Source organism: Camelus bactrianus, chromosome 5 (assembly GCF_048773025.1).
Source record: "Camelus bactrianus isolate YW-2024 breed Bactrian camel chromosome 5, ASM4877302v1, whole genome shotgun sequence".
In the NCBI taxonomy this organism is placed as follows: domain Eukaryota; kingdom Metazoa; phylum Chordata; class Mammalia; order Artiodactyla; family Camelidae; genus Camelus; species Camelus bactrianus.
Window position 1 is genome coordinate 94,639,740 of NC_133543.1, and position 133,532 is coordinate 94,773,271.

The 133,532-nt window shown below is 42.6% G+C and overlaps 1 protein-coding gene across 1 annotated transcript; it reads right to left on the reverse strand.

Moving 5' to 3' along the window:
- Positions 1 to 61,390: 61,390 nt before the first annotated feature.
- IRS1 (insulin receptor substrate 1) lies at positions 61,391 to 121,474 on the reverse strand. The gene is made up of 2 exons (XM_074364404.1): positions 116,615 to 121,474; positions 61,391 to 65,985 (listed from the first exon to the last, which is right to left on the reverse strand). The coding sequence occupies exon 1, from the start codon at positions 120,356 to 120,358 to the stop codon at positions 116,636 to 116,638; it is 3,723 nt and encodes a 1,240-aa protein (XP_074220505.1). The 5' UTR covers positions 120,359 to 121,474; the 3' UTR covers positions 61,391 to 65,985; positions 116,615 to 116,635.
- Between the last annotated feature and the right edge of the window lie 12,058 nt (positions 121,475 to 133,532).

Here is a 133,532-nt window from a genome sequence, read left to right on the forward strand (position 1 = left end):
GTTAAGTAACTGGCCTGGTATCACACAGCCAGCTAAGAGGCAGAGGTGGGCTTCAGACCCACATTCATCTGACTTTAAAACCTGGAAGAATCTCATGAGAAGAATAACGGATTTGAAAGCTTAAGGAACAGAACAACACTGTCTGTAGCACATAATAAATTCTCTATTTCTAGGTTTACTAGGACTGTTATTATTATTACTGTTGTTCCACCAGTGCTGGTACTTTGTTACCATTATGTGAATACTCTGACCCTCCAAACGTAACTTCCATGACTTAGAAAGAGCTATACTGTGTAGCACAGGGAATTATATTCAATATCTTGTAATAACTTATGGTGAAAAAGAACATGAAAATGAATATACGTATGTTCCTATATGACTGAAGCACTGGGCTGTACACCAGAAACTGACACAACATTGTAAACTGACTACACTTCAATAAATATATATGTTAAAGAAATAGCTATACTGTTAAAATTAGAAGTAAAACATTAAATGCCTTAAACTAGTAACAGTAAGTAAGATGACAAGTTGATAAACACATTATCAACATGTAGACTAAATAAATGAACTTTTTTTTTAAGGATCCTGCTCTCAGCTTGGTATTTTTAGGGGGCAAGGAATGTCTGCAAGGATCAAGCAGGGAAGTCACTGTGTGAAGCCCTCAGGGGCCCATCACAGTGTGGGCACTGGGGCCTGCCCGGCCCAGCGAAAAATGAAAGCAAACAACGAAAGATCAGAATTCACTAAAAGCATCAGTGCTTTCTACTTACTGCCTCATCTGGGAGCCATCACAGGCTTGGGAAATAGGAATATTATTTTTACTTTGTGGTTAAGGAAATGGAGGTTTTTGTTTTTGTTTTTGTTTTGTTGTTGTTGTTTTTTAATTGAAGTACAGTCAGTTACAATGTGTCAATCTCTGGTGTACAACACAGTGTCCCAGTCATGCATATACATACACATACTCGTTTCATTAAATAAATGAATTTAAATAACAACGATCTCTAAAGAGTTCACAGTTATTCATGTAATTTCACCTCCTTAATCAATTTTTCCATGAGCTATCTAGATGAGAAGTGTATTTATTCCCATTTAACAGAAAGTGTTGAAGATGGATAATTGTATGATGAAGGCATGGTAAAGGCACACTGGTAACTTTATGGCAACATGGAAGCAACCTAAATGTCATTGACAGATGACAGAGTAAAGAAGATGTGAGATACACACACACACACACACACACACACATATATACATGCAATGGAATACTACTCAGCCATAAAAAAGAATAAAATAATGCCATTTACAGCAACATGGATGGACCTGGAGATTGTCATTCTAAGTGAAGTTAAGCCAGAAAGAGAAAGAAAAATACCATATGAGATCGCTCATATGTGGAGTCTAAAAAAAAAAAGACACAAAAGAACTTATTTACAAAACAGAAACAGACTCACAGACATAGAAAATAAACTTATGGTTACCAGGGAGGAAAGGGGGTGGGAAGGGGTAAATTGGGAGTTTGAGATTTGCAGATACTAGCTACTATATATAAAATATATAAACAACAAGTTTCTACTGTATAGCACAAGGAACTATATTCAATATCTTGTAGTAACCTATAATGACTATGAAACAGAATATATGTATGCTCATATATGACTGAAGCATGATGCTGTACAAAATTGACACAACATTGTAAGCTGACTATACTTCAATTTTTAAAAAAAGTTTATGGCACATAAGGGACAAAAGTTTCTTATTGTGCAAATCAAAGACCATATTCCAGCTTCATGACTGACATCCAAAGTTGATGTTTACATCAAAATGGCAAGAAGAACGGTAAGGAAGTCAATCTCAGCAAACTATTAAACACTGCGTCACTTTACCTAGAAAGACTGTCATTTTCCTTCCCTAAAAGTGTAGTTTCCAACCTACAAACAATCTGTTTTCCAAAAACGGGTCAGATGCTTGGTGTTCTGTCACTCAGAATGCTCTTTCCCACAGGGTGTGGTCGGGTCCTGGAGCTGATCCACAGAAGACCGTCACGCGCTTGACATAGCTGAAGCGCAGGGCTGTCACAGCAACCTGCACGTGAGGGGCAACGGCGGGAAGTGCTGCTGGGAGTCCAGCCCAGCGCAGCAAGAATACATGTCCCAACCCACGTCCCTGGTGCCAGGTGGCAGCCACCTTTCACCCCTTCCCTGCTAACCAGGAAGTAAGAGCTGAGGTCCACAGGACCTCTGGAGCCTGGGATGGTGGCTCTGGTGGAGAAAAGATCAGAGTGGGGGTGAAGGGCTCCTGCAGGGTTCCTGATGCCCACAGCCAGGAAAGGCTTGGAAATCCCTGGGGACCCCTCCTATTCTGAGTGGGTTCCTCAGCCCAGGTCCCCAGGGCTTCCTTCATCCAAGGGCTTCAGATGGGGTTCCCTCCTCCCCTTGCACATGGAGAACAGACTCAATTTCCCCATCTTTCTTTGAGATTCTCAAAGGACTTTCCCAATGTGTCTTACTACATCTGATGTTTCTCAAAATGTGAGCCGCAGGCACTGAGATGGAAGCTCTAGAACACAGTATGAGGACGGAGACAGTTAACTCAAGCCTGGCGTAAATGACAACTGTCTGGTAATGGGTTTCCTGTCATCCCCTCCCCCTGCTTTAGGTTATACCCAGTTGTTTGTGGGAACCCTCCCTCCCCATTGGAGGGACTTATGAATAAAGGTATCTCGCTCTGCCCTGGCCAAGGAGTGGAACTGAGATCCAAGCCTGACGTAATCCTTCCTTGAGACATTGGTTCTTCCGCAGATGATACAGAATGAGGAAAAAAAAAAAGCGGCTCCCTGTTCAAACGATGAGAAATTAATTCATTTATGCCAGCATTTATTCAGTCACTAATACTGAGCACCATTCCAGGAACTAGGGATTTGGGAGTGAACAAATCAGACCAAAGTCCCTACTCTTATGATGCTTACATTCTAGTTGGTGGGGGCTGGGGGAAGATGTCAACCAGTAAAAAGTAAATAAATAAAATACGTAGCAGTGCAATAAGTACTGTAAAAAATAAATAAAAAGCACTGTAAGAAAAATAGACAGAGGAAGGGAGGCAGGGAGGGAAAATGAATAAGGCTGCAATAGCAAACTGACATTTGAGTGAAAACCCGAAGGCAGTGGGGAGCGAACCAGAAGACTAGCTCTCAAAGGAAATAAATGCAAAGGCCTGGGTGGAAGTGAGCTTGACCAGGTCAAGGACCAGGGCACCTGGAGTGCAGCGAGTTAGTTGTAGGGAAGAGGTCAGAGCTATCATGAGGACAGAACGAGCAGAGCCTTGTACCGTGTACCATTGGAAGTACTTTGGCTTTGCTCCTGAGCCCGTCTCAATCAGCTGTGTTTGGAAAGAAACAACCAGACTCTCAGTGACATGCTTTAAGCATTTAATTAATTCAATCACTTACCCACTGGTCAGCTTAGAACCAGCCCAGTCTAGGCTGGGCTCACCTGGACCACACGAAGTGGCAGGTTGAGCCTGTGTCTACTCCAAGTGACCCTCATCCTTTTTTGAACAACTGGACTAGCCACAGTGTGTTCTCACAGCGAGAGCAGGGTACAGAGAGCAAGTGCAAACACATGACGACTGTTGCCTCTGCACACCTCTCCTCGCTTCTGTCTACTTGCCCAGAGCAAGTCCATGGCCAAGCCCAAGTCAAAGAGGGGGCAGCAAACTTCCCCTGGAGTGAGAGCGACTGCGACTTCATACGGCAAAAGAGACGGGGAGTCGGGACTAATCACTCAGCCTAGCGTACAGCCATGGAAGGTTCTAAGCAGATGAGTGACCCGATCTTTCCTTTAACAACACCACTCTGGTTGGTATGTTAAAAATACACTGTAAGAGAGCCCGGAAGAGATCTGGGAGGCCGGTTGGAAGCTATGGCACTAGCTTCTAACACCCTGATTGCACAGCACAAAGTGATAGCAAATGCCTTAGTGAGAAGTGGTCAGTTCTGGAACTATTTTGAAACTAGAGTCAAAAGTTTCAAATTGATGGATTGACTGTAAAACACAAATCAAAGTCTTTGAGTTAAACAACGGTAAGTATTGAGTTGTCATTTTTTCATAAAATGGGTACAGGAAAACTGAGCTGGGAGAAGGGAAGATGGGGAGCCCCACTGGGGACATGTTAAATGTGCCAGGTCTATTAGACATCCAAGTAGAGATGCTCCATAGGTGGCTGGATGTGAGACTGAAGTTCAGGAGAAAGAGCTGGACCAGAAATATAAATTTTAGAGTCATCCGCATGTAGATGGTATATATTTATTTTCTATTGTCCCATAACAAATGACCACAGACTGAGCAGCTTAAAACAATATCCAATTATTATCTCAACAGTCCAGACACAGTGTGGCTAAATAAGCTCCTTGGGCTCCCACAGGCTGAAATCAAGGTGTCAGCTGGGGCTGAAGGGAGGCTTTCGTCCTCTTCCAACATGGCTTGACGGCAGAATTCAGCTCCTTGCAACCATAGGACTGAGGACCCACTTTCTGGCAGGCTATTCCTCAGTGTCACTCTCAGCTCCTGGAGGTACCCACAGCTCCCTGCCATGTGGCCATGTCCAAGGCAGTTTTCAGCTTCAAGGTCAGCAAGAGACTCTCTTTCTCATCGAATCTCTCACTCCAGAGAGGGCTCAGCCCTCTTTTAAGAGCTCGTTGATTTGATCAGACAAAACCAAGGAGAGTCCTCTCCTCTGATGAACTTAAAGTCAACTGATTAGTCATCTGATCCTGGCAGTAACATCTCATCATATTCATAATCTCACCCGCAGTCAAAGGGAGAGGATAACACAGGTTTGTAGACCAGGGTGTGATGGCAAAATTTTTGTGTCCACTTGACCGTGCTAAGGGACGCCCAGAGAGCTGGCAGAACATTACCTGTGGGTGTAACTGTGACAGTATTTCCAGGAGAGATTAGCACTTGCATGGTAGACTGAGTAAAGAAGATGGCTCTCATTACTGCTGTTGCAGAAAAACGTGTTACAGCTCAGTGTTACAGGTCCATGTTACAGCTCAGTTGTGACAGCAACCTGGATCCGGGCAAGAGACCAAGCAGCACTCGGAGAGTTGGAGAACTCACGTTTATTACGCCAGCGGGACCAGAGGAGTTAACACTCCAAGCTCTAGACCCCGTCTGTAGGTTTACACAGGCTTTTATAGGCTGCCAGTTTACACTTTGCAACATCATATGCAAATAAAGTATAACAAAAGTTGACTAATTAGGAACAGGCTTGTAGAAATGGACCAATCAGGGGGGGAGAGAAATAACCAATCAAGAGTGAGGGAAATGGACCAATCAGGAGTGAGCTCCACTTTCCTAAAAGTTAGCTGTTTCAGAGGTAAAAAGTGAGATAAAGCCACTGGGCCAGGGAACCAGATGGTGCTGGCAGGAGAGTAGTGGTCCTGCCTGGGGGTCCTGCCAGTCTTTTTTATGGGGCTTCCCACCTCACTGCAAGCAGGCATCATGCAACCTGCTGAGTGCCTGAATAGAACAAAAAGGCTGAGGAGGGGTGAATTTGGTCTCTGTCTTGAGCTGGGATATGGGTGCTCCTGGTTTTTAAGACTTTGAGTTTGGACTAGAATTGCATCACTGGCTTTCTGGAGACTCCAGCCTGCAAATAGCAGACAGTGTGACTTCTCAGCTTCCCAATCATGTGACCCAATCTCTCATAATAAATCTCTTTGTGTGTGTGTGTATATATATATATATATATATAGATAGATAGATAGAAAGATAGATTCTGGGTACTTTTGCTATAAGTATCTTTGCTGTAGGTATCTTTGCCGCGAGCATTTTTGCTACAAATATTTTCACCACATAACTAATTGGCTGTAAGAAAATTATGCCATAGAAGATAAAATAACAAAAAAGTAAAAGAGGGAAATTAAAAAAGACAAAATGAATCATGAAAAAAATAAATAACAAAGTTGAAAAGACTTTACATTTTCACCACGTAACTAACTGGCCATAAGGCAGTTCTGCTATAAAAAAATAAAACCACAGAAAAAAAATGTTTAAAGGAACACTCAAAAGGACAGAGCCATGAAACATGAGAAATGAATAACAAAATTAAAATGACTTGATTGCAAAATATAAAATATTTGAATACATTTAACATGTGTGTAGATTCGTGGTAATACAACTCAAGTAACTTATTTTATCTTGTCGGTATACCTAAGCATTTGCCTTCCAAGTCTTTTCTTCATAGTACTTTATACTTTTTTTTGCTTGTTGATTTGTCTCCTCATTCAGCATAGCACTTATTCTTTTTTGTTAAATTTCTTCCTTCATTAAGAGAGGTATCAGTGTCCAAACACTACGGTGCATATCTGTAAATGGAGCTCTGTATTGCCTTGTGAAAGCCTCTAAACTGTTGTTTGTTCTTGGCACATTGTCCCACATCCATTGACAGACATTCCAAAGGTCTACGAGAAATGAGGGTTCAACTCTGGGCCTTCAAATCACCAAAGGATTTCAAACTGACAAATTATCATTTCCTCATAGTGTGCAATCATACTCGACAGTCTCTTATTTCACATTTCCAGTAGGTTTTATCGCTGTATTTTCTATCACGTCCATATCCATAGCTGCTCTCACCCAGTATTTTAAGACCACCATATCCACTCATCACGGTACAACCAGTGGAAGGGCTAAGACGTATGGGATATAAAAACAGGAGTATCACATCAATGGAGAAATGAAACCCAATCAGTTATTTTATCTTTTATGGCAAAATTACCTAACAGCCAATTAGTTTTGTGATGTAGATGTTTGTGGCAAAAATGTCTATGACAAAGATGCTTATGATGAAAACACCAGACACTATATTATATATATGTATATTTATCTCACATACATAGTGTTTATATATTTATATGTCCTATCAATTGTATTTCTCTGGAGAACACCAACTAATACATAATTGGTGGGACATCATACAGCCCATCTTAGAATTCTGACTACTATAGGTATATTTTAATCTTGGGATTTGAAGAGATTACAACACTGAGTGTAGAGAGAAAAAAATTAATTCCTCCTACTTATTAAAAACTTATTTTAAAATTATTAAAAAATTATTCCCCCCTAGAGCTGCCTGTCTCTCTCTTTTTCTGTCCCTGACATCCAGGCTTCCCTCTGGTTCTGAGAGCTGCCCAAATCCTTGCTGCTTATAGTAACCAGAGAAATTTCTGTTACTTGCAACCAAAGAACACCAACTGATTCACTGGATGACTCTTTTCCATACCAAGGTTTGGATCAGATCAAGAGAGTAAGACTGAGAGGCAAATAAATGATAATGGGTCTTTTTTACCCAAAATGTTGAAGTAAAATGTATCTACAGCTCACAGGAAATCCCATCTAACTGATTTCTTGATCATTTGCTCAGTGGAAAGAGCTAAGCCTCTGAGGTCAGAATGCAGAAACGCGGCAGAATAGGATTCTGAAGTTTACCTTAGAAAACAAGCTTCTTTTTCTTCTAAATCAGTGACAACTAGTATCTGTTTTTTGCTTCTGCCTCATTGTTTTCACTTGGGTGTGTTGGACGGAGAAGCAAGATGAAACTGTAACCGAAAGAGACTGGCACAGCAGGTGTAGCAGTACTGATTTCAGACAAAATAGACTTTAAAACAAAGGCCATAAAGAAAGATAAAGAAGGGCATTTTATAATGATTAAAGGAGTAATACAAGATGAGGATATTACACTCGTTAATATATATGCACCCAATATAGGAGCACCTAAGTACATAAAACAATTACAAACAGAGATAAAGGGGATATTGATGGGAATACAATCATTGTCAGAGATTTTAACACTGCATTAACATCACTAGACAGATCTTCCAGACAGAAAATAAATAAGACAACAGAGAAATTAAATGATACAATAGAAAACAGATTTAGTGGATATTTTCAGAGCATTACTTCCCCAAAAAATAGGATTTACGTTCTTTTCAAGTGCACATGGAACATTTTCTAGGATTGATTATGTACTTGGGCACAAAAGAAGCCTCAACAATCTTAAGAAGATAGAAATTGTCTGAAGCATCTTTACTGACCACAATGCCATGAAACTAGAAATCAACTACAGAGAAACAAAGGAGAACAAAAGGAAAGCATAGAGATTAAATAACATGCTATTAAAAAAACCAATGGGTCAATGATGAAATCAAAGTTGAAATTAAAAAATACCTTGAGACAAATGAAAATAAAAACACAACCACACAAAATGTATGGGATGCAGCAAAGGCAGCGCTAAGAGGGAAGTTTATAGCGATATAGGCCTTCCTCAAAAAAGAACAATCTCAAATAAACAGTCTAACCCATCAGCTAAAAGAATTAGAAAAAGAAGAGCAAAAAACCCCAAATGTCAGCAGAAGGAAGGAAATACTAAAGATCAGAGAGGAAATAAATAAAATAGAGATTAAAAAAACAATAGAAAAAAAATCAATCAAACCAAAAGCTGGTTTTTTGAAAAAGTAAATAAAATCGACAAACCTCTGGCCAAACTCACAAAGGAGAAAAAAGAAAGAGCACAAATAAGCAAAATAAGAAAGGAAAATGGAGAAATTACAACAAATAACATAGAAATACAAAATATCATACGAGAATATTATGAAAAACTATATGGAAACAAAATGGATAACCTACAGTAGACGGGCAAGTTTCTGGAAGCATACAGTCCACCAAGACTGAACCAAGAAGAAACTGACCACTTGAACAAACTGATCACTAGAAATGAAATCGAATTAGCAATAAAAAACCTCCCTACAAATAAAAGTCCAGGACCAGATGGCTTCACCAGAGAATTCTAACAAACATACAAAACAGAACTCATACCAGTCCTTCTCAAACTCTTCTGAAAGATTGAAAAGGAAGGAATACTCCCAAACTCATTCTGTGAAGCCACCATCACCCTGATAACAAAACCAGGCAAAGACACCACCAAAAAAGAGAATTACAGACCAATATCACTGATGAACATAGATGCAAAAATCCTTACCAAAATACTAGCAAATAGAATCCAACAGCACATAAAAAAGATTATACATCATGCTCAAGTGGGATTCATCCCAGGGACACAAGGATGGTTCAGCATATGCAAATCAATCAATGTAATACATCACATCAACAAGACAAAGGACAAAAACCACATGATCATCTCAATAGATGAAGAAAAAGCATTTGATAAAATTCAACACCCATTTATGATAAAAACTCTCACCAAAGTGGGTATAGAGGGGACATACCTAAACATAATAAATGCTATATATGACAAACCTACAGCCAGCATAGCACTTAATGGTGAAAAACTCAAAAGCTTCCCAGTAAAATCTGGGACAAGACAAGGCTGCCCACTATCACCACTCCTATTCAACATAGTCTTGGAAGTCCTAGCTACAGCAATCAGGCAAGAGAGAGAAATAAAAGGGATCCAAATTGGAAAAGAAGAGGTAAAAGTGTCACTATATGCAGATGATATGATACTATATATAGAAAACTCTAAAAGGTCCACACAAAAACTACTAGAACTAATTGAAGAATTCAGCAAGGTAGCAGGTTACAAGATTAACGTTCAAAAATCAGTTGCATTTCTTTACACTAATGATGAATCAACAGAAAAAGAAAGGAAAGAAACAATCCCCTTTAAAATAGCACCCAAAGTAATAAAATACCTAGGAGTAAATCTAACCAATGAGGTGAAAGACTTATACACAGAAAACTATAAACCATTGATGAAGGAAATTAAAGAAGACTTAAAAAATGGAAAGATACCCCATGCTCCTGGATTGGAAGAACCAATATTGTTAAAATGCTCACACTGCCCAAGGCAATCTACAGATTTAATGCAATCCCTATCCAATTACCCAGGACATATTTCACAGAATTAGAACAAATCATAATAAAATTTATATGGAACCATCAAAGACCTAGAATTGCCAAAGCATTACTGAAGAAAAAGAAAGAGGAAAAAGGAAGAGGCTGGAGGAATAACTCCCCCAGACTTCAGACAATACTACAGAGCTACAGTAATCAAGACAGCATGGTATTGGTACAAAAACAGAGATATAGACCAATGGAACAGAAGAGAGAGCCCAGAAATGAACCCAGAAACTTTTGGTCAACTAATCTTTGACAAAAGAGGCAAGAATATACAATGGAATAAAGACAGTCTCTTCAGCAAATGGTGTTGGGAAAACTGGACAGCAGCATGTAAATCAATGAAGCTAGAACACTACCTTACACCATACACAAAAGTAAACTCAAAATGGATCAAAGACTTAAACATAAGACAAGATACAATAAACCTCCTAGAAGAAAACACAGGCAAAATATTATCTGACATACATCTCAAAAATGTTCTGCTAGGGCAATCTACCCAAGCGATAGAAATAAAAGCAAGGATAAACAAGTGGGATCTAATTAAACTTACAAGCTTCTGCACAGCAAAGGAAACCATAAGTAAAACAAAACGACAACCTATGGAATGGAAGAAAATTTTTGCAGACGATGGAACTGACAAAGGCTTGATCTCCAGAATATATAAGCAGCTCATATGACATAATAAGAAAAAAACAAACAACCCAATCCAAAAATGGGCAGAAGACCTAAACAAGCAATTCTCCAAGGAAGAAATACAAATGATCAATAGGCACATGAAAAAATGTTCAATATCACTAATTATCAGAGAAATGCAAATCAAAACTACAATGAGGTAACACCTCACACCAGTCAGAATGGCCATCATTCAAAAGTCCACAAATGACAAATGCTGGAGAGGCTGTGGAGAAAAGGGAACCCTCCTTCACTACTGGTGGGAATGCAGTTTGGTGCAGCCACTGTGGAAAACAGCATGGAGATTCCTCAAAAGACTAGGAATAGACTTACCATATGACCCAGGAATCCCGCTCCTGGGCATATATCCAGAAGGAACCCTCTTCAAAATGACACCTGCACCCCAATGTTCATAGCAGCTCTATTTACAATAGCCAAGACATGGAGACAGCCTAAATGTCCATCAACAGATGACTGGATATAGAAGATGTGGTATATTTATACAATGGAATACTACTCAGCTATAAAACCCGGCACCATAACACCATTTGCAGCAACATGAATGCTCCTGGAGAATGTCATTCTAAGTGAAATAAGCCAGAAACAGAAAGAAAAATACCATATGAGATCACTCATATGTGTAATCTAAAAAAAAAATAACATAAATACAAAACAGAAACAGGCTCATAGACATAGAATACAAACTTGTGGTTGCCAAAGGGGCAGAGGGTGAGAAGGGACAGACTGGGAGTTCAAAATCTGTAGATACTGACAGGCATATGTAGAATAGATAAACAAGATTATACTGTATAGCACAAGGAAATACATACAAGATCTTGTGGTAGCTCACAGCAAAAAAAAAAAAAAAAAAAAACAATGTGACAATGAATATATGTGTGTTCATGTATAACTGAAAATTTGTGCTCTACCCTGGAATTTGACACAACATTGTAAAATGACTATAACTCAATAAAAAATGTAAAATAAATAAATAAATATAAAAAATAAAAGTTTTCCAAAAAAAGAAAATGAAAGAGAGTGGAACATTTATAGACAGACTTGTGTAACCAGTGGCCCCCGTTTCATCCCCTACCTTCTCAAAACCTTGCTTTTCAAAAAGCAGCGGAGTCGCTAACAAAGGCACCGGCTCCAGCAGGGGCCAGTCTGGGCTCACAGCCTTGCCGCTGTCATTCACCAGCCGTGCAGGTTCGGGCTTATTCCCTAGCACTTCTGCATCTCCTCCTCCTCATCTGTCCGATGCAATAACACTGGTTTTCTCCCAGGTTACCGCAAGGCTTAAACGAGATCGTGGACATAAGGCGTTTCTACTGTGTACTGGATAACAGGGACTACTTGCTGCGGCTGCTGTCCCCCATATTCTGGCTGAAATAGGAGCTGGAAGGATGACCTCCCTCTGTCTCTTGTCATTGCCAAACACACACAGATCAGAAACCGTAAGAGAGAAAAGCTGTGAGTAGCCTGAAGCTGCAGCGCGGCGTTCTCATGTTCCTTGACCTAATCATGACTCACTGGTCTTACCCAGCCCACATCCCTCTTCTCAGTCTCACTTTGGATTGGATAGAAAGTTAATAAGTGGGGGGAAAAAAATTTTTTTTAAATCCTGGACAACTGAGCTATGCTATGTAAATGCATACCGAGGCAGTGAGGTAAGAATCGTGACGTCCAGAAGAAGCAAACGCAGACTGAAGCATTAAAAATCTTTCATTAAGTGAATGCGAATTCTGAATGGAGGCACAACTGAGGTCGTCTCTCCAGTTACCAAGTTCCCCTCTGTCAGGACGAAGCAACCCCTCCTAGGGTGAGCAGGGCATGGTGTCTGTTCTCGAACATTTTTTTTACAACACAAATATCCTGGTAGGACAACTTTAAAAATGTTACATGGATAAACCTTGCAAATGCTTCCCCACACTTCTCTACACTGTAAGTCTTTCATCTGGCACCTCTAAAAATCTTTCCTTACGTTACCTTCTGCATGTGGCCAATTAAGAATTGTGCCAAATCCAACTTTTAATTATTCTCAATCAATCTCACATTTCTACCTATGAAGCTAATCAGATGAATCCACCATTTCATGTTTTATTTCCATGTTCCTTGATTCCAAGGATTATTGTCGTCCTCAAAGTAAAGATAAGGATGAGTCAAATGTTCCCTTTCAGAGTCCCTCTTATTCATCAGTGCTTTAAATAAGTTGGTGGCTGCCTGGTTATAAAAGCCAAAGTGTAATTATGTATACAACTCATCCTATCATTTTTCTCGAGTGTAGACACCCCAGCACCCAAATCTCCCACATCAGGGGATTCAAAGACATCACAAGCCACAGAGAGGGGCTGGAGGTCTAGGACAATACGACTGGAAGTTCTCTTGACCCAAAATTTGACCTATTACTTCCTAACCTTTACTTCCCATTTTAATTTGGAAGGGCTTATCGGGAGAAAGAAGAGGAAACTACTCTAGGCAATGATCAACACCGCTTGGTAATTTATCTATATTCTGTACATGCGATTAACCAATAAACGTAATAGGTGTTTGGGGGCCAAATCAACTGGTTTACGAGTCAGTAGGCTATTGATTACAGCTACCATTTTGTCCGCTGCTAACTCCATTAGCCCATCACACAAATTACTGATTTAATGCACCCTATGGCACTCGAGAGCCTCTGTGGAATGGCTAATTGTGCTTACCAAGCAATGCCTAATTTAACTCAAAAACGAGAGAAAAATTTTAGAGGTTAGGAAATTATCTCATATATATATATATATATATATATATACATACACATATATATATACACTCTGACTCTCAGTACTTGTATACATTTATGTTTATTTGTTATTTTTCTTCCTTTCGCCTGCTTTTTCACTCCGCTTCATTTTTTGTCTTTCTTCCATATTTATGGTGAGACCTCCATCATCTCATGGGTGTTATTAAGAACCAAAGTGCTTTTGCCCTCTCAGCTCATACTAAGGATCGCTTTCCTATTGTTTCATCGCATTTCCTGGGAATTACTTAAGATGTAATGATCCACTAATTTCACCGTTCTGTAGCCTTCATTCAGTTGAATTCCCTTTGAATCCAATGCAGAAATTGACTCCAGTTGTCGACCCAGGGTGTTCCTAACTCAAAACCAACAGGAAGCCCCGTGAAGTAATGGAGAAGAGGGAGTGGATAAGGAAGTGGATTAGATGCCAAGAAATAAAGCCCTTTTCATGGTAAGAGAACTCTAGCAACCACAAACTGATAAGGAAAGCTCTAGGGCTGCCTCCCTAAATTGATGCCAATAAGGAAAGCTGACTCTGAATTCAGAGGAAGAGGCTGCCTGCCAAGGAGCGGAGAGGGAGAGGCTACGTGGAGTGGCAGAGAAGCAGTGTGGGGAGGTTGAAGCCCTGAAGTCCCCGAGGCAGAACTCCAGCCTTAAGTCCTGGAATCCCATTCACCAGCCAGGTGGTCCTGCACCATACATCTCCCTGAGTCTTAGATGCCTCATCTGTACAATGTAGATGATAAAAATTTACTCCACTAAAATATTCTCAGACTCTAATGAAATTAATCAGTGGCAGCCCTTTGCAAAGAGGAATGTGGTTTATAAATTTGAATGTTAGGTCTTACTGTTATTTGCTGGACTTGTGGCCTGACCTTATGATCTTTGCCTGGAAACACTGGGCAGGTCTCTCCTTCAGTGCAGCATGATTTAAAGGACTTCAAGGAAAATGACAGAAAAAGGAGCCTTTATCCTTGATTAATAGAAAAAAAAATCATGCCTCGAGGCTACTTGGATAGAGTGCACCTCCCAGCACATTGTAAGTCTGGAGAGGTTCTTTCCTGGTGTTCTGCCCTCTCTTTCTCTGTGTTCCAGCCTGTCCAGTCCCCTTCTGGGAAATGTCTTCCTTGTACCTCCTGCCCTGCTCAATTTATTCTCCTGGACTCAAAACCGGATCCCAGAAAAGAACACAAACAAACCGATTGTATTAGTTACGTGAGCCTTTTTAAAATCTAATGGTTCTAACACAGAATTATGACTCACTTATCTGGAAGTCTTGATAAGGGTTGGACAATCCAGTGCCTGGACAGTGTCATGAAACACTCAGGTTCTTTCTGTCTCTCCGTTCTGCTGAACATGATGTCAGCTCCATCCTAAGGTTGTCCTCCCTGTGGTTATAGGATGGCTCCGTGAATCCATCTGGGCCCTGTGCTTCTGTGTTCATGTCCACAGAGGGACAAGTGAGTGGGAATGGGGGAGGGAGGAAGAGAAAGATGCTTTCCCCAGCCACTGAACCAAAGCGTCGCTTTCCATCTGTTTGGACAGACATACGTCATTGACCCCTGAGCTGTCAAACAGGGAATGCTGTGCTCTGAGTTCCTGAGCCAATTGCTGATAAGACCACCATGACTGGTTGAGATGAATCAGCCGCCCTCCCTCCCTGGAGCTGGGCTAAGTTGCCGCTGCACAGGGAGGCACTGGAATGGAGACAACACTCAGCATGCCCCAAGGGAGACGTCACTGCTGAAACTTCTTGCGTCACTTCTCCCAGAGATACCGGCATTTCATCAAAGGAGGAAAAGAGACGTGGCAACGAATCTCTGAAATTTGACATTTCAGATGCCTGACTGGGACAGGATCCCTTAATGAGTCTAAAGTCATATCCTAGAAATGACAGACCGGATTTGGGAGGCAAGGCAACTTCGCAAAGTCGGCGTGAGGGCAGGAAGCATCCCAGAGGGCAGGTCAGTCCAGGAGGAGTTTTACCTAAAGAATTGTTGTTAACCAGGCACAGCCCAGAAGGGACAACAGTTTGGCGGTGGGGACAAGGGGACCAGAGAATAAATCAAAGCTGAGAAATGGCAAAATGCAGACAAGGCGAAGATGTGAATCAAGCCTAGAGGGCTGGGGGTCAGCCAGTGGGATCAGAAAATTTGGGAATTAAATCAGAAAGAGCTGGATGTGGGGTCTTTGGGGGCAAGCCCAGCAGTAGTAATACATCCTCAGAGGAGCCGCTGAGACAAGACTCAGCCAATTTGGAGACAGTGTTTATAACCAAATGAGAAAGGAGGGTGCTCTTTTGCTTTTAGTGTGCAGCTTTTTTTCTCCCTTATTACCTTGTATGTGTAATTCAACTAACTAGCTGGATGATTTCATGAAGAGGATCCTCTGGATAAAAATAGTGTTTAACTGAAGCAGAAATTACGCGGCAACGTAGTGTGAAATGGTTTCCGGAGCTCTCTAACAACACTCATCAGTATCTTTTGTTGCATTTGGCGGGACTGTCTTCCAAAATGTATCTTCCACTTCGTAGAAGAGATCCCAGTTTGGGTGGGATTTGTTGGTGATTATACTTCAGCTTTGTAATCAAGGTGAGTCTGCTTTGGATGTTATTAACACACAGGTAAACTTCTGTATTAATCATGATGCTTTGAGTTTCGAATGACAAAAACTCAACTCAAACTAGCTCTTGCAAAAAAAAAAGGGCAATCTCATATTTCCGGAAGATCTAGAATTATCAGTGATTACAGGCACAGCTAGTGTCAGGACTAAATGATGTCTCCAGGACTCCATTTCTCCATGCCTCATCTCTTTTGTTCTAGCCAGGCTTCACTCTTCAACCTGTGTCTCTCCAAGATGACCTCCGGCCATCAGCCACATCCCCTCAGTTTAGCGACTCCAGCAGAAAATGGTTAACTCCACGTGAAACATTTTAGAAGAGGCTGTTAGTGATTGGCTCAATCTGGTCCATGTGCCAGTCTCCGAACCAATCCCTGCAGCCATGCCAAAGGGTTACTCTGAGCCATGCGCCTGGCTCCTGTGGTCAGGAGAGGACAGGCCACTGTGACCGCCAGCCCCGCCAAGTTCACATGGAATGGCAGGGTCAGCACCCACAGGAAAACAAAGGGCTGTTATCAGAAGGACACTGGGACAGCAGGCAGGGCAACTGGAGGCCACAGTTACCACAATCTTACCTGCTCTCTGAATCTTAACCTTTACTCCGTGACTTCCTGAAATGTCATTTAAATATGTTCAGTCTCCCACCTTGAACATAAAGCAGTGGTAATTCCCTTCCCCGCACATCAGAGTGATATTTTAAAATCACCTAATAGATTAAGAGTTCAGTAAATTTAATATAACAAACAGTTTAATAATAAACATCATAAAGCAGGCCAAGAATACTACCGTGATGAAAGTAACCTCAAGCAAAGTTTAGCCTAATTAGATGGTAATCACGCTGGGCTAGAACACAGTGTTCATACATAGGAAATAGGCGCGATCAGCGTTTGATCTGAGCTCCGATAATCCTGGCTGGGTTCTCCTTTTAGACACATACGTCTTCAAAGGAGGTAACTTTTTACTTAAGTATTTTTGTATGTGCTTTATGATTAGCTTGAAAGGAGAAAACATTCACCAAATCATACCCTCCAAGTCGAGACGTGTTCTAGTGTGCCTAAATGTCTTTCAAACAATTCTCCATTAAAATTTTGCTATCAGCCCTCCAACAAGTGAGCAGAGCTGGGGAGGCGTAACAATATTGGTTTTATTGACAGATTTTACTGCTATCTGTTATCCAGCTGTGGGTTTCCCTCGTCGTTTATCACAGGGCAATTAAAGACATTGCTCCTTAGACACCTAGCTAGATTGTTTATTTGAGAGTCATTCTGCTAATTAGAAATTAGTGCATTTAATAGGCATAACTCTTGGTAAAAATCCTCATCCAAAGACTAACTTCACATTAGCATCTCCGAGAAACTTCACTAACCAAAAGTAGTTTAGACACAAAGACGTACAGTCCATTTCTTCTACAGTCTCTTCACCCGGTAATATACAGCAGATACATTGCTCTCATTAAACTAAGAACTGCTTACGTATCTGCAACAGTGAATCACACATAAGAAATAGACTTCACCAAATGGTTGCAAAAATGAGCCAAGTGCAAACAATTTTTTAAAGCGCATTTACCTCGAAAGTGAAAAATGAGGCCCCAGAATTGTAAAATTCAAAACATTTTGCATTAATAAAACTATTTGTTGTATTTCCAGAAAAAAAATCAGTGCAGGCTCTTTATTTTGGGCAAATGAATATTACAATATAATTCTCCCTGAAAAGCATTGGCCCCGAGCCCAAAAGAAAGCAAGAAGCAAATGGCAACCTATTTGTGGGGCTGCAATGAGCTGCCTTTTCCGTAATTGCCTCGGCCCCAGGGAAGCCTGACCTTGCTTATCTAAGCGTGAGCTCGCTGCTGAGTTCAGTCTGGACCCTCCATATCTACACATGCTGGCTAGTAAATTAAGCAGGCTTCGCCTCGCAGGTGGCCTGGCTTGCATATGCGCCGCCTTTGTAGCCCGGTGACAAATGCTTGGTGTTATCGTGGGAGTTACAAAACCCACAGAGTCGTGGGAGAAGTCCGCTGGGCTTCAGTCTCAGGGGGAAAAAGGCTCCTATACGCTGGGCTCTTTTAGTTCGGTTTGTTCCTATTTTATACCAGAGTATGTCAAGGTCTAGATGGAAGAGTAGTGATTACAATTCTTCATTTGGAGAAGGAGGGGATTTTTACAGGGAAGCAAATATATCTAGTTCTCATTCCATGTGTATTTGTGTTTTCACGTGACCTTACGAAAAGAGAGAGGTTAGCAAACAGCGTCACAAAAAGTCGTGCCTCCTTCGTGAATGGAGAGAAAGACCTAGATTTAAAGGGTAACTTAGGAACAGTGTCTCTGAGGGCAGAGACTGTGTCCTGCTTAGTCATTCTATCTGCAGTGCCTAGAACATGCCCTGGTACATAAGTATTTGCCCCATGAATGATCAAACCAGAGTTCTCACAAGTATTTGATACATAGCAGAAGCTCAACCCGTGTTTATCTCCATCAGTCCTCTTCCTCCTCCAGGTGCCGTCTTTTGAAGAAGGAAGTTCTGAGCTGCGTGTCCCCTAGTGAAGGCAGCCTGTGTGCAGTCTTGATGTGATCCTGGAACCATCAGGTTGTAGAATCTGCCTTGTGAGGCCTTGAGCAGGAAGTGGCATTTGGGCTGAGTTGCACCTGTCAACAGTGACTGGCAGAAGGGAAAGATACTTCAGGAAGGGAAAAAGTACCAAACACACAGAAGTGGAAAAATCACGTGGGATGGCCCTAGAGGCTCTGAAAAGCCGAGATGATTACTTTTGTGGTCTGCTCTTCCAAGTTCGCTCAGATGTCAGATTGGTTGTACTCATAAGATGACTTACACGGTGCCAGGAAGCAATACTAAAAATCCATCCACTGGTTCAGTCTGTTTCTTCCTGCACAGACAGGAACTTCACACCCCAGGAGCCTGTCCTTAGCTGGTGGGCATACGTGCAAGGTCATAAAATGACATTCAGACCCCCCCAAAATATAAGAACTTCTGTTCCAATGGAGGTCCTTCCATGTAAAAATGTGAGGCAATAAAAATGGAGCCCCCACCCTAAGAGATGTTAATAAACCATAAATGACAGAATAATCTTGTTTCTCCAAGTCTGATGTCTCCTCCACCAAAGCCCTCAAAAATCAAGGCTGTGTAATAGAAGTCTCTTCTACTAGACTGGTAGGTTGGAGATTTTTTTTTTTAATCTTTGTATCCTGTCTTTCTGGGATCACAAATTGCTTTAACTGTGCAAAAGTGTTAAATGTATATTTTTGGTTTATGTATTTATGCCCTGCTTTGCTCCAGAAATATTTTGAGGGATTATGAGATTCCACGCCTTTTAGGTTCATCAAGGTCATCTCCTTCATTGTGAGCGACTCTGCAGCTACACAGCATCCTGGCCCCAGGATTCCATTCTCGCTCTGTTCCCAGCACAGGTACAAGGGCAAGTTCTTCCTGAGAAACGCCAGGTACCAACAAAGAGGGACGCTTCACCTCTAACTGATGAAAAGTGGATTTAGATATTCTTGCTGCAGACACAACTTTTATTTGAACTGCATGTTTACATAAGAAGAGTTCTTTCCCACCAAACTCAGAATTTCTGTCTCACTTCGTTGTACAGGTCTTGGTGGAGTCAGACTCAGCTCTACGACCAAACAGGGTCCCTGCTTCCCTCCTGTCACCGTAATTTCTCATTGTCCAACAGGGAAACTGAAATTAAGAGAGAGGGGAAAAAAAACCTGATGATTTAATGCTGACTTAAAGTCTTCACCTGTATTTGGTTGGTCTTGTACCAGCCTCTTTGGGGGTGGGGGTTCTTTTTTTCTTTTCTTTTCTTTTTTTAATTTAAGTAACAGCCCAAATATTTGCTCCTAAGATTTAAGTTTTGGCCCTTTTTCAATCATATCATGACATCCAATTCCAAATCATTCAAATTGTATCATGATATCTAATGACATCTAAAGACATCTAAATCATTTACATAGCTATTTAGAGTTAAAAAAAAAAAGAATATGTAAATGAGTTTCCTTCCTTATCTCTGCCAAATATAGGCCGTGAGTACGTGACCAGGAGCAAGCGAGCTGTCGTCCTAGCCTAGCGTGGAGCACGCCCAGGCAGCGCCAAGCCTCATCCAGGCACACTCTGGAAAGACCTCTCCTTGGTTGGCCTGCTGAGATCTGAATCTCCTAAGAACTTAGCTGATTCCTCCTGGAAAAGATATGTCTATAAAAAAAAATCTGAAGAGACTCTTTAACTCAAAGCTTTATAAAAAGTCCATTGAAAGTGATGAAACCCACACTGTGAAATGAAAGACTAGAGAGAGAGATTACTAAATAATTAATATAAGCTTGTACACACGCACCAGCAGGACCACAGCCACCACCGCCACACCCAGAAAACAAGCTACAGACTCTGTTCTCTAAACTTCTGGTGTTCACTTCTAAGCCTTTCTCACTAAGGAACTTGTGAAAATTCTTGGCCAGGCAGGGCTGAGGTGCCCGTACCTGGCCAGCCAGTCCCAATTCTGTCACTTGAAGACCCCACGCCGGGAGTTCTAGGGGTATCTTTCTGTAGCAAGGCATTTCATATCAGCTGCAAATGGTTCTCAGCCTGCAATTGCTTTTAAGTGGCAATGTCAGGTGTCCAGTCTTTATCAACCAGAGCCCTCCTGCAGTTGCTCTCATTTGATGCCCTCTGAAATGCTGGCACCTGTTTGATGGGGCTTGGTGGTTGGGTTTGCTGGAGAAGCCCTCTGTTTTCATTCCGCATCTTGAGTGATCTCACCCCTAAGGCTCTGCCCAGCCTCCTCCAAGGGACAGCAGCGTTTGGGAAGGGTGTTAAAGCAACTTACAGACTGGATCCAAACTGAAAGAGGTTTCCCAGACATGTGGAAGTCTGGAGTGTCCCCGGCAGGCTCACTATACATGCTCCCGGGAGCCCACGCTCAAGGCTTTAGAGTTTAACCCCTTTGTTCCCATGGACTTATAGACAACACCAAGGATTCTCAACAGTAGGGTCAGGACACCATGTATATTGGGTACAAGATGTACTGGAAATAATTCATCGCTGACTTTGGAAAACTACTGACTTCTTTAATAAGAGCCGATTCCAAGTTATTCCTGTAACAATAACAATTCTGCATACCCTTTCTTTTGTGGGAGAGTGAACTGTGGGTGTCTGCCCCGGGAATAAAACGTAGCCGAAGACCCATTTTATCTCTGCCACAGGCTCTTAATTCTTGTGATTTATAAAAAACTTATTGTTGATAATTCTTCCCTCCCCCCTCCTCCCATTCCAGTATTTCAATAAAATCTAAGTATATCCAGGGAGTGTGTAGCATGTGGAAATGTGAAATTTCTTTCTCAGCTCTGGACCCCTCATCACTGCTTAAAAAAACAAAAATGCATCCACAGAATTTAATGGTTGGTCTAAGTCCTCTAGAAATGGAAAGCTATTATTTTAAATTTTCCAAGGAAGCATCTAACAGAAAGGAATAAATTATCCCCTCACTTGAACTTTTCTGAGTTTCTCCATCAGTACAGGGTGATATTTCACCTACCTTTATAAATTGACCCCAAAATACAGTGAAAAATGAGGCAATGTGCATGAAGGGTTTAGAAGAATGATTCTGTTCTTTTCCTATTTTTGTTGTGTTTTCATTTCTCAAGTTAATCTGTTGTTACAAGGATGGCAGTCACCAAACACATTATACATAAACATTACCACATTCAAGATTCTCCAGTGTGGGAAATTTTACTTCCCTGATGTATTTGCCTGTATACAGGGAACCAGGTCATCCTCCATTGCCAAGATCATAACAATTACTATTTCCAAACAAAGCGGGACCGACCTTAAGTAGTTTAAACACCGGCGGCCTCACTCTTCCTCTTTTTAATATTAACCTTCCACAGACTCAGAAATGCTCAGCTCTTCAGGTCTTGCCTTTTAGTTAAAAATTAAAACCTGCACAATTTGGAAACACCGTAAACATTTTATCAAGTGAAGGCCAATGAGGATCAGAACATGTATTGGGAGATCTTTTTACCTGTTAACATTTCCAAAAGATTTCAGTCTTCTAGGAGGCAGGGAAAGAAATAAATGGAGAGGGGAAAAAATGCTTAATCGATCATTCCTGGATTACCGAAAAACCAACAATAACCATGCAACTTATCTTTTCAACACAACAGTGACAATGTTGGTTGTATTAGTCTGCTTGGCTGCTGTAACAAAATGCTTTAGACTGGGTGCTTAAACAGCAGACATTTATTTCTGGAGACACAGTTCTAGAGGCTGGAAAGTCCAAAATCAAGGTGCCAGCTGAGTCAAGAGATCTTGTTGAGGGACCTCTTCCTGGCTTGCAGATGGCTGCCTTCTTCTGTCCTCACATGATGGAGAGAGAGTGCTCACAAGAGAACTCTGGGGTCTCTTCCTCTTCTTATAAGGGCACTAACGCCATCGTGAGGCCCCCATCCTCATGACCTCATCTAACTCTACTTCCGAAAGACCCCACCCCCAAATGCCCCACTTTTAAGATTAAGGCTTCAACATATGAACTCGGGGGTTGGTGAGGAGACTTGTGGTGGCGGGAGGATCATTCAGTCCATAGTACTAGTTAACACAACAAAAAAACTCTAAAAAGTTCTCATTCATCTTAGAAAGCAGGTTTCCAGATACCTAAATTGAACAAATATTAATAAAATACAGAGATGGCCATTCTAAAACGAATGTCTTCAATGTTCTGGATAAATCTCACATCTTCAGTAAACTGGCTACATACCAAGAAGTTGATATTACCTTTTCCCTTTAATATTTATGTTTCCTTACTTTATACTTACCATCTCTGTCTTTTTTTTTTTTTTTGTAAACAATTTGGCTTAGTGTGCTAAAAATAGCTTATGTGCACTGTTTTTCCTCTTTAGCTTCATTGTTACAAACTGATTTCTAATTGTGTTTGAGACTCGGAAGATCTTGTGTGAATGCAGTAAGAATATTTGATTGAGAGGATTAATGCAACCCTGGATTTGGGGTCACAGTTCTGCAGACCCCTCCAGCACTGGCACTCCACCCCTCCTTAATCATCCACCCTTTGGGGATTTATTTTTGCCTGGAGAGAAACTGGGTATTAAACGCTCTGAGTTGGTATAGTTAGAGAGACTATTTTTAGTTACAAACTGTTTCCCTGAGATACATACAGCTGCTCATTAACACTGGGAACCTTTTTCACAAAGCTTGCGATCTCGACCCTCCTTTTCAAAGCCCAACAGGCTTACGAGGGAAAAGACAAACACTGGTTATATTTAGTTTTCTCCTCCACCATGTCAAGCCCTAAATTGAGAGGAAGTTATAAATACACTGCAAGGCGAGGGTTCTTGTTTCCTTTAAGTAGCATTTAAGTGCCCTGCAGTATTATCGTAGAAACGAGGGGAGAGGAGCCTGTATTAAAATAAGAGATTAAGTAAATTAAAATTTAACTTTTGGAAGGCATTGTCCTTCACGTGAAGCTGGTGTTCACACCACTTGGCGTGGAAGGGCATCGGAGCCAGAGTGGGCGTTCCTCCAGGATTTACGGAATGTGGATGGATTGCCCGTGTGTAGCAGGTATTCCAAAAAGGCTAATTGCTCGAGTGAATATATCATTTTGCATAGTTTACCCTTTGAGATCAGAGAGAACTTTCCCAGAAGCAAATTCCTCTCCAGGTGGGCACGGCAAACCACAGAGCAGCCACCGCGATCCCAGCAACGGGTCCAGCCGTCCAGATTTGCAAGTTGTCCCAGCTGCTTCCCGGGTGGCGGCGAGCTTTCACTCACACAGACACCAGAGGCATTCCTGGGTGTGGAACTCCCGACTTGTGAAAATGCTGATAGCCACTGCCAGCCAGTTGCCCCATGATCAATCCCATGGCACTCACTCCTCACCAGCTCGTAACTCATTTCCTACGTTCTCCTGGGGGCCTGGTGACGAGCGCCAGGAACTCATCCAACCCCCTCTTGGACACCGCCTTCATCCTCCTCAAAGGGCCTGTATACATCCTGACCTCCCAGGCTCCCCGTTTTCCAGCGGGCTCATTGCAGCCACGCTCACTTTAACACAAGGGCAGGGGCTTGGCACTCAGCAGGCTGGCATTTAAATCCAGACTCATCTACTTTGACCTGGAAGGGGGTGAGGGAGTCCCTTGAGCCAGTGGTTTCATCTCTAAACTTTTCATTTCCCCATCCAAGGCATGGGGGGGGGGAACCTACTTCATACGATAGTTGTGAGAATTCCATGAAATGATTAATGTAAAGAATCTAGAATTAATATAAGTAATTGAATTCAGTTCCCAGTGCTGGAAGGAAATGGTCTATAAATGGGGACCATTGTTATTCACAAGCCTGTGTATTTCACCTCCAGCAATCATCCGAAACTCTGACTTCTTCCTTTTTTCTCTTTCAATTTCTGTCCATTATGTATTAGTCTCTTTTTTCCCTCTGTGTTTCTTTCTTCCTGGCTACTTCGTGAATCTAAGAGCAGCATCACCAGTATACCCTCAGACAAGAAAAGGGAAGCCATCAACTTTGAGATAAAATATTTGAAGTATAGGACTGGGGTTCCTAAGTGCAAACACCCTTAAAAATAAGTCCAGGATACCCCCAAAAACTTCTTCAGAATGTCCCCAGAAGTCTCCCACTACTTCTGAGTTTAACCTGCTTTTCTTCAAGCAGTCAGCTCTTCAAAATAAAACAAAAAATTTGTTCTTACTCGATTTTTCAAATTTCATACTTTAGTATCAAAAAACTCGTATCACTGAGTTTTGATCTGGGTTTCCACTAACAACTAGTATTCCACAGAAATATTTTCTAGTATTCTTATTCTAAATATACCATTTATCATGATGGGGAAATAGACTACTAGAGTTTAGCCTTGGAAAGTAGCAAATTATAAAAAGCCCTTCCAAGAGAGCATGTTCCAAATTCCAAGTAAGTGAGTTACAGTCAGGTGTGGAACCACTTGTTAGCAAGTTGAAACCTGCATAGTTAACGCATTTTCCCACACTGAGCACATCTTCCCTTCTCTATCTTATTGTTACGATGTTTTGTTTTTCTAAGAGGTGGCTTGGAAAGGCGTAAGACAGCTCTCCAACAAAGACAAAAGTGCAGGAACCCCGCATCCAAAAGTGAATGACGGCAGGAGAGCGACCACCTTGCTGAGACGTTACCACTTTGCATCACAGCAAACATTTGCCCGAGAAAAAATCATCAACCCTTCTCTAGGAACCCCTGTAATCTCAGGTTTATTTCCTTTATCTTTTCATTTCTTTTCTGTTTTTTTTCTTTCTGTCTTTCTTTTTTTTTTTTTTTTTTTTAATTATTGAAGTACCATCAGTTACAATGTGTCAATTTCTGGTGTACAGCACAGTGTCCCAGTCATGCATATACATATAGATTCGATCTTTCTGATTTTTAATGAGGGACTTATCACATTGCAGGAACGTGTATATTTTTATGATCAGCATTGCTGCTTCATGGGGAAGTTAAACGGAATCTCCCAAACTGGAAACACGTATGGCAAACATTGTCTTCATCGACTTTAAACAGCACGTGCGGTAGGGGCTCATGTACATCCCTGCCGCAGTCCCTCTAGAACTGTGCTGTGCAATGTAAAATCCATTAGACACGTGTGGCTGCTTGAATTAAAATAAACTGAAAATAAGTGAAGCTAAACCTCAGTTCCTTAGTCTCGTAGCCACATGTGGTTTGTGGCTACCATAGTGGACAGTGCGAATATCGAACATTTACTCCCTTGGAGAAGGTTTTTCTTGATCAATACCACTGTGGAATATGGATTTTTTCATTGAAGAGCAGAGCTGGAGATCTCCAGTACACCCAGAGGATGAATTTTGGAGAGGACTTTTGCTGCTCTGGACCATCGTTCAAATAAAGACCTCTCTATTTAACTGCACAATCTTTTGCACTTTCCAGCTTGTAGCACGAGAGAGAGACGTCACTCTGCTCTTTTGACGTATTAACTTGTTGCTTCAGAAATAGCTAACGTCACAGATTCAGACTTCTGACTTTCTTGCACAATTCCACAGGCCACGAGCTGCCAAGGAGTCAGCCTTTGTTCTCAACCGCTTTGTTTGCAAGCGCATTGAGCAAGGATAACAGCCTCGTTATCGTGTTCTCCCCAAGTGCAAGAGGGAATGTGGGTACACAGCCAAGGTCATCACACAGTTCTAGATATAAGGCTTCCTTAGTTTCCTGGGTGGCACTTATGACACATATAAAAATGATTCTTGACATTTTCAAGAACCTCAACACGTGGACCGCCTGCTCAGAAAGGGAAGGCAGATAGCCGAAAACTATGTCAGCCCAGGTCTGAGCCAGTCTTGTGCAGTAGTCGTCTCAGTTCAAGCCCAGAAAATGTTCTCCTGACCTACCTCCCTCGCCTTTATTATTTGGACACACTTTCCACCTTCTAAAATGCACCTATTAAATGTGGTAGCCCAGCAAGCATTTTGTTAAACGTGGGTTGAGTTGGCTTGTCCTCAGCTCTGCCGTGAGCTTATTAAATGAAAAAAAGCGTGCTAAGAAGATCAAAGTTCCTTCTTTTAATTCCTTTAGATCCTTTGGGGAAACCAATGTTTATCTCTGTAAAGTTCAAGTCTGCGTAGTGGAAAGTCAGCCAAACCTGACATCCAGCCCCTGAAACTCGCAGACGCCCTCTCCCCCTCCTCTCTCGGTCTCATCTTCCCAGCCCCTGCTTACACTACGCTTTGGAAGTGGCTGAATGAATTCACAAGTACTACCGTTTGCACTTCCACACACTGTTTAAAGGCAGAAGGATCAAGTTTCGTGCGCTGTGAGGAAGTTGGCAACCACTTCAAAGCCACACTGAGGCATCGATTACTTTATTAAGCAAGGGCGAGGGTGATGGACAAAGTGCCAGCTTGCTCACGTTTTCCTGCTCTTCCTGTTTCACTGCACACACCAGTCTCTCTTCTCCTGCTTAAACACCAGCGGGTACACTGCCTTTAAAATTGTAGATCTGACAGCAATTGCAAATAAAGCACTAAAACCACATAGCTCGATGACTTACACAGCTACGAGAGCCACGGAGGGACGGAAAAATCTACCGTAGAATAACTTGTCCCTCGTCACTTTGTAGCTGTATGCACTTGATTCTCCCCCACTCCCTTCATTTTTGTGCTCTGTATATTTCTACAGGTATTGTGAGACCCAATCATAAGTACAAGTGATTAGTCCCTACAGTAACTCAACATGTATTTAACTGTGTGTTTCCAACTAGTCCAACACTTGATAACCCAAGTGAAAACAATCTAAGTGCAAATATTCGGTGCCATATGTCCAGGGAATACACAATCCAGTCTTAGAGATCAGTCTAACCCGTATCAAGCAACAACGACAAATTACAGATCCATTAACCGTGAATTTGGGGAAATGATCTTTTCTGGTCCCTTTCTACTTGAATGGCACATGAATTCTAGGACGGTATGACTAGAGGGCTCCACTATGCCATAAAGGCTGTAAGTCTTATGGATGTTAAGACCCAAGGTGACAATTGAACTGCCATTCCTGGAACTTGACCTTGTCACTTTTAACAAGGCTGCTTCTTACCAAGTGATCCCTCGCACTTAGGATGTATTTGTCAGCGGCTTGTGAAACTCTAGCCGGCTGATATCTGCGCTTAACTCTCCTCTCTCTGATGGTCCACACTAGGGCGGATGAACGGACGGGAATGACTTTCAAAGCCACGGTAACCACGTCTGTCTTTTTAATGTTATGCATTTAGCATTTGGTCCTATCAAAATCTTCTATACGTGCCTATAAATGAATCAATCATATGGATTCCAGACATTAAATCTGATTCTTGGTCTTCCTATTTTTATGTAAAATAGAAAGGGTTTGGTGATCACAATGTCTCTATCACCAAAAAAATCCAGTGTTGAAGAACATGGAGGTGGGGTCTACCCAGGAAAGCTGAGGTAGAGTTTAGAGACGGTCATGAGGATAACTAGCCAGTCACCTGAGTATTTCAGAACCCGGGCCTGAGGCCCAAGTCTGTTTGAGGAGTATCGCTGGGGGTGACAGAGAACAGAAGAATAGAAGAAGCAGAAAGGGTTACTGTGTGTCCCCAAATCTCTCGTCCACATGATGTGGCCACTGCCTGCCTTTGCTCCTTCATTAGGCATAAAGTCAAAGTTAATGATCTCCTTTGACCACGCCACTAATGCTCATCTAATAATTAAACAAGAGCTGCAGTTTTGCTGTTTTCCCTATCCTGTTCTTGAGTCAAAGAGGTCATTTCTCACCATCACAGCTAATTGGTTCAATTCCAATAAATATCGAAGCAGAGAACACATTCCCATATGCAAAGGGCTAATGGAAAGAATTCAGAGGAATTAGAAAGAAACCGTATTCACAACTGTGAAGAGTGACTTATTGAAGATTAACGCTGCTTTTTTAAACAATTATACGTTCAAGTGGGAAATGGCTTTCAAAACAATCAGCTTAGTGGGTGACATGCCAAAGACACAGTTCTCTTCAACATATTTCTAAACCCTGACTTTGGAGTTGCTTTCAGCTCCAGCGTATGAAGCATCTCTGAAAATCTAGCCCATTACTTTATTTCTTTTTTTTTTTCCTTTTCTTCTTTTTTTGTTTTGTTTTGTTCTTTTTTTTTTTTTTTTTCCTTTCTTTTAGCCCATTACTTTAAAATCACACTTCAGTTGAGGCCCAAATTGTATTGCCTGGTTTGATCATTCAGTTTGGTAACCCTGTGTCTCAGTTCATTCAGGTTGTTATAACAAAATACCAGAGACTGGGTGGTTTCAAAAAGATAAACATTTATTTCTTACAGATCTGGAGCCTGGGAAGTTCAAGATCAGGGCGCCAGCAGATTGGGTGTCTAGTAAGAGCCTACTTCTTAAGTCTTAGACTGCCATCTTTTCACTGTCTTCCCGTGGTGGAAGGAGTGAAGGAGCTCTCTGAAGTCTCTTTTACAAGGGGACTAATTTCATTATTAATCTCTGGAGAGCCCTTACGACCGAATCACCTCCCAAGGGCCCCACCTCCTAATACCATGGCCTTGGGCTTTAGGATTTCACACACAAACAGGGGGAGGGGGCGGGTACAAACATTCCGTCTCTCTGTCTCTAGCACCCAGCTTGACCATGAACTACTGTTGGCTTTTCTCGAAATATTAAATGTTTTCCAATAACAAAGATGCCCCCAGGGAGAAAGTTCAAAAGCGGCAGTCAGTCTCTGAAGATCATTTCCAAAGAGGCATTTCACAATGGTTGGAACAAAAGGATTATAGTTGGAATAAGTCTACTGTTTCCCAAGATAACTCCTCTGAAGAACCCTCGTGCAAATATCTAAGGGCTGTTCCATGCCACAGCGTGCCTCCAGGCATCGTGGCTCTGCACAGTCTTCCCCGTAAGTGATGTGCCCCGCAGAGTACTTTTCTCTGCCACCTTCTCTCCTGCACTACGAGTTTCATTTCTTTCTCCATAAAGCCTGCATCCAAGGTCAAGTTTTCCAAGAAACTTTTTCCTGACCAACCAGCTTACTCTCAGGCAACTCAGCCAAGATTGCTTAGACATTCCTTTATTTTTTTCTCTTTTTCTGCTTAAGATAGCTCATATGATTTTCCACTGTGTTGTTATCTTTTTGTACGTGGTTTCATATCTAGCTCACCGATTAAATGATAAGGTATTTGAAGGCAAAGATCTCTCTCGAGCATCTCTGTGTATATTGTTTTCCAACAGTGTGCCTAGTATGTATAGGCAGTCGATAAATACTAATTAGTTAATTGCAAGATGACTCTTTTTCCATCTAACTTTTATCTAAAATTTTCTCCTTAGTATTTTTTGGCTATGTAAAGAGTAGCAGTAAAATGCCTGGGCCATTAGGTACATCCTTAACTTGGTGCAAATGACACAACTCCTCGTCCTTGCTTTTGGTCAACAAAGGTTCACTGAGCATCTCCTGTATATAAAAGCCACACTTCTAAGTGCTGAGAATACAACTGTATATATGTATGTATTTCCAGTTAGGGGAGAGGGGAATGGGTGATTAATAATAATAATAATAACAAGTAAAAACTAAAACATATTTCATATTCCATGGTGACAGTTGTTGGAGAGAAAGACATAAAGCGTGGAAGGAAGAGTAGGGAGTACCAGAAGTGAGCAGGCAGAGGTATGGTTTATAATCAGATGATCAGGGAAGACCTCAGTAGGAAGGTGATGTTTGAGGAAAGACCGGAAGAGAATGGAGTATCAAATTTTGTAACATGTAGAGGGCATTTGGGGTACTCAAAGAAATACGGATCCATAAAGACAGTTGTAGAAGTCTTTGGCATTTCCGTGGATGATCTTCTGAGCCTGGTGCTCCTATCTGGAATCCCTAACGTGGCTTCATAGCCTCCCGTGCTTACTTATGCCTAATGTTAATCGCAATGTGCCATCAATCTTTTATTAAGTGTCTCCCTCCCTCAAGAGACCATGAGTGATTTAAAGACAGGGATTATCTCATTTATCAATACAAACCTCATAGTATTTAACACCATTCCCCGCCAACGGTGAGAAATCAATAAATGTTTGTTGAATGTTGAATAAATTTTCATTCGACTAAGCAATTCACCGCATCTGAATTCAAAGCATAACTTACCCTAATTTGAGTCAAATGGTGTTTGTGTTGATATGTTTCTTTTTAATGTAAACACTTGGCAAATTTTTTTCAGAAATAAGGAATTAAATCTCTCCTTAAAAAGTCAAATAAAGCTGGCCCCATCACCTCTTTTGGCACTTCTGTCTGGACCACTGAGAACTTGCCAAATACGGATTTAAAGCTGGGTAGCACATTTGCTACTGTTCAATAATGGAGGATCAGCCAGTACAGGAAGAGACAGAGCAGGTTCCCAAAGGAAATTTTTAAACTAGAACACACAGTCCTCATTTGGCCCCAGAATTATTAGAGGAAACAATAAAGTTCAAGTCCTCCAAACACTCAAGGACAAATGAGATGACCACACAGTTTCCTTGGGGTCATCAATCGGTCATGGTTGCGTAGAGACGTGACTTTCTTGCTGGCTTTAAAGTGGGGGTGGGGGGAGGGTGAGCAGGGGAAATGCGAGGAACGCCAGTTTCTTCTTCACCGTGATCTACACCTCATGGAGAAGTTTTCTTTCTCTTTTAACTCATTTTCAGTTCTCCCCCTTATTGACTGCTAGAGCCCCCAAGGCAGAGAAATCCAGCTCTCTGCCATCCAGCCGTCTGTCCAGAAGGGCGCTGCCCCTGAGACAGGCCATCTACTGACCAGCCCTGACGGCTGACGTCGCCCTCCTGCTGAGGAGTTCCCTGGCAACAAAGCATCATGAGGAAGTTTATGCCCATCGAATAAAGACTTTCACAATTACAGTTGACAAATCAGGCCCACGTCATTCGGTATCACTCGAGACACAACTGTGAGCATCCTGTGGCATCTCCTGAGGTGCTTAGAGGGAACACAGATGGCGCAGGGTCCTGCCGTGCGCTCCTTGGCCCCGAGCTGGGGTAACAGTTCCCGTGAGATCTGCTGCTGGCTTGCGGCCAGCCAGGCGCCTCCTTGCTACTGCGGCTCTAGTCGTTTCACTGTGGCCAGCTCCAGCTGTTGCTCCTGGTGGTGGCTCATCCGCAGAGGTAACAAGGTGCCTGCAAAAGAGCTGCTTTGGCCAACCTCCCAGCACAGTGTCTACCTCCCTTCCGCTTCTAACCCTCCTGACTCCTCTGCTTCCTCTCCCATTGACTAGACTCTGTCTCTGCCTGGGTCCTGCAGACTGGCAAGCTGGCTGCATGCTTTTATCTGATCTTATTTTCAGTTTCTGCCCCAGATGCTGCCTCTCTGGCTGTTCCTTCACTGGCCCTTTCGGTACCATCCGACAAGCATCCCAGGCTGCTGCTCGTCGAGGAGAGGAGGCGGATGGGCTGTTGTCCATCCCCCGACGCCAGAAAGTTCTTGTAAAACAAATGAAATAAAAGGAATGTACTCAGTCTCAGAGCAAAACCTGACATCCTGTCATCTTAAGACACACTTTAAGCCTGGGAATAGTGTAAAGGGAGTCCACATTGTGCTCCCCAGTGCTCTGGGCTCTGGGTCTGGCCAACACTTCAGGGAGAAAATAAAGTGGTGCGTGGGCATAAGGTGAATGGAGGCCTGATTTTTCCAATTTTTATTATAAAAAGGTTTTTTTTAAATCCTAATGATGAGCTACCTTAGGAAGATTTCTAAGTTTTCTGCTTCTCTGTGATCACAGAGTCCTGCCTGTAGAGGGAAGTGACTATTACTGGGGACCCTAGTGGTCTCCCCTAAACCGATACACAGACCCCTGAAGCTTAGATTTCAAAGAAGGCTGCAGTGGGTTTGAAATTATAATTCTTCATCCTACAGGTGAAAAACCAAGGCCTTGGGAAGTTAAACGGTGATGCTAATGCCTCTGCTGGGGCGTCTCGCTGAATCTGTTCAGACCTCTGTCGCTAACGCTTTGAGATCCTATGGGGGCACTTTGAGTCTCATCTCTCTCCAAGCCCCATCTAACGATGTTGACTGTCCCTTCCATAAGAGAAGAAACACCGCGTATTGAGAAAGAAGGACATTCCATGTAGTTTTCCCCAATTTACTTGGAGAAATGGACCCTGAGGTCTCCCTCTGACTCAGCACTCCCCGATCGTGCACGTTCACAGGCCTCTGCGCCCCCACCCCCCACCCCCCCGGCCAGCTGTAGGCCCCACATAGGCAGAAATGATCCTCAGCATCCTTTTCCCCAGACTGAGCACATGATTCATTATCAGCACTCGATATGCAATTATTGAATAAATAATAAATCCTCCTAGGGTTAACTGTAGTGTGGTCAGCATTTAGATGTATTGACTTTACTGCGGCCCCATCACCTCTAATTAGTAAGCTATCTCAGTTAAATTATTTCAAGAAAGTCACGGTTTAATTATCTTATTAGCTGGTTATCTATGTTCTTTCCATAAAGATAATTTTCGCCTATAATCCCTACTAGTCTTCTTGAACTTGGGTACCATAACCGGAAAACAGTTTACATCAAGGGACATAGAAGTGTGCTGTTTGACTGGACAGTTAGGCTTTAAGAAATACAGTTTCAGGAAATAACTCACAAGGTAGGTGATTCATGAATGTCCCCCAAAGTGTTCGTGGTGATAGAATTTATAAAAGAAAAAAGTTGTCCATGACCAAAGAGTGAAGTAAACTAGAGTATATGTATAATGCATAGAGCTTTCAGCATCTATCTAGTAAGTGCCTCCTACCCCCCGGCCCTGGCCTTGGCTCCTGGTGGACATCAGTTAGCAAAACAGATAAAGATCTTCGCTATCATGGAGTTTGAAGCATTTAAAAATTCTGTTCTTAAGAGTTTTTAGTTGCACAGAGAAATGCTTAGCATGGAATGTTAAGTAAAAGTCGTCAGATACAAAATTACATATTTAGTCTGATCTTTATACATTCATATCTCCACCGGTAACATTTTAAAAGTCAAAATCTTAAGAGAAGTGGTCTCTGAGTGTGGAAATTGTAAGTTATTGTTGTCTTCCTTTACATGTCAATATTTTAAAAATTATTTTCAAGAAGCAGCTTCTATAGCCAGATAAACAATGGAGCAGGCAGGACCGTGAGTGACACACGCATCTGGGCCACAGGAATCCAGGACTCTTGTTCTAAAAACTACTATTTTGTGGTCCTTATAAGTCATATCACTTTTTTAAAGTAGAATTTTCCCAATCTGCAAAGCCCCTTTCAGCATTCCTTTATCTGGCAGCTGAGAAGAGCAAGCAGTAACCTGCCATGAACAATTGCTGTTCGGTGTTAAATGTGTTTGGGGCTGATAAGTTAATGAGTCGATGGGTCGATGTAAACTGCATTTTGAGATATTACATATTCTAATGCCCATGGAATTATGTAACTAATGCTACCTGTATATAAAGTAGATTGACCATCTGTGAGCACCACACACACACACACACCCACACACCCCAACAGGTAAAAAAAAGTGATAGCCAGGTACTGAAGATTTTCTAAAACAGTCCTAATGTCACTGAATTTTCTTACTATCAATAGAGATAACTTTGAAACTAAACATTCTTTAATTTGTATCCCTTTGTGATACTTTGACCAAATAGATACTGAAACATCAGGGGAAAAAGATAGTTTATCAGACCGTGTGTTCTCATTTTTGTTTCAGAATCTAAGGTCACCTGAACAAAGGAGCAGTAGATGTGTGTTCATGGAGTAACTGAAACAGAGAGGCTTACATTTGTTACCCCAAGCAGATTGTCAAAGGAGTGCAAACACACCTAATGGCTCTACTGTCATTTTCCCATCTGTTTGCACGTCTTAAATACACACACACACACACACACACACACACACACACACACAAATGAAGTTGAGAAAGAAACTAGCTGAGCAGGAGGAAGGTGCCTTGAAGGCATAACAAGTTAGGTGACAGTGAGTAACAGGGATGGTAATAAAAAGGACCAGAAACTGTAACATCTCAGCTCTAGTGAGTGGGGTGGAGGAGGTAAAATATAGGGCAGAGGGACAGCGGGTATTGGAGTTTTCCAAAGTACAGGGAACTGATCAGTAAACACCTATGAAGGCAAAATAAAGAAAAGAAAAAAAAAGCCTCAAACACTTGATTAATACCCAAAGCAGGATAAGTTCAAGATTATCTGTCTAACTAAAAAATTTGCTTTCAGGGTAGAGCTCATGATAACCCGAAAGGGAAGACCAGCAGGCTGGACTTACTGCAGCACGTTCAAGTGTGACAGAAGTTGTTCAACAAGTAGTGACAACTTACGCTGCCCCCCAACCAGGTGGCTTGCAGAAGGGGGTCACTCTGGAAGGACAGGATAGTAACACAAAAGACTGTGCAAATTTTGCTCCAAATCAGGAGCTGAAAGAAAAGCAATCTCTTTCTTCCTGGAGGCTTAAAGAGTTTCCTGACTATGACATGCAAATAAGCCAGGCTTAGAGAAAGCTGTGGGGTCAGAGAGTCTATATGAGGTGGTGCCACCAAGGGCTCGATTCGGAGGACACAGGTGTAGGAAGAGGGTGGCAGTCCCTGGGGGGTCTGTAGAGCTTCCCGCCCCTCAGTAGCTTGACCCTGTACCAAGCAAGGAACACAGAGAGTAGGGGGAGGGGACAAGACAGGGACTCAGATTATTTTTTCTTGTTCTATTCATCTTTCCTATTTGTCTTTGTTTTATTGGGCTTTTTTCTCAATATAACAGAAAGAGATTAATATATATTAATTGTGGAAAGTACATGGATGCGGAATAATGCAAAAATAAAAATAAAACCCACCTGTAATCTCATCCCTCTGAGATACTCAGCTTTAACGTTCTGACTTACATCCACCCAGCTGTCACGTTTGTTTTGTTTTCTTTCTCATTTGGGGATCATTGGAAACATAAAGCTTTGTAACTTGCCTCTTAAATTTCAAATTCTATCCTGATCATTTTGCAATGTCATTAAATATTCTTTTTTCTCTTCTTCAGAATTCAAAATGTAGGATAGATAAACAAGATTGTATTGTGTAGCACAGGGAAATATATACAGGATCTTGTGGTGGTTCGCAGCGAAAGAGAATGTGACAACAAATGTATGTATGTTCATGTATAACTGAAAAGTTCTGCTCTACACTGGAATTTGACACAACATTGTAAAATGACTATAACTCAATTTTAAAAAATGTTTAAAAAACAAATAAAATGTAGGAATTCTAAATTCTAAATATTCTTTTAAAAAGTGATTTTTAATGGCCGTGTGCAACACTGTCACATGGCCACCGTCTCATTTAGCCAAATATCATCACACTTGCCTTTCAGCTGATTCCGATTCACACATAGTTTGTGTCTTTGTGTCGCACTCCTTGTTTGTGGGGCTGTAACAAATCTCTGTTTTGTTTTCCTCCTAGATCGCTGTCCTGAGGTGAAACCGGGTGAATGGCTATGCATATTTTTCAGGGAGTTGATGTCAAACTGTCCTCCAGAAAAAGTCTGCTGATCCGGCTTTCATCAGCAGTGTCCAGGTCTGCCCATTGTCCCCACATCCTCAGTAACATTGAACAGCCCAGTACTACCGTGAAAGGGCTCTGATGGGTTTCTATTCAAACAGAAGTGTTGCAACTGTCGTTTCCACTGCAGTTTTAAACCTTACTGGTGAGCTCCCCCTTGCAGTTGCTCACTTCTCGTGTTTGAACGTAAAAGGAAAACCACCATGCACTTGTCTCCTGCACACGTTCTTCTGCACAAAAGCAGACCGAGCGCACACTTACCTTCACTCCTCCCCAGCTCCTGCGGGACTGTTGTCCCCACTGTCATTTCCCCCAATAAGGTGTCAGTGAAATGCTTACGAAAGAGAAGAGAGGGGAGAATAGCAGGAAAAGGTGCCAGAAAGCTTGGGAGAATGGCCTGTGTTTCAGCTTTGGTGTCCCCAAAGGAGAGGACTCCACAAGGAGTGAGTGGATTTTTACCAGAAAATATTGGAAACACTGAGAAGTCGGTATTAAGAAGAGTTCAGTCTTCACGCTCCATCTTCCAAACCCTCGGTCTGAGAGAGGCCCCTCCCTCAGAGAGCCAGTCCTTGTGCCCAAGCAAGTGTCCAGGCAAAGACACTTGACTGGGTGCTGTCCAGTTTGGCACTGTCAATCCTGGAGTGCCTTGTTTTGTACAAAAAATTGTTTGGTCATTTTATTGGGTTGAATTGTGTCTCCCAAAATACATCTGCTTGGAATTCAGAATGTGACCTTATTTGGAATAATCTTTGCAGGTGTAGTGAAGGGCAGGATCTCGAAGTGAGACCATTCTGAATTAGGGTGGCCCTAAATCCAATGAGAGGAGCCCTTCGACGAGACAGAAAGGAGAAGACAGAGACACAGGGGAGAAGGCGTGTGACAGCTGAGGCAGAGAACGGAAATGACGTTGCCACAAGCCAATGGACGCCAGGGATTGCCAACAGCCACCAGAAGCGAGGAGAAACGTGCGCAGTGGCTTCTCCCTCAGAGCCTCCAGAAGGACCCAACCCTGCCAACATCTTGAATTAGGACTTCTGGCCTCCAGAACTATGAAAAAAGAAATGTCTGCTGTTTTAAGCCTCCTGGTTTGAAGTACTTCGCGACAGCAGCGCTAGGCAAGTAACACCATCACCCTGATGTGGAGAGGCCATCGGGATGGGGGTGGGGGGAGGTTGAGACTCTCATGCCACCCCCTGGCTATAGGAAGGCAAAGAGAAATGTGCACACTGAAAGGTCAGGCATGACCATCAGCCTCCTTTTCCCACTTTGCTCCGGAACTCGGTTTCGGGGTTAATACACCCAGCCCTTCCTGGCACAGGCGCAGAAGAGATTTCTCTGCAGAAGCCAACTGCCCTGGCTGGTGGCCCTACCAAACCCTCTCCTGTGAGGCCAACCAAGTCAACCAGCTCCGCCCAACAGACACAGCGCCCAGTCCTATTTCCATGCCACCCTCTTAACTGTAAATGGACACCAAATAATCATAAATGGAAACAAATTCAGAGAATTAAGAGAATGGTGTGCAGAGATTTGCAAGTCACCAGGGCCCCACATTCTCTAGGAGACTGTCTGTCCTTCCCACGGCCCTGAACCCTTCTATCTGGCTCTGGCTTCCTACCGTCTGACCCAGCCGCCTTCATCCTGTGGCATTTACAAAAACTTTGATATCTATTGCCCTCTCTCTTTCAGACACCAAGTTCTATATTTTATACATCTCTGTCTTCCCCCCAGCACTGACTCATGTCAAAAGTCTCCAAAAATATGCCTGAAAGTAGGACTTGGGAGCAAGACATTTCACCCACACACATATATTCAGCATCATCTTGGTGAATCAACCAGCAAACCCAGGTTCTGAAAGTCCCCCGGGCTGGACTCATTACTCACGAGTGCTTCCACGGACTGAGTGCTTCCAGATGCCAGGCATTGTGCTAAGAGTTTGACTCAAGATTATAGCATTCAATCTTCGCGGGAACCCTAGATGAAAAATGCAACGGTCCCCCAAGTTACAGGTAAGAAAACCAAGGCTCCCAGAGGTTTCTCAACTTGTCCTGGATCACACAGACCAGCTTCAGGCTTAGGGGATCTAACTCCAGATCCTGGATCCTTCGATTGTAAGCCAGTTTCCTCCTCTGACATCATCTGGATCATTCACGGCATAAGATTCACTCACCCCTCCTCCAGGTATAGCATCCCTGACACCAGACCTGACGGGCACTCATGGGTTAAATCTAAAGCCTGGACCGAGAAGACGGAGAAGGAGTTCACTGGCCAGTGACAGAGGTGGGGCTCCCAACTGCAGAGTGGAAAGCAGCCAAGCCCAGAGCTTCACACAGGATCCTTCCAGGTCCCGCTGAGGTCCAGAAGGATCCCGGCCAACAAGGCTTCCAGTCAGTGCTCCTGTGCAGTGATTAGACTTGCATTTGGGAAAATGAAGAGCACAGAGAAGAAAGGAAAAATCCCTCATCTCTGCACAGAGTCAGACAAACATGGCCTCCTCCAGAAGCTGTGCAGACTGAATATAAAGTCTTGGTAGTGGCCAGTATGGATAAAAATCTAGTCCGGTTCCCACGCCCCAACTTGGATATAAATTACGCCTTTTGGAAAGTAGATGAACTTCTTTGGGGCTCTAGGATCCCACAGCATATTGAAGCAGTGGTTATACCCAATGGCCCTGTAGAACTAATCATGCTTAAAATTAGGCTTAAAAAGAGGGCGTTCATGTAAACCCGTGAGGAGGCTCACTGACCTTGCAGACTGTGGTCGGTTGAATGATGGCCCCACCAAAGGTACTGAGGTTGTAATTCTTGGAACCTGGGAAAGTTACCTTATATGGCAAAAGAGACTTTGCAGGTGTGGTTAAGCTAAGGCTCTCGAGCTGGGGCGATTATCCTGAATCGCTCAGGTCGGCTCTGAATGTGATCCCTCACTGGAAACACCAAGGGAACTGACATCTTGATTTTGGCCCAATGAAGCTGAATCCAGGCTTCCTTCCTCCATCATCAGATGCTTTGTGAACAAAGAATGCCAACAGCCGGTCTAGGAAACGCCACTGCTGACTGCTCGCAGACTGGCTCCTCATTCCTTCTGACTTTTGATGTGTTGGCTTGGAGGAGGGGAAGGACAGAGCAGGCTTCTATAGGATCCATGTGGGCCAAAGTCCATTAAGATCATCCTGGTCCTGAACAACAGGTAGCAAGGTAAAACGCTGCAAATTCACAACTATCAACAAGCTGCTGCAGTCCCAGACCGTCCAGGTGTAGAGAGGCTGAAATCACAGTGTCGTGATGATGTCTGCCGATCCAGGGCGAGCTATAAAGTTCTTTTCCTCTTTTCCTCAATAGGAAGGAACAAAGCTAGCAGACAAAATGGACTTAGCCAGTGTAATTCCTACTGTTTGGGCCAAGTTGACTTTGAGTAAGAGCTTTGAGGAAATTGTTCAAGACGTCTGATGGATGGTTTTGGCCACATTCCAGGTACTTCCAATCTGCTGGCAGCATCAGGCGCTGGATGGTGGGCTGGCCTTAGAATTAGACAAACTCACCTTTGACACTTCACATCTGGGCTTCAATGTCCTCCTCTGCAAAATATGAGGACTGGACTAGATCAGGGTTTACACACCAGAATCTACTGATTCTGATTTCATTGGGCTGCATGGTCAAAATAGTGTAAATATGATTGCTCAATGTGTAGCTTAGAAATAGTTTTCTTTTTAGAGTAGGTATGCAGTGAAAATTATTTTTCCCTTCACTGATAAAAATATGCAGAATGAGAAGCATCCTTTCTTAATCGTAGGTAGAGATGACTATTTTTTGAAGGGAGTACTTCAAGAGAACAGTCAAGGTGGGGGAGGGTATAGCTCAGTGGTAGAGTGCATGTTTAGCATGCACAGGGTCCTGGGTTCAATCCCCAGTACCTTCATTTTTAAAAAAAATTTTTTTAATTGAAAAAAGAGAGCAGTCAAAATAATGCCGCCTGAAACTATCTCATTTGTGACCGTGAAGTTCTGTGCTAACTTACCAAGTATTTAACCAAATATCATATTTCAAAGCCCCTCCTTCCACCCTAGGTAGAAACACGTGTGTGCACTGCTAGGTCCTTTGCCAAACTTTAATGAATGACATAAACTTGTAGAAGCTATCACGACATACACTTTGTTATTATACCCCCTCCGGAAATAAACCTATGAAGTCTCTAACATCAAGACACTCTGTAGAAAGTGCTGATCATTACTTGTTAAAGAAATTAACGTATGCAGTAGTAGAGGTGCCACAGGTGAGAAAGTGCTTATCGGTGAATATTTTCCACAGTCATCAACCTGCTAAGAAAATGCTAAGGAAACAGCTCATCAGGCTGTTAGCTCTGTGTTATTTTCTTGGCAAGCGCTTCCTCTTTTTCTTTCACTTTTGTACAGTAAAGTGTTTATCTTGCTGGAAGGCAGAGCTGGACATTTGGAAAGACCCTCCGCATGAATGAACATTTCCTGGAAGACGTGGAGATTAGAGGGGCACTGTAGGTCCGCCCAAGGCGGCGTTTCCTTCCTGCTCCGTTCGCACAATGGCTCTTTCTTCTGTGTTACATCACTGCCCTGCCGTGTCTGCTCTACATTCACTGCTAGGAATCAAGGGTCGATGTCGACTGGAGAGAGAGGTTCATTGTCACTCCCAGCACAGCAGCATGGCTAAGGGCTTTGAAAAGGGATCCACCAGTGACCAGTGGTGTGTCCTCCCCCTCCACGAGTCTCGGTGGGACCACTTGAGATGGGGCCGTGGGGTCATTCTCATTCTCTCTCCACCCGCTACTTCCTTCCTGACTCACCAGCTGCTCTTTCCCAGCCTTGCCAAGATCCAAGCAGGGATGGAGGAGGGGTACACAGGTGAAGAGTTCTGACTTGCTTAGTACTGTCGTAAAGCGGTACCATGTCCTCTGGGACTATGGGATGTTTCAAGCTGACACTATCTCTTGAGGATGTTTTTATGGGTTCAGTGGAGACCAGCTCCTGGGATAGTCTGGATATAAATTTGTCAGGAGCAGAGCCTTCTTTTCAGGCCCAGCTCCATCCCTGTCAGCTTCCTTTCCCAGAAGGACTCTCCGCAGCTGGGATCCCCAGGATGCTATTCCAGCCCAGGGTTCCACAGCTGGGCTCTGGAGTCATCAGAAGGCAGGGTCAGTAGTTCCTAGACGTAGTCCTTCATCTGCTGGCACAACCACTTTGGTTTGCTGAGGTCTGTGCCAGGCACCTGACCCCCGTGCCCAGGAATGCCTGACACACAGCTCTCCGAGTGAGATTAGATTTAGCTCAAAGGGGAAAGTACCCTGCACCCCAGCCCTTGGAGGCTTGGGGCTTCCGGCATAGCTCTCACCATCAAATTCCTCCTGACAAATCATCCCCTAATTTCCACGTCCTTGACCCTTTCATATCCTTCCTCCAGGTGAGAGTCACTTGGGTAAGAGATTATCACTGGTTCTAGAATGTATCTTTTGAACTGCGCCTATGGGTGGATGATCTGCTCGTAGCTAAATTTGGTATTGGACATTTATTGCATCTTTTTTTAAAATTAAGATATAATTCATAAATCATAAAATTCATTTATTTAAAGTGTGCAGTTCAGTGGATTTTAAGCATATCCATGAGGCTGTGCAGCCATCACCACTGACTCCTGAACATTCCCATCACCCCGAAAAGAATCCTGGTACCCATGAGCAGACCCTCCTCATTCTCCACTCGCCGCAGTCCCTGGCAACTACTAGTCTACCTCCTATCTCTATAAATGTGCCTATTCTGGACATTTCACACACGTGGAATTATACAACACGTGGCTTCTTTTACTTAACATAGTGTTTTCAAGTTTAATCCATATTGTAGCACATGTCAGTATCTCATGCCTTTTTGTGGCTGAATAATACCATTGTATAGATATACCACGTTCTGTTTATCCACTCATCAGTTGATGGGCATTTAGGTTGTTTTCACGTTTTGTCTCTTATGAATGATGTGTACAAGTTTTTGTGTGGACATATGTTTTCAGTTCTCTTGGGTTTATACTTGAGTGGAATTGCTGGGTGACATGGTAACTCTATGTTGACACTTTCAGAAACTGCCAGCCTATTTTTTCAAATTGCTACACCGTTTTGCAAACCCACGTGCATTTGTGTCTTCGTTTGTTGTCTTCTCTGCATTTTTGTCAACGTTTGCTGTTGTCTGTCTTTTTTATTACAGCCACTTTTGGGGGTGTGAAATGGTATCTCATTATGATTTTAATTTGCATTTCTATGATGGCTAATTGGCCATTTGTATATCTTCCTTGCTGAAATGTCTATTCAAATCTTTTGCCCGGTTTTTAATTGAGTAATATGTCTTTTTGTTGTTGACTTGGAAGAGTTCTTTACTCTCAGTCCCAGACGCCTATCAGATACATGATTTGCAAATTCTTTCTCCCATTCGGTGGGTGGTCACTTCACTTTCTTGATAGTGTTCTCTGAGGCATAAAGGTTTTTAACTTTGATGAAGTCCAATTTATCTCTTTTTGTTTGTTTGCTTGTGTTTTAGGTGTCATAGCTAAGAAACCATTGCTTAATCCAAGGTAATGAAGACTTACAACTATGTTTTCTTTTAAGAGTTTTATCATTTTATCTGTTACATTAAGGTCTTTGGTTCATTTTGAGTTAATTTGTATTTGTATATGTATGTGATGTGAACATCTGTTATATCTTGACACTGCATTAAAACCTCCAACTCAGCATCCTGCTACATAAGTAAATCAACCATATTTTTGTAAATAAGAGGTGGTCAAAAATATCGAAGCCATTGAAGAAAAATATTTTAAGCCCTTTAAAATATTTATTTGTTATAAACATTAAAATGCTTACTGGTGAGTACATTATAAATCATCTTTATGTATTAAAGACATCCCCTAAGATCCTTATTTAGACAGACGATTATTGACTTTATTTGACTTACTGTTTTGACTTAAAATCATTGCAAGCAGCATTTCTGTAAAAGTCATAATGCATAACCTTTAATGCATTTGAGTTATTTTAACACTCAGGAACCAATTTCTTTAAGGAAAAAATCTTTACAAATTAACATATTGCTCTTATGGCTATAACCTAACTTAGTCTCATGTTAACAAATGACTATCACTCAAAATTGTTCTTGCCAAAGTTCCTGACAAAGAGAAATAAACTTGCAACCTTCTGATTTCTTCTTAAATGGAGTCTTGGACAAGATGAAGTGTCAATGAATAGAGAACTGTTGGTAGACTGCCATCTGAACCCACTGAATTCAGAAATTCATGAAAACATAAATAGAAGACGTTTCTAACTCAGTAGGTATGAGAGGAGAAATGGGGAAGGAAACTGGATCCGGAGATATATTTAAAAAAAAAAAAAAAAACCTTATGACAGAGGTACCCAAAAAACAATAAAGGATGTAATTTTGGTGTTAGACCTCCTACGACTGCAACTCCGCCCTACTACTGACCAGTTGTGTGAACTTGAGTTGAGTTAGCCTCTGTAAAGCCTCAGTTCCTTCCTCTGTAAAATGGGTTTCATGACAGTATCTGTTTCATAGGGCGGTTATGAAGATTGAATGGGTTAAGGCACATAGAGCACTTAACTGAGTTCCTTTCTTATAAAGAGAACATGCTAGTTTTATTATTTATTATTGTTTTTGTTAAAGCAAAACAAAACAAAACTCTCACGGAGTCCTCAAATTACTAGAATCAATTTCCTATTCCTTGGAGTTTCATATAATTCATAACTTCAGAATAGGACCCCAAGCAAAATGTTTCTGTATACAGGTAAGTTTAGTTGTCGTTCAATCTCTGGCCATGAATTTCAGGACCTAATTCCCCACTGGGAGAAAACGAGTTTGGAAGAAACATGAAGTAGTTACTACACAATAAATACTGAGAAAAAGCCACCTAACTAAGAACAGGGCGACAGAATAGCCTAAAATGAATCATACAAATTGTAACTAAAGTTGCCAGGAAGCCAGTAAGAAAATGCAAGACACATGAACTCTGACGGCAGGTAAAACAGGCCACTTACCTTCTCTGGGTGTCACTTTTCTCACTTGGCAAATGAGGCTTTGGGCTTCAGCAGATGATCATTCAAGTCCACTCCAGGTTTTACAATCTGACGGTTACATTTCCAAAAGAATCATGACCATTTATTTATTTCTCAATTTAATCCAAGACTGTATCAGAAAGCACCACTGGAAGGACTACCACTCAGAGTGACAGACAGCACAGGTAATCATCGTAGCACAAGTTTTTAATTTCTTTTTCAAGTTATCTATTATTTTGAATCAGTAATAGATTCATTTAACTCAAACAACAAAAAGTACAAAAAAGTATACTATAAAAAGCCTTCCCTCACCCGTTCGGTTCCCACCCCTCCCCCAACACACACGTGTGTGCGCACACACACCAGGAACCATGATTTTCACTTTTTTTAATCCTTCTGGATATTGTTTATAAATTTATATATGCAAGGAAGCACAAACACATCTTTTTTTCCTCCTCTCCCTACATACTGTTAATATACAATACTTCCTTTGATGCACCTTACTTCTCCATTTAACAATAAATCTTGAAGATCTTTCCACATCAGAAATAAAGACTTTCTCATTCTCTCTCTTACTGGCACAGAACGTTTCATTATGTCTTCATCTTAATTTACATAACTGGTCCCACTGATGACTATACAGGTTTCCAGTCCTTTCTGTTTTGTTATGGAGCCTTTTTGAATTAAAAAAATGAATATTAAATATTATCAAATACCTTCTCCATATATATTGGGACAAATGACCTTCATAGTTCCAACTACTGATTTGCTAAATTATGTTAAACTTCCTACCTGAAAATCAACCTTCTGTCTCCAAAATAAACCCTTCATTGTGATGGACTATTTTTTTAGTGTGTTGTTGGAGTCTGTCTGCTAATATTCTATTTAGGCTTTTTGCATTTGATAGCCACATCATATCATTCATGGCTTTCTTTTTTGTGCTCCCTTTGTTGGGCTGTGAGGACAATATTATCCTGGCCTTCTAAAACTCACTTTAGAAGCGTTCTCTTTTTCTGCTCAGAAACAGCTGAGCAACTCAGGAGCTATCTTCTTTTCCTTAACGCTGTGGTAGGACCTCTCTGTGAAACCATCTGGCCCTGGGGCTTTCCAAGGTTTTGCTTTCACAAACTTCTCTATTTTGTTTACATTATTTGTCTAGTTTATATTTCAGTTCTGTTCTGTTTTTTTAAGCCTCAGGAACAGAAGGTTAGGTTTATCAGACCCTTCGATTCATGACACATGATAATCGTTGCTTTCACAAGGCCCATCTAATTTATTCTTTCCAAATATCTCTTCCTTTTCACCCTCATGCTCCCTCCTCTCCCCCTCCCCCTCATCGAGGCAACCATTCTAACATGTTGAATGAATGTCTTTCTAAAAAAATACGTCCTTGAAAATTGTGCATTGTTTTTCTGCGCCGGCATTTTTTGATTCACAAAAATGCTACTGTTCTATCATCATCCCACGGAATCTGCAGGGGACTGGTTTTGGGGATGCCCATGAATACTAAAATCCAATGATGCTCAAGCCCTTTGCATAAAACGGCTCAGTGCACTCGGCCCTGCACATCTACGGGTGCAGAACCTATGGATACCGAGAGTCGACCTGTAGGTCTCAATCCATTTGTCACCTTGTTTCTCAAGCACTGTGTTTTAAGACCCATCATATCACTGTGCAAACATGGGGTCCACTGCCTCCAATTGTGCAGTAAACTTCAAGATGTGCACCCACCTGATGATCCATCTCTATTCTTGGCTAATGGGCTCCCAGGTCCCCTGTCACCACAAGTGGCTCTGCAATTAACATCCTTGTACATGGCTCCTTAGGAACCTATGTGAGAATTCATCTGGTGGACTTCCTAATCATAGGGTATGTGTCTGTCTAAGCTGACTGAAATGGCTGGCCAGCCTGTGGTCCCACCAGCAGTATATAAGGATTTCTATTTCCTGAACCCCTGACTATCTAGTTTTCTAACTGTTGTCAGCCCAGTAGGTATACACCATATACTACTGCTGCATTAATTTTGATTTTTATTCCTCTTCAAATACTAGTTAGCTTTTGAGGTGTCCTCATCAGGATCCTGCCTGTTCATATCCTTTGCCCACTTTCTAATTGGACTTGCTATGTTTTTCTTTTTGCTTTTCAAAAGTTTCTTGATTAATCTAGATATGAGTCCTTGGCTTAGACATTGCAAATACCATCTCTTATTCTGTCATTGATCTAGCCACTTCCGTCATGAGGACCCTTGGTGAATAGAAATCTTTAATTCTGATGTAATCAAATAGCTCAGATTTTTAGCTTATAATCTTGCTTTTGACATTTTATTTTAAAATTTCTTCTCTGTGCTAGGTAACAAAGATAACCTGTGTTTTTTCCTACTAAATTTTCTTTGCAATTTGATTATCTAATTAAACCCATTTAAAATTCACCTTTATTTGAGACACCTGGAAAGGATCTACATGTTTTTTTCTCCAAGTTTTTCTATATCCAAGTTTAATTGGATGTGTAGAGGTGAGGGTTAAGTTTATGCATCGGTTTGACCAGGCACAGTGCTCAGATATGTGATCAAATATTATTCTGGATGTTTTATGTGAGGGTGCTTTTGAGATTAACATTTAAATTGGTGGATTTGAGTAAAGCAGACTGCCCTCCATCATGTGGGTGGGCCTCATCCAATCAGTTGAAGGCACAATTAGAACTAGAGCTGGACCTCTTCTGAGCAAGAGGGAATTCTGCAGCAGGTAGTCTTCAAGCTTAACCTGCAGCATAGGCAGCTCTTTCATGGATCTCCAGTTTATTGGTTCACCCTGCAGATTTTGGATTTGCCAGCCTCTGTAATTATGTGTTATGACTGTTAAATCAACATTTGTTAAGTAGAGCCCCAGGGTGCTGGATGGTGAGCCACAGTTCAACAAAAGACCACAGGAGAAGTTGAAATAGAGATGTTTATTACTCATGGGTCCTGGAGGAAGTACACAGCAGATCTCAAAGGGCCACACAGGGAGGTCAAAGCAGGGGGGAAGGGGAGACAGAGATGGGACCTGGGGCAGGTGCCTTTATTATTATTAAATGGGTGGAGTGCTTTGGGGGACCTAGGCTAAGGCCAGACTGGTCAATTCAAACCAGAAAGAGTGGGGTTTTGATAAGTTCTACAGGGGTCTTATGTAAGGGGTCCCCAGGGGAAGATCCTGGGAGTGGGGAAAACTGTAACAAGAGCCTTGAGGAAGTCATATCAGGAACTTGAGTTTATTTGGGACCCAGCAGGTTGTTTTCTAGGGCATGTGCTTACATGAGGGGCTATCATCAGTTTAAGGCCCCCACAGGCAACCTGGCCAAATAAAATGGATGCCAAGACAGCAATGACATGAGGTAGCTTAGCTAAACTCTTGACATCATTTGAACCAATTCCTTAGAATAAATCTCTCTATATATGGATAGATAGATAGATAGACAGACAGACATCCCATTGGATCTATTTCTCTGGAGAACCCTAATATTGTAGTTTTTCTTCTTTAAATATAATTTATAAAAACTAAACATTCCTGGCCTTCAGCTCTTCATTCTGATCATTGGTCTGATGAAATGATTTGGTATTAATATTTCTCTTATTTTTCTAAATGTAGGAAGTGTGTCATGATAACTGATAGGACAAGTCCCACACCTACTTTCTATTTTTTAATTAACAATCTGTAGACCTTTATTCCTCCATATACATTTTAGGATAAGTTTATTAAGTTTCTTTTTAGAAATCCGAATGTAATTTTGATTAGAGTTGCACTGAAATCGTAGGTAAATTTGTCCCAACCCAGAGAATGGATATCTCTCCCATTTGCCTGAACGTCTTCTATGTCTTTTACTATTTTCTCCATAAAGGTCTTAGGAACTCTTGGTCAGGCTAACTCTTAGAAACTGTATCATTTGCTATTGTGAATAGGGCAGTTTTTCAATTACATTTTCTGGTTGGATAATATTGTTGTGAACTGCTATTGATTTTATGGGATGACTTGGCGTCCAGCAACCTTGTTCCACTCTCTTGTATTAGTTCTAAAAATTTGCCTAGGCTCTTATTTTTCTATATTGGTGATCATATCAACAGCAAATAATGACAATCATATCTCTTTCTTTATCTAAGTGGAATCATCTAGGATGTACTCTTCTATGACTGATCTTTTTTTCTCCGCGTAATGGTTTGGGGCTTCATCCCTGCTGTTGCATGTACCAATTGTTCTTTCCTTTTTATTTCTAAATATGATTCCATTGAATTTACCACAATGTGTTTAGCTGTTCACCTGTTGATGGACATTTGATTTGTTTCCAATTTGGGGTTCACGTGAATAAATCTTCTGTAAACATTTGAGTACAAGTGTGTGTGTTGTCCCACAAATTTTGGACTCTAGTATTTTCATATCTTTCAGTACTAAATATTTTTAAATTTTCTTTATAATTTCCTTGTTAACTTGGGAGTTATTTAATAATACATTTACTTAGTTTCCAAATTATGAGTTGTTAGCTTTCTTTTTGTTGTCATTTTCTAATGTTCCCATCTCCTATCTATTTTGGGGTCAGTTTTCATAAATTGTTATCCTAGAAAAATTATCCATTACAACCAAGTTTGTAAATCTGGTTTGTTTTTTTACTATAATCTTCTTTTTTTCCTCATTAATCAATTTTGCTTTCTTCTTTGATAACTTTCTCCCTCTACTTTTCCTTTGGTTTATTTTCTTCTCTTGGTTAATTTGTTTTCTTTTTTATTTTCTACAAATAGAATGGAGTAGAATGTATAGTTTTACAACGTAAGTTCTGGTATGTAGTGTTTTAACTTTCATTATTTCCTAGATATTCTGCAGTTTTGGTTTTGTATTCCTCTTTGACTTTGTGTTACCTAAGATACTTAAAAAAAAATTTTTCCAGATGAGTAGTCCTTTTGTTATTTGTTTTCTTCTAATTTTTTCCATTACAATCAGGAGATGATTTTTGTACAGATTCTGCTTTTTGGACTTCACTTAGTTTTCTCTGTATCCTAGTATATGGTTATTTTTTGGCAAACACTCCATGGCCACCTGGGGAAAAATGTCTGCTTCGTATTCAGGGAACTGAATACGATATATATCAATTGGATTTCCCTTGTTAATTTTGCTATTTAGGTCTTCTATAGCTTTTTATTGCTTTCCATTTACTTGATCTGCCATGGACTAAGAGAATGCACAGAAGGCTCTTCCTATAAAGCATTGTGCCTAATCTCGTACTGAAATTTTTTCTTTATACGTGTGGCTACTACGTTATGTGGACTCAAAACTGTAGGATCCTCGCTCTTAATTGCTCTCCTCATCATGTTAAACCGTGACAGAGTTGCAGTTACAAAGGCAACCTGTAGATCAGAATTATTATACTTACTTCCTCCCTCTCCCATTATTCAATTTTATATTTATCTTTATACCTCTACTTTAAATATACTTTTACTTCTACCATTTTCTTTATCAGCTATAAAATGATACATTTCATCTCTTCACCTGAAAGGTCAGGAAATCACAGCGTACATGACCTCCATTCCATCACACTGTCACTGTCACCTTGACATCACTGGGGTTTATAACATTCATCCTCGGTTCCCTAACCACAAACGGGTATCAGTCTAAATGGGATCTGTTATGATGCCAGTCCTTTGGCTATGCTTGGGCTTCTGGTTCCCAGCCCTCCCCCACAGGTCTTAGCCCTCAGAAGAGAGGATGTCTTTGTCCCTGTCCTGTGAGGCTCCACTGCTGGGAGGACTGAAAGGAATGCAGCCAATTTGGAAACTAGGGACTCTGAGTTTGGAGCCGTACGCAGGGGGCTTGGTCCAAAACACAGAGTCCAAGGCCCTGTGAAGACTGCAGTGTCCGGCAGAAGAGGGAAGGCACAGCCGTGCCAGCAAGGATGACTGGTGTGGACACAGCTGATGTGCCTTCCTCGGGACTAAAGGGAAAAGCTGGGCAGCGATTCTGCAGGGGACATAAATCCTACTTGAGTAGATGGAGACACTGAATCACTAAGGTTTGGGTTTCAGTGGTAAGGTGGCACCACGTGACCCCATCCCCCGGGCTAGATAGGCCTGGGAGCAGTTAGCCTACATCTGACATTAAAATGTGACTCGGTAGGAAAATACATTTTTTTTTTTGGTAGATAAATAGCAAGTTCTGCTAAAGCAGCAATGTGGGATTATGCACGTTCAGAAGCAGTTCTTACTCTCACTTACAGATGGGCGCTTTTGTCTTTAAAGAATGGAAGTTAGAACTTAGATAAAAGAAGGAAATACTCCCATCTACAACTGCTTACAACCTTTCTCAGAACAGCATTTAAAGTCATATTGTCATTCTCGTCTCGCTGCTCTCTGCGATACCACACACGCACCCTAGCCTCCTGGTGTCTTCCTTCAGCACACCCTGGGGTTTCACACTCCACCTCCAACTATGCAAATCCTCCCGCCTCTTCAGAAGTCCAGAAAAACAAAATCACCTTGTCACCACCCTTTGCTGTTGCCCTCGAGGCCACGTCTTCCTTCTTTGAATTCCCGTGATATTTTATCTGCATCTCTCATGGAGTTGCTCTCTCTCTGGTTTGTGTTATGGTTGTTTACCTGGATGAGACATCACTGCCAGGAGGAAGGAACCCTGCGGCCCCGGAGTCAGACCTGCCTGCGGATGGAGCCCAGGTCATTCCCTCACCAGGTGGGTGGCCTTGGGAAAATACCAACTCTTGGGAGCCTCCATTTTTTTTTTTTTTTTTTTTTTGGCAAAATGTAAAAGTAAGACTCTCATAATTGTTTGGACGATTGGAGATGGAATACATAAAACACCAAGAAAAAAGTCAGTCGTTACCATGAGGACTATGATCATTATTTATGATGTTATTTTTGTATTTCTTATGTCCCCCGATTAGATTTATTGACCTATTCATTCAACAGATACTGACTGAAGACAACCTATGGGTCAGGCCCTGGGGGCCACGGGGAGAAAAAGACAGAGAGTTTGGGGGCAGGTAAAGGCAGGAAGGAAACAAGCAAGCAAACAAACACAGAGATGATTTCAGATGAAGATTTGTGCTTTGAAGGAACTGAAACAAAATATGCAATCGTGGTACAGGCAGACTGAGACGGGCAGAGGTGTCTCTGCGAGGGGAGTGTCTGGGCTAAAGCAGGATCAGAGGGAAGCACCAACGACAAGTCCTGGAGCCGGAGGTTTCAGGAGGCGGGGGCAGTGCACGTGGAGGCTGGGGCGGGGGCGCTGAGCGCAGGAGGAGCAAAGGAAGGCACGCGTGGGGGATGGGAAGAGACAGGCAGGGCCCCGACCCCCAGGGCCTTGCTGGCCCTGATGCAGAGCATGGATTTTATTCTCACTGAGATCAGGCACCTCCTGGAAGACATGGCTCCCCGGCTTGTGCTCAGTGTTACAACTGCCATTGTATTTGCTCCTGGAGAGATGTGACGCAGCCCCAGGTCCACAGATGGCTGTGAAAGGTAGACATAAAGGGAAGGAAGGAAGACAGGAGGGGTGAAAAAGGAGACGGAGCAGGAGGGAGGGAGGGAGACCACAGTGCAGACATCCCAGCAGAAGCTCACAAGGCCGCCGTGGTAGGTGGAGAAGCCTCCCACCCTCCTGGGAACATCTGGAGTCGCCCTGGTCTCTTTCCGGGGGGGGGGGATGGGGAGGGGGGGGCCTGGGCAGCCGGGAGGTCCCTGGGAAGAACTCTGGCTCTCATCGCTGGCAGTTCTGTCTCTCGGGTCGGGACGCAGATAACAACGGTCAGATGGTCTCTCCGTGAAGCAATAAGCTTCCCCCAAACAGAAAGGCCGGCCAAGCTCCAGTAAACCTACAGTCTGGACACCGCACACAAGCCTGGAAAAAATTAAAAGTTCCCGAGCAACTGAACAAAGGACGTCGGGGGAAAAATACAAGGGGTTAAGCGTCAGCACGCGATGGTCCCCACGCCCTTGGAACCACGAGCGGAAACCCCATCGAACATCCTTGGTAAAGGGAAAAAGAAACCATGAGAGAGAGAAGCAAGTCAGTGTTTTCGCAGGAGAACTAAAAATAATGCCGAGAGGGGTTGGCCCAGCCCAAAAAAAGGAGGGAAAGAGATGTGATGGGCAGTGGGGGGAGGCGAGAAAGAAGACAGGGGGAAGGGGACCTTCGTCCTCCTGGGAGAGCGCTCCCTTCCCAGCCTTGGGGGGCCGGTCTCCCTGGACCCCTTCCTCGGTAAGAACACTGGCGGGGGAGGGCAGGATCTAGACTACACATGAAGCAGAAACAACGGGCTCCTCTTAAATACTTCTCTTCATTAATTTTTCTCTTAGATATAAAAAGAAGTGAACTCAAGGCTGGCCGAACTCAGGGCTGAATGCTGCAGGGGGTATTTGCTAAGAGACAGCATCTCCAAAAGAATGCTTATGGTTCAGAACAACCAGCAGCGTTTAGATGAGCAAGAAGTGTGAGACGGGGAGACTCAGCGACTGTATTTGAACCCAGCATGTCTGGATGGAATGAGAGTTTCTAGTCTCAGCTCATATCCTGAAGAAAGTCGTGCAACAGTTGGAATTCACAGTAGAACTAGCCAACATGTTCATCGTCCATAACGTCCAGTTTCCTCATTAGTGCCAGTTCTGTGCTTTCTCCTTTTAAACATCACAGCTATAAAAAGGTAGACCCAACTGTTTTGGCACAAAGGAAGAGGTTTTTTGTCCAAAAGTTGTTTAAAAAAATGTTTAGAATAAAATTATTCTACAAGGTCGACAGTGTATGGGGTGCCAGCTATGGGCAAAGTGCTATTCCAAATGCTCTGCATATGGCGAGAGGGCTTGAATGCGCTCCAGACCTCTGCAAAGCACATCTCATCCTCCTCACGTTACAGATGGTGAGACTCCGGCTTGGGGAAGTTAAGACATTTTCTCACGGTCTCCCAGCTAGTGAATGGGATTTCCATGTTGGCCCGGACGGTGTAATTCCAACACTATAGCCCTTTTCTAGAATGAAAACTCATCGCTCTGCTACCACATAGAAAAAATTAAATGGCAGTTTTCAACCACAGGGTTATTGTTGGTGAAAATCTTTGATAATTGATGATTTTTTGTTGTTGTTGGAACACACACAGTGGGTACAGTCTTCTTCCCTGAAATACTGTTGTGTAGTTTCCTGGAGAAGCTCTTTTGAGTTTAGCATCTCCAAAGAGAAATGCTCTTTTTGAATTTTTAGCTGAGGGTTTCTTTGTGTCATGAAATCAGCTCCATCACTGGGGCATGGAAGAGTGAAAATAGGTTTCTCGTTAGTTACAACAGGTAGGAGTTGTTTGTCAGCCGGAAGGAAATTCTTTCATTTTTTTTCTGTGTTAGTTCTTTTTCTGCCAACAATTAAGCAAGGTTCGTCAGAGGGCGGGTCAGAGCCAACTTCACATCCAGGCGGAGGAGGTGGTTACCCTACGAAAGATGACTTCAGAGTTGTGAGCACAGGGGTGTTGATCCCAGGCAAGATTTGAGAGCAACAGCCAAGCAGGGACCCCACCCCCTGAAAACAAAGGAGAAAAGCTTTAGCTTTGATGAACTTATCCAGAATTAAAATTATTCAGAAAATCTAGAAATAAAGTTTCTTGACTACAAACACCCAAGTGTTATGCCATTGTCAAAGAAAGTTTTATTTTCATTACATAAAGGGAAAAGCGACCAGCTCACCATATTCCATGTCAACAAGTGCCTATAATCTGTGAAAATAGATCCAACTAAACTAAACACCTTCTACTAACTATCTCTCCATGTGGATACTGAAAACCCCGCTATCAGCAATGAGTTCCCATTTGCTAAAGTGTCCTCCTCTTTTTGGTAGATTTTCTTTCTTGAGCCAAATGCCCTGGGAGCTAAAACATGAATTTCATGTACCTTTCGAGGAAAGAATAGTTTATCAGATGTGTTTTCTCCACTCCAGAAAGACCCTGGGTCCCAAGAAAATATTTGGTGAAGAGGGAACACCCAGCTTCAACCCATGTGTAGAGTTGAGGGGAGAAAGAAGTAGGGACAGACTTTACTGACCTAATATTTTGCCCTAAGCCAGTCCTTCATTCTATAAAATTTACTAGGGCATCATAAAATTCATGAAATTCTATGATTCTGAGAAATCTCTTAGGGGGAGGGTATAGCTCAATGGTAGAGTGCGTGCTTAGTATGTACAAGGTCCTGGATCCAATCCCCAGTATCACCATTAAAAATAAATAAATAAACCTAATTACCTACCCACCTCCAAAAAAAAAACAGAATGGAAAGCTCAAAAATAAATTCAAACTTGAAGAAAGAAAGAAAGAAAAGAAAAGAAAAGAAAAGAAAAGAAAAGAAAAGAAAAGAAAGAAAGAAAGAAAGAAAGAAAGAAAGAAAGGAAGGAAGGAAGGAAGGAAGGAAGAAAGGAAGAAAGGAAGAAAGGAAGAAAGGAAGAAAGGAAGAAAGGAAGAAAGAAAGGAAGAAAGAAAGGAAGAAAGAAAGAAAGAAGCCATCTCTCTACTTTGAATCTTAAACAGATCTACTGGAAGTCATAGCCTCTCCTCCCCAGAAATTAAAAAATGCACACAGCCATACCCAGGAAAAACACTGCATTCAAATTTCTGAACCCAGGTGAAGATCAGATAACCCTCATATTTTATAAACAAAGAAGGAGAGAGCAGAAAGACATACTTTGCTCAAAGTCACTCAGCTAGTAGCAAAGTGAAGACGAGAACTGACGTATTCCACAGTCACTAAAAGAAATACCCCCATCAGACTCCCATCTGTCAAACATTTCAGCAAACACCAATAGTAGGGTTGCTCTGTTCAGGAAGACGTTTGTTTAGCTCAGCCAAGCTTATTTTATTTTTCAACAGATGACGTAAGCCAGATTCAGAAATCTACTTTTTTTTTTTTTTTTTTTTTTTTACATATGGGCATGAGACCCCACTAACTGAATAGTTGGTATGTGGTGGTGATGAAAGGGGATGTAAAATTAAATGAACAGTTTGAATTTAAGCCAGAAACATGCTGCTGATGTAAAAAAACAAGTTAGCTGTTTTAGATGCATCATTAACTTCTCCTCCTTGAATTTTACGGTGGGGCAGGGAAGGAGGGGGGCTGTGTGTGTGTGTGTGTGTATCTGGATGCCATCTTCTGTGAAAAGCAAATGGGAAACTAGATTTAACGTGATGAGAAAAAGCTCTTCTTTAGGAATTGAGCTTCGAGAGGTTAATGAGAGACCGCTAAGGAGCGCTTTCATTCCCAACTTAACCAGAAGCCCCCAAAGGCACAGAGAAGAAAGTTGGACTTGAGAGGTGGGAGTGGGGGGGGTACTGGCCGTGGCCAGTAATGGAACTTCAAATCAAGAACCTTCCACATGGCTGCATAATTAAACATCTATTAGTATCAGTGGGAATATGCGGAAGCCAAAAGTTTATTTTTAAATAGATTTACCATTTTTCTGTGAGCACCTGAAGATCAGCAGTTTAAAGGACGCCAGCAGTTTCAAACAAAAGAAACTAACAAAAAAAAAAATACAATATAAAAAAAAAGAGAGAGAACTTTCCAACATGATATTTCCTGACCACCCACTGTCATATATGTATATTGGGATTTCAAAGAACACTTTTTCCCCCAGTTTCCATGTCTTTCAATCACTGCAACTCTAGGAGGAAACTCTGGAGTTAGATGGAACTGAGCTGGAATCCCAGCTCCACACTTACCCACTGAGTGAAGCTTAGATTAGCTCCTTTCTAGACCCTAGTTTATTTTACTCCGCAGAATGGTGTTATGTGTGGCACCTACAAAGCCTTGGGAGAGAGTCCCGAGTCCTAACCACCACACCAACAGGGAGCATCTACAGACCTTTGGGATGAGAGCACTTGACCTGATCTATGACCAGCGACAGGCACGCAGCAGAACGCCTGACAAACGTGAGCTGTGGGTGCTACTTGGGTTTTCAGCATACTTGATCCTGCAGGAGTTCTGAATTCATGACTAGGAGGCTGGGGACCTTAGGTTCTTGACTTTGCCCAAGAATAAGGAATTAGATCGGATGGTGAATAAAGGATTCGGCCCAGCAGTAATGCTTCGTGGTTCTGCGATGCTTTCTGGTCTCTTTGGAAGCGGGCTATGGGAGCCCTTCCCACCTGGCCGCTCTGACTTCCTCACTCCAGTTTTCTGGTCCTTATGTCTGTCCCATTTCAATACTATCCCTGTCCATCTCTCGCCACCTAGCCGACTCTCCAGGCCGACTTCAGCAACCCACCAGGACAGGACGTCTCAGTCTGTGCACCAGCTGCATACCAGGCCATGAGATACCCCAAAACTCAGCAGGAGGGGCCATTAAAGCCCTTTTGAAATCCATTTTAATCAACCTGGTATAAATATGATTTTAAAATAAAGTCACGTTAAATGAGGGTAGAACTGAAATCCAGTGTTCTTACCCATCAAACAGGGGGTCCAGATCACTTCCAGCCTCCAAATACGGGCACTCCAAAGGAGAAAGCACTGGGTTGTTGGGCCATATCATAGCATATGATAGTTACTCAGTAATTTCACGGGTGCGATAAATGAAAAAAAAAAAAAAAAGTGGAACTTTATAATTTAAAAATACCAAGGAATTGTGTTCCTATCTAATGACAATTTATAACAACGGGTTCTTTTTTTGAATCAATCATCCTCAAATATTTTATCTTTTAGCCTCAAATATTTTGTCTCATGGGTTATCAGGTGTTATCTTCCTGACCAGAATTCATGCTTCAGGCACTGTTTCCATTCTCAGCACTGCCGCTGACGGCTGGTTGGAAAAAGAGACCGGAAAAAATGCCTGTTTACTGTCTCTATTGGTCAAGGTCCCACTGTTCTGGAGACCACAATCTACTCTGAACCTCCTCTGGAATCTTTTGAGGAAACCCAACCTCTATTCGAAAAAGAAAACTTTTAACTGATGATTTCTGCTCTTTCTCTCTCTCTCTCCCTCCCTTTCTTTCTCCTCCTTCCTTTTTTTTTTTTTTTTTTTTTTTGGCTGTTCATCTAGAAAAACTGAAGCACCAAGAAGAAAAAGTATCATCCTAGATTCAGTCTGATTCAGCTCTCCATGCCTAACTGCACTTAGTGTTTATAGATGAAACTGAAGAAGTCCTTTTAGCACTTCAACCATCAACTCCAGAGAGATTAGAGCGAGTAATCAACCATCCAACACCACTGAGCTCCAGAAAGCTCCCGAAACAGATCCAGGAGAATTTCGGAAGCCTGGGGCAAGGGTCTTTGCCTCATCCCAACTCTCTCTCTCGAAAAACATCTCTCTAGGACTGGGCAAACATTTTCATAAAGGATCAGGTAGTAAGTGTATTACTTTTGGGGCCATTTGGTCTTGGTCACAATGACTCAACTCTACTCTTGTAGTGTCATAGGCAATATGTAAATAAATAAGCACAGCTATGTTCCAATAAAACTTTATTTACGAAAAACAGGCTGCACTTGGCTCTCAGGCCTTAGCTGGCTGACCCCTGATTCACTGATCGTGGAGTGGTGTGATGTGGGCTAACACCAACCTACGGGGATTCACTAAGATTCTCATCTAAGATTCTCATCTAAAACTCTGGTTTTTTGTTTCCTTTCTCATTCTGAAAATGAGACACAATCATTGTCAAAACTTACAGAAAAGTAGAAAATATAAAATAAAAACCATCCCTAATGACATCAGACGTACCACTTTTTTATACTTTGAGATATTTTGTTTTGTCTTGTTTGGGCTTTTGCTTCACAGAATCAGGAAAATGCTACATGTACCGTACGCGCAAATTTAACCAGTTCTCTTCTTTTTATGCTGTTTCCTACATAAGTTTAGACTAATTTTATTAATTTCTACTTTGTAGATTTTTTGTTTGTTGGTTTGTTTGTTTCAGAAACTGTGAGGAAATCCAGCAATCATCACTTCTCTCATATTTACAGTTAGGGGTTGTGGTGCTTGAGATTTGGAACAACTTAACGGAGAGAAGGGAGCAGAAAGCATGCTGCCAAGAGACTGCCAATAACACACTCCGCCAAGGTCAGGGTGTAGAACAGCCCTGGAGAGGAAAGTGTGCGTGTGCGTGTGTGTATTTGGAGGAAATAACTTGTTACTAATGTAGTTTCCTGAGGCTCCTGTTCAAATCTCTGTGTTATAAGCCCTTCAGGAAATTCTGTACAGGTAGTGTACAGTCCAAGCTTTGAGAAACACTGTCAGGACCTGACACCCCCAAATACAGCCCTTTGCACACTGAGTATTTTCAGCTGAAGGAGCTTGCGAAAACAGCAGAAGCAGAAAGGTCACTGTGACCTTCTCCTGCTCGTCTCCCCTGAAACAGTTCATAAAACCCTCATGTGAGAGGTCCCCTCCCTACACCCAGAGGGAAGGAGCATCCTTATCTCCGAAGACAAGGAGACGCCAAGAAGAATGCAAACAAACAGGCCCTGCTAAGTTTCCCCGTTTGGGATGCTAACCTCAAACTCCGTAACCTCTCATATTCCTCCTCGTGGGTCCATTCCTCATCAAACCTTGAACGAAAATTCTCAGCAAGCTATTTCTTCAGATCTTGGTTTCCTTAGGAAGTCTCCCATGTCGTGTAAAACTTCGCAGGTTAAAGTTGTATGCTTTTCCCTTGGTACTTTGTCTTTGTCAGTTTAAAATTCATACCGGACCAGGGATCTTAAGAGAGTGAAGGGAAACCCTTTTTCTCCCCTGCAGGGTATATGAGAGGCTGAGGAGGGTTTTTGTTTTTTTGTTTTTTCCTTTTTATACTGCTTTATTCCAACCTGAGCATCTCAATGTAAAATTAAACCGTGGTGGGCTGTTCTCCTTCCTAGTTCTGAAAGAGTGTGAATGTACACGTTCTGCTGAAGCAGTTCAACACCGAAACTGATTGGATCATCTCTGACACATGGTAGATTTCATGTAATGAGAAGACCTAACACAATTAGTGCAATACATTGAACTCATCCAAATAAAATGAACTTCGGAAAACAAGGCTGCAACACTGTTACTAACATACGTTACAAATGCCTGGTACATTGTTTACTATGGTTCTAGCCAGGTGGAGGGACTTCATTCCATCACTTCAGGTCAGGACTCTCCCCACTTCGGATGACCCCACTTTTTTTCTATCGCCAGTCTTGATCATTTATCTAATCACTGAATGTAAGGAGTTCTGATTTAAAAGGTTGACAAGAGGTGACATGTAAAACCTGATGCGTAAAAACACAGGCGTTTGGAATTTTTATGTGTCTGTGGCTTTCACATTTCACCTACTGCCCTGGTGCATTCCTAAAACACAGCTGAGTGTCTCTATTCTGTTGCTGAAAAGGGGGGAACTTCTTGAGGAAACGGGATTGGAAAAAGATTTTTGACACGAATGAACTCAGCTAGACACAAAGAATGGAAATGAATGTGCTAAGGGCTTGTTACTTTGTTGGGTGAAAGTTGTAAGTTGGACAGAACATTCCTCTCGGGCTCATGTGAGATCCTATTTGCTCAGTAAAAGTAACACAAGGCAGCTGGAGTGACAGTATTTCTAATGTACTGAAATTAATTTTTTTGTTAAGGATTCGGAAACCAGAGACTTGCAGTGGCGTCAATGAGAATACAGACTGCCATCAAGCAGTCCAGGGTTGAGAGGCTGCTCCGCCCCACAGCAGCACGTGACAACTGTCACACCCTTCCTCTCTTCTGCTTGCCTGATGGGAAATGGCGATAATGACCGTATCCACCGCTGGGTTGCGGGAAGGAAAAAATGAGATAACTGATGTAAATCCTGATGGCTAACCTTAAACAAATGCAGAATCAACACTGCTATTGTTTATAACAAAATCAGTGAGTAATTACAATTCTCCTTGACTTAACTCTCAAAGGCATTTTATTGACAGCATTTTACCTGCTATCGTTTGTTTCTGTATATGTGTCAAGGTAATAGCATGATTATGCTATCAACTGCACCATTAATTCACTCAACTAGACTTCCTTCAAATTAATACTAATTAATGATGTTTACTTACAATTTCAATAGCGGGTAGAGGGATGTTTGCTTTGCAATACCACTGGGAGGGAAAAAAATCAGTTTTTTTTTTTTTAAGAATAAATGGAGGAAGCTAATATAAAGTGAAGATGAAATAATGACTTTAAGCATTTATTCAATCATGTCATGTGTTGCTTCTTAACAATAAAAATATCATTTACAATGCCAGGCAGAAGGAAGACTTCTCTGGCCTGGTGCACCAAACAAGGAGAGAAAAGACAGAAAATTCAAGTCTTTTTACTCTCAGTAGAACATAATGCTCATTAAAATTAATTAATTAATTAAAAAAGTAATCTTGAATCTGTTTCCAAAACATTTAATAATTTGAGTCCACCCTAACAACACAAGACGCGTCAGTCATCTATTTAAATTGTTTAAGCAAGAAAGCTCGACCGGGGAGGAGTAGGCTAGTTGGCTGTTTCTACACCGGCAGCACGGTTTTATTATTTTCAAAAATCACTGGTGTTCTTTCTATCCCTTCTAGTGGTGAGACGATCCAAAAGGGTCCACTTGTTCAGAAATCAGGATTTCCCAGACTTGCCAACCACACGCGTCACCTGTTGAAACACGTGTGGAATCGACATTTCTAACGCATGCCTCTCATCATCAGACAGGTTTGGGCAACACTTCCCTGCAGTGGTTCTCAGCTCTGACCATGAACTGGAGTCTCCTGGAGAACTCAGAAAGCAGCAGCAGCACCGAAGCCTGGACCCCACCCCAGACCAAGTAAGTCAGCATCTCTGGAGTTGGCCTGACCATTGATGTTTTTCTGAAAGCTACCCAGATGATGCTACCCATCTCAGGCCCCGTCCCCAGACCCCTCAGTGGCAATCTGCATCAGGACAAGCGCTTGGGGCATCGGTCTGCAGACTGGAGGTTAATAAGGCAGTCCTGGTGTCTCTCAGCAGAACACATCTCTCTGCCCCTGGGAAGGATGGATTTTCGTTCCCCTTTCCCTCTTCCCATCACACCACCACCACCAAAAGCAACTCAGAATCTTTTCAGAGGTCTTTTTCTTTATACTCTTGGCCACTGAAAGCCAAGTGAAGAGGGACAGGGTTCAGGCAAACCTATCTGTTGCAAAATTGTTTATTAAAGTACGTTACAAGGTGTTACACTGCTCTCACCCAATCAAATGCCCCCGAAAACTTTCATCAGCAGTTTCTGGTTCATGTCCCATAAGCAAAACCATGAAGGAGCACTAGCATTCACATCCGTGAATTCATTTAGACAGTTTTCTTTAATTAACGATGAAGACACTACAGATCTAAGTACCAGACAGAATCAAGGAGGGGAGAAAAAAACTGAAAATAAGCATAACACTATAAAGAAAACTTGGAAAAAGAGGATCTAAATAAAATATATACCTGGCCTGGTACCCATTACATATATACATAATACATATGTTATACACATATATACAATAAATGTTTTGGTAGCAATACAGACCATGCATTGGTCCTTTTGAACACAGATGAAGTAGCACCATAAACAGCACCACCATCTTAAGATGATAAACCAAACTGCACAGATGTTAAATGAAAAAAAAAAATAGATATGTATTTAATTTGGCCCACCCTGCAGCCAAGAGGTGTAAGGAAAGAACTTTGTAAGAAAAATTGTTCTGGGAACTACATTCTTAAGCCAAACAGCAAAGTTCTAAAAAAGAAAAGAGAAGAAAGAAAGAAAAACCAAAAAACCCAGCACTAATGATGTCTATACACATACAGACAAGTTTTCCTGTTTCCCGAATTCGTCCCAGCAAGTGGCGTATTGGTTAACACTGGGGAAGTTTACAATGAAGACAATGAGATTGAAACGCCAGGTAAATAGCAAAAGTCTACAACACCAGATGACTTGGTGTGGACATCACAGAGCCATGTCATTGACGGATGAGGAAAAGGAAGATGACTCTCCAGCTACGCTGTATATTTTTCTAATCGTATTAGATAATTCTAAGCTCTTGATTACTGATTAGAACTCACTAGAGTCAGACACCTCCAGTATCACTCCATGTCCTCCCAGTGCCTGATTTGATGCTCCGGTTACAAGCAGGGAAGGAACTCAACATGCCTTCTGACTCACACCTTGCCTCTCTGCCCTTAGGGAACTGATCTGCAGGGCTACCGAAGGACCCCCACTATCTTCTCTGGCTTGTCTTTGAAGGGACCAAAGGCACCAGTGATTAACCCCTGTGTTCTGCTGACCACAAGGCTATATTTGCCCTCCATGACTAAGCTCACTGAGCGGCCGTCTTTCTCTTATTATTGGCGAGGTCTTATTTCCTCACATCCCTGGAAGTGCATGCTTCTTGCTCTCAAATTTCCCAATATCCTATACGAATGCAGCATTACCTCCAACTAACATAATGAGGCCCCAGGAACACCCACTCCCCCGTCAAGTCATTGCAAAGGAGAGTCCATATCTGGCTCCTTCCCATGCCTTCCAGAGGGTCCTGTCTCTCCCCGGTCAAGGTCTTATTTCCCAGTGTTTCTGCTTTCAGCGCCTTCTTGTGTGATGGGCTGACCTACAGACCTCTGCCAAAGTAGTCGGAACACTACACATGAGCCCCACTTTCCCTGCTTGTTGTCAGTGGACGATGGGCTCCCCTCTCCCATTTTGAAACTACCTGCAGTAAGTAAGTTGTCCAGTACACAGCATATTGCGTTCAGGATGCAAGATGGGACAAAACAGGGCTTCAGCATTGTTCATTACTATTTCTTACAGTATCGTAACATTGCTTAGTACTTTAAATGTCTCAGATTTAAAAGACAGCGAGGAGACAAGAGGTAGGGAAAGGAAAGTTAAAAATCTCTACTTCTGGCTAGATGATTTTTGGAAAATTTAATTTTGCAGTCAACCTAGATTAGTCAAGAGAGTCCCTGACCTTTGAAAGTTAGCAAGAAATAGCCACAAATGTAACATCAGTACTGAACTGTCATTATTGACTCAGGTGGTTGATCATTAATGGATTCTCTTCAATTTTCGCTGGTTCTGGGACTTTTTTTTCACTCAGAATGAAGATTATCATCAAAGTGGTGAAACATATTTGTTCTCTCCACAAAGGAGAATTTTAAAACTCTGCCTAAGTCTCTTAGAAAGAACACTGTGAATGGCTGGTCTCATGAAGAAAAAGCCACTAACTTATAGGTTAACCAGAGGCCACCAGAAGGCCCATTAAGGTAAGCCCTTGGCTGGCCTGCAAATACTTTGAAATGGATAAAAGGCAAGTCTCCTTAAGAGGAACCGAACACAAGAGCTTAGCAGCTGTGTTGCTCCAGGTCCACTCCTCATGTAGACAGAGCATGAGTTTTTGCCTTAAATACCAGCAACTTCCAGTTTTAAAAAGGGGTGAAGTTTGAGACCACCCCCCAAACCCAGCTCAGGGACCACTAGAAGCAGCTTAAATAAGAATTTCTACCTTAATTCTATTTGACTTCAACAAAGCATCAGAGAAACAGAAACCAAGAGATGCTTTTTCCAGTCTGGTTCATTTCTTGTTCTCACCCAGAATAGGTTGATAATCCCACATGCAGAGGTATCTTGGTAATATATATTCAAGGCTTAGGTTCCTAGAGAAGTAATAACCACCTTTGCAGGAAAATGATTGGGGCTGACTCTGCTCATTGATTTCTCTCTAACCACTTATGTCCTCAACGGAAGACAGCGGGACAGCTTGTTCTCTTGCTCTACAAGCAAGAGTATGAGTCAGAATACTTGAAAAATGAAAGTTAGTTTGACTAAGAAAGTCTTTTTTTATAAAAGAGTGAAAAAAAAAAAAAACCACTTTCCTATCAGATTTTTTAAATTGGTAGTGTTCTCTCTTGATAGGAAATGATGTAATTCAGCAAGTTCCTTGAAAACAATGGATTCTTATGACTACAGACCTATTTATCTTTAGAAACTGATGAGCATGCAGATGACTAGGATCTGCAACAATGAACACTGTCTGTGAGGTACATGCCATCCGGCTGAATTAACAGTAACACAGGCCTCAGCAGTGGGAGGGGTTCTGCTAGGCTCCACGCCCTGGATTGTGGAACAGGGTCCCCCACTAGTTGGTGAGGGGCAGCGGCCACTGCAATGGCCCCCAACCCTGGCCGCTTCCTGGGGGCCCCGCCCCCACCCAGGGAGCTGCAGCCTTCAGGGCAAGGAGATGTCCCTCCTCGCAACGGCAGGACTGGGAATTCCGAATGGAGAGTTTACCTGGACTCCGAGGGAGCCCAATCTTAGCATTAATTCACTTAAGCTTTAGGAAGTTTCCTGGTAAAAGGATGAAAAACTCCGTAGGCAATTTCTTTAAGTACCTTCCTTGCCATTTCTTTTTCACAAGGAAAAATTCCAAGATGTGTGGGCTCTCCAAACCAGAAAAGGGTGAGTATTTTCACCACTGGCTGCGTGTTTCAATGGCAGGTCATGATGCTTTGATGTGCTCCCTGCACACTGGGTTTTATTAACTAATCAGCAACAGGCCAGTAGCCACCAGGGCAAATGGACCAAATTCCACTCAGTTAAATAATGTAAAACTGGATGTTCTCAAAAAACAGGAGTTAAGAGTCTTAAGGAAAGTGACATGCAGCCCTGGGCATGATTTAAAAAAAAAAAAAAAAAAAAAAAAACCACTTTCTGGAATTTTAATTTCTGGTTAGAAATTAAAGACAAGTACTCACTTGTCTTGCATCTTTCTCGAGACAATGCAGGAAATGAAATATCCTAACGTGTGCATGGGGAAAAAAAATGGTGGCAACGGAACAGGAAGCTTAGAGAAGTGGGGGGAGGGGGAGAAGAAAAGATCAACAGTCTCTAGTTTATTATGAATAGAAAGAAATTTCCAGAATTTACAAACACCCACATTGTTCATTCCAAAGAGAGCTTTTGATTCAAAGGGATCCCCCATGTCTCCTCCTTTTTACAGTATATACAATGGAAGACTCTGATTTCCTTTTCTTGTGATTTTGCTTCCATTCGATTGCCAATTTTAAGCTGACACTTGAAAATACCCACCAGAATATAGCCTTCTTCAGTTTAATTAACATGGCCTATTGCCTTACAGAAAAAAAAAAATACAAAATTAAGATCAATTCTTGCAAGGATCTCAGCTCAACATCAGGGCTATATTACAAGAGACATTATCAGTAAATATAACTATACAGTTGAGAACCCTCTATGGCACTATGATTCTTATTATATTATTTTTTCTGAATTACAATCTTAAAACAAGGATCGTACCCTATTCTACTCTTGTTAGCCTTGTTTTAAGCATTTGCTCCACTCTTTACAACAGAACATTGTATACCTCAGTTCCACATCCCAAAAAAAGATGTGCTGTAAGAAAAGTTACATTTTAATTAAAAAAAATTACACATATAAATCAAAAACCTATGTTAAATATTTAATACTCTCTCCACCCGACGCAAACAGTTCTGTATGAAATAATTTACAAGGACGCTTTGTTGCACACAGTTGCAGCAGCAGATGAAATGGGTCTCGTAAATGCAATGAGCGTAAACCCCTTCTCTCGTGGCGTGGCGGGGGGCACGTCAGCTCACGTAGCCAGCTAAGTCCTTAAGGTTGAAGATGAAGTTTATGCAGACTCATTGTTCCGGTGTCACAGTGCTTTTTTCTTGGCACGACAGAGAACGTGCAGTTCAGTTAACAAACTCCTGAGGATTGTGTAAAGTAAACAAACTGAAATGAATGCATCGTACCATCTACGGAGGAGGAAGGTGAGGTCCTGGCTGTGAATCGTGAAATATTTAGAGTCTGGGTACCCATGAGTTAAAGGAGGATTTGCTGAGGTCATTTAGGTCTTCATTCTGAAAAGGAAAATGAAAGAATGTGTCACCACGGGCATCTCAAAATGCACGTTCACTCACTTTTGGGGCGTTTTTTCTTTAAAAAGGGACAGCACCAGATAAACTGAAGTTACAGGCACAAACAGTACTGTGTACTTAAGTAAAATCAACAAACTCTATTTAACTTCTTTTCTTTCAAAACGCAAGAGTCTAAAGCGATCACAAACTCAAAATAGTCAATATTAAGTCAGTAAACAAATCGATGTGGTTTGGAGGTTTCAGAGGTTTAGCAATACAAAAATACAAAACACTTTGATGTCCTTATGATCAAAACAAAAATGTGCACTACAGGTATTGTGTAAAACAGCTACAAAACATGGTAAGCAGGTTACAGGCAGGCTACGCTTGATCTTCTCTTGGTTAAAAATCAACTGCAGATTTTAGAATTTGAAGTTGCAGGGCTTAACATTGCAAAATCTGAAATCGGTTTTTAAGGTGACATGGTTTGACAAGAGAATTTGAGATGCAAACGGAGATGCAAGCAAAACAGACCCAGTTGATCATTAAATAAAGAAAAGGGTTCCAATTTGGTCCAATGGAAAGAAGTCATCCTGGCAGGAATGCAACATTTCTTCTATGCAATTTAAAAATTCAGGCCTCAAGGGAGGGATGTTAACCACTTGCCTCCAGAGAGGAGACACTTTTTCAACCTCAGAAAGCTGCTTTTGTTCTCAAGTACTAACATGGGATAGTCCTTCTGAGGTCCCAATTTTTCATGCACCCAAAAGGTATCAATAAATCTCAAGACTGATAGACTGTTAGGTGGTACAGAGTAGCAAATCAGTAAATGCCTGCTGAAGAAGTATATGGTTGCATTAAAAATGATAGAGGATACAAAGGTGAATTCTGCTCCAGGCCCTGCTTTCTAGAAATTCTAGAAAGGACAGTAAGCTCTGTTCACAAATAAAATGCAAAGTAGAGACAGGGTGAATCCCAGAATAGATGCATGCAGGCAAAAAGCTCTAAGTGCCCAGAGGAGGGAAGAACGCTTCTCGCTTAGAATGTAAAGGAAGCATCTCGCCCACACACCTGGCTTGTTTTGGAAGAAATGGAATCATCTGGGGAGGTGGAAATGGGGACGGTGTCTGTGTCGCTTCAGCACTGTGTGTCCGGAGCCCAGCACAAGGGCAGGCACACAGCAGGAACTCACTACCTATGAGCAGAATGGATGGAAGGGACAAAGCACACTTCCCACCGAGGGCACAGGACCAGACAAAGCCCAGGGGGCTGAGAGCGCAGCCCTGCACAGCCCAAGGGGGGAACATGGTTTTAGAGCACGAGGTATCTGCAAAGGGCTAGAGGGCGTCAAGTCTACAAGTGTAGGCTGGGGTAGAGGGGAAGAACCTTGGGTGATGGGCAAGACGTCTTTCCCAGTGAAGGGGCGGCGACAAGGCCACGCCTTGTGTTATGATCGACACGCCGCAGTAGTGATCCACATCCGCCCCAAGGAGAGCGACAGACTAACGTCCACACAATCAGTGTTGACCAGTGCCAACTTTGTTTTTCTCTCTCTCTCTCCTCTTTGAAGAAGAGTATGGCTGGGACCAGTCAGCATTCACCATCTACATAATGGCTTTCAGGTAAGCTGAAATCCACCAAATGAGATTTTTGTTTATTTCACAATATTAACTCCACCCCTAAGTGACAGATAAACAGTCTATTTTTCTGCTCACAAATAAAGACTTGACATGGAGACACCAAGGTAAAAACAAAACGAAAACTCCAGGCTTATCTCTTTAATTGCCAGAGAAATAGGATTTACTTGATGTGGTTTCTGCAAGTGAGAGGAAAATCTAGCCTTTCAAAAGTCCCAGAGATCTCACTTTTAAGTTTCTCCTGAACGCGTGTTGCAATCTATCCAAATGTTCCTACCAGGGTTTCTAGATACAGCTCAACACAGCTTCATGCATCTGAGCCCAAAACTGGGTTAGGAAGGCCATACTTTATTAAAAGGCTTGAGTCAAACAAAGTGCCGATTTATATAAAATGGGGAAAGTTAAGGGTACACGGCATGCTTTTCATCTCACATCTGGCTCTTATCCGGAGCGGCTGAATGGACAGCTTAGCACAGTAACAAACTATATCCAGCTTTGTTATCACATGTGCCAACCTGAATGGCTGCCGAAGGGTGGAGACTGGGGGCCCGATGAGGAGAGACAGAAAAAAAAAATGGTTTCACCAGATGGGGAAATCTACTGCTTTGGGCCCCTCTGAAAGCATCCTTGTAATCTTCTACAAGTAGTATGTTCAAAGAGCAGGAAATAAAGGGATATATCAGTTCTTTCATATACCTTCCCCTCCAAAATCTCTGCATACTACTTTTCAAAGCCCATATTATACGTCCTGATCAACACGTGTCTCAGCCACTAATGCTACCGACTGGCGCCATCAACTTAGGAGTCTCGGGGAAAGAGAGAAAGAGGGAAAGCGGGAGGTAATGCTGACACAGAGGGGATGGGAACAGAACCTAAAAACAGGCAACAGAGGCCTGGAAAAACTTAAAGAGTCTGAGGTTCACAACTGTTTATCTTTGTGCAAGGGTTGGGTGTGTGTGTGTGTGTGTGTGTGTGTACATAAAGTTGAGCTACTGAGTAAACCACATGGATTTTTAACAGACATCCTCGGTGAGGACTGTCCCCCACGCAGCCACCCTGGGGTCTGCACACTTATTCCAATCATGCAGCCATTGTTCGAAGCATTTTGGAGGAAAGCCTTCTTAAGTTCTCGTGTCTTTCTTGCAACTGCCTTCTCAGCCTTGGGCATATTCTTTTGAATGGTCTCTATAGCAGCCAGTTTGGCCCTTTGAGGGCACATTTGATCTTTGCAGACAGCCAAAAAGCTTCGAGAGCCAAATATGGTGAATAAAAGAGCTGATTAAGCTGGGTGATGGTTCCCAGCGAGGTATTATTCTAAAGCCAAAGAACTCCAAAACTAAAGTTCCAAAAACATAGCTGTTCACAATGGCTCTAATGAGTTTTGTTGGAAAGGAACGCTCATAACACTACAGACAGACCTTAGCGTAATGCTTCATGGGACTTCAGTTCATCTGCCTGTATCCTTGCCTCTACATGCTTGCAATCAGGAAGGGCTGAGCTCGATAAAGCAACTGGCTTGGAGAAGGGCAGCCGCATATATATGTGTTTGCATGCATATGCATAATGTATGAATGTATATTCATACATCTTTGTAACTCAGGAATATGTTTAAAAAAAAAAAAAAGCCATACCCATACTAGACTCCCCCAGTCTTTCAATGCAATAAATGTCTGTTGAATGACAAATAAAAATACAATGATAAAGATTGTAATGCCCACTGAAAAAGAAGGCATGGGTGATGTGTGTTTAATGCACTTTATATACGCAACTCCAACTGACTGACACCAGCCACATGAGGCAAATATTGCTATGATGTTTTACAAAAACACATTTGTAGTGCTCATAAGCTAGGGGCCAAAAGAAAGTGAAACATATCCTTGGAGAAGAGCTGTGCAAATATCAAACGGTGATGTTCCTGTGATACGTTCTCTCTAGTTACAACACTGGGGAATAACTTCTGAACCCAGAAATGCAATGCACCTGTCACAAGATTTAGAAGCAGGAAATTACATTCTGACAACATTCCATCACCGCATCGGCATGTACTGTACCCGTCCGCCTGTGTCTGCTCACAGGATAAACCCCCACCTAACCCTGTGGCCAGTAATGAAAAATGTAATTTTTAAAGCATTATCAAATAAGTCAACACTCGGGCAATGCTACTCGAGACCTATGGATTATTGCATTATTGCATCCGGTAGGAATTCACATCTTCTGGACTCGACCCACTTAAACTATGTCTGCTGGAGCTGAAAAGCAAATAAAGCTTCTGATTCCTTTTACACTGTCTCAGCCTAGTGATTAGTTTCCACCACGTAAGCAGCTGAAAACAGCACAAGGTTATGATATAAGTACGAGAGGGATCTGCACCCTTTCAGCAAAGCATTTTTAGTCAAACCCATTGACGAAGTTTTTATTTTGTATTTAAATGCCTTGAAACTCTTCAGGCCAATTGGTTGAGTCAAGGGCAACACAGTTAAAATCCCTGGTTAGGGCATTACTAGTAGTTTCTATTTTTACTTTAAAAAAAAAAAAAAGGAGTAAATACTGTAAGTTGCTTGGCTATTGTCATGCACTAAAATGTAGCCAGAAAGTAACTCTGGCTTGCTTTCAGATCTCAATGGGGATCATTGTTTGAAATCATACACTGCAGATTCAACTAGAAAAATTCATATAAATAAATTCCTCCACTTGAAGAAATGTGTCAAAACAGCGTATTTCCTTTTCCCTTAACATAAATTGCTAGGACTTAAAAAAAATCTTGAGTATAATACAGAAAATTTATAAAATACAGTTAATGTAAACAAGGAATAAATATTCCTCAACATTCCTGTCACCCAGGGAAAACCACTACTCGGCTATGGTTCTGACTTCACTCTCTACTTAAAGGATTTGAACTTTGAATATTCTACATTTCGTGTCAAAAATGTTTAAATAGAGAGGCAAATTATCTTTTACTCAAATTTAGATCTTTCTCATTCTGAAAAATCTGTGAGGAGAAGAGAAAATGGTACGCAACTTGTTAAACCTTCTTGGTCTTCCATCCCTTCCCCATTCTCCCAGTGGACTATGTATGGGGAGAAGCAGGACCATTTGAAAGCAGGAAAAAAACTTCTGGCTTTCTGGTTTCCAAAAGCCTAAATCTTTAAGGGGATGGTGCAGGCAAACTATTCTGAAGAACCAGAAGGGGAGTACTCCTCTCAGAGCAGAAAAGTTTCCCCTGGGCGTGGGAATGGGACGAAGAAAAAGGTGGCAGGGATGTGAGAGTGGAAAGGTCGGTGGGTAGCTCTGTACCTCGCAGGATGCTGAGCACGGCACCTGTGACATCTCTATATCCTGCTTCCCAGGTCTGTCGATTTCTTATTTCCCACAGTTATAAGCAAACTGCATACACTAACTTTGGCCACAATCCATTTCTTCAGCCACCTCATTGATGGTGATGCAATTAATGCACAGTCCTGCTCATTTACAGCCAATCGAGTCTTCTAGAATGCTTGCATGTGAATAAAACAACAATAAATCACTGCAAAAGGACTCTGTTTCCAAGCTTACCTGAAACCTGGCAAACGGATACAGTAAATTTTTTTTAAAATCATCAGCATCAAACACATGCATAGTTCTGGTGGCGTATAGGTGGTCCTCATTTTAACATTCACCGCGCAGTCTCAGATGGGTAAGCGAGAGCATGGATTGTCTATAGACTGTGAAACCCCTCAGGAAAGGAACTGCCTGGCTCAGAGCTTGGGTCCTACCACGACGGTTAGCTGACAGCATGTAGGGAGGAAAGCATTACCAGCCAGCTCTGCGGGCTATGGGAATCACCTAAGGGAAAAAGGGGGGAAAAAGAGAGCTTCAAGTTTGGGTCCTGGGGTCATCTCTCTGCTTTTCGCAGGGTATGGCTGGGAAGTGCGGGGCAAGCTGAGATTTGGGGAAAGGACAGACCTAAACAGTGAAAAAGCACTCTGCTTTAAAGCCTTCAGACTGTAATCACCAAAAATAAAATTAAAAAAAAAATCAATTAGGACTGAACTACAGAAGTAAAGTGAGAGCTAAGATCTCCTTTACGTTGAAAGGAGAAAGCCGTTTTAGCGAAAGAAAGGAAACCAGCACCTTTTAAAATAGGCCAGAATTGAGCTGGAAAGCCTTGGTTTCATGGTCTTAAATGGCAAAGGGTAACCGGCCGGCCAAGCCAGTGCTTTAACGGAGCTGCTTAAATAGCACTTCTGCCTGGTGCGAGTCACATGGGGGAGGGCTGGTGAAAATAACAAGGTTGCCGGCCAGCGCTTCCAGAGTGCAGGGCTGCCAAGGCAGGAAACGCAGGGAGAGCTGCCAACATGTGCGAGGCCATCTCGCTCCAGGTCCCCTTTTGTCCCAGGGGAAGACCTTCCGCCGGGGCCGGCGACTTCAGGAGGCCACCAGTGAAGCAAGGCACACGCATTACGCAAAGGAAGGGTGGGAGGGGCGGCCCGATCTGCCGACCATCACGCCCGCGGGCTCCCGATGTGGTCCCGCGGGGAGAAGGTCCACACTGTGGATATCTCCTTCCCCAGCAACGAAGGGCAGAAGTAGGAGGCTCTGGAAACTTTTCAAGAGACTTGGGATTTAGGCAGAAGATAGATTTAAACAACAGCATATGGTTCTCAACAATTAAAAGTGTTCCATCAATGATATATTGAGGAAATCTGAATAAACATTCAGAAATCTTTAAGCCAAAGAATACTCACTTCAGTTACTTCCTGTCTCCTCTCATTAAAGATGGAGCATGCCGATAAAAGCAAAAAGGTAATTAAAAGATCCAGCAAACGAGGATCAACACCGTAACAGTCTCCCGCCAAAATGTCAATCAAAATGTCTCAGATCTCTCTTCTGCCAAAATTGTAACATGTCCCCATATACAGGACAGTCAAGGTGGAGGAACTCAGAAAGACAATCCCTTGAAATTACCAAGTCAGACCACACGTGCTGGGGGACAGGACACTTAAATTTTAACAGAGCTCAACGAAAATAAACCTGTTACTTGAAAACATGAAAGTAATATATCATCTTCCCTACCTGAGCAAGAAAGTCATAAAAGTCTCTTTCTTCTGCTTCCATGGGAGCTATTTCTGCAGTATATTCTGCCCCACAAGAATTGCAGTTCCAGCTCTGAGGTTTATATTGTAATTTCACATCAGTTTGGGCTTTTTATTTTTGTTTTTGGGGTTTTTTTTTTTTTTTTTTTTTGGTAATGTTCAGAAATACAGGACGTAGGTTTTACTTGTCTGGCTCTGATACAAACCAGCAGATTTAAATTAAAATCACAACTTCATTTCCAGTGTGCTGCAGAGATAGTAAAAACGTGTTTGCAATACTGTTTCTGGAATTAGGCAAAAGGAAATTAAGCAACCCTGGTCCCCCTACCTTCACTTCTTTTAAACACTAGATAGATGTCGCTGTCTTTGCCTGCTCCCTGGAGTCATCTCATAACTTGTGAGAAAGCAAGTGCCTGACTTTACCTTCGAGTAACTGTCTGGCTGCTCAGTTGCTCCTCCTCATCCATCGTCAGCTTCTCTGCAGCAGCAGAGGAACCAGAACGCTGAACAAGGGTTCACTCAGACGGCCCTCAGTCTGCAGAGGGCTGAGGTAAGGACCATTAATGCCACTGACATCACTTTTGGCAGCCAGAGAAAAGGGAAAACCTGTGTTTAATCTATTTCCTGCTCACCGCAAGTTTTAGCTGGAGTCCCTGATAATATGGGTTGTGGTTGACTTTATGGAAGAATTTGGTAATGCAAGAAAAATGCACTGAACTGAACAGGCATCTTTAAGAGGAACCACAAGGTACCTAAGCCACGTGGCCCTGATCTCCTTCCTGTAGGTTTTTTGGTCATTAAATTGGCCTAACAGAGGACAGAGCCATTCCCAACCGTTCCTACAAAGGTCCAGCTCAGTTGTGACTTTCCCTACTACACACATCAAATTAGCATCTCCTGATATAATATCACTTATATACGGAATCTAAAAAACAATGACACAAACTTATTTACAAAACAGAAAGAGACTCATAGACATAGAAAACAGATTTATGGTTACCAGGGGGGAAAGGGAGGAGGAGGGATAAATTAAGAGTTTGGGATTGGCTGATACAGACAAGTAGGTACAGAATAAACAACAAGATCCTACTGTGTAGCACAGGGAACTATACTCAATGGTTTGTAGCAACCTGTAATAAAAAGAATACAAAAAATAATATGTGTGTGTATATATATATATATATGTGTGTGTGTGTATATATATATATATATAAATAATTGAATCACTATGCTGTACACCAGAAACTAATATAACATTGTAAATCAGAAAGAAAGAAAGAAAGAAAGAAAGAAAGAAAGAAAGAAAGAAAGAAAGAAAGAAACCAAAAACCAAAACAAACAAAAAATCACCTCCTGACAGGCATCATCATACATCATGAACAAAAAGGTCCCAGCCCTTGTCTCCCTTCTTGCTTTGAGAATACCAAAGGGAAGTGCAAAGAATTTCACCTGGGATTCTTTGAGGTTAAGTAAGCTTTTTTTTTCCCCTCAAGCAGTCTAAATAATGAAAGAACACTCTCTGAAACCAATTGAAACTGGCCATAAATATATAAGCATATGGCAGCATATTTCAAATGTATTCAACCCACAATTCTCTCTCATTTTGCCTTAAGAATTGTTGTTCAAGAAATGCAAGCCATAAAGATCTCTGGGTTATGAGAGAAAAAAATTAAACAAAAGTCAATGCCAAGGAGAATGGCAACCTGTACCATCCACTGTAGACTGTAGAAGGCCACAGGTTCTAAAATAACTGGGTTACTTTGAAGATGAGCGTAATACTGCTTACAATAAAGTAACAGAATAAATGTTTTCCCTTGAGCTGCTGCTACCGGAGTGATACCCGAGTAACCTATAAGCAGTTTTGAATTCTAAGATGTAATTTAGGAAACTCCATCCAGACAGGTTATTTTGAGAATGAAAACAGAGCTATTGTGTGGCTGTCACGCTTTTTAAAGACTGGATCAATTTTAACTCAAAGCCTATTTCCAAGTTAATATTTTTTTAAAAGGTCAAGATAATGTACAGTGTCTCTTCTCTTGTTCTTCTCTGTAATTTTGGGCAAGTTACTAACCCTCCCCAATCTCAATGTTTTCACCTGTAACCTGGGGACACCCCTACCCAGTCCATAGGGGTACCACTGAGTTAAATGAGATAATACACGAAAGGGTCTCTCATCGTGCTTGACACATAACAAGCCCTCAAACAGTAGCTCCTATTGGAACCACTCTCACGACGAACTAGAAATCCTTGGCTCTCATATCCCCTCCTGATACCTGAACACACACCAGCCAAAACACCCTGGTGGGAGGCGCAGGCAAGAGTGAATCCACAGACCAGATGGCAGCCAAGGACCGAAGCAAAAGCCAAGATGAGGACGTGTCTTGAGAAGAGAGAGACAGAGTTATTTCAGAGAGGAGGTGGGTATGGGGGAAAGGCCAGAACAGCACGAAAAAGTAAAAGTAGCAGCAGTGGTGGTAGTGAAACTAAAAATACAACCCTGTGATACAATGAAAGGCAAAGACCTGCTCATCTGCAAAGGGAACAGCTCGAGTCAACTATGAGAGCAGACCTTTGAGCAGATCTTAAATCAATGCCATCCAGAGAAATACCGCAGAAAGGCCACTTGTGTAGCCTTCCCATAAGATATCAGACGCTTGCAGCCCCCCCACCCCTTTCTAAGGAGGCTAACGAGAGGCTTACAATGCTGTGAAAGCATTTACAAGGCACGCTCAGGAACAGGCCTAAATGGATGCTCAGTGGGATTCTTCTGCACTATTTCCAGGTTCTAAAGCATGTTTCTGATTGTTGGGGAAGGAATCGGGTGGCTTTTGTTTCCAGATTCTTTCCCCCACCGTCTGTCATGTGAAGGAACGGAACAGGGGCAGGACACAGCCAGTCTATGCTGCCGGAGACACTTGATGGAAAACGGAAATTGCGGCCAGATGCCCACGTCTAATGGCTGGCAGCTGGAGGAGGAGGGAAAAAAATCGGAATGATGATCTGAAATAATTGATAATGTACACATCGCCTGCGTCTCTAAGGTCTTCGAAGCAGACAGTGGTGCAGATTTCTAACTGCAGACACTTCTTTATTATGTCAGATAAGGAGGCAGAATTCTTCCAGTTGACAACGAGGGGTCGACCTTTCACCCGCTGACCCCAAAGCTCCTAATCCTTGGCTTTCAGCTTTCAAGTCTCCCTTCCACGGTGACCTTGTTCCTCTCTCTTTTTTGCCACTATCTGACCTCTCAGCCTTTTCCTTTTTAATTTGGAAAATGGTATTTGCTGAAAAGTTCCTACCAGCATGCTGAATTCAGGGCATCGTGTGACTGGGGTCCCATGCTGGCCGCCGGGCTGAACTAGAAGCATCTTGAGGACAGTTGTGCCAAATCCCTAATTACAAGGTGGTGACAACTCTTAACTAAGGGATCTTTATGAAGAATCTTTATCAGTGACTCTGAGGAGGTCACAGGCCCAAGGGAGTAGACGACTTCAATGACAGTGACCCCCAGGCCCACTGGAATGCCAGGCAGGGGTCCTCTAGATCAGCTGAAATGTGTTTGTGGGGCAAAACCCACTCCTCCCCGCAGAGAGACCCTCTAGCCTCCAAGCAGCCCACGCAATCTCTGGAGCAACAGTTCTCAGTTGGAGTCAGCAGGAATAATTTCTCCCCTCAAGGGGCAGGCTTGAGCAACGCCTGCAAACACTGGGTTGTCACAACTGGGGTAGGGGGAGGTGAGGGAGATGCTATTGGCATTTATCGGGCAGAGGCCAGGAGCGCTACCAAGCACCCTCCCATGCACAGGATGGCCACCTGCAACAAGGAATGACTTGGCCCCATGCTTCCGCAGTGCGGAGGCTGAGAAGCCCTGCTCCAGAGCAACTGCCTGCAGCAGAGGAAACAGAGGAAGCCACCCAACCCGCTCATCAGCTGTTTATGGAACAGTGGGAGGGAGGAGGTGTCCCTGCTCTGAGGCTTCCCTGTATTTCTGACTGTCACGTCGTGGCCTCAGAGTCCCAGTGGAGGCCAGCCTCCCCACGCTCGTAGCCTCTCCCAGTGTATTACTGATGGAAAGCTACCTGCACTGCATCCTGCTCCCTCACGACCTTTTACGAGAAGACAGCTCATCTGAGTAGCCAGTCCTGGCCCATGTTTTCCCATGTCCCTGAGCCAAAGGAAAACAGGAAACTCCTGGGTGAAATGCAAAACACTGACTGAAGAGGAGAGCATATTAGGTGTTTCTGAGGCCAAAGCCACAGAGTCTGAAGCTGACTAGCAGGGTGTGATGCTTCTCCACCTTTCCTGACCACGGGGAAGAGATCAGCTGCCCGAGGAAACACATCTCTTCGCGTCCAAGTCTGCGTCTGTGCCCAGCTTAGCCATGGCTTTCTGTGTGCTCCTGGACGAGTCGTTTGACCTCATTTTGCCTCCACAATGCGAAACAGTGGAAGAAATACTTAGTCCTCCCTGACGTTTGCAAAACTCAGTGAGCTAACAAGAGGACACTGAACCAGCAGACACCTTCCTAATGTCACTTGTGACCATTAGTCCTGTTCATTGCCCTTCAAATTTTTAGGAGTTAAAAAAAAAATTAATGATGAAGTCTCCTCTGTTCCAGAATTAGTCAACTTTTAAAAATTAATCCATTAAGTTTGCTCTCTAAGAGGCTAGTCCTAAGTCAGAAAATTGTTTCCTACAGATTTTTTTCCAACTTACAAAACAAATACCCACCTTGGAAGATGATTTATTACAAAAAAAAAAATATATATATATATATATATACAGTCAAAGTACAAGAGTCAGACAGAAACAGCAAGTGGAATTCCTAAATATAAGATGTCTTCCCAGGAAGACAATCTGAGGTCTTAATTTTTCTCTAAACTTAAACTAGAAGAAAAATTGGGGAGGGCGGGGAGTGGAGGGGGTCAGGGCACTGCAGGTGTACAATCATTACTGAGAGTATATAGGGTTCTAAATTCTAAAATCTAGACAATGAACAGAAAGAACAAGTTGATTTCCAGTTGGTGAAACACAAAGTTTTCCTGACTGAATCCCAAGGGAATGGCAGTTAAACACAGCCGCGGAAGCTGCTGTGGTCCAAAAGCACACAAAGAAAACAATGGCTGCTATTCTGTTGAGACTGTAGCCCGAGATGCTGACAAAATGCCTTCAAAATAATACCGGACCTCGCAATTCACCACTGCTATCCACCAGCGACAGGCTATAATTAACACTTAATTAACAGCTCCATGATGAGCTTTGCTCAATTCAGCTCAAAAACTGCCGTACATTTTTTTCCGTAAAACCACGTCACCTATGGACAATGGCCTACCTGTCTGCTTGGTTTCTCCATGCGCTCCTCCCTTAACAAGACAAGGACAAGCGTGATTAGGTTGAGGTCCAGGCCGAGACTGAATCTTCAGAGATGCTCCGTCTTTCTGTCTTCTCACTCTCAGCTCTCCTCACTTCCAACCATCAGCAGTTCCTAACAGACCCCTAAATTCAGCTGTCGACTCGCCACACATCATTTCTTCCAGGATCCTCCCTAGAGAACTTCCAGTAGAAATAAAAGGCTCTCCCAGAGTCTTTCAACAGAGGTGTGAGCATTGAGAGCAGCCAGGTGCTTGCTGATGTCCCATTCTAAGTCACAGCTAGAGAAAGTCAGCAGGAAGGGGACTTGGGCACCACTGGACGTCAGTAACTAAACTGGGACCCGTCCCGCGGTGACCTGCTGGCTTCGGCCATTTAGTGGTTTGGTAGCACTTCTGCCCAGGATAGATCCAAGATATAAAGGAGAACTCAACCAAAAACTCAACTCAGCAAGTTTTCCCTCCTGAGAGTTCTATCAGAGTGGTAAGGAGGACCATATACTCTAACCAAAATACACATCTAGATGACAACTGTCAAATTTTTGTTTTAGATGCCCCATTCCTATCTCCACAGGCAACTTCCACTGCACAACCAAGTTGCTGTATAAAGGGTTCATGGATTATAGGAACAGAACAATCAAAGCATCGCAGCCCTGGTATTAGGTGGACTTCCGTGATCGTGTGGTTATGGGCAAGAATTACAAATCATCATTAAATGAGCTGCCCGAGCTCATGAAACTGGTTAGTAGCACAGAGGTGAGACCACAGAGGTGGCGTCTCCTTACCCTCAAAGTAGTTCTCTTTCTAACTACGAGTCTTTAAAATCTTCACAGCCCAACTCTTCAGAAAAGCAAAATGATTCTAACAGATGAAGAAAAACAGGGTGGTATTCAGTGTAAGTGCAAAGCAAGATTCCTGGCGGCCAAGCCACTCAGCTACAAAGTGGGAGTTTCCATAGGTGATGGGGGAAAACACACAGCAGAGAAAGGCCTCCCCTGAAGTCTCTGAAGATCACACACTGACTGTAAACAAAGATTACACATCAACTTAGTTTGAAAGATTGTAACATCACAGGTGCTCACAGGAATTGAGATAGACAAGTACTTGCTAAAAGTATCGCCACTGTTGTTCCACCATGTCTCTTAAGGCAGCCTTAGAGAAAAGTACAGAGAAATTAATAACCAAATTATGAAGAGAAAAAAAGCGGTGCCTGTCAAACTTTCACGTGCTTAGGGTCTCCTGAAGATTTGGGTAAAATGCAGATTCTGATTCTCTAGGTTTGGGCTGGGGCCCAAGAGTTTGCATTTCTAACCAGCTCCCAGGTGACCCCAGTGCTGCTGGTCTGAGAACCACACTTTGAGTAGCAAAGGAGTAAAGAATCTAAAAAGAAAGAGAAAACGTACTATTTAATTTATAGGAAGAAATAATAAGAGGGCTTAACTGGTGAGTTGTAAGGAGGCTACACTATAAGCCATCTGTTCCCTGTCTCCATAGAGTAAATGGGCTTAAATGGCAAAAACAGCTTTGAACTGAAACACAAAGAACTATTTCCAGGTGGAAAGGGTCCTAGAAGAGAATGAGAAGCCTCTACCTCCAGGGCTCTTAAACAACACACACGATCTGGATGGCTGCAAAGAGGACCCGGAGGAAGAGGACAGTAGTCAGAATTCCCTAACACTGATGGGTTTGCACCCTGCCGAGTGTTCTGGTCGGGGAAGCCTGAGACGGCTGGATTGGGAAAAGGGGGATGGAAACTGTGACTCAATACATTTCTCTCTCTTTTAAAAATGAATGCTGATTACTTTGATGTCTGGCGATCTTGGGCAAGAGGAACAGAGGAGGGCCATGTGTGTTAGCTCACAGATGATAGAACCAAATAAACAGGATCCCCCACAACTCAATGAAATGCTCTCCACCCGTCTTTTACCAAATAAACCACAAGGCACAAATTAGAGGTTAGTTGCCAGCATCACGTCTTTAGTATCTGAGGGGACCTGCTGGTAGTGAAAGCCACCAAATTGCCAACTCAGATTTCATCTCAAATAAATGAGTAGAATCAACACAACAATTAAATGACTATAACAATCTATGGCACCTTTAACTTTGAAAGATCAAAGTACTGATGTCAGAATACACTTCCATTTTTCCCACGAGTGTTAATTCAGCCTCCAAAACCCTTCTTAAGAACAAGGAAGGTTCCACGTGCAGAAAGCTCATCCCCAGAACCACGGACGTGTGCAGAGGAAGCCCAGGAGTAGCACATTTTGTAGCATCAGGGGAAGCAGCCAAGCCATCATGACTGAAAGGTATCAAAATTTTAAGAAGACTTAAAAATAAGCACAAAAGGATAGTCAGTGTGTGCTAATAACTTCCATTCGGGTCAACAGACAGTATCCAACTGGTCCCAACGTCTAGAGGAAGGCAAACAGCCCCCCAAGTCAAGAGCATGCTCTTCAGTCTGATTTATTAGGAAGTCAGTGACAAGACTTCAATTTCCCATCAGTGAAGTCTCCCAGGATGACAAAGGCCTTCGCTGTTAGACGGCAATTTCATTCACTGGGCTGGACTCTGTGCTGTGACCTGGTGGTACGAGTATACTGGTCTGGAAGAGAAGCCAGGGCAAGACAAGCATAGATTTCTAAAGACTTTGGGAAACAGTAGGAAAATGAAGAGGTGGCCAGAGATACTCCCCTTCAAAAGCTAATTCCAAAACCACTGCTGGGCAGTGCAATTCACATGCCGTGCAATTCACGAGTTACTACCCTAACCAGTGGGGACAGGGCTCTGGGATACGACAGGAAGGGACACTTCCTGCAAGGCACTCACTGCTGGGCCATGTGGCCACCGCACTGTGGCAAGACCCTGGCTCCCCCAGTGCCACTTTCTGGGACTCAGGCACTTGATCAACCTTAACGAGCAGCAGTTCCTGGTAAAATGGCATTAAGAGTGCCTAACTCATTGGTTTGTTCTGAGGATTAAATGAGACGGTGACTATAAAACACGAGGCCCAGACCCTGACAACTGAGCCAAGGTCGAACAATTCCTTCATTCGATCCAGTAGCGAAGCCACCAGAAAGCATGTGGGAGGGGGACAGCAGAAAGAGGAACGAAAGGGGAAGGAAGGTCCTTGACACTGAGGCTCTCTGCGCTTGGCAATACCGCAGACATGTCTGCAGAGAGGAGCACCTCAAAAAAGGCTGTCAAGGAAACCCCAGCAGTCACACTCACCGCATGAAACCACTGGTCTCAAATTAGGGATGCTGCCCAAGTTACAGCTGTTCTAACACTGGGTGCAAAAGGGCTTCCCGTTTTGCTTTACAATTCTAAAAGTTGATCTGTTATGAAAATGGATTGTCCTTCGCAATTATAAAGCACCTCTAACTTTTGTAACCTGAATTTTCGTACTTCACTAGCTGCAAGGAAAAATTATACCCAGGCTTGGTAGACTCACACCAGATCCACGTGTGCTGTGAAGTTTAATTTTCTGAGACTGTGACAAAAACTTTCATTTGATTAATATCCTTTACCCAATAGTTCTTGAGGTTTCTCACCTGCAGCTCTCTACTTGATTTATCAGTGTTTTATACACAGTTGGCACTCAATAAATAACTGTACAGTCTAAAAAAGTATCTACAGAAAAATCATACATGCACATAGATTCTAAGGTCCGTAAGACTTGATTAAGGGTAATTTCAGCCAAAGAAAAATGGGCTCAAGTTTTTGTGAGGTTCCCCTCACAGAAAGTTATCCCCTTTTGATAAATATATGTGAAAAAAACCCACAATTTTTTAATGCTGCAAATTAAATATCATGACTAAGAAAATAAAGATATTTTAATATTGATTATGATTCTTTTCAAATGATACTTGTATTCTCCCTCCCTCCCCAAATATTTCAGTAAACCATTCTAGGCGTGAGGGTAGGGTGTGTAAACTTACCCAACCTACTAACACAGCCTAGTAATTTAGTCTCCATCAAAAACACAGCCAACATCTGCTCTCTGTTCTAATATGCACTATTTCATTTAATCCTTACGGCCATCTTGAGATTGTATTACTACCCCTGTTTTAAAGATGAGGAAACTGAGGTTCAGAAAGGATGAGTGAATTCCTCCAGATCTCAGAGCTAGTAAGAGGGGCAATTGGGATTCAAAAACCAAGCTCTTGACCACAAATGTACAGATAGTGCTATAAAAAGCATGGGTGGCAGTGTTGTCAAACCTCTCATCACAGAGTCCACTGGAACGTACAAAGTTATTTTTATAAAAGGAAGCAGGGTGAGCTTTGTGTCTATGGAGGGTAATGAGAAATTACATAGCGAAATGCCGTTCTGATAAAGCCAAATGAAGTCAGCTAAAACGACACTTCACATAGCAGGCACCTGGCTATCAGGAATGCCTTCGCTTCTGGAAAAGAGTCTGCAAATGAGACTGCCATCATAAAAGCACACTCTTCTCCCTTAATCTGTGCCCTCCTGTAAAAACACTAAATATGAAATCTCTCATCCTTTGAAGAGTCTAGACAGTGGGAGACGCAAGCAACTGGGTGTGACTAATAGATTCTGACAAACACGCACGCACAGCCCTCAGGTAAAGAGCGGGGCCGGGCATTTATTGGCCCCATAAAATAGAAACCCTCTTCACTCGGGGACCACAGCTCTTCTGGCCCCGTGCTTGCAGCACGAGATCTAGTAGACTGGGGGCTATATTTATCTGTCGACTTTTCCTTCAGTCCTTCCATCCTTTATTTAGCAAGCCAAAATGAAAACCAGAAAAAGCATACTCACAGGGCCAAAAGCTATAAGCTGTAATAGGTAAGGAGACGTCCTTCGGCATCAGAAGCCACGAAAGAACAGAGGATTAAAAAGTAAATCATAAACAGCTGCATCTCCCCTCCCAACTGTTTACATTCTCAGACATCCACTTTTTAAAAATACTCCTTATGTGGATCAAAACACACTGTGCTTTGAGAAAGGGGAAAACAATGACGTTAGCTTTCAGATATGACACCGTTTACATATCAACAGAGCTGAGCTGATGCCCATTACTCCGGCTGGTGATAACCGATCTGAAAGGAACAAAAGGAAAGCTGTAATTGTGCTGATTAACTGTCTACAGAAAACTCTCTAAAATCTGTATGTCACCGTTAAAATGTTATACAGCTCAAGTGTTATGTTCCCCATGGTACATACGGTACAGGACACGACTGGTTCAACAAGTCAAAATAATCCACAACTATACATAAAATAGATAAGCAACAAGTTCATGCTGTGTAGCACAGGGAACCACATTCAATATCCTGTAGTGACCTATGGTAAAAAAAGAATATGAAAATGAATATATGTATGTTCCTATATGACTGAAGTGTTGTGCTATACACCAGAAATGGACACAACATTGTAAACTGACTATACTTCAATAAAAATTTAAAAAAAAATAACCCAAAACAATCCAAATAGCTTTTTCAAGTTGAACTTGGTGGGGGGGGTGCAAGGCTTGGATGACACTGGATGCAATTATTGGGGTTCTCTGGCCCTTCAACCCCTACTCCCCTCCCTCCTCCTCCCAACTTTCCTATTTTCCTTTCCCTTAATCCCTTGTCCCTGTCGCTTGGTGCCACCCACAAATGCTTGTCAGCATTGCTGTTGATACTCAGGCTTAGAAAACCGAGCAGCCCCAGACCCAATGACCATTTTTTAAATTCTTGCCTCCAAGTATTAAAACACTAATGCAACACTGAACAAACCCTACAAGTGTGGATCGCCCGCTCCCAACATCTCGCATGAACATAGAAGAGGAGCAGGGAGGAGTTTAATCTCTAAAATTCTAGTTTGTTACATTTTCAAGACGTCAGCAGTTGGCACAGTCTTTAAAACACAACATCCACTCACGGACCTCACGCATTTGTTTTCAATTGTCTGGATCAAGAGAAAGACTTCATTCTCAAACATTTCAGCTTTAACTTCACGCAAGCCCATTTCCATCAGGAGCGCCCAATTAATATCAGTGGTAAGAGAGCCAGTCAATTCAGGCAGATGAAAGATTTGGCTGCCCTGAGCTATCATTAAGAAGTCATTTATCCCATACCCACGTGTCTGAGGTACAAGCCAAGGTGAGTCACCAACTTCATCCCACTGAGAAAGTTCTGATGTTAAAATCTGGCATCGATGATCTCATTGAAATCAAAACATATGCTCCGCTGAAGGTGGTGAAACCGTCCTGGAAAGGCAGCCCCTGTCAGTGCAATCACTGTTTCCCCAAAGTTACCAAGCACTGTTTGTAAACATTAACCCTATAACTAGGTCAATGTCTTAATATCCAAAAAGGTGGCTCTAAGTGTTACACACCCAAAGGCTTAATGATGAATAAACAGGAACAATATGTTTTACCGTTAGAATGTAAGTAGGAAAGATAGTTCTGAAATCAGATGACTTACTGAGCAATTATATCCTTATCAATGCATTACAACAGCAATGTGAATGCAGGCTCAATGATCCAAACCACAACTGGAATAGAATTACAGGGCAGCACCGAACTGTCTCCTTTAAGACATGAATGGGTCCTCTCCTTAACAGCCTTCCGAGAAGGCAGCCGCGTGCAGCCAGAGAGGTCTAGACACTTATGCGCTTGCACTCAGTGATGAAAGGCAGATGTACAAAGTAAAAATTTGAGTATTTATAAAGTACTGCAATGAATGGGTCAGGGCAATGACTCCAAGTCATACAACATCTGGGGGAACCTACAATACACAGAGTAAGAGGGAGTAGCAGAGGATGGTGCATGTCCCTTCTGCAGACCCTGGCCTGGGCGTGCAATAAGCACGCAGTTCCAAAACGTGTTCCATAGAACGAGAGCTCCACGAGAAAGAAGGTTCTACGGCCAGCGACATTTAGACAGTATCTCCCTTTTACATAGAGCCGTCACATTTTGTTTAACCACGTGTTTCCTAAACTTCTGATCAGAAACTATGTAGATTTTATTTCACACTAACAACTCTAACATCCTGTGAAACACACTTTGGAAAAGACTGCCAAAAGCGTTTTCCGCTGAACTTTGCCATTCTGAAAGCATTCTGACGGAGGGAGGAGGTAGCTCAGTGGTAGAGCGTGTGCTTGGCATGCATGAGGTCCTGGGTTCAATTCCCAGCATCCCCACTTAAAAAAAAAGTATTCTGATAAAATATTAGACAAAATAATATACAGACATAAACAAAAGAAATGTATTTTGGATGGAAAAGTTGATAAAAATTGAGCACAAAAAATATACTTTGAGAATACCACATTTGTTTTTTATTCCTAAATTCCCAGCATGATTTGTAGTCAATAGGATATTAATGCTTCAATAATTTACAATTTGGCATACGATACGTTGAAACTATGGTTTGCCACTTTGATTTTGAAAGAAAATGAATATATAGAAAGCGAGAAAATGAACTGAAGAATGCAGAGAGCAAACTTCCTTCCCTAATTATTCATAGACTCAGTCTGAGTTCAGAAAACCATCCTTCAGTTTTCAGGGCTCACGTATGAAACATGTTTTATTTTTCCCTTCATGGCATTGATGGATGTATGTCATATAAATGAAATGGTTTATTACTGCACAAATAATTTAAAGTAATACTTGAAAAAATGCAGACAAAGTAAAAATATTTTACATTACTAGAAAAACCAACTGTCTCTACCACTATGACCAAACACATATGATGAGTACTTTCAAAATTATAAAAAACATCATAAATGAAAATGCCACACTTTTTTTCAAAATATTACACAGACTATTGTATTATTTTTAGCCTAAATATTTTCTCAATACATTGTTGTATATATTGGGAAAATGTGAAGTTTGAATGTCTAAATGTGAATATTTAGACTTGGGTAGAATTTTACCTTACAGGGTTAAACACTGACAAAATATAGAAAAAATTAAAATGAATCAAGACTATTATTTTCATTTCCTTCTTGGTTTCCAAAGGGCTGTGATGATATACATTTTTTTCTAAGATATTTTTATGTGTATAAATTATATACTGTCAGAAATATGGAAAGGAAACATAAAGAGTGTCCTGTTTTAAAGAAAGCAAGTGGGAAAAAAAAAAAACGGTGGCTGGGAAGGGGAACTTAAATAATCAGATGCAAATGGTAACTACCCCACAATTAGTCACAAGGACATAGTCCAATTTAAGATTCCTAAAATGTCCAAGGAAATAGAAATCTAGAAATTCTACAGATAGATACAGGGATTGTCTTGAAGACATTTTTGTAAATTCCTTTAACAAAGATGGTCAGGGCACATTACAAAGTATTTCATCCAGTAATTGTGGAATAAGAAAGGTTGTGCAATTGTACCTTCACTTCTGTGTGCCTAGAAGATGACTCACAGAGGCCCAATGGGGGATAATGAAAAAATAAGCCCTAATATCCCAAACTGCCTGTTTCAGGGGGAAAAAAAATATTACCCAAGGCTCAAAGCACAAATAAAAGTCACAAATAGCAAGTAGCATTTATTAGGCACCCATGTGGTTCTGAAAGCCAAATCCAAATGCTTATGTACAAACACAAGATAAAGTTGCTGTATTTTTCACAGTGCGATGCTGGTGAATGGAAAGGTTCTTTCCACAAAGCAAAACACCTTGTCCAAAGAAAACTTTGATGGAGGTCTGGAACAAATGAACTTCTAAACATGGTACCTGCGTCTAATAAAGGGGCAAGTAAGTACTGCGTTCTCGAGTCTGAAGTTACAGAGGTTTTGACATTGCCAGCAAACGACATGAACCATTAACCACCAAGCAGCAGCTGAAGCGAGTCACATTCCAAAGCCCTGTAGCATTTCCTATAATATAGTAAAATGTTGATGGGCAGGGAAATTTATTGCCTTCACTTGAGGCTGAATGAAGATCACGTGAGCAAAGAGCTACTACGATCAAAGCAGACATTTTCCAATGTATTGAAAAGGTGAATGAAAAACAACATAGAAACTTATTTTTTTTCAAAATTCATACAAAGGCAAATACCGTTTTTAATATAATTTAAAACATGCCACTCTCTTTACACTAGAGAAAACTCAAGAGAGTCAAAAGTCACAATAAAATGTAAATGTGCCATGAATCACGAAGCCATGAAAATATATCGAAATGTTTTGTCTCCTAAAACTCTGTTAGAACATGTTACACAGGCTTAGATGAGAAAGAAATGTCACTGGCAGAATAAGCCCATCCTCCAGACAAAAGTCTTTTAATTTATGTGCATAAATTACATTCGAGGTTGATTTTGTTTTGGTTATTTGTTTTCTTGGCATTGTTTTTTGTTTGTTTGTTTGTTTTTTTGATTGTCTTTTGCCCTAAGACAAGATTAAAAGTTAATTTTAAAACCAAGATTCAGTACGTGGCCATACTAAAAGGTTGCCTGAAATATGATTTCAACAGAAGGTAGCATTAAGAATCTCTCTATTCCTTGGAGTGAGCACAAATACCCAATTCGTGTTTATAAAATGTCAGTAGAAGAGGATCTCAGAGAATAGCAAATGTCACGGTGTCCGGTCCACACTTCCCTCCAAAGATAAGCAGTCACACTTTTTTTTCCCCTCTTAATCTGCTGTGGCTCCATTAGTAAGCCCCTAAAAATGTAACCTGGCATTTACACTCCTGTCCATCTGGAATGCCTCTACGTCAGAGGAAAACCCTCACCCTCTGTGAAAGATGAACAGGCACACAGCTGGTCGAGATCTGGGCACTGAGGAAGGAACCGGCTGACGGGTGTGCACACACATGGCTCAATGCTTAATCCCTCCTGCACCCTCTTCGTCCCACTTCTGGATGAAGCTAGCAAGGAAATGAGCTGTTTTTTTAACAACTGAGTTCGGTACTATGATCAGATACCAAACAAGTCCTTGTGGAAAAGCTATTGCAAGAACAAAGCTCGCAAACTCGCCATCGAAGCTGTCTGGAGTCCAGGGTGCTGTCTTTTACCGTCACTAGAAGCCTTGGAAGCACATGTGCACAAGGCTCAGGCCAGTCTTGTGAAAGGAGCATTGTGAAATCTAACCCTGCAACCCTGCCCCGTCCGAGCAGCAGCAGACTCACATGTGCGCCTTTCGGCGGAGATGCGGGAATCGCTGAGGTTTTCCACGCCGCTTCCATGAAAACCAATACGTGCAGGTTTCACTGCTGGCTTGAGCAGTAAAGCTAAACTTAGAAATCGAGCTGGGTTCTCTATCAAGCTACACCGCCTAACTAGCTGTGGGCAGGAATGTGAACATACAGACAGTTCCAGTTCTTAACTGTTGGTTTTAATGAGCAAAAAGCAGGGCAATAAAATCCAACTCTCCAGATAATTTAACTACAACAACATAATTGCTTTGAAATGCCTTGGGTGTTAAATTTGACTTTCGTTAAAACTGAGGTTTTGACGGTACAACCACAGGGGGCGCTATTTACACCATCATCTGTGTGAAACCGTCCCAAGGAGATGTGCCTTCCGCAGCCCAGGTGGTTGTGGGTTTTATTAAGTCCAAGCCAGTTTCCAAAAGCCATACCAGAAAAAGCTGGAAATTATCCATTTTATCTTTGATACTTCCTATGGAATTCTTCCCAGCCACCTTCTCCACACTAGTCAACCATTATTTCCAGTGACAAAGTTTTGCTTCTTATCAAAACTTATACTTAATAAAGGCCAGTTGAGGTTTCACAGTGCTTCCATCTTCCTACAAAGAATTCTAAATTGCAGACGATAAGGTTCTAAAATTTGAACAGAACTAAGATTTTATAGGGACTTCAATAAATCTGAAATTCTCCAAATCCATAGAATCTGCCCAAGGAAGAGGTGTTCGACCGCACTAGTTAAGCCCCAAATTGTGAGTCTTGAAACTTAAATGAATGTTTCATTAATGTAATTTGGAAATTATGACAGCCATTAGCATGGTTATGGATAACAGAGGTTGCCAAGTGACACTGCTTTTCATCATAAACTATAGGAATATTAAAGTTCCCCAGTTTTTAGCAAAGCCCACCTGGTTATTGGCTTGCTCGGGCCCTTCATTCTGATCTTCAGAAAAGCATGTACGAGGGCAAAAATGACTAATCTATACAAAGGGCTGACCTGTACATCGACGCAATCCTTGCTTACTACAGAAGCCCTCTAAATACAGATCGGAAGGCTCCCTAAGGCTCACTTTCTTCTAACAACTGGCAATCATTATCTTCCAGAACAACATAGATTTGAATTTTGTTTCATTTATTAATATAGCAAAGTTTTTAAAAACCTTGTTCCTAATGAACAGAACGCACTATCACCATTTGAATGTGGCATCCTGACTTAGAATCAATGCCCCCAAATTACATATGTCATATTGTACTAACCATTAAAAACACATAACTCATGCCTGCTGTGACAAAACCATCTAAAATGCCATGAGACCATAGAAAAGTTAAAAAAAGATAAAGAGCAAAAACAAGATCACAGTATCAGTTGCGCCTACCAGGTCTGCCTATAATCTCTCTTGCGACAACTCAACTGCTGTTACAGCTGGAAAGTGGCCAGGATAATGACCCATAAGAAATAGGTGTAGCTGCGCCTCCAAAAACCTACAGAAACAGGTGATGGCCGGATTTTGGCCTGTAAGGCTAACTTGTCGACTCCCTGTAAAGTCCAGAAAACCACATATTTCACTGTAAATCAGAAGGAATACACACAAGACGGGCTGCACACAGAAACCAAATCAGGTCATGGAAACAACCCTACAAACAGAAAACACCGTTCTAAGGAATCAGGCGAGGAAAACAGCTAACAAGTGGTCTGCCCAAGTATAAACAGGCATTTGTTATTCTGAACGTATCATTGAAGGCCACTTTGATCACCAAGAAGAGAAGAGGACTGACTTCAGAACATTCTGTGTCATTCTCTTCCTTTAAAGGCTTTTACAGTAGAGAAGGCACAGTAATTTCCTGAATGGGAAGATAAGAGGAGGAAAGAGTACTTTCAAAGGCCAGGAAGGGAGATTCTGAGTGTGAGGAATACCAGACCTGCGGCGACCGCATGGTGGACGGCCTTACACTGGACGGTCTTGTTAGCTTCAAATCCACCATTCTCTCAACATTTCCCATACGTCCTATTTTGGGTTCCTTTTTATTCAAATTACTACATTTTGGGGATTTTTCTTTTTATACCATGTTGTGGGTTCTTCAGTCCTAGAATTATGCAAGATCCTGAGAGTCCTGTATCAAGGCTCCCAGGGAAGGCGGCTACGATGCCCTTCTACAACAAAAATATTACAAACAAAACCCACAAACAGTGCCACAGACGCCACATCTCAGGTCCTGGTGGTGACCCATCTTGGAATGCCAACATGACAGTGCAATGAGCAACTCAGCATGAATTTCAAGGGTAGTTTTTAAAAGATGCCATCTGCTTTCCAAAAGCCAAACAGCAGCAGAAATAGCTCTCCTCTCCAGCACCAGCAGCCCAAAACATTAGCTCACAGTGCATCTGACTTCCCACGGCCAAGGTATCCATACTTCTGTGGTTTTTCTCTCTTGGTTTCTATAACTTTTATTCCACCTGGAATTATTCATCACCCTCACAATAATTCCAAATCAACTTTAAATGCCATCAAAAAAGGCCGTACATAAATCCCCCATTCACATAAACGTTGACTTCTGAACTGAATTTCTCTCCAGCAACTCCCAAGCTGCTCTTTTCTTCATTGTCAATACCAACAATGAGCCTCAGGGTACTAATATATCCTACTTAATGTGATAATCTATGGACCAGTCACTAAGTAGTCAGGGCTTCAAAACGCGTTTGTATCAATTTTATATGGGAAATGAACTCCAAATACTAATACTAGACTGAAAATCCCTGCACATAACTCCAGTTCACGCCAAAAGCTGAAAGATGGAGCCTGGACAACCTTTAACAGCACACGATCCAGTATCATTTCTATTCCATCTAAAAATAGGTTTTATGATTTCTCCCCATCCCATATTTTCTAAGGAATATTTTGCTTTTGCTTTTACTGCACTAATCAAAGAGTGTGTTCCTTTGACAATAACAAGGGATCAGTAAAGGACTGTGATCAAGAATCAGATTTGAAAATACGGATTTTTTTAAATTGCTATGCAAAGTACTCCATCCACCTGACACGGGAAGATCAGTAAAAAGAGAGAGAATGAATGAGGATGATGCTTTGAATCCAGAAAAGGAGCTGAGGCAGGCATGCAGTGGCAGTCACAGCGTCCCCTCTGGACCAGGATGATGTACCATTTGTCTTGGTGTCACACCGGTCAAGGTTGAGTGCTCATCTATCTACCGTGTGAGCAGATCAGAAACAGACCAGCCGCCTAACTGGTTTTCCTACAAGAAAATGTACCAATGAAGTGTTGCCTAAAATCTGAAAAATACAGCAAACTAGTAATAGAACAAAAAAGCAGCAGACTCACAGATACAGAGAACAAGCCAGTGGTTACCGTGGGGAGAGGGAAGGGAGGTGAGCGATACAGGGGAAGGGAATGTAAGAGGTACAAGCTCTTCAGTAGAAAATAAGCTACCAGGATATATTGTACAATGTGAGGATGAAAGCCAATATTTTATAATAACTATAAACGGAGTATAACCTTTAAAAATTGAGTCACTATACTGTTACATATACTTGGAACGTATGCTATTGTACATCAGCTCTACTTCAACAATTAGTAAAATAAATAAAAATAAAGACTAACAGTGCACTATCACACTGACATGGTGGTTAGAGAGACACCATCAATATAGTACTCAGAACTCGATCGCACAAATTTTGTGTCTCAGTAGGTCTCTTCAAAGCTAAGAAAATCTGCTTCTATTTCCATTTCCCTCCTCAATTACATCCGTAAGTATCCCAGCCTCCCTCTATGGCTTGATCAATTCATATTCCTTTCTTAGAAAAAAAATCTGCTCAAACTCACCTCCCTCTGGAAACAAACGGTTGAGCTGACCTGGGAATTAGCCGTGTGATAATCCCTTTAAGATGTAAACGTGTATTGACTTAGCAAGTAGCAAGCTCTTCATGAATAGCTATTTGTTGTAGGACAGACTTCTTTGGAGGGTCCTCTTGATGCAGCTGTCTTCAGGATTAATCCATATCCAGCTCTAAGGGCCAGGAATAATTTTTACTGGGGCCCCCTGAGGAATCAACAACTTCCTGGTGTTTGTGACAAGGCTGGCAAGCACCACTGTTCCAATGAGCTCCTGAAGACAACGCATAAGCACTAATGGTCTTTCCAGCAAAACATCCCTAGAATTCTGCCATCTGCCTGCTCCACAACTGGCCTCACAGCACTGGGACAACAAGAAACTCTAGTTTCTACTTCGCAAAATTTAGGGAAACAACAGGAAAGGGCAGCCAATGATTGTCTTCCACCATATCCCTAAACGAAATATGCAGGATATCTTTATCAGCTGAACATAACTGGTACCAGAAAAAGGCCATTTTAAAAGTAAAATCGGGGCTTGGGTAGAGCTCAGTGGTAGAGTGCGTGTTTAGCATGCATGAGGTCCTGGGTTCAATCCCCAGTACCTCCATTAAAAGAAAAACAAAAATCAATTTAACACAGGGACCTGATTTTCATAGTTTAAAAAAAAAAAGGTGGGGGGAGTTGGATGGAATTGGGAGACTAGAATATTGTAAATATTGAAATTAAAATATATGGGAACAAGCTCTTTAACGTTACATTTAACAAAATGTAAGTCTTAGTTGCATCTGCTGGCAAGGTCTTGGAATGAACAGAGGATGATCAAGTGTTCAGTTTGGGGATTATTTTCCTTTCATGTTTCATCTTTGAATTCTCGTTTGGTTTTCACAGAACAATCATAAAAAGGATCATTTCTATAGAAATATTCAAAGGCTTTACCAGTTTCCCGCAAAGGTCCCTCTAATCCTGTATTTTTACCGTGTGTTTTAGAAGTACGGCATCTTTGATTTGCCTCAGCAACAGCTGACTCATCTCATTCTGCTAGATCCTGGTCATTGACTATATGTGAGTCTCAGCCATCCTTTAACATTACTTTCATTGACTTCATGAAATCCTGCACTTTTGTAAAATGCACATTTTCAGTGTTGACTAAAAGTGATGGAGGCGTAGTCCCTGGTATTACGAACAGCAAGGTGATAAGCAAGGAGACAGTCTGAAGGTGGTTAGTTCATTAGTGCACATTTTTATAGGTTCTGCTTCCCTACTAAATGCTTAAAATTGCAGGAGTTTAGATCATGACGATCACTCTTCCACCACCACCCTCCCATTTAGGGTTTCATCAACCCACCGCATGTCCCCATGAAACCACTAAGAGCCAGCTGTCCAGAGCAGCTCCAAACAAGAATGGTCACAGAATTAACACCTTAAAGCAAATGGCATATCAAAACATCCTTAAAAGTTAACTTGGCCAACATTTTCCAGGAAGTAGGTAAAATCCGGTTTGGAAAAAAAAAAAGCAATAAAAGTCAAAGCTAACTCACTCCACCTGAATGATGCCATATGTTTCCATTAGAGGTCTTTCATGTCACAGGAAGAATGCTATGCAATGCAGGTGTTGGGGCAGACTAGTATCTCGCAAACAGAAAGATTAAAGGATTTAAGTGAATTAATACTATACTTCCTGAAACATACAGACTTCCACTCAGTGCCAGTCAGTTGGCAGCCAAGTGTTATCAGCGAGTCTAAATTTGGATCTCATAACCTAAAAACCACTTACGATAAAAAGAGTTTTGAAATACATGCAAGTACTAGTAGGGTGACTATGTGAACAGGTCATGTTGGGTGACATGGATTCCAAAACAAAAATGACCAGATCAAGATATACAAAAAGTGGATTAAATTCTTTACAGTTAGAATGCTTGTTAGTGGCTTACACCAAGGATCCCACCCAAGAAGGAAGGGCCGTGGCCATTCTTTATAGAAGAACTGGGATCTGGCTTTGAAGAAACCAGAGTAGGCGTGTCTTGTAAGGAATGTGTCAACAATCATCAGGTGTGTGGCCAAGCAACCAGACCGGCCTGGAACTGAGACCAAGCTAAAGTCACCCAGTTTGGCCAATGGGCATCCCAGGGGATTGAGCAAAGAGCAATGTGACAAGACTAAAGAGGAAATCTCTTTAATGTACCCCTAAAATAGGCCTGGGTGATGCTGGGAATGAACGTAGGAAAATCTAGGTCACAGGTGGCTTTGGTTCATATGTAAGAGGTCCCAGCTGATTGCCTTAATTAACAGAACTCCACAGAGAACTCATGTCTCTCCAATATGAAGCGTGGTCTGCATGTTGGGTGGTCCTGGCACACATGGTAACCTCCTTAATGTGCTTCCGTCACCCTTAGAATGAATCCAAGTGACTCACCACTGCCTATCGAGCCCTCCAAGATCTTGTCCTAACTACGACTCCCGTCGCATCTCCCATCCCTTTCTCCGCTGCTCCAGAGGCACTGGAACGTGCCGGAATTGTTCCCACTGCAGGACTCTGTCTTCTCCTGCTCCTCCTGAGAACACTTCACCAGCAAGCGGATGGAGAACTTTCTCCTCCGCCTCATTCAGGTGTTTGCTCAAACACTGCCTCCTTTTCTGACTTCCCTTATCAAAAACAGCCCACCCCTCTCCTGTATCACTTTACGCTACTTAATTTTCTTTGTAGTGCTTACTCTCTGAAATTATATTACTTCCATTTACTTATCATTCATCTCTTCTACAAGAATAATATATACTCCATGAGGACAAAAACCTGTTACTCTGCCTGATTCACTAGAGAATCTCCGTTTTCCAAAAACATATCTGGTCACAGAGGAGGTACTCAACATGGAAGTATCTGCGGAATGAACGAATGGAGATATATTCGTTGCATTGATGCAAATACACTTTATGAAATAATAATGAACATAACAAGCAAATAATCGTTGATAAGATGAAAATAAACCAAACCACAACCAAAGGGCTAATCAAAGTCATAAGTGTTTTGTGCACTGCACAACATGCCAAGAGTTGATTGGCAAAACTGCCTTGAGCAATGCTCTGTATTTACTGACCTTAAAGTCCATTTGAAACCAGGTTCTGGCTGTTACCAACTTGGATGACCTCAGAAGTTCACTAAGATCTTGATTCTTCTTTAAAGTTATCAGAGCTGGCTGAGGCAGTGGATGGTTCCTTCTGTGACCCATTTTCCAACAACAACATGATAAGACTTGTTTGCGTAACAGGGCCACTCATATTTTATATATTTTATGTAACTCTATTCAATATATATCAATATTGTTTATGAAGCAGAAGAAACAATCAGAACCCAGAAATGAGTACTAGAATTCTGATTCAATGCTACCACCATCACCAAATCACTCTATGACCACAAGAATGCTCTTAAAGCATTGAAGACATGCCAAAGATTGCAATCAACTGTGCAGAGTCAGGAAAGAGTTATGAACAAACAGTGAAACTGAAGACAGCTAAGGACACTGGCCCTTGCCCAGCCAAGAATGGACACTGGCAATGCAGAATATGGACATTAAGATTACAACAGTTCAGGTTCACGTGGTCAGGGACTGACAAGGAAAAGCAGGCTGCCCAGAGTGTCTCCAGAAGTTCACACACTAGACCACAGGAAGGCAAGCCTCCCCATGGAAACACAGGGCCATTTCTGGGCCTGGCCTTCCAGCTGAGGAGTCCATGGATAGAAGACCTCCACACGCAGGACACATCATTTTAGGCTTCCTAAGAGTTTCATGGGAGGCTAGGGACCTAACTTCTATTTGAAAAGCAACAACTTATCAACCCATCATTATACCATCAAAGCAGTTAAAGAAAGTAATTCTTTTAGTGGCAACAGGGGAGAAAATAGGGAAGAACTCCCCTGGTCATTATCTGTAGCAAACTTTGCATCGATGGCTCCAGGAAAAACAGGTACATAAAAAAAAAAATCAGAAGCCAATGGAATAGAGTCTTCCAACGTTTCTGAATAAACTCGGGCCACCCTGACAATAAGCATACATTTATCTTAGTTAAGACATACCATCCATGATTGCCTTCTTATTATATGAGATATGCCCTTTCACGTTGTACAAAATACAGCATCATGGTTTCAAGTGCCTTCCTGTGTGAGCAGAGTAGGCACGGAAATACATTCCTCTCCCAGAAAGGAAACGGGAGGTTGGAAAGAAAGCATTTATAGAGTCCTGGTAGTCATAAATGCATTTTTAAAACTTTATGGTGAGGGTTGACTAAGTCACAGATACAGGCAGTTAATTACCGTTCATAAATTATTTCCAAGCAGTGCTAATAACCAAAAACACTCTACATATAAAAGAGGAAACTTCATGTAACAAGCAATCTTTCAAATCCTTTCATTATTCTCATAAATTACAACTTTTCCCTAACATATCTTTGAAAACTTTGAGTGCTTCTTGCCCAATAGAATTTTTTTTTAAATCCTCAAAAATAATAAATTAAAACTAAATGTGAGTGTGGTCTCTTTAGCTTCTTTGATAAATTTATGATTATATATTTTGCCCACACACTCCTCTATTCTGCTTGGTTTTTCCTAAGAGCACTCAGAACTATCTGAAATAAGTTTATTTATTACCTGCTTGTCCCATGGGAATATAAACTCCACGAGGGCAAAGACTAAGTCTTATTCCCAGCTGTATTCCTAGCATCCAAAGCAGCGCCTAGCATTATAAATATGTGAGAAACAAACAAACGAACAATTAAATCTCTAACACACACGCACACACATACACAGCTCACACACAAATGTGAGTATGTAACATAAATGTATGTAAATATAAACTAGACAAAGCATTATATACATGCACGTCTGTACGCAGGACAGCATGCAGGAAGTGCACCAAGCTGGAGATTACGCACCAGGAATCTCTGCTGACGCTACTGTAAACCAGCTGGGTCATCTTGAGCAAGTTACTTCGCCCCCTGGGTCCAAGTTTATTTATCTATACAATGAACATTTGAAGCTTTAAGGACACTTACAGCCCTAATATTTTCCTTAATAAATTCAAAAGACTCATACAAAGACTCATATAATCTACTCTGCCTAGAAAATAAAATAGCAAAATAACTAAAATTCTAACCTCTGGGTAATTACAAATCATGAACTCTAGTCATTGACTATTTACAAAAGGGTCATGCAATTTTACTCCTCCTCCAACTTACCCCTTGGTTCTCTCTCTCTCTCTCTCTCTTTTTTTTTTTCTATTTTCTTTTTCCTTGACCGATGGAGCCAAATGCTCTGAAATAGTTTTGGAATACAAACGTGCCTGGTGAGCCCCTGAAAATATTGTTCTGGACAGCTGACTAATGCTGTGCATATGAGTATGGGAAAGGGCACCCTGCTGTAAACTCCTCTACAGCCGTGTGTACCCTACCGTCATTATCCTCCCCCTACACCTGTGACTTTGACCAACGCAAGTCAGGACCAAGAAGGAGCTCACACCTAAACATCTACATTCCCCCGTTTAAAAAAAAAAAAAAAAGTAACCTTTAAAATCACAACACAGCCAACACTACCAAAGTCATTTTATCACAGCAAGAATAAAATAACACCCTTTTAGCTAGTTTTCACTCTCCAAAGCTTCCTTTCCTTAGGACAAGTAAATGGCACGATTTCGATTCTAGGACCAACCTTAAAGAGCTGATCTAGTTCCTTCACTAAGTAGGACTCATGCTTTCCTTTCCCCACCCCTTCAAGACAGCAGTCCCTTCTGCCCAGCACAGCACAGGACACCAGGTCTCTCCGGCAAACAGTGTGAGATGCAAGAATAGAGAGATTTATCAACAAGAAATTTGTGGACGAAAACATTCAGTGCTACCCAGTCATACTTTTATCTTCCATGCTTAGTAAATAATTAAATCCACAGGAACTATAAATGTACATTCCCATCTCCTTCTAAAATTTAATAAACACATTTCAGTCTTTAACCCTGATGGATACTTTCAGCTTATGAAATATTTTAGCCCAAGTGCAGAACTTTTTTTTTTCCTATGCCAAGCTAATAAATGCAATCCAATTTCCTCGAATTTCACAGTGCAACACACCCATACTTCATGAGACAAACACCTGAACTGAAGCATCCAAGTCAATGCATCTTTTCAGGCACTCAGTCACAATACATTCGTCCAGCCAAAAAGTCAAGGAAGCTGACTGAATTTGAAAGATATTTTTAGTAAGGAAGGAACATAAACCAAAAGCACCCATGTGTTCTAAGGGTGAAAGGGGAGTGGTGGGATCTAAACTCAAACCACTGCCAACCTTAAGGCTTGGAAGGCAATTCATATTTCCCAAAGGCACTTTTCCTCGATCCTCGGAACAACACGGTCAGATTGGGGAAATATCGCTACGTCCAATTTTATGGACCAGAAAATTAGGTCAAAGAATGGTGGATCCCAGGAAGTGGCAGATTCAGGAATAAAATTCACCTCTCTTTTCTTGGCCATGCTGGTTCTATAATATCATTCGACCTTTCATGTATGACAGTCAACCTAGCCTTGCATTACAACAGATACAGAATCAATCCTACATGTGCACACGACACAAGAGATACAGCCAACGGAATGAGTGAACAGCCGTCCACAGAGCTTCTCTTGGCTGAGGAAATACTCGTGAGTGGTGGGAAATGAAAGCATCTTATCAAGACAGGAAAAACGATGCTGGTAAATTCTCCCCAGACCCCTCAACTCCCCATCCTTTTTTTTTTTTTTTAATTTTTAATCCTCTTATAGAAGCTGATTACAAGAAAAGAAATCAGGAAAGCAGAAACGAAACCTAAAGCTTATCACACTGATAAGAATAGTTATACAGGAAGCAATAAATTACCACTGCTTCCTGTTTTAAGTATTCTTATCTGTAGGACACTGAAAAATTTTTTTTTTTTAAAACCACAGAACCTCACATTTAGGACAGTTCCCAAAATAGAATCTTCTGATCTTCAGCTGTCAGCTGAAGTTGTTTCATAAATAGCCCAGCATATGTACTCTGGAGGCTGGCTAACACTCTAAATGCAAATATAGTCCAGTCACACCAATTCCTCTTAGACTTGGGTGACAATTGAGAATGCGCAAAAGCCAGCAGCCCCAGAAATCCATGGATGATACCATGACTGTCCCTAGTCAAAGACCTGTGGAACTCCATTTGGTTATTTCTGGAAACTTTGAAACAAAAGCCATTAGCAGCTATAAATTCCTATTTTTAATGTATGGTTCGCACAAGCATGTAGGATTTATTTCAGGTCAGTTAATTTTTAAACAGGTTTAAAAACAGCTTTTAACCGGAGATTCATTTCAGTGAAAAGGTTGTGTGTCAAGAGAGCCCTGGGTCCTGTATTTTAAACAACTTTTCCAGAAGCTTTCATAGTCAACAAGTACTGACAACAACAAAACTGATTATAAGGGAATGTGTTTGAAAATTACACATGTAATCCGAGGTTAAATACACACACACACACACACACACACACACACAGGTATAAAAGACGCCAAGCTATAAGCTTTATGATATAGTATGTCAAGAATTCTATCACCAGGATTACACAACAAGCTGAGGCCATTTCAGAGAGAAGAAGAAGAAGAAAAAAAATCAATGTCTGTGTTTAAAAGGGGAAAGAAAAAAAAAAAAGGACTGTGTGGAATGGAACTTTGGAGCATAAATGACCTGGGACCCTATTTGTCTTTTGTGTCCTGGTATTTGAACAAAACATCTGTGCTTTTCCAGCCCTCTTATCACTTCTTCCTCTGATTAGCCCATCCCCCAGCACTCCGACCCCAGGTGGGTAAGAAGGGGGTCTGCCTTCGTCAGTGGGAGCCACCCTAGGAGGGAAGCCCTAAGGCTGATTTCACCTTGAATGGAGTAAATGCTCAAAAAAATTGTTAAGTGTTGAAAGACTCTGTATAAACATGCTTTTCAAGCCCCTTTTAGCCAATTGCTTAAGTAAGTGCCTTTTTCCAAGCCAATGTGATCAGCAGATTGACCTCAGTGTGGCCCCTTTAAGAGCCCAGGAACAATTCTGCAGTCAAGCAAGGAAAGCCCCGTCCCCTAGACGACAAACCCATACAGGGAAGAACCCTGAGGCTGCCCCTGTGAACCATGCTGTGCCCAGACCAGGCAGGAGTGCTGGATCAATCAGTTCCAGGTTCCCACTGGATGTCCAGAATTGATGATGACCAAGCTCACATGATATGGAGGAATTTAATTCCTTGAGACCTGGGAAACAATTATGGTAAGAAAAAAAAAATGGATTTTATCAATATCTACCATGAGGCCACATTATAAAATCACTTTTAAAGAGACTACCAGTAGGATTCAAATAACTGTTTAAAAAATCCAAATAGCTAGGTCCTTGAAGGAAGAAAGCTTAAGGAAGTTGTGATCACAGTGGCTCCAAGGTGATAGAAAAATCTAAAATGTTCTGCTTTCACTGAGCAAATAAACACTGACACAGAGCATACTAAAATGGGAAGAAGGTGGAGAAATCAGGAAGCAAATCTCTAACTGTACCCTGGAATGTTAGCCAATTCTGGGCAGGAAAGAGATACAGAATACTTTATAGGTTTTGGAAAGAACTGCAAAATTGATTGAAAGTTTGAGAAATCAGAATGATGACTAAAATCTAATAATGGTTAATATTAAGGAAAAACTAAGATACATGCATCCCCAATGTTCACGGCAGCACTATTTACAATAGCCAAAACACGGACGCAACCTAAATTCCAACAACAGATGACTGGATAAAGAAGATGTGGTGAATGTATATATAGCGGAATACTACTCGGCCATAAAAAAGAATGAAATAATGCCATTTGCAGCAACATGGATGGACCTGGAGATTATCACACTAAGTAAAGGAAATCAGACAGAGAAAGACAAATATCATATGATACCACTTATATGTGGAATCTAAAAAAATAAATGACATAAATGAACTTACTCACAAAACAGAAACAGACTCACAGACATAGAAAACAAACTTATGGTAACCAAAGTGTAGAGGAGGGGCAGGAGGGATAAATTAGGAGTTTGGGGTTAACAGATACACATTATTATATATATAAAACAGAGAGACAATAAGAACCTACTATATAGCACAGGGTACTGTATTCAGTATCTTACAATAACCTATAATGGAAAAGAATCTGAAAAAAGAATAGATATATATGAATCACTTTGCTGTAACTGAATCACTTTGTTGCACAGTTGAAACTAACACTACATTGTAAATCAACTATACCTCAATTAAACAGAAAAAATATTAAGGGAAAATTGAGAGCTGACTTCACCAAAGTCTTCAAACACATGCAGAAACACATCTCATAAAAGGTCAGTGGGCTGAATAAAGAAACTGTTGCACATCCATACAATGGGATATTATTTACAATAAAAAGAAATAAGCTGTCAAGCCACCAAAAAGGACATGGATGAATCTTAAGAGCACACTGCTAAGTAAAAGAAGCCAGTCTGATAAATGCATATACTATATGATTCCAATTGTGTAACATTCTGGAAAAGGCAAAACTACAGATCAGGGGGTTATCCCCAGAGGTTGGGGAGAGGAAGGAGGTTTGAATAGGGAAGCACAGGTAATTTTTAGAGTAGTGAAACTATTCTGCAAGATACTGCAATGGCAAACACAAGACATTAAGCATTTGTCAAAACTTAAAACTTTACTAGCAGGGAGGGTATAGTTCAGTGGTAGAGTCCGTGCTTATTAGCATGCACGAGGTCCTGGGTTCAATCCCCAGTACCTCCCTTAAAAAAAAAAAAAAAAGATAAATAAATGAACCTAATTGCCACCCCCCCCCAAAAAAACAAACAAAAATTTTTTTTAAAAAGAAAACATTTTTTAAAGTGTTTCAAGATACTAGTCTTTCTCCAATTTTGTACAAGGAATAAATGTAGAGAAAAGCAAACATATTAAATATTTTTCCAACAGAATTTTCCAACAAAATTTCAGCCAAAGATTGGTATGACACATTACCAGTTTTGCGTAGTGGTCTCCCACAGGAACCTCTTAACATCCAGTGAAAATTACTGACATCCACTACCACACACGGCATTAGCTGTGGCTCGCGGCCCAACACACAGTGGTGGCCACATTTGTCTTCCTCTTCCTTCTCTTTCATATCCTGCCCTATGACGTCAGAAGAGTGTGACTTTGCTTCGTTTGTGAGTCACAAGGTAACCTTAATCATGACTGAAAAGCCACGAGGAATACAAATGACATACTTACATCCAGGTAAAAAGAACGTGATGCATTTTAAGGTGAAAGTACATGCACAAATCAATGCCAACCCCTCAAGGCCACAAAAGGGGCCAGTAGTCTCTCTTATTTCTCTCAGTGGGTCTCAACTTGTCCTCCAAGGAAACCGACCCTCAACAGCCTCTCCTTCCAGGAGTCCTCAAGAAAAAAAGCTCTGTAAGGGCCTGAGTTTTTGTCTGCTTTCTTTAAAGTTGTAACTCAAGAACTGAGGTACATGCCTGGCAGTAACCCCTAACTCCTTGTTGCATTAATTAACCAGAACATTCTCTCATGTCTGGTCTACAAACATTCGCGTCTTCGGGGATTCCCCACAACTACCTTCAAGACCACTTATCATTTCTTCAGGTTTCCAGGTTCAGTAATTACAAGAGCTTAATTATGGAATGAAATGGAAACATTTAAGACAATAAGTACCCACCAAGTGTCAGACAGTGGTAATGTAGTTAAGAAAAACTCCCTGTCCTGCTGAAGAGTATGATTCCGCTCTACAGATAAATGAGGTGTTGGCACATTTCCCCTGCTGTGGTCTAAAAACACATGGTCCCACGTTCAGTCATTCAGTATCTACAACACATAATGTCTACCGAATGTCAGACTCATTGCTCTAAGCATCTTAACTCAGTCAACCACCCTGGCAGAGAGAAAACTAGCCCAGCTCAATACCAGACACATACCCGTTGGAAACACTTTCAAGTTTTACAAAGTAGCATACATGCCAAGTGACTGCAGAACTAAGAAAACGGAAGTCCTAGTTACAATGAAATTAAACACCTTCGTGCTACAGATCTTGGGGCATTGTGGGCTTTTATATTAAAAGATGACAACTGTTTTGCTATGAGTAAAACTGCTTGAATGCTAAGTTTCAGCCTAATACTTAAAATCTCAAGCAACGGTGAAAAAAGAATGGCTATAATAGCTGATAAATTAGTTCAGAGCACACATTCTGTTCCTTTGATCATCCAAGTAGCCCAGCCTCCATCCAGAATGCAGGGGACTTAAACTTAAAAAATCTCTGGAATAACTAATTAGAAAACATTACAATGACATGGCTTATAGATCTTCATAACTTGCCTCGACAACTATCTATAAATTGCTTATAATAACTATGTATCACTCACCATGTAAGAACAAATATATCAAAGTTTTAGGATATGTAATTACATTAAAACTTTTTCAACACAGAAAAAAAAAAAAGGATGCAGGGAAAAAGTCTCATGTCTTGGCAATGAGGGTCAACTCCCCAGACCAAGGTAGCTTTTTAGCCGAGTCATACTAAGTACCACCTTGACAAAATGGACTTGCTTAAATTTAATTTCTTTTCCCAGGCCTTACCCATATTTTAGGAGAAGGACTAATTAGCAGCAATATACTCCAGGGGAAGAAAAAGAATGAGCATAGGGACAAGTTAAAAGGGGACTTGACGCTTCACGTACTGAACAACTGGCCTCTTTGAAAAAAAAAAAAAATAGAGGTAACTACGATACAATAATTATTTTTCAAATAATTTTCTCATTGCTTTTGATATCTTTAAGCCTCAGCGTAAAATGCTATGCTATGACCTAGATCGGTAAGCTACAATTAACATCAGAAGAACTCTGTTAGGAGGATAAACGTTGATGAACTACTGTTGGCAGCAGAGAAATAAATCTTGTCAAAACAAAGCAAAGTTTCTGTCAATCTTGAAAAGAATGGTTTGAGGGAACAGAGGAAAGATCCAAGGATTTCGGACACAGCAACAAGGCAGCTGTAGTTAACTTCCCCCCAGTTTTCATATCCAGTCACATCGCATTGCAAAGGCTCTCGTAATCTTGTTTGACTATTTTTAATGCATTGTTCAATCTGAACTGGATTTTTAAAAAATATTTGGCAAATGAAATGGTTTGAGGTACTCAAAATATACCCACAGTACTGTTTTCGTTGGAGGTTTTCCTGAAGTCCTCTCCTTTGTTCCACAACTCTCTCCTGAACTGTTGATAAACAAATTTTTACTTCAGTGTTCTGTGAGCACCTCCCCAGATACTGGAGTCGTGAGATGATTGGTGAGACTATTCTCAAAGAGCTGGCAATTTTTAGTGGGAGAGTAACGTGAAACCAGTACCCACAGCCAGGACAGGGGTCCCCATCATCTGTTAAGAAGGAGTCAACTTTCTGAAAGAAAGGAGAGAGACAGGGTGCTAGGTACACAGGAACCAGCAAACCAAATACGCTAAATGTTGTCTTAAATGTATTGATTTTCCACTGCAAATGCAATTTTTCTTTTGGTGAAAATCCATTCTGAGATCAGATCTCTTTATTTATGTTCCTAAGTACCTCCTGCCATTATTTTTTTAAAATTATTCCCCAAGCCAAAAAAAAAAGAAAAAAAAAAAGTCTGACGTTTCCTTATCTCATGAGCACCAATAAATCATCTCAGCTGAGGTGGAGAGGGAGCGGTGGGGCTCTACTCTTAGAGAAGAGGCATTCATTTAAAATCCACCTAGAAGTAGTGAGTGGCATGGGTTTTTGTTGAGGACCTGATCAAGCAAAGACGCTTTCCGAAAGGCCATCTAACGCATGGTGGGAAGCAGGCTCTCAGGGCACAAGAACATTCCTCCGGCAAGTTTCAAGCTGGAGGCTAAAAACACCAGTCATTCGTTTTTCCATCTTGAGACACATTCCTCACCCAGTTCAAAGGCCTGGAGAAACAAGCCTGCACACTTTCTGAAGGTCGTCCCTTGCAGGGACTAAACGCTCAGGCTGCAAAATATTTTAAAGACCTAGTTTTAGGCATATAACCCTTTTTGTTGGCCATAGTTTCCACTCCCTAACCATCTGCCCCAGCTCCCCACCTCCCCACCTCCCCCCACACACAAACCAACACACACATACACACACACACACTCACCAACTTGCAGGATACCCCACCAGTGGAAGTGAAATATTGTCAGAAATTCAGTTGTTACCCACTCTTTTTCAAAATGTAGTATTTCTATTCCTTAACCTAACCAGAGGGATGGGCTCAACTTTGAAAGGAAGTTATTGTTTAGTTGTGGTTCAAAGAGAGCCCTGAAATGGGAAGGCTGGCAGAAGGCAGGGGTCAAGGGAGGAGTTGGGGGTGGGTGGGAGTTGCCAAGAGCAGAGTATCAACACACCACCCAGCCAGCCCCTCAAAACGCTTTAGGAGCCTCCCTCCCCTCCTCCCACCATGATGTAATTTACACAGGGTCCCATTTTGTTTTGTTTTGTAACCTCAGGAACATTTAAAGCACTGGAGATTCCAGTAAAAGAAAAATGTAAATACTGCCTGATAGAAGATCTGGGGCAGAGTTAAAAGTACTGCTTTGGCTTTGAGTGAGATATTGCTGACCGTTTGGTTTGCTTTCCAATAATTAGCAAGTCTGTATTACCAAGATCGGGATTGGTGCTCAGGTAGGAAAAAACTCTTTCAAACCATTTAAAAGTCTTTGACTCCATTTCAGTCACTGCTCCCCATCTCACCCCACTCAAGTGTAAGTTCTCATCTGGTCCAGCCTGCTGCGTCCTTGGGGAAGGGCAGTCCTGGTGAAGAGGCAAAGGGAGGGTGGTCCGAGATGTCTAGTGTCTGTCCTCTGGCTCTGGGCACCTTCCCAAGACCAAATTATCTTCCGGTCCTATGTGAGCCCTGCAGACGGTCAGAAAGTGTAATCCTCTAGTCTAGGAAAAGAGCATGAATATTTTCACCAACCACCAACGGCATTAAAAATATACACAGCAGCTTCTGGTACTAGGAACCTCAGTAGCCACTTTTTACGGTTTTCGCAGAGGTGAACTTGCAGCTTTCACTCATCCAGTAAGAGGCATTCTCAAGAGGGAAATCTAACTCTTAGAAAGAGACGCCATCCCAAGACCGGAATCTGCACCTGGCCCCACCAACACGCGATATAAAAATATGTGTTCCCCCTTCACAAGCCTGAATGGCAGAACTGCATTACGTACTATTTTCTCAAATCGCTTTCTGCCCCCACATGGAAAGCAGTTCTCCATTATTCTACTCCGTGACCCTGCATTTCATCTTCATGGAGCTGTGTTCTGCAGGAGCACAAATTTGTTCACAGCTTTGTTGTCTGCCCCATCTAAAAGCACCAGAAGGGCAGAGACTCACTCACTCCTGTCTTCAGGGCCTGGCTCCCAGTACAAACCCAATAAAGCTTTATTGAGAGAACATCACCTTTCATGTTTTTCAAAGAAAAATTGAGAGGCAAAAGGTGATACCACCTTAATATGAAGGAAATCCAGATATTTTGCCCAAAACTAGGAATATTCATTATAAACATCTAAGAATAATGTTATGCTAAATATTCAGCATGTAGCTGATAAATCTCTCTTAATGATGACATAAAGAACTGTTTATAGATGCATTTATATCCTGTATAAATCAGAAAAAAAATGGCTTCTCCCATCAAGAATTACTATCTATTTTTCCACCCCTTGAAACTGGGCATGGCTTTGTGACTTGCTTTGGGCAATGGGAGAGTAGCAAATATGATGCAAGCAGAGGCTTGCAAAGTGCCTGTGCAGGCTTGCCCTCTTACTGCAGAGACCTCGTCCCATATCGGGTTAGCCTGCGGGGACACGTGGTACAGTCAGCAGCAATCACCGCCTGACAGCCAGCATCACCCACCAGACAAGTAAGGGAAGCCATCCCAGACCAACCAGCCCCCAGCCGACCCTCCAGTCACCGCAACCGCATAAGCTCAGCGGGGTGAGACGCAGAACCGCCCAGCTGAACCCAGCCCCAATCACCAAACCCTCAGAATTATGATCTAACAAAGACTGATCATTTAAGGCGATCGGTTTTGGAGCGGCTTGTTACACATCAAAGCTAAACAATGCACACTGTTAGGAAACGAGATGGCTTTATAGTGAAAGACTATTTTAATTAAAACATTAAGTCTTTTGAACTCTCAAAACTCGGAGACATTAGTGTCCAGGAAGTCGTCACAAAGATCCTTAACCTTTATACTTAATCCTACTACACTATATTAAGAACTAGTTATTTGTGCAGTCTTGGAGGGGGTAAGGGAGTTGGGTGCTGAATGCCTGAGTACTACCATAAAAGTGAACCGGGGAGGTAAATAAAGTAATAAAGATTAAAAATGCTAGTATTTGAAAACTTAGACACCTTTCCCTTCTCAATCAATTGGCACAAACGCTTCAAAGCTAGAAAAGCAGATCATTTCTTAACAAGCTTTCCCTCCTTCCAGGGTTATGTACTTTTTTCTTTAACCTGAGGATCCAGAAGAGGCATGGAAAATAAAGAGTACTTTGCTTTTTCCCTTTAACAAAAACAAAGCAGGGAGTCTATTGTAAGAGGGCTGTTGGCTGCTGTGTTCCCTCAGTGCAGCAATGTGGGATCTGAGTGTGTTCTGCCATGGAAGACTTGGAGCTGTTGGGCATTTAACCAACTTTCTATTACTAAGCTTCAAAATTTATGAGCAGCTCATCTCTGGAAAGATAAACAAAAAACCAGCGTTGGTGGTGGCCTCTGAGAAGAGAAGCTGGAGAACAGGAGTGGGAGAAAGCCTTAATTTTCACTCTATATCTTTAAAAACAATTTTGTTAAACCACTTGAAACAGCATGAGTCTGCATTGGCTACACCAAAATATTAAAAGAAAAAAACATTATGTAAATAGATCCAGAAAACTACCATAAAACTTGGTGGTCTTAAAAAAACTGCTTTTTTTATGTCTCTGGAAGAAACTACTATAAACTTAAAAACAAATATGACTGCACACCGTCAAAACAGAGAGAGATGAAAAGCGAGCAATGAGAAAAACCTCAAAGTAGATTATACTTCCCGCCAGCAGCAAGCACAGGGTCCAGAGGTCAGAGGGTTAGAGGTTTCGCTACTAAAAATAAAAACCACCCACCCAAAGGGGAAGAAAAAAGTCCTTGAATAATAGAGCTTCTAAGACCCAAAGATTTTGCAATTTCTTTCGCAGCCCTCATCTTCACCCCACGTTTCCTAACACTGACTAACCCCTAACAAGGACTGACTAAGCTCCTGACCATTTATCACCTGGACCCCTCTCCTGGCTGCTTTAGTTTGACCAAAGATCTCTTTTCTCCTTGCTTCTTGTAAATATTATGTTTGCTAGCTGCATATCCGAAAACGGACCACTCTGTCCAAAGGAGAGTTTGGACAGCCTTATAAACTATTTAAGCATGCTGGTGTTACTGTGAGGCAGGAAGCTATGGTTAGAATGATTAAGAAAAGCAGACAACTTTAAGATAGGTGGGCACTTCGGCCCAATGAGCAGATGAAAAATACTGACTTCCATACATTGCACCTTCTGAATCTTAATTTTTTCCCAGATAAGTTGAGCCGTAAGAAATTTGGTAATTACTTAGATGAATTCCCCTCCCTCCCATTTTTGTCCTCATTTCCATGTTCCCATCACCATCCTCTTAACAAAATCTGTGCTGTTGTAATGTGATAGGTGCTCACTGGTGTTTATTGAGGCAAAGGAGGGAGGGAGACCAATAAGAAATCATAGTTTAGTGAGGAGTGTATAGCTCAGCAGCAGAGCATGTGCTAAGTATGCATGAAGCACAAAGTCGTGGGTTCAATCCCCAGTACCTCCATTTAAAAAAAAAAGGAAATCATAGGTTAGGTGTTGGGAGCTAGGTGGCCCCTATCAATACACTGGAGATGGAAAGTTCTTCTGATCATTCCCACAATCTCTTAAATTCAAGGGTAAGTATGATTATTTCTCATATCTCATAGAGCCCTGTCAATAATTTTTAAAAGAACAGGGAAATGATCACTGGAGAATACTGAATAATAGTTAGATACATAGTAATTACCAGATATTTCAGAGACCTTCAACTACTGTATTTTTTAAAAATTTTTGCCTGTCTTATTTCAATCATAACCTTCCTAAAAGTAAGAATCATGACTTTCTGTGCAGAATATAATTTGTTTGCCACACCACATATATTTGAAGGAAAAAAACCAGAAAACAAAAAGAAGGCCTCTTTGATCATTCCAACAAACACAATACAACTATCAATTTCTCAAGATTAAGTGCTACTTGTTCAGCAACGTGACCTCAAGATGTCAGGGAGGATCAGAGAACTAGCATCAAAGTATTTTTTGGTCAAAAAAAGAAGAGGGAGGAAAGTTTATTAAAGTCTTTTTTCCTTACTACAACTTGGCATCTTCTTCAGCCCAACCGACTAGCATCCAACGCACATGGGTTTGGCTCTAACAGGGCCAGCGGTAGATGGTGGAGAGTGTGACACTGAGTGGACAACAGCAGCAACAAACATGGAACAACAAGGGAAAACAGTGAATGCAACTCAGCTTCCTCCATCAGACATGCAGGGTAGGGCAATAAAACCACAAAGATGGATACAATTAACATAATAGTCTGACTCATATTCAAGTCCACTGCCATCATTAATGCAAATGCAGAAAGGAGGGGTGAAAAAGAAAGTGATGTGTTTATGTTTTCAACCTAAACACATCATTTTTAAAAGCTCTAATATTCAAAGATCACTGACTCACTGAAGAAGTACAAATAACATAGACCCAACTAAATTTCTTTGAATAAATAGATTGTAGCAGAGCCTGCAGGAAGATTAAAATGGAAAATGTTCCTTTTCCCATAGATGACAGTACCTGATATTTATCTAATCTATCTCCCCTCTAGTCTCATAAATTAAGAATGGGAGAGAGACAACATTTTCATAATGTCAGACAAGAACAGAACCAAAAAGAGGAAAAGTTTTACAACTTTTTGGAACTTTCCCAACAGTTTGAAATTAGTGTACTACTATACCATACTAATATTAAAATGTAATTCTGTTAAGTTAAAATTCAATGTGATTACAATTTATGAGCATGTTTCCATAACATTTTAAAAAGAACGTTTCAAGTTTGCTGCGTAGCTGTGGACTCATAAGATAATGAAATAATACATCAATTGCATAACTATAAATGTGGTAGACTATCTGTTATTTTAAACACAAGAAAAGTATTAGTGTGAAAAAAAGTTACAGAATCTTTAGTGTGAAACTGACTTCAAACTGAATCCGCAAGAAGCTGTTTTCCTTGAATACAATTTCCAGTAACTCTGTAACATGAGGAAATAATTGAGGAAATGGTTTTCTTCAGAACAAAGCAAAATAAAACCTTAAAATTGTGAAGTGTCCCATTATACTGAATTACCAACCCACCAAAATAAAAGGAAACATTTATATACTATACAGCTAAGAAATACATCTGATGATAGCAGAAAGAGTAGAAAAGTAACTGTCAGGTCAATGAAGTTTTGAATGAAAGCATCAATAGACTTTTCTAATTTATGAAATCCACATGGAGGTGCCCAAATGGGAAGGCAATTCTGAATACATTGGCAGCCGGACAGCCAGGATTACACTGGGTCAGCAAAGCACTGTGCGGCTCAAGCAACCAATCAGAACTGCTGAAGCACAAAAAAGCTGGGCAACACTGATTTTACCAGCAAGAGAAGTTTTGAGTTTGTTCACACACCCAACAGAGAAAAATAAAACTAAACAAAAAATTGTGAAAGACTTCTTATAGTTCCCAACTGGCCTCTCAGATTTCTTCCCCATTCATTCAAGTGGATACTTCACCAAAGGATTCTCATGGTACAAATGAGAAACATTATCCATAAACAGACCACTGGCGCAAGAAGGGGTGATTTCCAGCACAATAAACAGAATAACGCCACAGGCGTGGATTGCTTAAAGCTTTACCTGTACTGCCAGGTGGGGACGGATGCTTCCAACAGCTGACCTTAGGAGGAAGGAACCAGCGGGTAACCTGCATTCTCACACAAATTTTGTTTTTAAAAAGGGAGGAGGGGAGAGAAGCCAAATCCAGTCTAAAAAAGGTTCCAAAAATTTAGACTGGTAGAGTCAGCAAGGTTTGTCTGAAGGTCTGTTAAAGTCTGAAAATGTTCCCCCGACTCCAGATAAGAAAGGTTAAAATCAGTCTTAAATCAAGCCATAAAGAGTGATCCAGAAGCTAGAACGGGACAGAACCGAATATTCTAATGCACTTCATTAGGACCCCATCAATAGCTTCTTCAGAAAGAATCCTCATTACAACTGACCCATTAAAGAATATCATTTTCTCCAAAATATCCCTATGTTTAGAGCTGCAAAGGAGGTTAGAATAATTAAGAACAAAATTCTCAACTTACTGATGAGGAAATAGGTCCAGAGAAATTAAATGACTTTCTCAAGGTCACTCAGCTTAGTGAAGGGCATAGGCTGTGTTATAACCCAAGATCTCTGGCTCCCAGGAACTGCTTTTTCCATTGTATCATTCAAGATAACATTAAGCTATTTTCCGGGAATTTTGATTAAAAAAAAAAAGGAGAGAGGAGGGAAGTATGCCCTCTTGGATTCTGAGTCTCTCACTCTAGAACAGTATTGGAGAAAGTATTTATTTGGAAGGCAATCTGATAACTGACTACAATATATGAAATTTTTATGGCTTTATTTCTAACATAAAAAGCTACCTAAACAATAGCAGAAATTAGGAAGATTGTTAAATGCTCAAAGTTTTCTGGAACAGCAGAGCAGCTCAGAAGCAGTATTGGGGCATAGAATTTTCAGGGGCAGTGTTTCTTCCTTACATTTTCACCTGTGACGTTTCAATCAACACCTAAAGAAAAATGCTGCCTTTGGGGCTTATGATTCAGTGATTGCAACAGAGATTGTTAGCTGGTGAGAAACGCTTATCTGAGAGGGATGGGAAGAAGGAAATACTTCCATAGTATTTATCTTCGTTATTTTCCTTCTTTATTCTAGAAAGAATAAATAAACAAATGCCGATCGCACTTGGTAATACATCCCACATAATTTTGGTTATGTGAGGAAGCACAACATAAATCTAGCAAGCTTTCGAAGTCCGTTCTCCCTGCCTGCCCTGATGAGCTGTCACTCAGGCTGCCACAGGTCAAAACACAAATCTGTTTTTGAGAAGCAAGCAGCATTACCTGCAAGCCCAATAAGGAACCCTGTCCAAGCCCTCGTAAGGAATCTCTAGATTCTCACGATTTGCAAGCTGTATCGACGTTTTCATTTCACTATGAGCTTCCTTGGGCTGAGGATGGTCAGTTTTTGTGGGTCTTATCCTAGCTCTGTGCTTTGCAAACTGCAAGCACGCAACAGTGTTGACCCTGATGCAGTTTCGAGCCAAATGGATTTTCCGAATGATCCCCACACAGTGCCAGCCACAGCACTTGGATTTCCTACTCAGTTTCTCTCTCCTTCCTCCCAATAGTAAGAGATGTAAATGTAAAAATCTTGAGCCAACCCAATCAATCCTACAACCACGTGCTGTAGCTTCCTCCTGTTCACAGATTTCAAGACAGGAAGATTAAGGAACAGGAACGTGGCGTCGTAGTAAATCGTAGTAAAGAGAGGAGGGAAACAAAATGGGGCACGTCACATGGTCACGGCCTGGATTTTTCTCAATTAAATATAAGAGGAAGTGTGTGTTTCCGGCCTCTGTCAGTGGGCTGGTTGGACTTTCTCATTCTTAGGATTCTGGTCTAGATGCACGAGTAAGGCTGAGCTCATAACATCCTCTGGGAGGAGGATGGAGGGGGCGTGTATTTGGCTCAGTTCTTCGAGCGGTAGAGGGAGGGGGCAGAGGGAGAAGGGTGGGCGACCGCCTGGCTGTCTGGCCGGCTGCCACCACCGGACCCTGGACCCGGGACCGAGGCCCCCACCCAACCCTCGCCCGAGGTCCCGCCCCACCCCTGCTGCAGCTAGGCCTACGCTCGCGCTGATTGGCTCCGGTGGGGGCCAATCAGCGCCCGGCTGCCCCGCCCGCCCAGGGGCCAGCCTCCCCGCGGCTCTGGCAGGGGCCAGGGCTCGCCCGCCACTGCCACCGCCACCTCCCACCACGCCCGGGAGGGGACCCGGCCGCCCCCGCACCCCCAAGCGACCGGGGGTGAGCAGGGTGGGAGTCTTCTTAGGGTGGCCTCAGCCTCGCTGCAGATTCCCCAACCTCGGGCCTAAGGGGGCTTAGAGGAGGGAGGGGGAGCAGAGCACCAAATAAACAGGGAGGGATGCAGGAAGCAGAGGTGACCGGGGAAACGGTGAAGTGCCAGGGCCGAGAGAGGGTTTGCGCCAGACAAAAAAGGCCACACAGCGAGGGGACAGGAGGGAGGAAGAGAGGGAGAGATGGGAGGTAGTCGTGGAGGTAGGAATCCTTGACATCACAACGAGGAAATGGGGTGAGAGGAAGAAAAAAGGCCCATTTTTTTAAGGGGACATAACCAAATGACCAAAAAAAAAAGGAACCTAAAAAACTATGGCTTGAGTCTGTCTTTACCAAAGCCTGCTCTATCCGCTCAGCTGCAGCTTCCAAACTAAAAAACAAATTTGAGGTAAATTCTGGGTGAAGATAGCTGGGCTGCTGTAAAGCCCTTTCTGCCCTCCGATTTGGGCTCTCAATTTACTCTCTGCAGAGAGTAGGCCACCAGTACTGCAAAATTCTGAAATGGAGCCGAAAAGAAAAGACAATGCCAGGAACATAAGAGGTGGGAAACAAGGGGACTGGGAGAGGTGGAGACTGGAAAACGATCTGGCAGGTCAGAACCAAGAGGAGACCCAGATGGACAAGAGGGAAGAGAAACAGAAAATGTGGTGGGACAGGAGGTGAATCAAGGGCAACCAACAGTCCTGCCCACCTGCACGAAATGCCTCAGAAATGTCCTGTAACAGACCGTGGAAAAGAGTAAACAGGCAGAGATGTTTCAAATGAGGGCTTAGGAGATAGAGCACACATCTCCTGGCCCCTTATGCCCTTTCCTGTTTCAGGTTTCACCTGAGAAATAGGAAAGAGAGGCAAACAGCAGTTGCTGAGGAAGTTAGGAAAACGATGTTTTCACAAACTAACATGCTCTTTCATAGGCAGAGTGCTTTGCTGTGGACAGGTTTGACTTCCTTTTTGTTTCAGATGATAATTGACTATCAAATCACATCTTTAAACTCAACAGAGCAAAGGCAAACTCAGCAAGAAAGAGAAATAAGCACAAGTCAGGGTTTAAATGTGCCAAGTAGCATTTGGTGCCTCACTTAAAACACACACACATATATACACACTGGCGCATGCGTACACACACACACACACACACACACACACACACACACACACACACACACACAGCTCCCACTCCCCCCATCTCTCATCTCTCTGCATTTACATCTTACAAATACTGTAGAATTTTTCTGGCATATTGCTGTCAAAGCATGGTCAATTGCTACTCCAGGATTATTAAGGATATGATTATATGGTTGTTGCAGAGTATTATATTTTCCCTCAGAAAGCTAAGAATAGAAGATTCTTTGGTTTTGTTGGTTTGTTTTTAATCTATCCTCCATATAAGGAGGATTTTATTTTAAAGCCCTTTTGAAAAATAAAAACTTTATTTGTCAATTTCCTTCCGAGCAAATATTATTTATTCTACTCTATAAAAAGAAACCTGTTCAAATTAGGAAAACAGGCAAGGAAATCTTATTGTTTCTTAGCCTCTTCTTTCATCTCTTTAAAATCCAAATCTTAGTTCTGCAGGGGTTTTTCTCCCTTCAAATTCTCATTCCTTTATAAATGAAACATTTTGCAACACAAATGGCTAATGTGTTAGAGGGATTCACATTCCCAAAAACATCCCTGGAAATAACCAAAATTTTTACTGTTGAGGTTGCTATACACAATTAAATTTCTCTTCCAGAGAATGAATCATGAAAATAAATTTTGAATACTTATCAAATAAGTGCTTTGTATAATATATCACCTTAAATCTTAGTTTGAATGTTTGTATACCTGTACCTTGTTCTACAAAAGAGAAAATGATATGGGTCAAATATTAGAATCAAAGAGACTATGACCACATAATAAATAACCTATCAACAGGAACCCACTGCACACATGAATGTCTTATGAATGGACACATATTAGGAAGAATCGTGCTTTTTAAAGCTCATTTGGTGAAGCATATATAAAAAGACTATCACAACAAGATAATCAGTTTGTCAGAATAAAGTGTTTCCAAATGCTGGAAACTTCTACATTGCCAACTCATCACATTATTTGCAAACTATACTCCTCTCTCCTTCCCACAATTATGACCACCAGAAAACAGGCTCAACAGAATGAAGGGCAAGCTAATTTCCTACTACAAACGTTTTTTGTTTTCAGTACAGCCTTAGCCCCAGAAGACCTGAAGCCAACTTTCAACATTCACTATTGAACTTAGAGGCAAACAGTAAATATCCTAAAAATGAAGAGAACAAGGTCTAGTCCTTACGTTCAATGCAGAAGAAAACCAAACCCTTCCATTTCCCTGTCTTAGGACTCCTTTTCAGCATAAAAATGTTAAGTAATTTTACAGAAGACATACAGTAGCCCCCAAATGATCTGTATGACGTCTTTGTGCAGGCCTTTGCAAGAACAGGCAACTGTAAGGCAGACACGCTGGGATGAATTTTCATAACTCTTAACTCAATAATGGGTCCCAGACGCATACAGACTTCACTGCCTATCTGTATAAAAGCAGCCATGCCTGTGAGGTGGTGGGTCGGTGTGTGAGTAGTATTTCACACATCCTGGTTCAGGAACAAAAAGAAAATGTCACCAATGATTACCTTCTAAAGAGAGTCACCAATTAACAGGTACTTCTCTAAGTACATAAGCCTAAGCAAGTCCTGACTCAATCTTTTCAGGGCAACAGGAATAAAAATTGGTGTTTCCCATGCTATTTATATTGCCTTGGTGTTGTGAAATCACAGAACTAAAGTACACAGAGCAACTTGATAAGATCACCCTTAAGAACTCAGAAACACTACCTTCAAATGAAGGGCTCAGTCCCTGTATTAACAGGTTTTTTTTTTTTTTTTTTTTTTTTTTTTTTTTGTGGAATTGTCCCTTCCAGAGGCTGACCTAAATATATAGTCAAAAGAAAACTTCAATAGAGGTCAAGGTTCTTACATATGAACTTCACAAACCTCAGAACTAGTAGTATAGGAAATATGCCTTGTAAATACCAGTGAGTACTTCACTTGGGAACCTCAAGTGAAAAAGCCGTCCTGTGTGTGGCTGCTGCTACAGACTTAACTGACCATCAGCCAGGTGTCACCTTGTGTGCCCTGACCTCCCCCCTCCCTGAGTACACTCCCTAAGGAAGCAGTGGGGAGGAGAGGGAAGGGGTGGAGGCAGAGGAACAGAATTCCAGCACAAGGTTAAAAGCAGTTTCGTCTTCTGACTTTGTCACCAGGAAACGCACCTGCTGTGATGTCCAGTTGAGCTACTGGAGGTCCTCTGGCTGCTTCTGGAAACTGATGCTGGCATAGGCGCTTAAATCCTCGCTGGAGCGGCTGGTGGAGCTGCTCTCGCCGCTGCCCAGAGGCTGATGGGGGGGCGGGGGTGGAGGAGGCTGCGGTTGAGGGGGTCGCTCCTGAGGGCGCTGTTTGAAGTCCTTGACCAGATCCAGGTCTATGTAGTTAAGACCATTCTCCAAACCCCCGGCTGCCCCGCACACTTGAGCCAGCTCCTTGGGGGCTCCCCCCAGCTCCCCAGGCCTCAGCCACACGTTCTCAAAGGAAGCAGAGCTGTGGCGCTTCACATCCTCAGCGCTGCTGCTGCCACCACCACTGCCCCCGACTGCAGCCCCGCCTCCGAAGGGCAGGGTGTTGCCCGCCCGAGTGGCACTGGGCGTTGAGGAGAAGGTCTCGGAGCTGTGCCTCCTCCTGCACCCTTGCGGGTCGGCACGGATCACTTTGGCACTCTGGTTACGGCTGGGACTGAGGTTCACCCGCGTGAAGGCGCTCGGGCCCCCAGGTCCCTGCGGGCCCCCCAGCAGGGACGAGCAGGCCGCCAGCTCCCCTGCTCCTTGAGGCTCTGCAGGGGAAGCAGAGGTCGTGGAGGATGAGGAGGGCGCGGCCGCTGTGGCCCCGGGAAGGCTGGCCTCCTCCACAACGATTCCGGTCCGCATATCGGCGTAGCTGATGGGGGCAACCGGCGAGGTGTCCACGTAGCTCTGATGGGGGCAGCCCACCTGCATGGTCATGTAGTCACCCCGGCTGCTAGGCACTGCCCGGGTCGGCCGGCACACGCTAACAGCTCCGGGGGGGGCGGGGCCCACCCTCCCGGGCTGGACCCCTGCGCTCTCCTGCCAGGTGGCCCTCCTGCCGGGCCCCAGGTCCATGTTCATGTACTCTTCCGCGCCAGCCTCTTCCTCTCTGGGAGCTGGCTGGAGCTGGGATGGGCACCTGACAGAAGGCGAGCTGTGGGGAGCCACTGGGCCAGATAAGTAGCCGGGCTGATCGCTCCCGAATTCAATATTCACATATTCCCCTGGGCTCTTGGGCTCCGGAGGGTGCAGCAAGGGCGGCGGCTGCTGCTCTCTGGCCCGAGGTAAGGTGCTGGCCTTGGGATCCCCCAGGGACAGCCTCGTGGGCCGGGCCAGGCGGTTGTTGGTCTGGGCAGCTGTGTCCACCTTTCGAGGCAGATGGGGCTGCAGGACCTGATGGTGGAGATGCGGGAGGCTGGGCTCCAGCCTAGCCCCACAGTATCCCCCGCCCAGGCTGTCGCTGCTGGTGGAGGAGGAGGAATCTTCTGCCGCTGTGGCATAGAGGAGTCGACCAGAGCTGGAGGAGAGGCGGAGGTGCTGGTGCCGGGCGCTCTCCTCCAGCTCTCCCGGGCGCTGGGTGTGCTTAAAGGACCTTGGCAAGGAGTAGTAGGAGAGGACTGGCTTGTGCTGGGGATCCTCAGGGCCATAGTAGCAGTCGGAAGGGCTGCTGGTGTTGGAGTCCCCCACTGGCGACATGTTCATGTAGTCACCTGTACAAGACAAGAGCTTGCCACTACTGCTCTCCACGGGGAGTTTGGGGTGTGGCAGGGCGTGAGAGTGGTGGCCTCCTACCCCGTTCGTCCACAGCTTGCCATAGCTGCTCCCAGAAGGGGCTGCACCGCTGCCGCTGCCGCCACTGCCAGGTCCACCTCCAAGGTCAGGAGAGCAGCTGCCGCTTGGGGACATCATCATGTAGCCATTGGGGTCCACTCTCTGAGGATGGCGTCTGATGGGGTTGATGATCTGTTGTGGGGCAGACACGCTCTTGGGGCTCATGGGCATGTAGTCTCCACTGCCCTTTCGGCTGCCGGGCACTGGAGCCACCCCTGGGGACATGGGCATGTAGCCGTCATCGGTGTGGAGACTGGAGGTGTCTGGGCGGTGGTGGCCCCCACGCCGCTCCAGGGGGTGCATTTCTAGACCCTCCTCAGGGTAGGAATGGGTGGGCACGAAGGCGGAGTGCCGGTAGCTGGGCACTCGGCCTCCGCTGCCACCTCCTGGCGGGTAGGCAGGCATCATCTCTGTATATTCCTCAATGGAAGCCACAGAGGACTGGGATGGGGTCTTCTGGTGGGAAATGGTAGGGGATGTGCCAGCAGAGTGAGTTCGCTTTCGGAACCGATTATCCAGATCCGCGGCACTGGCTGCTTCATCTCCAGTCAGGGCTGGGCTCGTCCCCAAACCAGCTCCTGGGATGTAGCGGTGACCGTTGCCACCCCGAGGCAAAATGTAGTGACCGTTGGGGGCAGCGAGGGTGGAGGGCCCCTTGCCTCCCATGCAGATGTAGTTGCTCAGCTCCTCCTCACCGCGGGCCGGTGGGGTGTGGCCCAGGGAATCCGGAGTGACACTACGAAAGGAACTTCGGAAATCGCAGGGACTGGAGCCATACTCATCTGAGGAGATGAAACCGCCATCGCTGGGGGAACCGGACACAGAAGCACTAGACCGCCGCGGGAAGAGACAGTCCGAGGTGGATCCGTGGCCACTGGTGCTGCTAGACGACAGACTGACCGGGCTGGTGGCAGAAGGTGAGCAGCGAGAAGAAGGCATGGGGATAGAGCGGCTGTGGTTGAGAGGCGGGTGCAGCCGGGAGCTGCCTCGATGCCGGTGGGCGTGGGTCCTGTTGGTGCTAGGACTTACAGGACTACCGTCCACAGAGGCGGGGCGAGACATGGTGCCTTCGCCATCACTGGAGGCACGGACGCGGAAGGAGCCCTGCTTCCCGCCCACCAAGCTGGCAGGGGAGGTGGCAGTGATGCTCTCTGTGCGAGAGCGGCGGGTCAGCCCTACCTGGCTGGGTGGAGGGTTGTTGAGGTGGTGCCTGCGCAGGGGGACACTGATGGGGTTGGAGCAGTTGGAGGAGGACTGGCTCTTGCTTCGAGGTCGAAACTCATCGCTCATGGCCCGCATGGCCTCCAGGATTGTCTCATGCATGTTCTGGGCCACCACAGAGTCATCCACCTGCATCCAGAACTCCCCGGGTCCCGTCACTGCGGAACGGCCCACCTCGATGAAGAAGAAGTTCTCGGAGTGCCCACAGCGCCTGATGTTCATCAGCTGCAGTACCACAGCCGCCGCCTCCGAGTTCAGCTTCACAAAGCTGATGGTCTTGCTGGTCAGGCAGAGGCGGTAGATGCCAATCAGGTTCTTTGTCTGACCCAGGCCCTTGGGTTTCAGGATCACCTGCCAGACCTCCTTGAAGGCGGGTCCTGGGGGCACGTCCCCGTAGCTCAAGTCCTCCCCAGCCTCGCCGAGGCCAGAGCTGCCACTGCAGCTGCCCCCGCCGCCTCCCGCCCCGGGGGCCGCGGCCCCGTCGTGGTGGCCCTTGGCTCGGTTGTGCAGCTGCAGGAGGGCCTGGTACCAGCTGTCCTGCTCCGCCTCGCTGTCCGCCGCGATGGCAAAGTGCTCGTCCCGGGTGTAGAGGGCTACCAGGTGCTTGTTCTTGGAGTCCGCCCGCTTGTTGATGTTGAAGCAGCTCTCGAGGGGGATCGAGCGTTTGGGGGCGCTCGACTTGTGCCGCCACTTCTTCTCGTTCTCGTAGTACTCGAGACGCGCCGGGCCCCCCGCCTCGCTGGCCGCCCGCAGCACGAAGAAGCGCTTGTGCATGCTCTTGGGTTTGCGCAGGTAGCCCACCTTGCGCACGTCCGAGAAGCCGTCGGTCTCGGGAGGGCTCGCCATGCTGCTGCCACCGCCGCCGCCACCACCGCCGCCGAGCAGAGCGAGGCGCCGAAAAACAACCGGGTGGGGGGCGGAGGCTCCGAGCCGCGGCCCCGCACATGCAAACAGGGCTGGAGGCGGCTGAAACCCCGACTCCGAAATCCACGCCGCCCTCTGCGCTAGGGAGGGGCAGCCAAGGGAGGACGCAGCAGCTGCGCCAAGGAGATTGCCCCGACCGGAGTTTACTGGCGTTTCATGCCCTGGGGGAGGCAGCGCGTCCGGCGTGAGTTGCAGCCCGGATCCTCCGAGAGCCAAGTCTCCTCTCAACCGCCGCGGCCGGGAAGGAGCAAAGATGCATCTCTCGCCGCCGAGGCGAGAGTCCGGCGCAGGCAGGCGGCGGCTACGGCTGGGGGTCCCCGCGTTGCCCCTCCAGGCGCGCGCGCCTTCCCTCCTGAGTTCCCCTTTGGAAGTAGCGATTCCCGAGGCAAATTAAATATCCTTGGGCAGGGGGAGGCGAGCTGCCAAGTCCCAACGTTGCACGGGGTTCTCCCTCCTCCTCCTTCGCCTCCTCCTCCGCCTCCTCCCACCCCCCAACCGTCCCTGCCGCCACCAGCAGCCCAAATACCAGCTCAGTCGCAGAGACCGCGGCGCTGCGGCTGTTGCTGCTGCTGCTGCTGCTGCTGCTGCTGCTGCTGCTGCTGCTGCTGCTGCCGCCGCCCGCGGACGCGTCCTCTGCAGCCCCCATTCGGGCCCATCTCGGCAGGCGGAGAAAGTGGCTTTTCCACGACAAACGCTACTAGGCAGCTTGGGGAGCTGAGGATAAGCTGGAGGGACAGGCTCATCCCTGCCCCTCGCTCCAGTCGGGAGGGGAGGGGACGAGGGCGGGAGGCGAGGGGGGTAGGCTGGGGAAGGAGTCGGGGAAGACGCCTCTTCCCCGGGAGGCGCTGCCGCTGCAGTTACTTCTCCCCTCCTCCCTCCTCCTCGGAGAGTTGCCGAGAGCCCCAACCAAAACAAGCGGCGGCGTCTGGCTCTGCGCGCCGGCCCCCTCCGACCGCGCCGCCGTCTCACTCCGAGGAGAAAAACACGTGACGGAGCCTCTGCGCTCCGCAGCCCGGCCGCCACCGCCGCCGCCGCCGCCGGGAGGCTCCCGCCCGGGTCTCTACATTCCGGGCCGAGCCCGCCCCGCGCCCGCCCCTCTCCGCCCCCCGGCCGTGCCGCAGCGGCGCCCGCGCCCGGCCTCGGCGCAGCGCTCGGGCAGCGCCCCTGCGCGGCCGCCCGCCCCGGCGCAAAGCCTTCCTCCCCACGCGCCACCCAGGGCGCCCCTGGCCCGCAGGAATCCCCGCCGCGGGCGCGGGCGGGGGTGTTTGGATGGCAACCCGAAAGCACGAGGGGAGTCTGGGAAAACGGGGGGGCGAACTCGGGAAGACGCAGGAGTGAGGGTGGGGGGCGACGGGGGGGCACTGCGGCTACAGCGCCCTGCGTGGGAGGGCCCCGGGAGGAGGGGGCGCGGGAGTGGGGCTGGATCTTACCTAACAGGTAAGATCGACCCCTCTAGAAGGACGTTTCTAGTCAAAGCTTTTTCTCCCTGGAAATATAAAAGCTGAATTTCAGTTTCGGGGTGATAGGCGAGAGTGAGATCTGTATTTTTGTGGGTTTTCTAAAGGACTTTTTGGGTCAGCTTTCCACCTTGGAATCCTCGCATTTGCTGCAGTGAAGTACCTCGAAGAAACAGAGGGACGCCCAAGGGCAGTGACTGGGGGGGTTATGGTCACTTCTAAACGGGAACAGGGATCCCTGGGAAGCGTCATACGTCCGGCGCCTTGAGGTTAGCGCTGGTCAGTTAGGGAGAAAATATAAATATCACAGCGTCTCCCCCACCCCCTATCCCAGCGAGGGGGCGGGGGTTCACACCTTGGGTGAAGGCTTGGGGAGGAAATGAGATGCTCTCCCCTTACCATATTCCGAAAGCAATTTGTGATTTTTAAAAGACGTTGGGGGACTACAGAGGGTTCGTGAGGCCAAAACCCTACTGTGTAAATATTGGCTGAAGTGTGTTTCACACACACACAGCATCCACACCCATTGAACCACCCCATAAAATGTTTACCCTTGAGCACAAGGATAATCGGGAGAAAACAAGGATGGTGCCAGCTCAACTGTACAGGAAAATGGGCACTTCAGGATTAGAACAGGTCATCAGCCTGGGTCTTCTTGGAGCGATTCTTAACACAGTTCCCTTGCGGTATCAGTCTCATCACAAACGCTCCCCGAAGTTTTTGTTTGTTAAGCTGACCTGTAAACAAGCAGTTTGTCCCCTGCTGGTCCAGCTGGCATTAACAACCCTTTTAAAAATGACTTCTGTCACTCTACTTAACGCTATCTTATTTTCCCACCCTATTCCCTGGCCCGTTTGGGGTCTCCGCCCCCTCTTCGCAAGGGAGACCCTCCTCAGACGCCAGCTCTCTGGCACTGCAGGATGCTCGCAGGGAAACGCAGTAGCTCAGGCGCTGGGCATGCTCAATGGCCGGACAGGCTGGGCCGAGGAGGAGCGCGCCTGGGCCTAATACGGGGGTGAGGGGCGGGGGAGTTTCTTGGCGAAGCCTGCTGATTGGTGAGGCTGCCTGTCCTTCAAGCCTTGCCTTGAGGGAGGGGAGGTGGGGAGAGAGGGTGAGGGTACCAAGGTAGGTTGCAAAGCGCAGTGAAAAAAAGAAAAAAGAAGAAAAAAGAACCAAAGGCGCCATTCAGCAGCGTATGACACGTGAATTGGGGGAGTCGGTGTCTGCAGAGGGGCTACTCCCCACCGAAGCCTGGGAGTTTCTCATTTCCTCTCTCACCTTCTTGTTGCCTGCCATCATGCAGCCTCATCTCAACCCGGTTAATCTATAATTCGTGTGCACGCTTTTGAATTGAAAGCCCGCCCTTCTCTACCTCTGACAGCTTGGTGATGTGGGCACACGTGCCCACTACAGCAGAGCTATAAATAGCAGATATAATCTGCAAACGAGGCGGCAGTAACAGTGGCTGAGATTCCGGGGGAATAGCGCGCTTGATGGAGAGCAGGGGTTGCGGATCAGGGAAGGCTGAACTTAAAGTAGGTAAAGAGTAAAGTAACTGTGGGGTTTTACCCTTGGCGAAAGAAAAAAAAAAAAAGATAAAAGGATTGTTTACTAGTAACAATGAAATCTAAGGCCAAAGGGCTTTTTACAGTTTTGATGCTTAGGGCAGGGTCGGGGTGGAGAGTATATCACATTTTGTTGGAAAAACAATCCAAGTCCATTTACTTTTGAAATGCTCCCCCCGCAAAAAAATTAAAAAAGCTAAATAAAGCTAAATAAATGGAATAAAGGAAAAGAAAATACTCTATCCTAGCAGGAGGAGGGGTCAGGGAGATCAAGATAATTTGTGAATATTCTACAATAATCTTCATAGAAAGGTTAGAATTTTGATCATGTATAACTTATTTTAAAGCCTTAAAATAACTCAGTGACAAAGAATTTCAGCTTTAAAAAAGCAAATTCAGTGGCTAAAATATTCATTAAAAATCTCGAAATAAGTCAGCTTGGTGTGACACTTTTTTTTTCCAAGCCAATTTCACGTGGTAGATGATCACTGATCATGGAATGTTATTGTCCTTTCTTCCTACTTGCTGATGCTTTACTACCAACGTTAAAGGTGGTTAACATTATTATAATAATACTACAGTGATTTCATTTGTCCTTTACATTTTTTTTAATTAGTCGGTTAACTCTGGAAATCCGTATTTGGTTCATATACAGACTAGAAAGAGATGCTTTTGTGGAAACTGACTGAAGTAATTTTGAGCAGGTACAAGTATTATCCTGTCACCATATGTGAAATTAGTCTTGTGGTGTACTGCAGTTAAATATACTGTATGAAAAATTCACTCCTAAGTGAAAATTTACAGAAACCAAGAAAGGAAGCTTACCAAATATATTGCTCAATGCTGCCATCTATAGGACAGTTAGAGATGATTTGGGTAAGAGCCTAAAGTGCGTTTTAAAACTACAAGAGCTGAAATAATGATTCATCAAAACACTGGGACAGCTATGTTGTTGTTGACAATGCAGTTATGATTCCAGGAGTTAAAACATTCAACACCACGAGTGCACTATTGGGCAATATTTCTGCAATTAGCTTTAAAATGGAAATATTCGCCTGTATGTGACACTATCACGGACATCATACAAACTATAAATTTCTACATATTTCCCTAAAGTGATCTCTAGCTAGACATTTATTTTGGTTATGAATTAATCTGTTATATAGAGTAACCATTTTATATATGCTCAACATAGAGAAGTATAAGTTACTGTCATAAGAGAAATTAGAATTGAGTTGACTGAAGGTACAACTAACCATTTGAAAATTAAAAGTTTTACTTAAGATAAACAGGTCACAGCTGGAGGAGCTGTTTAACTATTGTCCTCTCTAGAAGTAATTTTGGCAATTTAGAATGATACCTGAAGGAATATCAAAACTTGTAGATTTTTCTCATTTTAATGTCTTTTTCAATTTTAAGATTGCTCGGTAGTAACCAATATTTGAATGCCTACTCTGACAAGCAGTATGAAATATATAAAAAGCAGCTTCTTACAGTTTTGGTAGGGTAATAAGTGAGATACAAAATAAAGATAATTGATCAACGAAATCCTGTGTGAGTGCATTAAAGGTCAAGTAAGTGGTATTTACTTGGAGCAGGTGGAGATCATGGTAGGTGAAATAACTAAAGAAATCTTTATGGAGGCGAGAAGCCTTACACTTGAACTTGAAGGGTGGTTATAACGCATAAGTATTTGGCTTTTTTTTTTTTTTTTTCATTTAGGTATTTTAGAGCACCTCCTTGGGTTAGGCATTAGGCTAGGCACTGAGGATTTAAATATGTAAGACATGATCCTGCTCACAGGAAGCTTACAGGGAAGATGCGAGACAAATGAATACAATTATAAGGTACCGGGATCTCAGATCAGTGTGATCTACAAGGCACTGGGATCTCAAATAAGATCCCATGACAACCAGTCGCCATCTGGTTTAAGAGTTAATCAGTCACAGACGCAGTTTGAGACCCTCTAGATGCCTCTCCCCTTAATAACCTTGTTTTCTCTTGTACTTAAAATCTTTCATCCTTTTGGATTAAAATGTGAAATAGTGAAATTAAAAGTGAGCCAGAAAGTCATATTTAGACTTAGATTAAAATGTGAAATAGTGAAATTAAAAGTGAGCCAGAAAGTCACATTTAGACTTAGAATCTGCTAGAGCCATGCATCTCAAACATGAGGATCTTGTTAATGCAAGTTGGGATTTTGAAGGTCTAGGGCAGACTGAGGTTCTGCGCTGTTAACATACTCCCCGTGATGCTGATTCTACTGGGTGGGTGTGGGCACCACCCTTTCTGTAGCGCAGTTCTTAGGTGATTGATGGTTAGTTTAAAGGCGCAATACTGTGGTGCTGTGAAATGCAAGCAGGATACTTACATTTTAGTATTATATACATATCAAGAACAACAGCAATATAAAAACTCTTCCTGACTGAGACATCACTGCATTGGAGTTTCTCTTTTCAATCACAAGTATCAACTCTTTCTGACAAATGTGAAGAGCTATTCTCTCTGAAACATTTACAGTAGTATTTTCCAAGGTGTGATTAAAAATGCAGGCTTCTGGCTATATTCAAATCCTATCGAACCAGAATCTCTTAGAGAAGGCTGGGCTCCTCAAGGAATGCATTCTAAGTAGTATTCCAAGAGATTGTTATTTACACTAAAATTTAAGAATCATTGGCTTAGGCCCAAAGGAAAATTAATGAAATACCTTGGGAACAAGATTTCAGAAAGACACTAATACTTTCAACAGATGACTTCAAAACATTTGTTGTTTTTGGTGTAAATAAACATAAAATATACTGATGGATGTGGGTGAAGGAGAGGGAGAAGGTGAAGACTCTAGGCCACTATTTTTTTCCATTTCAGAAATTTTACTGATTGGTGATTTTTTAGATTAGTCACTAATAACTGACACATATCTAAAAGACTTGCTTTTTCTCTTTTTTTAATGTTCTTGATTTCTTTAATTATTGTATTTTCATTTTCTTATGCATTCTTCGGAAAGGATTGGGAGTTTGTCAGACAATTTGTCATCTTAGTGCCACCAACTCTTTTGGTCATTTACTCTAAAGAAAGAAACCTCAGCTGTTTTTTGTATTTGAAAAGGCATATATCTTATCTAGAAAAGCACATGCCTACAAGAATCTGTAAACTTTATAACAACCCTTGTTGATTTTGCCCTATCATTAGTTCTAAAGTTTTTTTTTTTGTTCAGTGCGCTCAGTCTAAAATTTGATAACCAAAAAATGTCTTCTAAATAATTCTTCAACTTTACTTGTTTTTTTTTTTTTCCAAAACAACTTTTTATTGAAGTATAGTTGATTTACAATGTTGTGTTAGTTTCAGGTATATAAGCAAGTGATTCAGTTATACATATATATCCTTTTACAGATTCTTTTTCACTACAGGTTATTACAAGTTATTAAATATAGTTCCCCTGTGCCATATAGTAAGTCCTTGTTATTTCATATGTTATTGTGTCTATCTGTTAATCCCAAACTCCTAATTTATCCCTCCCCATCTTTCCCCTTTGGTAATCACAAGTTTTTTCCGACATCTGTGAGTCTATTCTTGTTTTGTAAATAAGTTCATTTGTATCATTTTTTCAGATTCCATATATAAGTGATACCATGTGATAGTTGTCTTTTTCTGACTTACTTCACTTAGTATAATACTCTCTAGGTCTATCCATGTTGCTGCAAATGGCATTATTTCATTCTTTTTTAATGGCTGAGTAATATTCCATTGTGTATATATACCACATTTTCTTTATCCAGTCATCTGTCAATGGACATTTAGGTTGCTTTCATGTCTTGGCTATTGTAAATAGTGCTGCTATGAACATTGAGGTGGGTGCATGTATCTTTTTGAATTAGAGTTTACTTATTTATTTTTTTAATAGAAATTGATGTAGTGATGAATTTTCAGTACCCTCTATTAGGGGCTCTAGAGGTAAAACTAGTTGGTTTTATTAACAAAGAATCACTGGATCACCCCGACCCTCACTTTTCTCACACCCCCTTGCAATCACCCTGTTAACTGCAAGATTTACAATCATCTTGTTTCTTTTCCTTTTCCTATCTTTTTTTTTTTTTTAATAGTTTCTCAAACTGAGGCTCATGACTTCAAGGTGCTTCATTAAAAAAGAAAACTGGGAATTTAGGAATATTTGTTAGGTGTGGATTAGGAAGATATGGGTTAATTTGAACTCAAGACATTTGTAATTACATTGCTACCTGTGCTGTTGCCTGGTGTGGCTCTTCACATGGGCAGAGGGCCACCCACATCAGAATCACCTGGGGGCTTGTTAAACTCAAAGCTTCCTCCTCTGTCCTACCCCTGACCCTACTAAATCAGACACTTTATAGGTGACTGTGCCCCTCCCCTATGTCCCACCCCTCCTCCCAGGAGTTTTATGTGTGCTAAGATTTGAAAACCACTCATTAGCCTCTGTCTAAAACCATATATTTTAAATGAGGATATTATGAAATACATGTGGCTTGACCTCCCATAATTGTTACAAGTCTGCTTAATAGTTTTATTCAGAAATATTCTACTGCATTTACTTACAAACTTTTGATCATGACCTGCAGTAAAAATATATTTACGAACACATGGTACCTCAAGCCCTGTCCACACACACACACAACTGAAACACAACTATTCTTACTCTTTGCAACACACTCAGGTCCTTCTGCTCTTCTTTCTCTCCCCCTCTCTTGCTCTCATGCTCTTTTTCTTTTAATGCATGCTAAGACCCACTAAATTCAATTCCAAGCACATTCAGGTGTTGTGACCTACAGTGTGAAAACAGTTTGACTTACTGTTTTCCTTGCTGCATGAGTATTTCTAAATTCAAAAACAAAACAGCAGTCATCTAGTTCCTTGATTGTGCTCTCCGTAGGACTCCTTCACATCACTTTTCAGTGGAGTCTGTCTAGTTCCCTTAAATATCATTTTGGGTACCAGCCAAATTTGATTTTTCCACTGCTTTTTTTTTCAAGCTCTAGTCAGTCTGTACCTGCTAAACAATGAAATCTGATGCACTTAAGTTTTCCATGTATCTTGACAATGAAAATCTAAGTACAGGTGAAAGCGCAGATGAAGAACACTGAATGTAGTTTTTTTCAAAATTAGAGATATTTATTATCACTTCCCAGCTTTATTGTATTTTTAATAATGAGTTAATGTCATTTACTTTGCACTGTTTATAAAGTATTTGGGGGAAGGATATGAAGTAGACATAAAGGCATCTAAAATATATTCAGGTAAATTTATATTTTGTTTCTGCATTCATTTTGGATTGAGCCTAAATAAGAAAGGAACTGTCCTCTTTGATAAAGTAGACATTTAAAAACGAATTACTTATTAAAAATTTATATTAGTTTTATTAACATGTTTCCTTCAAACCAGATAAAATGTGACTATTTTGTATTTCTCAATTTACAAAACATAAATTTCTGCAAGTACTAGGAGATCGAACTTCTAGTTCTCCTGCATTTATTTACTCAACAAATATTTATTGAGAATTTACTATGTGTCAGTCACTGTTTCAGGGGCTTGAGGTACTTAAAGCACAAAGCAGACAAATATCTGCTTTCGGAGCTTCAATTCTAGTAAATAAAGACAAAAGGCAATAAAACTAAGCAACTTAAATGATGAAACTACCTAGTATGTGAAAAAGTGCTAAGGGCTATGGAAGAAAAGAGAAGATAAATTAAATCAAGATAAGGAGGATTGAGTGCTGGTGGTAGCAGAGGGTTGCACCTATTATAAGTAGGTGATCCCGTCTGTACAGAGCGGCCCTTGACTAACAGAACTAAGTTAAACGGGCACAGAGTGTCCCCCCGACACCCAGCCTGAGACGCGGGCCGGCAGCGGCGGGCAGGGCCAGGCTGCACAAGCCGGGCGGAGGACGGAAGTGGCTGCACGGAGTCAGCCCCGGGGGAACGCAAGGGGCTGCGCGCCGTGGCTGTGGGTGCACAGGGCAGAACAACCTGGGCCCTCCATAAAACAGCAAGGTTGATGTGCTCTCGAGGGAAGGGTGCACACCCCCATCTCTGAAAACCCGCGGAAAGTTTTCGGGGGAAGAGAGGCGGGGCTCAGGCACACCCGCCATATCCTCCGCGCTGAGCACTCAGGCGGGGGCGGGGGCGAAACCTGCATCCACACTGAAGGGCTTAGCAGCCTCAAAGGCCAGACTGAGACTGGCCTGCAGCCCGGGGCAGATAGGATCCTTCCATCCTGGTCCCTCAGAGAACTTGCTCCACAAAGACAAACAAGGAGCTGGGTTCTGGCTCGGAGCAGGGACAAGGCTGTCCCTCGGTCTTCCCCGAGCCCACCCGCGGAGCGCCGACCAGGGCGGAGCACGCAGCGCACAGAGCAGCGGAGCTACCGGCGGCGGCACAGGTAGAGCGAGAGCGGCCCCCCGCCTTTCGGGCAGGAACACAGCCCCTGACCGAGGTGCTGGGAGGGGGCACGACCCGCCCTCCTACCCGGCCAGTCTGCAACATCTGACTGCGGCATCCGGAGGGGCAGCGACCCGCCCGCCCACAGCAGAGAGCTGCACCTGACCCAGTGTTAGGAGGAGGCGCGATCTGCTTGCCCACAGGTGCTGGGAGCAGCACAGAAGAGGGCGCCAACGGAGGGCCCCTGAAAACAGCAAGCTGAGCTTCCAAAACAGGACGAAGACAGAAAGACTTCACATTAAAAGCACACAGACTCCAGGAGAACACCGACAAACACCCCCCTCCCCTTTTTTTTTTTTTTTAATCTGTTTTTACCTGTTCTATTTTCTATTACTCTCTTAATCTTTACTTCTTAATTCATTTCTATTTCTCTTGGGTTTTGATGTCCTGCTGTTGATTAGACACAGGTTTCAAATACATCTGTTCATCTCCCCCGCCCCCTTTTTTGTAAGGGTTTTAAAAGGACGTCTCAACCCGATTAATACTCTGCTTCAACTCACTCTTCTATTATTCATTATACGCTGTTTTCAAACCCTCTTTCTCCCTTCTTTTAAAATTCTTTCTCTCTCTCTTATTTTTTTTTTCTTTTTTTCCTAAGTTCTATTCCTAAATAGGCATCAGATAGATAAAATCCTTAAGGACCAAAATAAACAACTGATACTCCATAAACCACAGTGCCAAAGAGGTATGAGCAAGATGAAGAAGCAGAAAAACCTTTCCCAATTAAAAGAACAAGAGAAATCCCCTGAAAGAAAGATCAACAAAATAGACATCAATAGCCTACTAGATCAAGATTTCAAAAAAGGAGTGATCGAATTGCTGAAGGAATTAAAAGAGATAGTGTTTAGAGATATAAAATATGTCAAAAATGAAATTGAAGCTATAAAGAAGAGCCAAGTAGAATGGGTAAACTCATTGACAGAGATGAGGAATGATCTAATAGCTGTGCAAAGCCAACTAGATAATGCAGAGGAACGAATTAGTGATCTAGAAGACAGGGCAATAGAAAGCACCCATTCAGAAGAACTACAAGAGAAGCAAATAAAAAATAATGAAAATAGCATAAGGGACCTAAGGGATAATATAAAGCGTCCCAATCTTCGCATAATAGGGGTCCCAGAAGGAGAAGAAAGATCAAAGGGGATTGAAAAGGTTTTTGAAGAAATCATGACTGAAAACTTCCCAAAATTAAAGAAGGAATCAGATATCCAAGTACAGGAAGCTCAGAAGGTCCCAAACAGGAAGAACCCAAATAGACCCACACCAAGACATATCATAATCAAGATGGCCAGAGTCAAGGATAAAGAAATGATTCTAAAGGCAGCAAGAGGAAAGCAAAGAGTAAGTTACAAGGGAACCCCCATAAGGCTCTCAGCTGATTTCGCTACACAAACACTACAGGCCAGAAGGGAGTGGCAAGATACATTCAAAGCCCTGAATGAAAAAAAGATGCAGCCTAGGATCCTTTATCCAGCAAGGCTATCCTTGAGGATAGAAGGAGAAATAAAGAGTTTCACAGACAAAAAAAAAAGCTGCAGGAGTTTAGCAACACTAAACCCATGCTAAAAGAAATATTGAAAGGGCTATTCTAAATAGAAAAGCAGCAGGATGCTACAGAAATGAGAAACACACAACTGGAAAGGTGATAACTCATGAATTACAAATAAAGTAAACATGAAATTATAAAAGAAGACATACAAATCACTGAGAGTGGGAGAGGGAGGCAGGGAAATATAGAATATTTTTTTCTTTCTTTTTTAAATTTTTTAACAGTAGGATGGGTTTGAGATCATGTTACTATCAGTTTAATAAAAACAGTTATAGTAATGGGTTGATAGATTTACAAAAAAGGGTAACCACAAGCCAAAAATTTACAAAGGAGTCACAAAAATTAAATAAAATCCATGATAATACAAAGGAAAATTACCAAACCACAAAAGGAAGAAGAAAGGAACAAAGAGGATATACCAATTCAACTGCAAAGATAAGTTCAAAATGGCAATAAACACACATCTATCATTAATTACTGTAAATATTAATGGACTAAATGCTCCAGTCAAAAGACACAGAGTGGCAGACTGGATAATAAAGCAAGAACCTTCAATATGCTGCATACAAGAGACCCACTTTAGGGAGAAGGACACATATAGATTGAGAGTGAAAGGATGGAAAAGGATATTCCATGCAAATGGAAAAGCCAAAAAAGCAGGTGTTGCAGTACTGATTTCAGACAAAATAGACTTTAAAACAAAGGCCATAAAGAAAGATAAAGAAGGACATTTTATAATGATTAAAGGAGTGATACAAGATGAGGATATTACACTCGTTAATATATATGCACCCAATATAGGAGCACCTAAGTACATACAAGAATTACTAACAGAGATAAAGGGGGATATTGATGGGAATACAATCATAGGTGGAGATTTTAACACTGCATTAACATCACTAGACAGATCTTCCAGACAGAAAATAAACAAGGCAACAGAGAAATTAAATACTACAATAGAAAAACTAGATTTGGTGGATATTTTCAGAGCATTACACCCCCCAAAAATAGGATATACATTCTTTTCAAGTGCACATGGAACATTTTCCAGGATCGATCATGTACTTGGGCACAAAAGAAACCTCAACAATTTTAAGAAGATAGACATTATCTCAAGCATCTTTACTGACCACAATGCCATGAAACTGGAAATCAACAACAGAGAAACAAAGGAGAAAAAAAGGAAAGCATGGAGATTAAACAATATGTTATTGAAAAAACAATGGATCAATGAGGAAATCAAAGCTGAAATTAAAAAATACCTTGAGACAAATGATAATGAAAGCACAACCACTCAAAACCTATGGGACACAGCAAAGGCAGTGCTAAGAGGGAAGTTTATAGCGATACAGGCCTTCCTCAAAAAAGAAGAACAATCTCAAAGAAACAATTTAACCCACCACCTGAATGAATTAGAAAAAGAAGAACAAAAAGCCCCAAAAAGCAGCAGAAGGAAGGAAATAATAAAGATCAGACAGGAATTAAATACAATAGAGATTAACAAGACCATAGAAAAAATCAACCAAACCAAAAGCTGGTTTTTTGAAAAAGTAAATAAAATCGACAAACCTCTGGCCAAACTCACAAAGAAGAAAAAAGAGAGAGCACAAATTAGCAAAATAAGAAAGGAAAATGGAGAAATTACAACAAAATAGAAATACAGAATATCATACGAGAATATTATGAAAAACTATATGGAACCAAACTGGATAACCTAGAGGAGATGGACAAGTTTCTGGAAACATACTGTCCACCAAAACTGAATCAAGAAGAATCTGAACACTTGAACAATCCGATCACTAGAAAGGAAATAGAAATAGCAATTAAAAACCTCCCTACAAATAAAAGTCCAGGACCGGACGGCTTCACCGGGGAATTCTACAAAACATACAAAGAAGAACTCATACCAGTCCTTCTCAAACTCTTCCAGACGATTGAAAAGGAGGGAATACTCCCAAACTCATTCTATGAAGCCACCATCACCCTGATACCAAAACCAGGCAAAGACACTACAAAAAAAGAGAATTATAGGCCAATATCACTGATGAACATAGACGC

What these genes read in the sequence shown, in the direction of transcription:
- IRS1 (XM_074364404.1), bottom strand. Translation starts at nt 120,358, where the DNA reads ATGGCGAGCCCTCCCGAGACCGACGGCTTCTCGGACGTGCGCAAGGTG.